The 107,303-nt window shown below is 34.6% G+C and overlaps 4 protein-coding genes and 1 long non-coding RNA gene across 11 annotated transcripts; 2 read left to right on the top strand and 3 right to left on the bottom strand.

Moving 5' to 3' along the window:
• The first annotated feature begins 7,089 nt into the window (after positions 1-7,089).
• Positions 7,090-8,847, top strand: LOC134270121 (uncharacterized). The gene is made up of 2 exons (XM_062752300.1): positions 7,090-7,696; positions 7,999-8,847. The coding sequence occupies exons 1-2, from the start codon at positions 7,090-7,092 to the stop codon at positions 8,742-8,744; spliced, it is 1,353 nt and encodes a 450-aa protein (XP_062608284.1). The 3' UTR covers positions 8,745-8,847.
• Positions 8,848-18,057: 9,210 nt separating this feature from the next.
• On the bottom strand, positions 18,058-22,866 carry LOC134270120 (uncharacterized). The gene is made up of 2 exons (XR_009992730.1): positions 22,615-22,866; positions 18,058-19,362 (listed from the first exon to the last, which is right to left on the bottom strand). It is a non-coding gene; the product is annotated as an uncharacterized LOC134270120 (long non-coding RNA).
• Positions 22,867-31,382: 8,516 nt separating this feature from the next.
• On the top strand, positions 31,383-48,928 carry LOC134270124 (ras-related protein Rap1-like). 4 transcript variants are annotated; one of them, XM_062752308.1, is made up of 8 exons: positions 31,383-31,475; positions 33,053-33,122; positions 35,952-36,020; positions 36,612-36,668; positions 36,951-37,091; positions 37,892-38,032; positions 39,935-40,031; positions 47,896-48,928. In XM_062752308.1, exons 2-7 carry the CDS (start codon positions 33,066-33,068, stop codon positions 40,028-40,030), a joined length of 561 nt encoding a protein of 186 aa, XP_062608292.1. In that variant the 5' UTR covers positions 31,383-31,475; positions 33,053-33,065; the 3' UTR covers position 40,031; positions 47,896-48,928. The 4 variants fall into 4 exon arrangements, with proteins under 4 accessions (XP_062608292.1, XP_062608291.1, XP_062608290.1 ...); XM_062752307.1 differs by lacking the exon at positions 31,383-31,475 and adding an exon at positions 31,542-31,601; XM_062752306.1 differs by lacking the exons at positions 31,383-31,475; positions 39,935-40,031 and adding exons at positions 31,886-32,019; positions 39,488-39,590.
• A 2,537-nt stretch (positions 48,929-51,465) lies between these two features.
• On the bottom strand, positions 51,466-76,568 carry LOC134270122 (helicase ARIP4-like). Of its 4 annotated transcripts, none has more exons than XM_062752304.1 (25): positions 76,432-76,567; positions 75,594-75,821; positions 74,879-74,950; positions 74,378-74,600; positions 73,492-73,652; positions 72,778-72,816; positions 72,352-72,390; positions 71,342-71,568; positions 70,669-71,011; positions 70,269-70,442; positions 70,026-70,140; positions 68,291-68,518; positions 67,722-67,899; positions 65,123-65,280; positions 64,779-64,824; positions 60,822-60,940; positions 60,164-60,267; positions 59,348-59,447; positions 59,009-59,214; positions 58,541-58,614; positions 57,959-58,054; positions 57,288-57,496; positions 56,914-57,080; positions 54,128-54,349; positions 51,466-53,866 (listed from the first exon to the last, which is right to left on the bottom strand). In XM_062752304.1, exons 2-25 carry the CDS (start codon positions 75,781-75,783, stop codon positions 52,587-52,589), a joined length of 4,770 nt encoding a protein of 1,589 aa, XP_062608288.1. In that variant the 5' UTR covers positions 75,784-75,821; positions 76,432-76,567; the 3' UTR covers positions 51,466-52,586. The 4 variants fall into 4 exon arrangements, with proteins under 4 accessions (XP_062608288.1, XP_062608286.1, XP_062608285.1 ...); XM_062752302.1 differs by lacking the exon at positions 72,778-72,816 and adding an exon at positions 72,526-72,564; XM_062752301.1 differs by lacking the exons at positions 64,779-64,824; positions 72,778-72,816 and adding an exon at positions 72,526-72,564 and having other exon boundaries at positions 65,077-65,280; positions 76,432-76,568.
• An 8,816-nt stretch (positions 76,569-85,384) lies between these two features.
• Positions 85,385-107,246, bottom strand: LOC134270119 (uncharacterized). Its single transcript, XM_062752298.1, has 7 exons — positions 107,214-107,246; positions 95,955-96,050; positions 95,697-95,811; positions 93,353-93,420; positions 91,970-92,054; positions 89,072-89,229; positions 85,385-85,550 (listed from the first exon to the last, which is right to left on the bottom strand). The coding sequence occupies exons 2-7, from the start codon at positions 96,015-96,017 to the stop codon at positions 85,464-85,466; spliced, it is 576 nt and encodes a 191-aa protein (XP_062608282.1). The 5' UTR covers positions 96,018-96,050; positions 107,214-107,246; the 3' UTR covers positions 85,385-85,463.
• Between the last annotated feature and the right edge of the window lie 57 nt (positions 107,247-107,303).

Genomic DNA, 107,303 nt, shown 5'->3' with positions numbered 1-107,303 from the left:
AAATCAGTTAAGGGGAACGGGTGGGGATTAAACCGAACCATTGTGTAAAAGTATACGGATCGCTGGTCAGGGGAATAACTAGGACGCCCGCGTGTTCTAACACTCGACTCTAATGATCGATCAGTTACGAAATTTACAGGGTGCAAATATTGATTCAAGCTTGTATTTTGCAATGTTTGATAATCAAATAATTTGACATTCTGTTATATGTATTTAACAAGTCCATATTGATTTGTTTTAAATAATTTATTATAATTATTAAGCTTTTGCATGTTTTGTGTATCTGTTCATATTGAACATCTTTTTTTCTGTAAAAAGAGCAAATATCATAGATATATTCTCAGAATTACTGTGTAGACAATACAAACTTTTTCAATCACAGATATTTTAGATGTATTAATTCTATTTTGTCTATTCATCTATTTTGTCACGTGATATTGTCGTTTTATGTAACTGTTGTGTACCACCTGTTATAACAGCTTCACGTTGTAAATTGTATTTTGAGAAGGTCGGGTTCAGATTTACATAATGCAATAATAAAACATGACGAATATCAAAATTTAAAAGCAGCCTTTTTAGTGCATATCTGACAATTGTATGGAATTTTTGGCTTAAATTACACTCGGTGAAGAAAAACTACAGTGCCTTTTTTTTAAGGTTTGTCTTCCATGGTACAGTGGTTTTCCATCAGTTGTTGGATTTTCTCTCAATATGTATTACCTCCCTTGGATGGGTTTTTATTGCTTTAACTCGAAATCGAATAACCATTATTCAGGGATTCAGGGACGTAGGTTTTCTAAGTTTGGTTACAATTATCCCGGTAGAAGACTTGTATATAAAGATTAAGCGTGCGAAGAGTTTACGCTCGCCATACACATGATACATGGATGGAAATGAAGACATTTGACGCAGGCTCGGGCGAGCTAAATAAGAAATTATACATTTATTGACTGAGTTCGAGGGCAATATGCGTTTTGTCGGAAAAGGAGATAGTTAACTTAAACCAAGCGTATTAAATTCATTCTTAACTTCAATTCACTTAAATGTCAGTAAAAAAATTGTCATTATCCCTTACCCTTTCTTTATAACATGCTTTTAAGGACATACGCAAAGTACCTTACCTACAGATGATTTTTCAAGATATTCTTGATTTAAGATTAAAGTGTCATCAGATGTTCATAGACAAATCAAAGTACTGAAAGCACTCATGGGAGTTGAACATGGTGTAAATAAAATATTTGATCGGGAGGTTTAGTGAGTGAACAATATTACATGTATTAATTATTATTATGTCTGTTTTTTTTTCAAATACAGACAACTGTTTCACATTTTTTGAGTTGGAACAATCTTGATCGAGAAAGAAATTCAGAGACATTGAATAGCAAAAAAAAATGCATGGGCCATAATGCTTGCCTGTCTACATTAGTCCTATTTTATACCCCCTGCTTGAAAAGCGGGAGGGAATTTATTAATCGTGATTTCCGTCCATCTGTTTGTTACACTTTAGGTATACCTATCTCTTATCTGCAACTTATCTAACACCACTGAACAAAATTTTCATAGAATCTTTATTACATATTGCCGTTGTGCTTCTATTACTTTTTCATCTTACACATATTTTGGGTTTCCCATTGCAAAACATGCACACTGCCATTATATTCATATTAGAGGCGGTTGATCATTTATATCACTGCTCACAGTCTTCAAATTTGCAATATATTTTCCTCTGCACCTTTACCCATGTATTATGAAAATTTCAGTTTCGCAGGAATAATATCAATGTTGATAAAATGTGGATTTTAACACAGCATCCTTTTAAGAGCTAACAGGTTTGTTGTAAAACTTCTTTGTGAATAAAAATGTATTTCAATTACACGAAAATTATACAAGGAGTACGTTAGAACTTAATCTTTTTTTATAGTGTGAGGAAAAGAGCAATACCAAGTTAAAAACAAATATTTATTGACAAAACATAAAAACAGTGGTATATATGAGAGTTTGTGTGCGTGCAAATTATCTGGTATGTAAATGAGGTTTTCCTTAATTATTAAAAAAAATATACTTCATTTTGTTGTTTTTAATCGCGATTTTACGAAAACACCGGTGTCCGTTTTCGGTTTGAATATGTATAACAGAGCACTAGTTTTACCGCTTTTGGCAAGTGATACTGCGGATTAAGTAATAAATACGCATGTTTCCTAAGTTTTTATGCATTAACGAATTCAATGAAACCAAGAAAATGTTCATGAAAAGTTTGAATAAGACTAAATTTAACGTTTGGCGCCAGTATGTAGAGCTGTCGTTCGTATCTCTTTCAGTGTATGACGCTACATTAAAAATGAGTTCCATTACGAAAAACTTTCATGGTTCTTTATAATTTAGTTTTACATATGTACTTTGAACGAAGTCTAATATTCAAAATAAGATTACTTTATCATTAGATTTACTTACAATATGAAAATTAGATGAATTCAGGAGAAAATGACACGAACTATTTGTCGCGGATGTTTATGCATATTTTCTATTGAATATCATCGGAGTAAATCAGCTGACACAGTAGCCTCGCTTTCGTCTCTATGTAATCAACACAAATTACTGCGCATGTTAAATACGTGATGACCATGGCAGATTGAACATAGTTCAACTCCCAAAAAATCAGCATGCATTACCAGGGGTTTTTCTAAAAAGATATCAGTTGATGAAAATTCTTGGATGATTCAAAGAAAATTATGTAAAAATTACTGCATATATTTGATGCATGTTTTTAGCCGGGCTTATTGCTCAAAGAGCAATTGCCGGCTTATGTGATCCTGTTCAAGGCAGGATGTTGACCCCATAGTCGCCATTTTAAAGTTACGTGCAAAAATATTGTTCTTACTCTCAACCGCTTTTGAGATAATACAAACGCTAAATAAAGCAACAAAAATAAAACGAAGTTTTATCTATATAAAATAAACATTAGTAGTAATGACTTTGAAAACTTCATAAGTCAAAGAACATAGTTCATTAGCGTAAGGATTTTTGATAATCAGTGTTACCATAGTTCTCTACACATACGAGGTAAAGCAGGAGAGGGAACCAGACTGGCCTGTATGTTTACATTCAGCTGCGGTACCAGATTAATTCTGATTCTGACAAAATCGGACCGTGGTATTAGGATTGAAAAACTCACTGTCAGTGTCTTACCATTTATATTGATAGTTTTAAAGTAATTTTTTCATCAGAATATAAACGTGATTCATGTAAGAAATTCATTCTACTCTGTAAATGAGCCCGGCTCTATGTACTTCTGAGTACTTTGATTTCTTATCCAAAATTGTTTTAGAAGAAGTGTACAAAACCATATACAGACATTAAAATACATGTAGAGCACACAATTCCATCAAGTATTGGAACTCTTCAACTTCATGGACAAATATAAAAGTGTTTAAACTACGTTGCGTATGTCCTTAATATACACATGTACAGCTATTTGTATTTTTAAGGTTAAAGTCAATATTTCAAAATTTGAAGTTTCCTTGAAAGATACAGAGGTAATCTGCCTAATTCCGGAAGGTATCGACATAAACTAACTGGGTTAAGGTTAAGACTAATATATGCAAGATTCCAACTTTCGTACAAAATCAAACATTTTGTACTACATTACTGAATCACCATTATTTTAGTATATATGCTACATCAGAGACAAGAAGGGGGACAACCAGCCCTTCAATGAGCATTTTCTATTGTTATTTTGTTTGGCCACTTCTCTTGATACTACGTACTTGTCAAGATAAAGTGTACTGTAACTTATAAACTCATATAGTCAGTATACAATAAAACGGTCACCTACCTGCGGGGTCCAGAGTATAACCCAGTAACACGAGGATCCTCAAGGATGTAGACATGAGGATTTATTGTGAGTTTATAATTTTCTGTGTTTCGTTATAAGCTCTTCACATCCTCCCCCGGGATTTGACCAGGATCTCTAGATGAATATGTATTGAGTCCAAGCAGGATAGCGGTTATTTCGTAATCAAGTTGTTCAGTCATTATAAGCTGATGTGGCTATTTGTGGTTATGTTAATTACACAGTGCACATTGGAAACGAGAATGTTTTTATTGTTCTTTATTTTGATAACTGAAAAGTAAAAGCAAAACAGAGAAAAGATTTTTAGGATTATTTTACAATATGTACATTTATAGGCTTATAACTGTTGTTATTACTATTTTTATTATTTTTCATTTTTCAGTGATTTGATTTGAACATATTTTTATATTGTTTAACACAAAAGGATCATAAAGAACATGAACAAGTTCTTATCCATTTTTCACGAGATATCATTTTGTGATTTTATTTAAACAAACAAACAAGAGGTCAATGGGTCACATAGCTCACCTGAACACATGACAGAGACACCAGTTCAGTATTGAAAAGATTATATATTTAAGTGGTCCTAACTAACATTGGGACAAACTTAATTAAACAAAATTGAATCTACATTCATATTTCTTTGACAAATCATGGCTTAAGAGGATTTTTTTTTAAATTTTTTCCCTGTTAGTTTGATATACGAAGATAAGGAGCAGTATTCGAACACAGACAAAAAAATCAGAGTCGCAGTCAGGTTCTATTGAGGAGTGAGCATCCATTATCGGTCACACCCACCATGTGCCCTTTTTAATGATCGGAAAATACTAGTACACAGAAAAATCCGTAGAAATTCAGTGTTTAAATAATGCAGTAACAATGAGTATAAAAAATCCTAGTCATAATTTTAATTAGTGATTGATTGTTTTTGCTGACTTTGCTGACTTGACAAAATCTGAGGAGCCACGATGCATAAACTGACAAAATTCGATGATATAAACCAGATACTAGTAGTATTTAGAATATCGAAATTAAACATTACCTTTCGAAAGTATGACATTTCAGTCGACATAATCCCAAAATGAATAAAATGAAAAAAGCTTGATAATTCTTAGCCACTTATTACCTGAAATATTTAAATTAAGGTCTAAATTTAAAAAAAGGTAACAATGTCCTACTTTTAAGTCGACTAACTTTGTGTACTCAAGATGCATCAATCTACAAAGTTTGGTGATTCTAAGCCAGTTAGGCTAGTACCAAAAATTTTATTTTAATGTAAGATTTCAAAAATAGGTTATATTATTCAACTTTTCAGTCAACATACTCCGAGGACCAAGCATGTCTGACAAAGTTTGATGATTCTTAGCCAATTAGTACCTGAAATATTTATAACCCCCGCTTGAAAAGCGGGAGGGTATATAGTAATCGTTAATTCCGTCCGTCCATCTGTTACGCTTTGGGGTACCCATCTCTTATCCGCAACTCCTCTCATACCACTGAATGAAATTTGATAAAACTTTCACAGAATCTTTATTACATATTGCCATTGTGCACCTCCTATTTTACTTTTTGATCCGACACATATTTTGGGTTTCACGGCCACAGCAAAACATGAACTTTGCCATTATAACTATGTGGAGGCTGGGGGTATCATTTAGTGAGCTCATCGCTCACAGTACCTCTAGTTAGATAAAGACATATAATTTCAAAGTAACCTGTTTACGACGGTCTAAACCCAGCTCACGTTCCCTATTAGTGGGTGAACAAGCCAACGCTTGGTGAATTCTGCTTCACAGTGATAGGAAGAGCAGACATCGAAGGATCCTCAAAAATAGGTCACGGTGATCAACGTTTCAGTTGTCGTAAACCAAAAAAGGACCCAAAATGCATCAACTGAAAAGAAATGGATTTTTATTAACTAATAAGTAACCGAAATATTTTAATATAAAAGCCATATAATTTCAAAAGTAGGTCATCATGACCTAGTTTTCAGTCGACCTACTCCGAGGACCCAAAGTACATCAACTTACAATCAATGATGATTTTAATCAAATTAGTTCCTCTAATGTTTATTTACATGCTAATTTTTACACAGGTGCAAAAACATTGTGATATGCTAAAAATAGATTATTTCAGACATCATTTTTTTTTACAAAAAAAAAAAAAAAAATCGCTAAAAAGAAAACAAAGATGTCAAATCACATTCAATATCAAAATGTATTTACCTTTTTCATGCATCTTTAAAATGAAGGCAAATTCATAATAATTCATACTGCATGAAAAATTATAATGGAACACAATGTAAGTATCACCCCATTTTTCTTGTCGTATTTTTAAAATTCTGTTTTGTATAATAGGTAATAGCTTTAGAAGCTTTTGTGTAAAAATGTTGGAATTCATTTCTTTCGAAAAAATGAACTATCTTTTCATTTTCTTAAATTAAAAACTTTACTTTTATGATAAAATAAACGAGAGAAATGTAGTTTTCTATAAATTTCGTACTCTTGTGTCATACTATTAACCTATCCGCAATAAGACAAACTTAAGTAGGTACTGACGAACATCTGAATATGAAACTCTTTGCTAAAATAGTATTCTGTTTTGATTAGTAACAATTTATACACTGATTTAATCTTTTCATCTTGATTCCAATCATTCTGCCCCCCCCCCCTCCCGTCAACAAACAACACCTTTAGGAATGGCATTACAATATTAAATCTACTAATCGATAAGCAAATAAAGGTACAAGTATACATTTTTTTAAATTTCGTCTTTAGCTTTATCAAGAAAATACAATTAATGTTATTCATAAGATAAACATATTTTCCTGATTAAGGACGCTTTCTTTGTCGATTTTATATTTACCTCTTATATCAGCATAGTATTGAGATATTTTATATCAGCATAGTATTGAGATGTTTTTCCATAACTAAAATGCTATTAGATATCAACCAACGGAAGAAAATTCTAATATCAACAGACTCTATTCTCCATCAGCATACGTTAGTATCGAGATCATGTGAGATTGCAAAGCAACTCCCAGAATTTAATGCGAAGTTTGACCCAGATTCGATCAATCGTGGAATTTTACGCTCTATATTTTATTTGGATTTTACCTTATTTTGTGATATTTATAGTATATTTTACGATTTAGTTGGACAGTGAATTAGTGCGGAACATTTGCGGTAAATTCAAACGGTTATTTGAACTGTGCAGTTACACATTGACGAAGTTCAATAATGGACGAGGAGCGTTCTTCAGGCTCCGACGCCATTTTGGGGGATTTTCTTACACAAGTGATGTCTACAGAACAGTCAGACACGCATCATGAGCAAGATGTACATAAAGGTGCAATGAAATCTCGTAAGCGAGATGCACTTAATAATGAACATTCGTCGCAAGATACCCATAAGTGGGGAGACGATGATTCTCTGGGGACTAGCGCAAGGGTGCTAGATTGCGTAATTACGCAAGAGACTCATGAGAAACAAGATCGTGTTAACAACACTGAATTTGTGACAGAGACTATGTTTAAGAAATTCATGGTCGACCAAAATCTGGCGATGCTTGCCATGAAAAAATCTTTGGATGCAATTAACAATATGATTTATGTGGAAGCAGAGTCGACAGATGAGAGTGATTCGGATTTGGTAAAAAATTCAGCCAAAAGAAAGTCTGAAAACGTTACAGAAAATGCGTCAAAAAAGGCTAAGATCAGCAGCGAGTCAGAGTCGACCGCGCGTGGAAAATTACCCGCTGTCAGTCAAAAGGAGGCGGGGCCTTCAGACTTGGGCGGATGTGACGTAGAAGGAAACAAAAATGGCGGCTCGGATAAACATGAGGAAGATCACTCTCTACCATCGGCTCATACATTCACCTCTGTGGTTGGCTCGCGTATACACAGTGTTAAATACGAGAAATAGTGCGTTTGTTTTAATTCATTATAATTCAATTTCTATGATTATGTCTGAGTTTTGAGATAGATGTTTACTAAATCAATACAGAACTATTTATTTCAATTGAAACAATCCTTCAAATATCACGTTTTATACGTTGTGTCAAAAATCTTGACGTGAGCCCATTGCAGAGGTGTCTGAGAGAGGAACGAACGACAACTCTGCATAGGAGATTGGAGGAAGATCTGAATCATCTGTTTGCGGTTTCCAACTATATTGTAGAGGAAAAAACGTCAGATGGTGTTGCTACTAAATTGGCAGACTTAGTTAATAAGTTTTTAGTTAACAAACTCGAGGATTCGAAGAAAAATGACTTATTTCAATTTGATAAGCATTTACGACCTGAGAACTGTAAGTTGGAATTTCCTCGAGTGAATGATTTTGTGTGGAATTACTGCATGAACGAAACTACGAGATCGACGGATGTTAAGGTACATAAAATTCAGAAAACCTTATTAAAAGGACTTGGTCCGGTGATCAAAGTGGTAGATAGTTTGCTGAAACCTAACAATGACTTTGACAAAAACAAAGCTGCAAAAGATCTACTCGATGGCGTGGCCATGTTGGCCTCTGCTAATACTGAGATTTCTTTGCACAGAAAAGCGTGTATTAAAAACAACATGAAACAAGAATATAAGAAACTGTGCACAAGTCAGACTGAAATCACAGCATACTTGTTTGGTGATGATGTGGTTGACAAAATGAAAAACATTACTGAACATAACAAAATGGCAAACAAGGTAGCGTATGAAGACAAAAGCTCCAAAACGAGAATGAAATTCAATCCTCGCCTAAAGTTCAAAGAAAGAGCTAAAACAAATTTTTTAGGGAGAGGACCCCAGCACTACCAGCTGGGGAATTACAGCAGGAACTACCACCACAACAATCACGACACAAAGAAAAGCTACACGAAGAAATCTGCGTCCCACCAGAAGTAGAGAAGGTAGGTGACATTCAACATGCTGGGCGAATTAGCCATTTTCTACCTGTGTGGAAATCTATTACACAAGATAGATACATCCTTGATGCTGTCAAAGGATATTCATTAGAGTTCACTTCTTTACCTGTTCAATGTTCAGTGAGAGAAACTAAACTTAATGCTGCAGAGGCAGTTGCTTTAGACAATCAGTTATCAAAGCTAATGGCTAAAGGGGTAGTGGAGATAGCTTCACACTCTGCAGGTGAATATATCTCGACTGTGTTTTTACGTCCAAAAAAGGATGGTAACTATCGAGTTATTTTGAACTTAAAACAACTAAATGAAAACATTGAGTATGCTCATTTTAAAATGGAAAGACTGTGTACAGCTTTAAGATTAATTCAACCTGGATGTTATATGGGTTCTGTGGACCTAAGTGATGCATATTATACTGTGAATGTAGCTTTCTCTGACAGAAAATATTTCAGATTCATATGGAAAGGAACCCTGTATCAGTACACTTGTTTACCAAATGGCCTTTCAAGTGCACCCAGGCTTTTTACAAAACTCCTAAAGCCTGTGTATGCTTCACTCAGATCTAAAGGACATGTGTCAGTTGCATACATCGACGATTCCTATTTACAAGGAGAAACATATGAACAGTGTTCAAGAAATATTCAAGATACAAAAGAACTCTTTGAACAATTAGGTTTTAAAATCAATAAGGAAAAATCTATGGTTGTACCTACACATGAACTTGTGTTCTTAGGATTTGTTTTGAATTCTAAATCAATGACAATCAGCCTCACTCCAGAGAAGATAAAGAAATTTAACAATCTTTATAAAAAATTTTGTTCAAAGAAATCATACTCAATTAGACAAGTTGCGGAACTAGTAGGAGTTCTTATTTCGTCTTCGGTAGCAATTCCTTTGGGAATGTTATACACTAAAATACTTGAGAGAGAAAAGGCCATAGCCCTTAAATGTAACAAGGGAAATTTTGATTCAAAAATGACATTATCAACAGAGGCACTTCAAGATTTAGAATGGTGGTCAATACAAATAAAAAGTGGTATCAAAGCTCCCATTCGACAAATGTGTATAATTTACTATTAGTGAAACACTTACTACTGATGCATCAGGAATAGGTTGGGGGGCAGAATACTGTGGCGTTTCTACAGGAGGACATTGGTCCATAGAAGAAAAACAGTACTTGCCTAACATTAACTTTTTGGAATTACATGCTGTTTTGCTAGGCCTACAAAGTTTTCTTGAAAAATTGTGTAATAAACATGTGAAAATTTATTGTGATAATTCTACCACTGTAGCATATATTAACAATATGGGTGGTACAAAGTCCACTGCATGTAACTATAAAGCCAGAGAAATATGGGTGTTAGTGCATAAAAATAATATGTGGTTAACAGCTGTTCATTTACCAGGTGTTGAAAATGTAGTGGCAGATAGGGAGAGTAGGATGGTTCGAGATGAAACAGAATGGATGTTGAACGAAAAACTTTTTAAGACTTTAACTTGTGTATATTTTAAACCACATATTGATCTGTTTGCATCTCGACTTAACAAACAGTTAGAACAATTTGTGAGTTGGAGAAATGAACTTGGCGCATCTTTTGTTGATGCTTTTACAATTTCTTGGACTAATTTGTCTTTGTATGCTTTTCCTCCATTTAGCATTATCGACCCGGACCGGGTACTAGTATGCCAAAAAATCCTGATGGACAAAGCCGAAGGCCTGCTGGTCACACCTCTGTGGGACACACAGAATTGGTATCCAATCATCTTGAGAATGTGTATGAAACCACCACTTGTTCTGAAACCATCCAAAACGATGCTGCAGCTGAAAAACAATCCTACAAAAGTCCATCCTCTGGCAAGAAAACTTCATCTGATGGTGTGCCATGTTTCAGGGAAAATTTCCAGAAACTCGATTTATCGGAAAGATCAGTTTCAGTACTTATGAAATCATGGAGAGGCTCCACGTGTAAACAATACAGTGTGTACATAAAGAAGTGGTTTCAGTATTCAAATGAAGTACAGTGTAATAGTTGTATACCAAACATTTCTAATGTGTTAGATTTTTTAGCATCGCTGATGACAGAGGGTTGTGGTTACAGTGCCATAAACACAGCTCGATCAGCTCTGTCAGGATTTATTATTGTAGATAACATGCCTGTAGGTCAGCATCCATTAGTTAAAAGATTTTTGAGAGGTGTATTTAACATTAAACCTTGTTTGCCAAAATATGGAATTACTTGGGATGTAAATATAGTGTTAGAATACCTTAAATTGTTAGAAAATGAGACTTTGTCTTTTCAATATGTGACATTTAAGTTAACTATGTTACTAGCTTTGGTGTCAGGACAACGTTGTCAGTCGTTAGCTTCTTTAGATATTGAAGATATGTACATAAATGATGAGTGTGTAGTATTTAGGTTTAATGTGTTACTCAAACAAACAAGACCATCTTTTCAAGTTGAGCCTTTAGTGTTAAGAAAATTTTTCAGAATGTCCTTCTCTGTGTGTATATTCTCTGTTGAAACTTTATTTAAAGAAAACAGCAGATATTAGAGGAGATACCACCAAATTATTATTAATGGTTAGAAAACCGCATAATGCTGTAACCAGTCAAACCATAGCACGATGGATCAAACGAGTGATGACAGAAGCTGGAATTGACACAAACATTTTCAGTGCACATAGCACACGTTCTGCTGCAACAAGTGCCGCTAAGTCTATGGGACTGTCGCTCACCAGCATCATGAATGCTGCAGGATGGTCTAATTCGGGAACATTTCAAAAGATTTATAACAGAACTGTTCAATGTGATAACTTTGGACTGTCAGTTTTATCAAAATATTCTACAGTAACTGATGATAAATCTTAACATGTTTTGATAATTGATTGCTGTAATAAATTTGGTAAATTTTACATATTGTCAATGGTTTCTGCAATATTAAGACATATTGCTTAATTGACTAATTGCTTAATAAAATGTCGTGACCACGCTTTAAATCTCTCACATGATCTCGATACTGACGTATGCTGATGGAGAATTTAAAAATTAAACGATACTTACCAAGTAGAAGTTTGATTGTAATTCTCCGAAGTATACGTCAGTATTAGAGATCAGGTGCCACACCGCACCCACCCAGTATTGAGAGTTTTGTTTTGTGGTCACAACATCTTTAAAGATTGAATTCTGGGAGTTGCTTTGCAATCTCACCTGATCTCTAATACTGACGTATACTTCGGAGAATTACAATCAAACTTCTACTTGGTAAGTATCGTTTAATTTTTAAATTTAATCAAATAAAGCTGCTTTTAATTATATATAAATTTTCCTTTTGTAAATTATGTTCGCTATTGACTTTAAAGAATGTTAGGGCTAGATGTTTATCACAGTTGCAAACACATTTATGTAAAATTCCAAAGGTATAAAAGAAACGTCGCTATTGTGGCGTCAAATAACGCTGTTCTCACGTAGAACGACATAGGTCCCCCTTTATTATAGCAATATATAATATGTATGTCTTAGTGACCTACTTTTCAGTCGACGTACTCCATGTTCTCTGATCGAGGATCCAAGATGTATCCACAGACAAATTTAATTTGCTGATTTTGAGGCAATCAGTTTTGAAATATTTAGTTAGAGCCATATGAATTGAAAAGTAGGTCACTGTGGCCTATGTTTCAGTGGGTATACTCGGGGGATCCAAATTGTAAATTAACTATCAAAATGGGATGATTTTCAGCCTATTTATAAATACCTAAAATATTTAATCATAGCCGCAGGTACTTGTGGACAGGACACCCCCCTCCAATATTCAACCCCGGCGCTTATTGAACATTTTTTCACAAATTATATTTATAACACTTATTCATCATGTGTACAATAGGAAAAAATCGTAAAACCCCCAAAATAATCACTCCACATAAAAATACCCTACTATACATTATAATAGAGATAAAATTTCAAAAGTAGATCACGGTGACCTACTTTTCAGTTAGTATTTTGGGGGACCCAAGATGCATCAACCAACAAAGTTTTATGATTATATGCCTTAAAATGTCCAAAATATACCTCGAAATCGAATGCCTTCAAAGTTCAAAAGTACGTGTAGATCACTGTGACCTACTTTTAAATAATTTTGTTTTATGGCCCTAGGATGCATGTACCACTTCAAAAGATTTAATAATACTTAACCTCTCAATACTGAGAGGTTATGACCTAAAATGTTTTGAAAATGATTGGCCAAAAAGTTCAATAAGAAGGTCATAGTGACGTACTTTTTAATAGACATACTCCGAGGACCCAAGATATGCATCAACTCACATTTGATGATCATAAGCATTAAACTGTTTGAAATATGCCTTGAAAATCATTCACCCCCCCCCCCCAATTTTTAAAAAGTAGGTCACCGTGACTTACTTTTGAGTTAACATTATATGAGGTCCTTATCTTCAGAAACTGACAGAATTTCAGAATCCTTGTACTGGCTCTGGAGTGAACTTGAGACCACGCCCTTTGCCTCAGGATGATGCCTAGATGCTTGAACAATTTTTAATTAAGCTTCAATGAAATATATGGAGATAACGAACAGTATTCAAGATCAAAATTCCATAAAACAATACAAAATAGGAGGAGAGCAAACACGCAGACCTCCAAAACATCAGAGATGGGATCATGTGCCATGGAGGAGTGAGCATCCCCTACCAACCGGTCAAACCCGCCGTGTGCTCCTTGTCATGAATGGGAAATAACTGACAAGGTCATTGTATCGAACATACAGAACTTACGAAATGATAATTTTAAACAAGACTCTTGTTTCATCAACTTGTTTGTCAATAATTTACCTCGTTTTAGAATTTGTGTTCATACGTAGAGCATGCTGTTGCGTATCGGCGGAATCAGCTGAGATACATAAACTCCGTATGCAGGTCTTTTTCAAGTAAAATATCAAAATATGAAACAGATGTGTCAGACTCTGTGGTATCTTTTATCTCAAGCTCACAAGGATACATCGTATCGACATATAAGAATGAAAATTACCATTGTCAATTGACAAAATGTCGTCGATATATCTAAATGTCGAGTTGAAGGCCACAGCAAGTGTTAATTTTCTTCTTTTCACGCATAAGAATTTGCACAAATTCTGCTTCATATGATTACAAAAATAGGTCTTCTAATAACTGGGCGCAATTGTTACCCATGGGAATTCCAATACGTTTTTGGAAGGCGTGGTCTCCAAAAACACAAAGATGGTTTCACTCAGAAACTCAAGCATCAACATATCCTAATCTTTGTAAGTTTGGTGATAATATTTGCCTAGTGGTTCTTGAGAAAAAAATTGTTTAGCAACAAGTAGTTTTGGTTTCATTGTCATAATTATCTCCCCTTGTTATAGGGTCACATTTTAAGTTAAAGTATAAACAAGGCCAAGGATACTCTGTGAAAATTTGACAAAAATTATGGTTCTTTGGTTATTGTTCATATATCTTATTCTAGAAAATTTACCGCATCGCACAAATGGCCAAATGCATACCCTTACCAAACTGATATGTTTGCTGCAGGCCTGCAGCAAGTCTGCTGCAAGCTTGCAGCAAACAAAATTGTTCGCAGGAAAAAAAAATCTTGTTCGCAGATGATTGCCGCAAGCTGCGATCTTGCGGCAAACATTGCAGCAATTGCTGCAAGCTTGCAGCAAATTCGCAACCCAACATGTTCGCAGGAACATTGCAAGAAACATACACGCCAATTTAATGTTCGCAGCAAGTTCGCATGAAACATTAGATAAATTGAATGTTCGCAGGAAGTTCGCAAGAACAGTAAACAAGTCAAATCAGCCAATGAAATGCAGAGTGTACTGGTTAACACGGAATTCACCATTTTGAAATGTTTGAATTGAAGTTGTACATGTTTCAGTATTTTGTTAAGAATAAATACTGTTTTGAAGGATTACAGTTGCAAAACTCTGGATGTAGGTGTACGTACACTGGTATCTATAACATCTAATTGTAAGATCTGATTTTGTTTTATGCTTAAAATCATGTTAAAGTAACTGTTGTAACTGTCAGGTCAAATCTAAATCTGTTTATTATGAATTTCAGTCCTCATCTTGATATCACATTCGTATGCTTCTTATGTGTATCAAAGGTCCCAAATCATTTACACTGTATCATAGTTATGGTAACTAGTATATGCTTTCAAATAATTTAATTTTACTTGTAACACGTCATTTGATTGGATAAAAGATTTTATCCATTTTGTATAACATAACTTGCCTACATCACAATGAGTTACGTCAGAAAACGTATTACTCCGCTGGACGTTACTTTTGAAATTTAATCAGTGTGAAGCCTTATTCTGGAAGAAAATTGTCTCATTGTCTGCACTGAAATTAAATTATAAGGAATGAAGCTTATTTCAACTTATATTATACGATATAACAAAACTTGGGGCAGTTTACGCTTTTTTATAAACCGCTTCGCGGTTTATAAAGCGTAAACTGCCCCAAGTTATGTTATAATACCGTATAATATAAGTTGAAATAAGCTTCATTCCTTAAATAAATTAGTAACTGTAATACATGTATTTAATTATAAAATTATGTGTAAAGTTCTTTGTTTTCTGTATCTATACATATAAGAAAAATACTATAATGCACTTTTATTAAGGAGAGTATGGAAGAATTGTCTAAACACATAAAGAAAGTTTATCAACACTTCAGGAACTTGCATCATTTTAGACACATGTGGTGGATTTAAGGAGGAATGCCACACCAACTGTTTATTTTATAGATCTCTGAGTCAACCTTTTTAAACAATGGTTTCAGCATCGAAAGGTCGACATTAGCTTTTAATTATTTTATATGAAATTTTTTGTATTTTTTCAAAGAAAATTCAAAAAAAATATTTACATCCAAATAAGATGCTTTCTTTTAAAAATTTTGCTGTAAATGAATGCATCACATGAATACCAAATAAAATATGATTGTAAAGAAAAGCCGTATAGATATTAAATTTTTTAAAATAAAAAAAAATATGAAAATAAAACACATAATTTGTGAATATTTTTTAAACTTGTGGTTAAAATCTTCTTAAAACCTGTCACAAGTGGTGAGAACATATTCGTTAATCATATTCATAAAAGAAATTGAAATGAAATAACCAAATTTTAGAGAAATAATTTTTTTTAATTTTGGCCAATCCCGATCAAAATAAACCGATCCCAACCATAATTGTACAATTATCGAAAATAAATAACATTTCCTGAAGAACACTAGTCTGATTAGGTGTAATATGGGTTAAAACATTATTGAACCTGACATTTAAATAGATTTCTTCTTTGTACATACATGAAGAGGCAATAAATTAGCATTTTATTCATTTTGTGTGAATTTTGATCGGGATCAGTTTAATTTTGATCGGGTTAGGCCCAAATATAAAAAAATTGATTTCGCTAAAATTTCTCAATTTCGTTTCAATTTCTTTTTAAAATATGATTGACAGACATGTTGTCCTTAGTTGTGACTATTTTTATCGTGTTTTTATCCATAGGTTTAAAAATATATTCACAAATAATGTTTTTTTATTTTCATAAATTATTTTTTATACAAAAAATTAAAAAGTCTAACCAGCCTTTCTTTACATATTTTATTAGATATTCATATATGATTCATTCATTTACAGCAAACTTTTAACTCGAAAACAAATTATTTGGATATAAATAATTTTTTTCATTTTCTCCGAAAAAATACAAAAAAAAAATTCATATTAAATAATTAAGAGCTAATATCGGCCTTTCCATGCTGAAACCATTGTTCAAAAAGGATGACTCAAAGATCTATAAAATAAAAATTGGTGTGGCATTCCACCTTAGAAACCATAAGGAAATTGTTTGCTGCAAGTTAGCAGCGATGTTTGCCGCAAGCTTGCAGCAAGCTTTCAATATTTGGAAAATCTAGTGTTTGCTGCAGACTTGCAGCAAACCTCATTTGCATGGTAAAATGTTTGCAGCAAGCTTGTTGCATACTTTGCGCAAACTTGCTGCAAACACTAAGGCTTTGTATAGACTATCTTGCTTTCCTTGGTTACATTGCAGCAATGTCTGCTGCAAGTTTGCAGCAATATTTGCTGCAGACTAAATGCAGCAACTATTTGCAGGAAGGCAATATTTTCGGTAAGGGTAGAATTAGCTCTTTGCCTCAGAAAGCTACATGTAACATTCTATTTGACCTGAATGTCAAAATTTGTTGGTTTTTTTTTTTAAAACGTAACATATATTTTTGTCCTGTTTCTTTTGTCATGTTGAAAATTTTGTATTTTTAAAAATACTGCCACTCGTATCCGGTATATAGATAGTTTTCTTCGATTGGCCATAATCTAGCAAGAGTTATTTTTCCCGTTGGCTGACATATTGGAGGTCCAAATGCCATATTCATTCATTGTTCAGTCAATTTTATTTTTTATGAAACATATGTCATGGAGATACAGTATTCAAGATCAAAAGTCCATAAAACAAAACAAAAACACGGACCTCCAAAACATCAGAGGTGGGATCAGGTGCCATGGAGGAGTGAGCATCCCCTGCCGACCGGTCACACCCGTCGTGTGCTTCTTGTCATAATTGCATGGGAAATAACGGGAAAATCCGTCGTCAATTCAGTGTATAAATGTATATAGGCCTATACCGGTATGCAATTTTGGGGGTAGGAACCATTTCTTTGAAGAACATGTATATATTTTTGGAAGCCTCCTTTGTTTAAAAAAAAAAATAATGAAGATTTTCCACCTTGAATATTTCTGCTATTTATCTTAACTTTGGTAAGACAAACCAAAGAGTAAAATCACCGACTCGACCTCCGCCATATGGCGGCCAACGTGAAGTAACTCTTGCTAAATTCAGACCTATCGAAAACTATTCATTCAAAATTAAGGTAATCCGATTTTCAGCCAGGAAGGATTACTCTTTAATTTATAATTAAATTCAAAAATTCTCAAAATGAAGCTTGAAAATTAAATCTTTTCATGTGACAATTTTCATTTTATACCTCTCAATGTGTTTTAAGGTCCTTTGAAGTTCTCAGAAAGGTCTTATAAAAAGTCGAAATTTTTACGCTATAAAAATTATTTTAAAATTACATATTTAAAAAAATTGAGGTTCATTTTCATCTAACCATAGATACCAATGTTTATTAACATGATATGAAATTAGAAGTGATTAATAGTGTTTTGCAGTGATAGGAAAATCTTTGTACACTTTGCATTGTAAAATGATTGAAGTAAAATTTAGAACAACTGAATTTAACAAAGAATTTTCCTAAAAATTTACTCACTTACAAACTCACTCACATCTAATCTTTGACAACTCCGCCCACTTTCGTACTGACCAGCCAATTAAATTAAGGATAGAACATTGCAAGAACAGGGGGAATCCGTATGACATTAATTTACAACACTGAAATTAGGTAGAGCTAAGCATAACAAATTCAAAGAACACGATCCTAAGATCTAACCATAAAGTTGATAACAAGTATGAGTAAATGACATTGATATCGTGAGACAGGAAAGAGATGTCAAGAATTAGATATTGCTAACATGTGCAAAAATGTCTTTCCTAAACATCAAATGAAAACAATTAACTTTCAACTACAGATGTCAAACAAGACCGAAAAGTAATAAACAATTATGTATAAATATATTCATAATTAAAAATTTGTCATTTATAAACCCTTATAACCCATAATCATAACATCCGCCCACAGAAAATAAAATTGTAAAACAATTTTACATGGGGTTAATAAATGCAAATTAATATTTAAAAAAAATGAGGATTACACAGAAAAAAAATAAACAAATGTCACACAATTTACAACATGAGTAAAAACTCAAAACAATGTTCTCGTACTTTCACTTATCATTAAGCTGTACATTAGAAACATATTAAATTATAATTGTAAAAATAGGCATAACCCGTAATGACACAAATAATTGAAAAATAAAACTTCCATCTATCATGTAAGTACCATGGTTTACAAAACAATTAGCGTGGAGACATTGATATACAGCAGCTAAAATAATTACTTAGATAAAGGATGACTTCGAAACAGCCACAATCAAACAGTAATTAATAGCAAAGCTAGTAAACATTGCTCTCTCACAGAGTCGGTCACTCAACTTAATTAAATTATCTCCTCAGCACCACGAGACGAGCTCCTGCAGTTAAATAACTAGAGCAAATTACCTTCTCGGACAAAAATGCTGTGAAACATAATTCACTCCAAATAGCAATGATCTCAAAATCCAATCATAAATCAAAATATCTATACAAGGCGCCAAAATGAAAAATAAAATACAAAACAAAATCAACTAACAAGAATTAAAAAAAAAAACTACACATAACTAGAAAACTGACCAGTCAGCAAGGGCCCCGCCATGGGGTAGAATTAAAAGGGTGCAGCTTACGGAATGATTAAAAAATGTACGAAGAATAAGCAACAGCAACTGTATTCTTAAAATTTCAAGATAATTCCTGAATATTCAAAAACCTGAAAATAATATCCTTGTATTTACATTAGGCAGTAAAGAACAACTTAACATTGAATGTATATTTAACCCTTTAACGGCCAGAGATTTTGCAATTTTTCTGCATAATTACCTAAAAAAGTTCAAATAGAATTTTAGACATTTTCAAGTCACTTTTACATAGAGTAACCTATATATTTTCTGAAAGGTAAGATCCTAAAGTATTTGATTATGCAGAGTAATTTGACGTCACGGTTGCCATGGCAACGATTGAGACCCATAATTGCCAAAATATGTGCTTTTCTCCTTTTATTCTTCCCTGAAATACAAACAATTTTACAAATAATGTTTCCAAACCAGAGGATTTGGTGTTACTATTAAAACAAAGCATGCATTCAATTAGTTTTTAGTTTTGCTGGTCAATTTTGTTTAATAGAAAGAGTTTATACAATTACACAATGTCAATACCTCATCCGTTCGACTTCGGCTTTACAACTGTCTGATTGTCGTAAACAATTTTTGAATCGCTCTCCCTCCTACAGTTTTTTACTGACTTCGATAAAATTTGATACATATGTAGAGCATACAGAGATACACATTTTTTTTATTCAAAGTCTCAATAGAAGAAACGGAATCTGAATCGCTACACAAATTTACATATCATAGGCGTCGGAACCGGAGGGTGGGGGGCTAGGGCCTCTTTTTTGCAAACATAGCCATAATATAAACAATGAACATAGGATCGTAGATTTAGACAGAAATTTTACTTAGAGAAGTTCGATATTAACCCTCCCCCTCCCTCCCTCCCGAAATAGGATCTTCGTGAAGGACGCAGGACATTTTTTTTTCGCTTTTCAAGTTTTTGGTAACTTAAATATTTTTTTCTCCTCTACTTTCCCCCTTCCACTTTCAATTTGCTACCGACGCCAATGCATATACCGTATATACTCGCCTATAAGTCGGTTTTTTGGGAGTTAATCTCTGGTCTAAAACTCTTTGTCCGACTTATAGGCGAGCTATTAAAAGTATGGTTTTCTATGAGGTCAGTCCATCTGATGTACAAGCTTATTAAATACAACCGACTTATAGGCGGACCGACTTATAGGCGAGTATATACGGTACTTCCATTGTATGTCCCACTTCGCTACCCGACCTTACATGTAATTCCCAATCATTTTACGATAAATGGACGAATTCATTATATAAATCATGAAAAAAATAACTGTTTCATAATTTTCTTAAAGACATATCATTGAACTTGGGGAAAAAAATTGTCCACAACTCTTGCATCGATTACTTTTTAAAAACAATTTTAATATTCCATTGTTCCGTAGTATAGACACAAATGTATGATTTATGAAGTCTCACATATCCAAAATTAAGTTAAAATTTCTGTAAAAATGTCGTAATGAAGTTAAGGTTACGGAAGTTAAATCTCCAACTTTTATATTATAAGTTAAAATTCTCTGCAATAGTTAAAATCAAAGCTTGTTTTAGGATATAAAACAGAAGTATGAAGAATTTTGCTCCCCAAAGAATGAAAAAAAAATTATATCTGTCATGCAAAATCCTTCCTGAATTACCACTTCGGAAGTAAAGGTTTTTCTCCAATTCAATCTGTTATATCTAAAAAAGTATTGTCTTAAAAATAAATAGCTGACTCGCAACTAGTATTAATGATATAAGGTTTTTTGGTAAATTTCAGTTCTTTTTGAAACCTGCAATTAATCTGTTCGTGCAATTTAGACCAAACTCAGTCCTGAAGTTAATTGATTTTTAGCGATATGCTATGATTACTTATGAAAGAAGATCCATGCATTTCTTTTTCGAGAATAGATTTGATTTTATTTTTTTATTCAAGATAAAAAAAAATTATTTAACATTCATCGCAATCTGTTAGGAATGCTTTTACTGCTGAGAATCCCGTCTTGAAATTTGTAAAAAAAAAAATGAAGCGACATTAAGATTTGCAGTGGAATACGTTTTCAACATTAGGCCTTCATGATGTTCATATCTAAACTTTAACTACATAAATATCGGTAAATATTTAAAAAAAAAAACAAAAAAAAAAAAACATGCGTGTATGTTATATCTTAGAGCTGAATTCGATCTTAAAATTTATAGTTAAGATATTATAACGGCAAATATGTAAGTGACCTGAAAAAAAAAGAAAATTAATTGTCCATGCTTGTTTTTGTAGAATGACTGTTCCGTGCTATTTCTCTCCCTGTGTATATAACAACCATGGTAACAGAAAGGGAAATAATTCAAACGAAATTAAGTTTCCCGATTTTTAAAAATTAAATATCACAGTGTATATTCATTATTTTATTTTCATGTTCCTATACATTCATTTTATATTAGATAAAGATAAGGGTAAGAAAAATAATCGCGTCAGTTTAATAAATGCAGTTTGTGCGTTATAGCAAAAATATCTCTTTCATCGAAATTTTAACTCCTAATATGTTTCATCGTTGTGACAGCTTTTCCTTTCAAGTACATTTAAAATACTAGCCTAAGGACTCGAAAAAAAATTTATAAGCTTGTATATTTTTTTTAACTTTTAATGACAAATCCGAAAAGTAAGAAAATGGTAACGACAATACCTGATTACTTGATTAATTATTCCTACTACATGTAGGAATGACACAAAATTCGACAGGAATTTCTGAAACAGTGGGTGCGCGAAATCGGGGCGTTGGGTCAAGAACTATCACTTATATTCTAAAGCTAATGAAAATTTCCTTTATTACATGGTAATGGCTCAAAACGTTTCGTATATTAACTCTTCTTTATAAATAATTCCTTTCAAAAATAAATCTGTTCCATATATTGAAAGAATCGATTTATTTCACACCGAACTTATGAACGATTTCATTGTATACACGTAAAACGTTAGATGACGTCATAGTGCTTTTTTTTTGTTTTACTCGAAAAAGTTCCAATATTCAACAGCAAATATTTCTGTAACGGATGGTCGTACCTTTCAATGTCCAATAGAGAAAATGTAGGGAAAATTTCCCGCTTTTAGGATATGGCATTCATCTTTTTTTATCGTGTGCTGTAAGTGAGATACAGCCTACAGAAGATAGCGCAAAATCACTCATTTATGCGGAATTTTACTAACTTCCCACAATTATATTCAATGTTCAATTCAAGTTAACGATAATTTCTTAACATCGCAGAGAAAAACTGATAATAGAAAAATTGTTGTGTTTCTTCTCTAGTTTCAGAAAATATCAACTGTTTTGTTGTATCCCAATTATTTACAAAACGCCAACAGTTAAATCACTGTGATGCTAAAAATGCGTCAAAAGGCGAACTTGGCCGTTAAGGGGTTAAACAATTATGAAGCTTGTGTTATATAGAATGCCAGCCTTCAATGAATGCAAATATCATGAAGGCTTGACCTTAACTTCAAACAAACAGCAGTTGCAGACAAAGGTTTTCATTAATCTTAAAGATAAAGAAAAGCCTACTAAATTTTCTGCAGCAGGCTAGATAATTAATCCCAAAGGATTAATTGTACCTCTCTCATCATTTTCTTCTAAAGTTATAATAAGAACTTTTTCAGTATCAATGATAGAATGGGGTTTTTATACAACTATCTTAAAAGTTAATTAACATAAACTGAAAAAAAGTAAATCAAAAAATCTTCTTTAATCTATTTCTTGCTTTTAGAATTCAATGAAATCATAACTATTAAACAAAAATAAATCATAAAAATTTATATTTAAATCCACATTTCAGAGTGTTCATAGCATTCCAAATTGACTTAACTTCAAAACAAACTTCATTTGCAGACAGAGGTGGTAATTCATCTCAATGTGACAGATAAAGATAATGCTCTGGATTTTCTTCAGGAGGAAAGCTAATTAATCCCAAGGGACTCATAGCCAGCATTCAGTTTACAATGGGAACATCTTCAGCAGTTATCTCTCTTTGCCAATGCATTCTTATATATATAAAATTAAGGAATCTACCCCACCACCCCAGCTCCAAACCAGGGGACATAGAGAACCAAACTTAGCATCAAAATATGTATTTCTGCCTACTGAACTACCATACCAAATTTGTACTTGATTGGGCAACCATAAAAAAAGTTGCCCATTCATTTTTATGCATAGTTAAGGAATCTACCCCACCACCCCAGCTCCAAACCAGAAGACATAGAGAACCAAACTTAGCATCAAAATATGTATTTCTGCCTACTGAACTACCATACCAAATTTGAACTTGATTGGGCAACCATAAAAAAAGTTATTAGAAAAAAACAGAAAATTTGTGGACGGAAGAGTGACAGACGGACAGTCAGACGGACAGAGAGACAGACAGACGGACAGACAGAGTGATTACTATAGGGCATCCGCAAATCCTTGAGGGCCCTAATAATGTACAACATAGGATTTATGGCTCAGGTAATAAAGGGAGGGGGTCTTTTTCGAATAGCTTCCCTGGCTTTGGCGTTCAAATAAGAAGGCGCAACCCAAAACGCATTATCTGCAGGTTCGCCTGCAATCTGGATCAGATGCTGCAATCCTTTGGGAGAGTATCGCTGACCTAAGATTTTCTTGACTCTGTGAAACCCATCACTGTCAGAAGATGCCGTGTATGTGACAATATTCCGAGGGTCCACATGATTGTCCTCCCGGAAACGAAGTGGTTTTTTGATTGTCCGTTGAGGGCGCTTTGGATATGTAACCTCTGGAACGTCCCGTTGTGTCGTAACCACGTCAGTTTGACAGCTTTGGTCTTTCTCTGTGACTTGTCTTGCAGACACAACACTGAAAAAGTCAGAGGGAGTAGGCTCCCGGACAAAAGCTTCCTTAACACGATTGATGTGAACAATGTTATCTAGCACTTTGTTGGTGACTGGGTCCTTGATTAACACAGTGCGTGCACTTGGTATATTGTGTACAACATAAGGTCCGGTAAATTGGTTCTGAAGCTTGTGTGCGTTTTCTTTTTGAACAAACACGTAGTCATTCTTCTGTAATGTTAAAGGCCGAAGATTGCATTTTTGGTATTGGCATTGCTCAACATTGTGTCTTTAGCTTTCTGTACATTTTCCATTATTTCTGTACGAATGATGTTTATTTTACTTAAATTGTCTCTAAGAAAAGTAGCAGTGTCCTTGGGAACTTCCGTTGGTTCTGTATGATAGTTGACTAGTGAAAATTTTGGTCGACACCCGAATACAATCTCATAGGGAGAATATCCTAGACTAGTGTTCACGGAACAATTAATGGAAAATACAACAGATGATAAGTAATTTTCCCAGTTGCTTTTGTCTGGAGATATGTAAGATGTTAGTCTCTCAGCAAGTGTCGCATGTATCCGTTCACAGGCTCCAAGGCAATGGTGCGCAAAGGCCGGAGTAAATTGTTGGGCGATATGCAGCATCTTGCAGAGCTCGGACGTAACCTTGGCTATAAATTCACTTCCCTGGTCACTGATAACTGTACTACATACTACATACTCGTAATAAGCCTGAAAAATGCATGGGCGACTGTCAAGGCATCTTTTGATTTGATAGGAAAAGCAACGAAATATTTGCTAAACATGTCAACAGCTGTAAAGATGTAGGAGCTTCCTTGGGTAGATAAGGGTAATGGTCCATACAAATAAATCTCCCGAACTTCAAAAGGCGCGGTTGGTGTGGGATAGGAAGTAACTCCAGATTTAGTAAGCATTCGAGAAATTTTTCTTTTCTGACAATGTTGGCAAGATTTAACATAATCACTGACAATTGGAGACATTTTCTGGAAAAAATAATGTTCCTTAATTTTATCCAGAGTGTCCTGAATGCCACTATGTGCAGCCAGCGGAGAGTCGTGGTGCATGTATAAAATGTCTTTTATCATTTCTTTAGGGACCACTAGTTGATATTTGTTTAGTGTTTTGGCTCTCTTTGATTTTGCATGACGAGAGTGAAACAGCATGCCATCAATTAATGCGTAATCTGAGTGTTTTAAGAGAATGTCTCTGGCCAGTTTTTGTGAATCTGGAAGGATGCCATTTTCAATGTAATTTATCAGATATTTTAGCTCTGGGTCACTGTGTTGTTTCTTTATGACATCTGATTTTAGAAAGGTGGTGTTTTGAAAATAATCAGGGTTTTCATTATCAACGGACACAGGTTGCTCCCGAACACTTTGTGGGTCGTCTGGTTCAGTAGCACGTTGATAAGAAATACTTTGCTCTGCACTGCTGGAACTGTCAATTTCGGTAGTCTTATCGAATGGTTCAGAACAGACGGTGACCTCAGTGAACTTTGCAATTTACTGTGGGTCTTGTCATAATAAGCAGACTTCGATCGCAGCCGTTTCTTACGTAATGGCAACCTAAAATCGTCCTCGGTATCAGCGTCATAATCACATCTAGAGGCCTTGATGAAATTAACTTCTGGATTACCGGGAAACAGTGTGTGTAAGTCCTGCCCGTTAGGTAATTTTACCGATGTTGGTGTCTCTGGGACATAGGGGAAACAGTCTTCGCAAAAAAGAAAACTCGCCACAGGACATTCGGACAGACAGTTAACACAATCTCACAGGACCAAACGAATTTTCACCGGTCCAAAACTTTTATCATATAATGATCATGACGATGTTACTTCATAGCATATACCCGGTAAATCAATAAACAGATAACACATTAAAAGATTAACTGAAATGTTTCTTTTTCTTTCCTGGTACTGTTCCATCGAAATATTTTAGAGACATTGTGGCGGAAGTAGGTTTTAAAACAATCACAGTCCACGAAACGTTTTTAATAATGTGTTTTGTTATTAATTAAAGCATCTATATGATGAAATAGAACTATATAATTTAAAACCCGACCAAAACAAACCTCGGAAAAACGGACCGATTTTACTAGTCAGTACATCGGACCAATAAGATTTTCACCTGTTTTGTCCGACGGACCGGTGCTTTTGGGATAGACTGGGGAAATGCGGATCATCTTCCTCTGGACTCTATTCTAGGATTGTAGAGAATGCTGGATTCCTGGACAACGCATCTGCCACACATATTTCTGAAGCTGGTTTATATTTGATGTCGATGTCAAATTGCTGCAGAATTGCTAGCCATCTCTCGTAAATTGCACCTTTTAACTGCTTTTGAAATAGGGGTTTCAGGGCTTGATGATCGCACTCAACGATACAGTGTCTTCCCCGTATGTAAGGCGCACAGTCTAATACCGCAGTTACCATTCCTAAAAGTTCAAGTTTTGTAGGGCCATAGAAGCGTTGCCATTGCGCGAGTCCTTTGGAACCAAATCAGGTCGTAACGAGGAAAACTGAGAACAGGCGAATTCTTTAGGGGCTTCTTGAGTTCAGTAAATGCTGTTGTTTGTTCAGAAGTCCAGTTAAACTTGGCATTTTTCTTCATTAACTTGAGTATAGGTTATGCAATGGCGCTATAATTTGGTATGAATTTTCTAAACCAATTAAATAGTCCCATGATTCGCCGTAATTCTTTAATGTTAGTTGGAGGGGGATAGTTCATAATCAATTCAACTTTGTTGGTAGGAGGTTGAATTCCATCTTTAGATATCGCATGTCCGAGAAAAACACACTTGCGTTGCGCAAAATGACATTTCGATGGATGAAGTTTAAGTCCTGCAGAATGAAGACGACCAAACACTTCCTGAAGATCTGCAAGGTGTTGCTCAAAAGTTTCGGAACAAATGAGAACATCGTCCAAATAAAACAATACTGACTTGAATGTAAGACCACGAAGGGCCTTGTCCATCAACAACTGGAAACTATTTCATTTGGTGAGGTTTTTAGTCCCATGGGAAGTCGTAGAAACTTAAATGTGCCATAACAAGTATTGAAAGCTGTATACTTTGTTGAATCTTCAGAGATAGGCATCTGGAAAAATCCTATGCTCATATCTATGGACGAGATAAAGTTCGCCACTTTGTCTGTAAATGATTCTGTAAGTTCCTGTAAGTCAGGGATATTGTATCGGAACTCTTGCGTCACAGAATTAAGGTAGCGAAAATCACAACAAAACCTGTAGTATGACAAACACTGATCTTTAGTTAAGTTGTTTAATTTCCCCTTTGGTTTGTTTTGTTTGGATACTAACACAATAGGACTTGTAATAGGGACATTTTCACATTCTTGAACAGGTGCAATAATATTCTGTCTCAAAAGATCGTCAAGCTGGTGACGCAACACTTGTTTCTTATCAGGTGGTAATCGGTATGGTCGATGATGTTTAGGCTGTTAATGACTTTTTGTCGCTGGCACTCAATACATCGTCAAAGTTGAAATTCAGCAGAAATTGTTCATTGGAATGAGGATTCACTGCTGGAGCTGACTTGGAGTCAGATAAAGTTACGTTTGCACACTCGACGGGGGTCTTGTCCAAGTCTATCGTTTGAATATGGAACGAATTTTCAAGTGGTTTGAAATGAGCCAGAATTGATCCTTTATGTACAAACACAGGTTCATCACCAGGGTTCAATATCTTAAGGGGGACTGAGCCGTTTGTTGAAATAGTAACAACTGATTTCACTAGAAGTAACCCTTTTCTCAAAAACAAATTATGTTCAGAACAAACACCTGGTAAACCTATCATTTTGGTTTTGGTAACTTTGCCACTTATGAACATTTCTGACTTGGGTGGCACTGAAAAACTAGATCTACATCTAACTTTTGTACATTTGCTCTGACCTCTAAAAGTTACAAATTTGTCAAAATCTAACACAATCTTTTTAGAAATCAAACAACAAGTACCAAGTATTAAAGGATGAGATGCACAATCTAAAATATATACAAATATTGAATGTACCTTAGACGAACAAGATGTCTGCACTGAGATACTGGCTGTCCCAAAGACGCAAACAGACTGATTATTGGCCAATTTGACAGTCTGCTCACTACACGATCGAAAATTCGATTTGCTTTTAACATGTTGAACTGGTAATTTATCAAAGAGAGACTTTGAAATGATATTGATACTACTTCCAGTATCTAACAGTGCAGTAACTTGCATACCTTGGATCTTGACTGGCATGTACATAAATTCCCCAGCACTATTTTCATCACATTCACTATTTACACTTTCACAAAACACATTTTCACAATCTGAAATGCTGGCACTATCACTGTCACCGCCACAGGCTGTGGGTGCCTTTTGCAGACTGGGCGCGATTAGTTTCCCGCAATGGTGACCTTTTTACAGGCCGCAGCACTGTGTTCGTTTTGCTTACACAGATCTGGCACAATACGGATGGTTCGCGGGGTCCCTTTCCGTTCCAGTTGCACTCAGCCTGTCGATGGTTTGGGCCAGTGCAATTGTAACACACGTATCGGGAATTCCTAGTTGGGTGGGCTGGTGCTGGTCTTGGGCGATGGGCGGTTTTCCTCTCTGGGTCCCTGGCCTCTAGGCGGTCCATTCGTTCCACAAGCTGCGACAAAAGCTTCTCCATGTTGGTAGAGGTCGCTGAAGGTTCCTTGGGTGTAACGGCAGCGACAGAAACTGGAGACGTAGATTGGCGATATCCATAAGCCTCTCCGAGTTTGGCTTGCTGGAATGCGGCTTGGAGGTTCTTCGGATTGGCCGCCCTGACAAAGAAGGCCAGTTGCTGGAGGAGTCCATTGATGAATTTTGCTGTAAGGTCCCTCTCTGGTTTCTCCAGTCTGGACCCCTTTTCAAGGACTAGGCTGTGGAAGCCTTCCATGTGGGCTCCGGGCTCGAGGGTCAAAGCTTCAAATATGGCGGATTCCGCGATGATCGCTGGATCGTATAAAGATTTGCTGAGATATTGCGCATTGAATGCATCTTTGACCACAGTCCAGGAAAGTTCATCACTTGCCTCCAGTGTAGAAAACCACACAAGTGCTGGCCCCTTTAGGTGCAAATGAAATGCGGCTATCATTCTACTATTGTCCTTCAAATTCTGCAAAGTGCAGAAAGATTCAAATTCCTCCAGAAACTTCTTGGCATTTTCGCTGGTGTAGCCATGAAATTTAGTAAGTTCAATTTTAGTAGAAATCGCTACGGGGGAGGTCACTGGTTGACTATCTGCTGGCATTTCGAGAACGGTCTGATTTGGGGAACAAAATCCAAAACATTCAGAACTGTTATAATCCATGACGTAATAATAAAAAGTCCAAAAAAAAATTATTTAGATTCTCCTGTAATAATTATATTGTTTTGAAATGATAATTCCTGGTTAAAGTTTAGAATTTATTCAAGTCCAAAAGTACAAAATCAAAATTCACATTTTTACACAAAAATTCCTAAAGTGAGAGTGAATTACAAATAAACTCAGGCACGTCTCATCTTTGACAACTCCTCCCACATTTTATAAATGAACCAATGAAACAAGTTAAAAGACAGTAGAAAAGTTTGAGGAAAGCTCAATGACATTAATTTATAACACAGGAAACAATTTGAGTAAGCATAACAAATTCAAAGAAACACCAGTCTAAGATCTGACCATAAACCTGATAACAATTATGAGCTAATAGCATCGATACCGTGGGATGGAGAGAGAGATGTCAAGTTTGAGAAATTACAAACACGTGCAGCAGTGCTCTTTCTGAAGATCAAATAAAACAATTAATTTTCAATTACAAATTCCCAGTACATCAATTATAATATTTAAACAATACCTAAATCATAAGTACATCTAAGAAACTAACAAATTGTCTTTATCAAAAATATGCATTTATACGCATATAATTTATACGCATGTATATAACACTCCACCATGTAATAAATTGTCAATTGATAAGTCAGGTTTAAAGTTTAGAATTTATTGTAAGTCCAAAATATGAATTTCACAAATGCAATTTAGAACAACTGAATTTAACAAAGAATTTTCCTAAAAATTTACTCACTTACAAACTCACTCACATCTAATCTTTGACAACTCCGCCCACTTTCGTACTGACCAGCCAATTAAATTAAGGATAGAACATTGCAAGAACAGGGGGAATCCGTATGACATTAATTTACAACACTGAAATTAGGTAGAGCTAAGCATAACAAATTCAAAGAACACGATCCTAAGATCTAACCATAAAGTTGATAACAAGTATGAGTAAATGACATTGATATCGTGAGACAGGAAAGAGATGTCAAGAATTAGATATTGCTAACATGTGCAAAAATGTCTTTCCTAAACATCAAATGAAAACAATTAACTTTCAACTACAGATGTCAAACAAGACCGAAAAGTAATAAACAACTATATATAAATATATTCATAATTAAAAATTTGTCATTTATAAACCCTTATAACCCATAATCATAACATTAGATGTTTTTTATTCGCATTTCCTGATAATTTATTTGAGATTTATGAATTTTCCCTATATAATATGATTAACATTACAGATGAAGTTTGAAGAATTATTGTGGGTAAAAACACGTTATTCTAAGAATTCAGAGACATTTTTATGAGCATTTTCAATAAGTCAATGCCTGATTTTCAGAACCTGACGATCGGAGTACCTTAGCATTGACACCTTGATAAACAAAATCAAAATGAACCCATGTAGCGAGCCCAATCTTATATCCTCACTATTTTCATGTAAACTTAATTATTTTTGTGTGAGTTTGATGGATCAGTAGGTTGAATAATATCATCACGGCTGCACCCAGGGGCCATTTGACCACCCATGGGGAGCCTCTATGATATCCGTTCACGTCATCATGCCATCTTTTGGTGTGGTCTATCACGGGATTTACTCACGCCCACACTTTCTCATCATTTCGGCGTAAAGCCGATCAAATAAGATCAAGGTGTATCGCTTTAAGTATTTAAATGTCTGTATGTAAGTGAATGTGTGAATGTGTAAAAAGTCAGATCGAGAGAAAATGGAGAAAAGGCAGAAAGGGAAAGGCAGTTTGCGCGTGCGCAAAGATAGAAATTATAAAATTCGACTCCCGGCAGATTTACTTTCCAAAAACTTTGGAATAAATATTTTACTCATACTTATTTGATAAATTGTTATATGTGGTAGAAAAAAATCAGTATTTCTAGCTCTTAAACATAAAAGAGAAAAAAAAATCTTTGTTTTTAAAATATATTGATGTTTCCGGAAAAAGAACGCTTTATGAAAAGGTTTTAAATTTTATATACCTTCGAAATGCATTGTGGGATCGTACAATTCCAAATTTAGAATCAGGGCGACATTTATAAATTGACGTCACAGAAATAAACAATTATTCATATTACAGAGGTAAGTAACGGTGTACGGCGATGCATATTTAATGCTATTTATTTTTAGTAACTTTTATCTATGGCTCTTTATTCAGAAGGGAGTTTAAGACGTCTTATTGACGCTGAACTTGGCAGTATTTGAGATGTAAGTGGGTGCGACTTCTCATGTAAACATCTTACCCCAACAGGCAGATTAAAAGCTTTAGACAGTCAGACTTTGTAAAAAGGGATTGGATTCTAAAGATTCTTTCCAATAGAGTAGATTTGGTGTAAGTGTACTCTGATTTTGGGGGTAAAGGCATTTAGATTGAATCAGTGAAGCGGAACCGATCGTCCATTTTGAAGCGCTTCCGCCTCTGACGGTAACATCCCCATCCTGTTTCTGAAGCGTAAGTCAGGAATCCAGCAGAGTTTGTAAAACGATGAGTAATTTCCGAGGAATGTTGTGTTTTAAAGATGCCTGTGAATGGGCTAATTGTTTTCATGTAGATCTATGTTTGTGTTTTATTTTCTTTTGAATCCCGATTGACCAGAGTTCATTTTTACATAAATATGGATAATAGGTATGTAGGTAGGCTCAGAATGTCTCTGTAATGTGGCTGTTGACGAGGAGTTTAGTCTTGTCTTCTGTATGATGAATGGATTAAATGTATATTTTTAGGATTTCAAACTTTTTTCACCTAAAGCCACTCCTGAATTTGACTTTTTATATAAACATCGACAAGTTAAAGCATTGTGTAGTTAAATACTAGTGCTGATGAAGACATTGATGTTTATGATAACAATTTAGGATCTTTCTAAGATTTAGCTAAGGCCTCAAGGGTGTGTAATTCCTTTCCATCATCATAAGAGTGTGCTTTAAATTTTCAGAAATTCTACAGTGATTTTAATTTTATGATTTTTCGCTTATAACACTGTAGATGTGTGTTTGGAAAATGAGGCAGAGTCTGTCAGTCGACTTCAGCCCTAACATTTTCCTTCAAACATGAAAAACTAGTTAATGGCTGCCTGTAATCATGAGTATTTGTTTAATTGTCTGACTTCACTCATATTATTTTAAACCCTAAGATGTATCTTTCAGAGGGCTACAGAGGCTATACTAAATTTATGAAAAGTGTAAAGGCTACACATATATCAAGGATGAATGTGAACAATATAATCATTGTCAATGAGACTGAATTGACTGAATTCTGCATCTCCTTGTAGAAATTTGGGCCCTGGATTTGATCTTCAGTTTTCTTCATTTTGATTTTAAAATTTTGCTATGACAGCAGCATCACTCCACGATTAAATCCCATTGTTTCCTTTCTTTTTCTGACTTAAGGATCTTCTTGTTTCCTTTCTTTTTCTGACTTAAGGATCTTTTTGTTTCCTTTCTTTTTCTGACTTAAGGATCTTCTTGTTTTCTTTGATTTTCCTTGCTTTTCTGTCCTGCTCCACATTAATGAAATCCTGGTATGGCTATCTGTTTAGACCGTACAGTTTTAATTAATTTTAATTATTTTGACAAGTACCAGATTAACTTATTAAGTTCATGGAGTTTTATAATGTGTTTGATAGCTTATGAGTTAAAGTTTTCCCCTTTTGTTTTTCCAGGTCCCAGGTAAAGATGAGGGAGTACAAACTTGTTGTACTAGGCAGTGGTGGTGTCGGTAAAAGTGCCCTGGTGAGTACATGTGTACTCAGACAAAGTGATGTTGTTTCACTGATATCAGTAAAAATGTTGATCACCTGATATTAGTGAAAATGTTGATCGGCTGATATCAGTAAAAATGTTGATCATGCTGATATTAGTGAAAATGTTGATCGGCTGATATCATAAAAATGTTGATCATGCTGATATCAGTGAAAAATGTTGATCAGCTGATATTAGTGAAAATATTGTTTCACTGATATCAGTAAAAATATTGATCAGCTGATACCAGTGAAAATGTTAATCAGTTGATATCAGTGAAAATGTTGGTCAGTTGATATTAAACAGGCACTCTCAGATAAGTTCAGATGTCAATCATTTTAAAATCTGTCTTGTATTATAAACAGAACAGAAATTTTTCTCATCTTAACTTGCTTATTTACAATTTTTTCCTTGAGTGTGTAGTAAAAGGTTACATTTGTATGATACAATCTGATTAAGTTTTTTAAAAGTTTTGTTTAATAGACCATGAACAAGATAGAGTCCAGGCATTTTTTCCCCATTAAAATTTACATTTTCAGCATGTTCAGGGAGGAATATTTACAATTATACATTATGTGTATCAACATAAGGTATTGTTTTGTTTATGAAAAATTGGATGAATTAGATTAATTTGATCTTCATGAATTAATATGAATTTATGAATTGACTGCTTTGTTAATTTGACATGGCAGGCTTACAATAAGTTCAAAGTAAAAATGTATACCGGTACTATTTGAGATTTGAAAAGAATATGGTACTATTTTACTGTATATATTGTGATTTTTAGCTCTACTGGTCAGAGACCAGAAGAGCTTATGCGATAGTAATGCGTCCGTCGTCCGTCCGTCTGTCTGTCCGTCTGTCCGTCTGTCTGTCTGTCTGTAAACAATCTTTCAATATGCTACTCCTCCTACAGTTTTGGTCTGATTTCAATATAACTTGGCACACAAGTAGACTACACTAAGATACATAATTCTGTGTATCGGTTTTTGATATCGATTAACGGTGTTGCCGTTGTTACTAAAAATAGAAATTTCTGTGAAATTCTTTCAAAATGCTACTTCTCCCACAGTTTTGGTCTGATTTCAATATAACTTGGCACACAAGTAGACTACACTAAGAAACATAATTCTGTGTATCGGTTTTTGATTTCGATGAACGGTGTTGCCGTGGTTCCTAAAAATAGAAATTTCTGTGAAATTCTTTCAAAATACTACTTCTTCTACATTTTTGGTCTGATTTCAATATAACTTAGCACACAAGTAGACTACACTAAGATACATAATTCTGTGTATCGGTTTTTGATTTCGATTAACGGTGTTGCCGTTGTTGCTAAAAATAGAAATTTCTGTGAAATTCTTTCAAAATGCTACTCCTCCTACAGTTTTGGTCTGATTTCAATATAACTTGGCACACAAGTAGACTACACTAAGATACATAATTCTGTTTATCGGTTTTTGATTTCGATTAAGGGTGTTGCCGTTGTTACTAAAAATAGAAATTTCTGTGAAATTCTTTCAAAATGCTACTTCTCCTACAGTTTTGGTCTGATTTCAATATAACTTGGCACACAAGTAGACTACACTAAGATACATAATTCTTTATTTCGGTTTTTGATATCGATTAACGGTGTTGCCGTGGTTACTAAAAATAGAAATTTCTGTGAAATTCTTTCAAAATGCTACTCCTCCTACAGTTTTGGTCTGATTTCAATATAACTTGGCATACAAGTAGACTACACTAAGATACATAATTCTTAATATCAGTTTTTGATTTCGATGAACGTTGTTGCCGTTGTTACTAAAAATAGAAATTTCTGTAAAATTCTTTCAAAATGCTACTTCTCCTACAGTTTTGGTCTGATTTCAATATAACTTGGCACACAAGTAGACTACACTAAGATACATAATTCTGTATATCGGTTTTTGATATCGATTAACGGTGTTGCCGTTGTTACTAAAAATAGAAATTTCTGTGAAATTCTTTCAAAATGCTACTTCTCCTACAGTTTTGGTCTGATTTCAATATAACTTGGCATACAAGTAGACTACACTAAGATACATAATTCTTTATATCAGTTTTTGATTTCGATGAACGTTGTTGCCGTTGTTACTAAAAATAGAAATTTCTGTGAAATTCTTTCAAAATGCTACTCCTCCTACAGTTTTGGTCTGATTTCAATATAACTTGGCAAACAAGTAGACTAAGATACATAATTCTGTATATCGGTTTTTGATTTCGATGAATGGTGTTGCGATGGTAACTAAAAATAGAAATTTCTGTTAAAAACTCTCAAAATGCTACTCCTCCTGCAGTTTAAGTCTGATTATAATATAATGTGGCATGCAAGTAGACTATACTAAGAACATAAAGAGACTTAATCAAGGATCATTATTCTTTTTATTGCTGTGGTAAAGTTTCAATTCCCAACTGCTTAAGAACTTTTCTCTTCCTTTGCTATAAGTACAAACCAGTAGAGCTTCAGTCTCGACAGAGACTTCTGGTTATTATTTTGAATTTACAACTAAATAACATATAACGTGGCTGAGCAATATGCCTAATAAGAAAAAAAAACTTTTCAGGTTTATAGAGCACTGTAGAGTAAGAATGAAAAAAAAAGACGAAAAAAGAATTGTACTGTAACATACCTATCATGTCACAAGTCACACAATGTCAAATTTGGACCATGTTGATATGTCTTAGGTTTTCTGTGTATTGATCATTTTTTAAAGATTTGTTAATTTTTTGTTTGGAAATGCTAAAAATGAGTATGTATAATGAATTTGAAGTATTATACACTGTAATTTGTTCTGGTTTCAGACTGTGCAGTTTGTACAAAACATATTTGTAGAAAAATATGATCCAACTATAGAAGACAGTTATAGAAAAGTAAGTGACAAGTTATTAAATTATTGAACTGTAGTGATTCAGTAAATGTCTGAGCTATAGATATGATAGACATCATTATAGGTATAACTATAAGGACACAAAAGAAATTTAAACAAAACAAAAGGAAGTATTTTAGTAAGCATGGTAAGTATACCTTAAGTGTATCATCTACAAGACATAACTGTAAGTACTTGTGTATCAATACATGTGTCAGTGACAAACATACATGTGACAAAATGAACCACATGACTGCATCATCTACATTAACTTAAATACGGTAAATATCCAATTGTCCAAAAGAAATGCTGCACAGAAATGTAAAGTCTCCAAATGAATTAATTACTGACAGCACCAAATAAATGTTAACATATGACTTACTTTTCTCTGTTTTTCAATCAGTGTATTCTCTTGTATAAAAAAGTCATTATATTCAGTTGACACATTTTTATAACCAGTTAATTTTAACAATACTTTGTGCTGACATGACTTAATGCTGAGCTACTTAATAACCTACACAGTCTCATACTGATATATAATAAAAACTTATTTTCATATATAAATAAATAAATTTGTGTTTTTTTTTATTTTTAGCAAGTGGAGGTGGATGGACAACAGTGTATGTTAGAGATTCTGGACACGGCAGGGACAGTGAGTGTTGGGGGAGGGGAAGAACTTACAGGGGGGAGGGTGTTATTTGAGGGGGAATTACAGGGGGGAGAGTTACGGAAATAAAACCTGATAATACATAACCCATTATGCTTGTAAAAAAGTTTAAGATAGGAGGAGAAAAGAAAATTTCTTGTTGAAAAAGATAGTCATTGTATTGAAAACTACTCTAGATTTAGTGAAATAGAGCCCAATTTTTAGTGAGTTAAATCATGTACTCATTCTTCTTACAAACATTGTTGACTTGATTGTTCTTTATTTCAGGAACAATTCACGGCTATGAGGGATTTGTACATGAAGAACGGACAGGGGTTTCTACTTGTTTATTCCATCACGGCCCAGTCCACATTTAACGATCTTCAGGATTTAAGAGAACAGATATTACGAGTCAAAGACACAGACGATGTAAGATTTCATATAAATTTAATATCAAGTTATTGTAGATCACTAAATTTTCATGACACCTCATTTTCGTGAGATAATTATTGACTTTTTATTAGCATGATTAGCGAGACAAAATTTTCATGAATTGTTGTTTTCCTCTATTTAATCATAAAAGATACATTTATACACGAGAATAAAATTTTCTCGATCTCATTGTCTCGTAATTACGCGAAAATAAAGTCCTCGCAAATAAAAAGTGATTTACAGTAATTAATATGTTCACAAAGTCACTGTCCAGTTTGTTGGGTATGCCAGTAGCCCAACTGGCAACTGTGATTGAATTTTAATTCATTCTGATTATGCTGATATACATAAAATAAATACTGGTCTCAAGGGCATATGCTGTTTGAAAAGGCACTAGCCAAAATCCTAATTTTACGGACCTAATATCACTGGGCCATCAATTATTTGAAGTCCTGAATAGTTATTATGCCCCCCATCAAAGAAGGGAGAGCATATTGCTTTGCTGCTGTCTGTTGGTCAGTCTTTCAGTCCACTTAGTTTCCGTTCATTTTCTTCACAAGTGTTGCACATACTGAATTGAAATTTGGTATACAGATATATCAGATGAATATCTAGGTCAAGGTCTGTTTTGGGTATGATCTTACCATTTTTGACAGAGTTATGCCTCTTGGACTTAGAAATGAATACTGGCATCAAATTGTAATCTGATTCTTATTTTCTTCTTTGACCAGGTACCTATCATTCTGGTAGGAAATAAACATGCAGAAGATGAATGTTTTATTTGTTTCTTTGACCAGGTACCTATGATTCTGGTAGGAAATAAATGTGACTTAGAAGATGAGCGGGTTGTAGGAAAGGACCAAGGTCTGGGTTTGTCCCGGCACTTCAACTGTGAATTCATGGAGACCTCAGCGAAAAAGAAAGTTAATGTCAATGAAGTAAGTCAAATAGGTATCTGAGAATGAGGTAGATACTCTGGGAATGTGGTAAGAGACAAAATCTGAAAATACTAGGACCTTTGTAATCGATGGAACACTAAAAGAGATAAGGCATGAAATTTTGTATACTGTATAAATGAGTCCAAAGATGTTTGACAACAAAAATCTTATAAAGTTATAGCTGCAGATCTGTAGCTCTCCGAAACATATATATTGATAGACCGGAGAGCTACAGAGCCATCCATTGAAAAAACTGTATATTTATTGCGCACAAAAAAATGCGCTCGGTTCTCAATTAATTACTCCATGTTTTTAAAACTGTAATCTCAAAATATTACTAACCGTGTGTTTTTAACATATTTTTTGACTCTTTCCACAACAAAACATTCCTCATAATTGTTGTTAATAGTCCTCCTGGCCCTGATATTGCAATCATCGAACATTTCGCTTATTTATACTGCCATTTTGGTTTCAAAGATAATTCGGTCCAATATGCTTCGTTCAGATGTCAACTACGAAAGAACTTGATAGAGGAGGGAGGAATTTTTTTAAAATCTTCCAGTTTTTGCAACTGAGGTAAGAATTTGGAAGAATTAATCAAGAATCTAGCGCACTTTTTTGTGCACAATAAATATACAGTTTTTTCAATGGGTGGCACTGTAGCTCTCCGGTCTATCAATATATATTTTTTCGGAGAGCTACAGATCTGCAGCTAATAAAGTTAATGAACATGAATGCTTCAAAGAATCTTATAAAGTTAACATACGTTAAAAATTCAAAGAATCTTGTAAAGTTAATATACAAGAATAATTTAAAGAAGCTTATCAAGTTAACATTCAAGAATACTTCAAAGAATGGAGTACATGTTAGACTTTGATGCAAAATACAAATATGAGAAATTGTACAAGAAATTGGGAGAATCCCAAGTGAGTTATTGCCTCTGAGGCTCTGTTGTTCTCTGTATACTGACATCAATACTGATATAAAGTCCTGGGTATCCAGGGGTGTACATAAGACCCAGGGGCGGGGGGAATTTCCCCGTCTATAATGACATTATCGGGCATTGCCAATCTCAACCCAAAGTTCAGCTTTTATTAGTATATATATTTATACAGGAAACAACTTATCAAATGTTCATCAATTTTTAAAAGTTTTAAATGCATGGATATGTTATAGCTAATAGTTGGTTGGACAAATGGAAATCTACATACAGGTGTAGTACACAAACAAAACATTATCATTGGCCTAAGGTCACTGGAACATTTATAACAACTGAGATAGAGGAAACAATACTAAAACAAAATATTCATTTCTTTTTCTTGGGAAAATTATTTAAGTGAGATTTTGTAACCTTACCAATGATACTGTAGAAAATGTAATCATTATCTATAAATTTTGAAGGAAAAAGATGTTGTACAGTATAGTATATTGTAATAATATTGGATTTTATTTCAGATTTTCTGTGACTTAGTTCGATTAATAAACAAAAAGAATCCAGAGAGACGACCTAAAAACACAAAGTCCAAGTCAAAATGTGCAATACTTTAGACCACACTGTGTAAGTCTGTGTTTATAGATCTACAGTAGTCAGAGATGAGGCGGCCATAGGAAACCAATTCCTGTCTGTACAAAAAATTAATTCAATCAGACCTACAGCCGAGTAAACACTGAAGACTGTGATTGGATCAAGTGGATTCAAAATGGAGTCAAATTAAGATTTGATTCAAAATGGAGTCAAATTAAGATTGGATTCAAAATGGAGTAAAATTAAGATTGGATTCAAAATGGAGTCAAATTAAGATTGGATTCTTATTTTATGTACAGACAGTTAACCCTGTGGCTGCATCTGACCTGACTACTGAACTTTGTAATCTTTACTGATGTATTTATCTTTGTTTTCAGGTTTTCTGTGGGTTGGTTAGGTTAATAAATAAACGTACCCCAGCCCCCGGAAAATCTCCAGGATCAGGCAGTAAAAAGTCGTGTAGGCTGCTGTAGGGTGGGTAGGCATGTGTTTCTAGCTTGTTCAGAGCAGACCTCTGCTTGGCTTGGAATATTAGTGATTGGCTGCCTGTCTATAGAGTTATTGGCTGCCTGTTGTCTATAGAGAGGTCCTGCTTTGTATCAGTTTGTGGATGTTTCAGCAGATTTATACCTGGCTTTGATTTCAGTTTGATCCAGGCACAACAGGTCTTGTTTTAACTTCTTAAGAAGTTGATCTGTAATGTAGATTCAATATGTTTGGCAGCATCTGTGATGTTGGACCAATATGTTTGGCAGCATGCATTATTAGTAATAAGGGATAAATTTGTGGAGTTGTCATCCTTGAGTAAATTCAGTGTATATGTATATAGCATTGGGCATGAGTAAATAGGGTTATTGATTGAAAACAGACCTGATAGATATTTTATGAGCGTGTGACATATATATAGATCTCATTTTGTAAGTTCACCTCTCCCCAAGGTAAAAGTGAGCTTACTGATTTACAATTGGCTGGCCTTGTCTGTCAGTCATTTTTGGTTCGTAGTCTGTAAATGTACCATGTTTTTATATTCTTCTCCAGAACAAGTACTGGGCCAGTTTCAACCAAAATTTTTAAATTAGTTAAAAAAAGATTCAATTGGTCAAAATAAAGATATGATATAAGATATTTATTTTAAGACGGAAACGTTAACATTGCTGAAGAGACATTCATCCTTTATAGAGAGCCTTTCATCTGTCCAAGAGGAGATATATGTAATTAAAAAATATGAAGAATAGGGTCGGGTCACTGTTAAATGCAACTATTAAACAGAATTATTTTACAAAATTCCTGTATTGATTTATTTTAAAGACTGAAATGGGAACCAGATAAACCTGTTTTAGGACAGAGAACCAGAATTTTTTTAAACGAAAGTCTCAATCTCAAAAGCAGTTGAGGACAGATGATACAAACAAATGTTAATTATCATTATATCTCATATCACTGTCAGTCTGTTTTTGTATAACATGTCTGTAATAGTTGTCATGTTTTGTTTCCATGTTAGCATCATGTTGTATATATCATCTCGCATGTCTATGTTGTCCATTATATCATATGTACATTCTGTACATTATATCATGTGTACATGTTGTCCATTATATCATGTGTACATGTTGTCCATTATATCATGTGTACATGTTGTCCATTATATTATGTGTACATGATATCAAGTTTACTTTCTGTACATTCTATCATGTGTACATGCTGTACATTATATCATGTGTACATGCTGTACATTATATCATGTGTACATGCTGTACATTATATCGTGTACATGCTGTACATTTTATCATGTGTACATTCTGTACATCTTGTTTTAACATGTATGTCTTGTACGTCATTGTTGTGTTCTCCATCACCCCTGTTTTGTGTCATTGAGATATTTTTTCTATAAAAGTTCTGTTATCAGCTATTCAGTATACGTATACTAAATACAGTATGTATCATGTATGTCAGATTACCCTTCATATGTATCAATACATTTCTCTCAGTGTGTATCATTCCCATTATTAAGTGTGTATTTTTACAACAGTAAATGTGAGGTGAAATATGTCATTCTAAAAATGATTACAAGTCAGAATTCAGAAAATAAAATTTTATCCAGGAGTAAAAACTAATTTTTTTTAGAAAATGACAAAAGCATTTGTGAAAATTTAGAGTGTTTCTAGAATAAAAAGTTGACTCTCTTTAAAAAAATGTTAGATCCGGCAACCAAAAAAAGGACCAACAACATTGCAAGCTTCATTTCTCATATCAGTTGATTACAATAATGGTTATATATTGACAGTACAAAATTCACAAGCAATAATAAGAGTAGACAGGTAGAAGAGTTATTTGTCATTTTATTTGTTTGTCAAATAAGCACAGAGGAAAAAAAAAGACATTTCTTCTTTTTACCAAATTGGAGGGTCTGGGCACACTGAAATATCTCGCTTGTTTTATTGATCTCACATCATTATTTTGATGGTTTTAACATTTTATCATGTCTTTTCTTTACAAAATGACACATGTTCCTCCAGATGGTGTACTATTGTTTTCAGAGGGTTATAAGTGAAAGTGGCAAATACAGGGTGTTTCATAATATATGTTACATTTTGAATCTCCAATTTGACAGACAAAAGAAAAAGATACAGATAAGTCTTTTTATCAAATTAATGCACATATCCATAAGATTCATGATGTACATTTACCAACTAAAATATTAAACACTGAACATAATCTTAAACATTAATGAAAATTAGCGAAATTTCCAAGTTGCGCTATTTTTGCTATGTTGAATTTCACAACGTCAAAAGTTCACATTACATGTTATAAATGATCTCCATTTATTCAACAACAAATGACGTTGTTTCTTGAAATTTGTATAAAACCTTGTCACATTTTTGCTTAGACACTCCTCATTTGAAGGTTCATGTATTTTCTAAGCTCATTCAATATCTGTGGTCTAGGATTGAAGACCCTTTCCTTAAGAACCCCTCAGAAAAGAGCCCAAAAATTGAGATTGTCAAATGAAGAGGTCAAACTCTTTCCTTGCATCAATTATTGATAATTTGTATACTGATTACTTCAAATCATATTTGAAAGTTCATTATATGCTGAAAATGCTGATATTCTGAAAATATCTATCAGACACTTCTCTCAGAAGATTGCTACACTAAGAGTCTCGACTTCACCAATAACATCTCCGCTTCTTAATGACTTCTGGCTTTCTGAAATACTGTGTCATTTATCGCATACTGTCCGTCCCTGTCCTTTAACCTTGTTACTACCCTTCTGATAAGCATCCTAGAAAGCTTCTATTTTATTTTGGAAAATTTATTTCATGAACTAGTAAATGAATAGAATGAATATTAGCGACATAATCTGAAAATAAAAACAGCTTTACAATTCTTACAATTCAGCACTGAGTGGATTAGTCAAGTCCATCTCGAGAAATATCCAAATTATGACATCAACGTTTATAGCACATTTAATCATTTCAAGACCATGATTTCCTTGACTTTTTCACATGGAACAAAAATGCAGGATTCAATGTTTAAAATGATATAAAGTTTGTAATAGAAGTATGATAGGTAAGAAAAATAATTAGATCTTAAAATGTAACATATATTATGAAACACCCTGTATATAGTAAATTTCCCTTTCCATGTTGATGTTCTAATGCATGTGAGTGGTAGTTATTTGTGACCCAAATGAAAATATGAAACTCTTTTACTGGTAAATTCAAAATTCCCCTTTGTATAACCAGGATAGAAGAATTGAGTTGAAAATTAAAAAAATCCAGATTAATAAGTCATTTTGACAAAATTTTTGAAAATATTTAATACGTGTTATTAACATGACAATTGTCTTTCATTTTTAGGAGGCAGATTTCAGTCTTAGCTCTGACTGATTACAAAAAGTTACAAAATCAATGAACCACTCTATAGTACACAGGCATCGCTTTTCATAATTAAAGTTAAACTACAATCATTAGTTCATCATAATTAAAGTTAAACTACAATCATTAGTTCTTCTTTTGGACCATTCTTGCTGAGTAGAATCTGAACACCCTTTATGACCTACTGATGAGTTAAAACCAAATTTTAAAGCTCCAGTCCCTTTTAATATGGTATGTGTCTAGGTGTCTATTGTTCATTTAACAATGAAATGATAGCTTAGTCCCAAAAAATTAATTAACAGTTTCTCAGGCCAAAAAATTCAAAATTCAATGCGACAGGCAAGGCTTTTCTTTTCTTTTCTTTTCTTTTTTTTTTTTTTTTTTTTTTTTTTTGAAGCAGGTTTTACACTTTTTTAAAGTCATTTGTTTAAAAAAATGATAATATCTACCATTTCTTAAGTTTTGTTCTCTGAAATTAGTTATAATATGTATTCAACTTTAAATAATGTTATTCCAAACATTCGTTGAAAAGTTAACTCAGAAAATACTGTAAATTTAGAAGAAATATTTTGTTTTTTTAAGAAAAACGTCTTTCTTCACATTTATGAAAAGAGGAATAACTCGATTTTCTTTTTCAACTTGGAAAAATAGAAAATTGAGTTATTTCCCTTTTCAATAAAATTGATCAATGGGGCCATTTTTGACTTGATGTGGCAGTGCTTGAGAAATTATTGATTTTTTTTTTTTTTTTGGCCTTAAATTCACTTTTTCCAATGTTTGATGATGATTTAAAACTGAAGAAAATTCAAACTTTTTTCACTGGGCGTGCTTGATTGGTAGCTTGAATTTTTATACGCCCGTCTTAAGACGGGACGTATTATGTTATAGGCTTCATGTCCGTCTGTCTGTCCGTCTGTCCGTCCGTCCGTCTGTTAGCTTTTCTCATGTCCGGCTCATAACTTGAATACTATAAGGCCTAGAGTTATCAAACTTTGTCAGCTGATACATCTCGGGTAGAAGGTGTGTCGTGCACAAAAAGTAGGTCGCTCTGACCTATAATTAAAAAGTTATAGCCAAATATGGAAAAATCCTGTCCGGTCCATAACTTGAAAACTATTAGACTTAGAATCATCAAACTTGGCCACTTCATGCATCTTAGGTAGAGGGTGTGTCGCGACCTATTTCAAGGTCACTGTGACCTTTAATTTAAGTGAAATTTAAAAAAAAAAATGTCTTTTTTTCTCTTCATTTGCACACTCCAAAAAATGTAAAAGTATTGCACTATCCTTATTAGAAAAATGTTAAATCAAGAAAAATACTTGTTTTTTTTAGCATATACTTGACAGCAATCTATAACAAATGTAATGTATGTTAAAGAAATTCCACCACTCCCATGAGTTTAATTATCAAGCACTGGTCAAGAAGAATTTTGATAACAGAAAATTGCATGTCAAATTAGAGAGAGAAATTAATGAGTTTAGTGTGAGGAAGAGCATCGGTGCTATCTATATCCCTTGAGTATTGGGCCAAATGGGTAATCCTGTTGGATTAAAAATAGCTCTTGTTGGCTAGCATAAGTTTTAAAATGAATTTGATGAGAAGTAAATAAAACTAATTTGATTTTGCATAATAAACTGTTTTGATATTACATAAAATTATGAACTTTAAAAAAACTAATTTTATGGGGGTGGGGTGGAATCAGCATGTCCATATGAATTGCATATTAAAACCTGTCTGCCATTAAATCTAACAAAAAAATCATTGAGGTTTTATATGTTTTAAAAATCCTTTATGGTAGATAGTGCAGATCCAATAATCTCTTGGGAGTAATGAGTAGACAAGCATCCAGTTAAAGATTAATTAATGTGTTCAATGTAGCAAGGCTATAGCTGTCTCAATTATTTCTTCAGAGCATTCTCTTAACTGACAGTGTATCCTTTGGGAATTAGACAGAAGAACTGTTGGTCATTTTATATTTGATGGCCAGCCTTTCATTTTCAAAATTAATTAGGTATAGATTAAGTTGTTAAGCCTAATTTGATATTGTTTAATATGATAGGCATTTGGCAAGGTCTAACACAACCAGTATAGAAATCTATGAATGATGCAATACATGTATATGTTATAATGAATGCCTACACCACAGGAGATGGATAAACAAATTTTTTAAGGAGTTGAAAAATCATGGAAATCTAAAATCAAGGTTGACATGATTTTCTTGCACTTTTGATTGTTTAAGATAATTGTAATTTTTTGACGGGCGTATCATGCTGTGGCGTGGCACTTTATTGGGAATTGGCGGAATTACAATCAAGTTCGTCGGAATTCAATTCCGGCGCAGTTCTATCAATTCTGTGTTGAGAGGTGGTGTGAAAAGAATTAAAGATGGCGACTACTGTGTACATTTGCTGAGAGTGCCGATTAAAACGTATGAAGTTTTCCCTGTATTTGGACCCTAATACAGTCCTATAGACCTATTTGCAAATCAAATTTAATATTGTTCTCATAATATTATTCAAATCATGTTAATTTTTAAGTTCACCTACGAGCTGCACACAGCAAACATCATGATATTCTGTCTTCACAGCATTCACTCCCACTTTCATCCTCCATTGCATATTACAATAAATCATTTAATAGGAAGAAATTCTTTACTTGTTGAGCTTCAGCCATATTTTGAACTAATTCCGATTCCAGTTTTACTTGATAGGTAGAAATTTTGGAACTCTCGGAATTGAAATCTGACTTTACAATCAAGCACACCCACTGACAGGTTTTTATTTTGAGTGTCTCAGTGTTTCGGTAATTTGAAGTATTGTTAGTCTATTAGTCTTCACAGAGTGGGCAGGTTATTTGTGGTGTAAAACAAGGATTAATAATCAGGGAGAGTCTTCTTGTCTTTACACTGTGATAATTTGATTCAAAATTATTGTGTGATTTAACAGTCTATGGTCATGATGTTAAGGTTTTCATAATAGGGTAATGTCTTCAATGGATCCATGTTTATCAGCAGAAGGTATCTGTTATGTCTAGGTTTCATGTTTCTGTTTTTAAGCAGACAATCAGATATGTTATTACATTATTTTCTGTTTCATGTTTCCTTCATACCAACGAGAGGAAATGGATATTATTTGTCTCAATATCATGTTTCTCCACTAAATCAGAACGTATAATTGGTTACTTGTTCCTATACTGAATCAGATTGTGGACGCACTATTTTATATACTGGAGAGTTAAAAATTATGCTCCGTCGGCCCCTATTGTTGTCCCCCGCTTGAAAAGTGGGGGATATTAATTCGGGTTTGTCCGTCCGTCTTTCTGTCTGTCTGTAACGCTTTCGTTTCCACACGATATCTCGAGAACCCTTTGAGCTTTTGCAATGAAATTTAGCATAGCAACTCCCTATGGACTAATGAAGACCCCTATTGATTTTGAGGTCAAAAGGTCAAAGGTCAAGGTCATAAATAAGCAATTTCTGTCTGTTAAAACACTTTCGTTTCCACACGATATCTCTAGAACCATTTGAGCTATTGCAATGAAATTTTATATAACAACTCCCTGTGGCCTAATAAAGACCCCTATTGATTTTGAGGTCAAAAGGTCAAAGTTCAAGGTCGTAAATTTATACATTCTGTCTGTGTGTAATACTATTATTTCCGGGCGATATTTCAAGAAGATTTTGAGCTTATGCAATGTAATTTATATCAAAACTCCCTAGGACGTCTCTCGCCCCTCTCAAAGTGCCCCGCCCCCTTTGTTTTATTAGTATTTATAGTATTAATTACATGTCGCTATTTTTAGCGCAGGGGCATGAGGAGAGTTATTGCGTATAAAACAGGTTCTCGGCGGACTTTATGTTCTTATTACATCTATTAGAACTGTTTAATAAAGGCTAAATAAATCAAACACCATGGATTGTGTAAAATTTTGAGAATACCGAACATGAAAACATGAATATATACATGTATGTGACTCCACTTCCGCATATACTTCACTCCAGGTAAAGTGATTCCATGGTCCAGTGGTTATGTCTCTCGCTTCAAATGTGAGAGGTCCCGGGATCGAATCTCGGTCGAACCCTTCTTTTTTTTCTTTTTTTTCTTTTTTTCAAATACTTTTTTTTTTACTAAATGATAGTATTCAGCATGTGAAATGAAAAATTTATGAGGTTATAAAATCATCATTACAGTGTTATAAAAATTCCATATAAAAAAATCTTCTATGCACATAATGAAGAATAAGCATCTTTATATGCATATTGACGTACATATATTTTATTTGCTTCAGTATACATGTATAAATTTAATAATTCTACAAATTCAGTCAGGGGGAGCCGACTTTTTCCCTAAGCGGGGGACACGAATTCTCTGAATTAGCTTGTTTATGTTTCATTTAATATTTTCATATTTTCTTGACCCAAATTGTAAATAATATGCTTTTATATTTTTTTTTTTTTTTTAGAAATTTGAAGAGATGAAGAGAAGCAGAAGAAAACATTTGGATCCACCCCCCCATAAAGTGTAACCATCTGTATACTGACAATATTGAGGAGAGAGAATCTGGTGATGATTAACAAACCACTCCACAGACTTCTACCACAGTTTATCATTTTCTGACGGGGGATTTATATTTATAATTCTGTATATATTTATATAGCTTCTACACAGCTTAGAGATTTACTGTTTATAGTAACAATAACGAGGAGGCGGAGTCTAGTGATGATTGACAGCTTTGAAATTTTAGTTTAAAGTAAAGGACTGGGGTTATTTGTGCTAGCTTGTACAATTTTTTGTTGTATGAATATGTCAATTCTGAATTGCTGGACACATTTTTTCTGGTGATACCCTTCAACTTTTGCAGTATTTTTGAAAGTCAATTTATTTGTTTCACAGTTACAAGAAAAACTTACTGAAAATAATTTGAAGAAGAGGTTGGTACGTTTTCTTTCCTGTTAATAAATATTTAAAGGCAGACACTGTATGGAAGACAGCTTTGTTGCATTGCAGACTGGGTAAAATGAGTTGATATTATGTTTAAAGCTTGGTTAGTAGAAATAGATTCCCATTGTCTATGTTCCTTGAATTTTGCACTTAAATCCAAACAATAATCCGTTGTCCTGACTGACAATTTGTATGATACAACAGTGTGTTATAACTGGGCATAGTAATCAAGTTAAGTTATGTAATCACTAGGACTGCATTTTTACTCATGTTCAAAACTCTGTCATATAAATACAGTGTATGAGAAAAAATTATATGAATGAAGTTCCCAGCTCCCATTTTTCTGTCTAAGGCCAGTCCTAAACCTAAAATAAATTGTGAGATAATATTTCTCTCTATGAATTATCTTGTAGTGACAAATTTTCTCTTTTTGTAAAATGACTGTGGACCTTAATTATTGAATGTTTTATATGAATGTCACTGACTTATTTTATGCTATATGTTATCTTACTGTCTATTAATAAATTTGATAATAAAAAGGTGCTTAAAGTCAACTCCTGTTTTGTTAATGAAATATAACAGGAAGGGAATGAGTGTGAATAAATCTGACTTGAATTTTTTTATTATAATCCAAGTAAAGTGTTTATTGGCCTGTGTCCCACCCTTCTGTTTACAAAGCATTTCCAGTCAAAGTGTACAGCTGATAAAACCGTGTGTGGCTAGGTGTAACCATTAGTGTATGCTTGTTATAACAGGACTTGCACTAACTGTAGTATAGCAATGGACCATCTCTTAGGAGTGTAATTTGTGTCTTGTCATTTCCTGCACAATGCAAGGCCATCCATGTATGGACCATCATTAGTGTGATTGTGTCCTTGCTAATCAACAAATATTGGAGCTTTGGGGCACCAAGATGATCAACTGCCAAGATTCCATAATTCCCAGTATGTGAAATATTCAGCTTAAATGATGAATGACTGATTAGAAGTAGGTCTTCGTGACACACTTTGTGGCCTTAATATGCATCAAAGTTTAGGGTCATCACATTTTCCCAAGCAGTATATTGGGTCAATATATCTAAGGTTTTAATATACATACCGGGTATGTAAACCTAGGATATTTGAGGATCCAGCGAAGAATGGAGACATACAAAAAGAGAAATGCCCCACTCTGAAATAGATAACATTTCCAAATTCTAAATGATCCTAATATTACAAAGTTTGACAATACTAGGTCTCAGAGTATCAAAAATTTAAAATGGCTTAAAATTATATATATATATATGTATATATATAGCATTGTATTGTCAAACTCCTGAAGATTGGAAATGAAACCGGTTGAGTTTATTTCGGTGTTGTGATTTTTTTTTTTAACAATACGTGTGTGGATTTATACTACATATATATATATATATATATATATATATATATATATATATATATATATATATATATATATATATATATATATATATATATTGTATCATTACTGTTTAACTCATTATACAGTTACCATTAGATGCAACTACTAAAAATTGGTCATTTTATTTTTTGATTGTCTGGGGTCATTTGATTGTCTGGGGTCAATTGTCTAGGGTTAATTGATTGTCTAGGGTCATTTAATTGTCTGGGGTCATTTGATTGTGCATGGCCATTTGACTGTCTGGGGTCAATTGATGGTCTCGGGTCATTTGATAGTCTGAGGTCATTTTGTCTGAGGTCAACTGATGGTCTAGGGTCATTTGTCTAAAGTCATTTGATTGTTGTGGGTCATTTGATTGTATGAGGTCATTTGATTTTCTAAGGTCATTTGTTTGTCAGGTTGTCTGGAGTCATTGGATTGTTGTGGGTCATTTGATTGTATGAGGTCATTTGATTTTCTAAAGTCATTTAGTGTCATTTGATTGTCAGGTTGTCTTGGGTCATTTGATAATTGTTGGTCATCTAATAATCTGGCAACATTTGATTGTCTGACATCATTTGATTTTCTAAGGTCATTTGAATTTCTAAGGTCATTTGATTGTCTAAGGTCATTTGATTGTCTAAGGTCAATGGATTGTCACGGGTCATTCGATTGTCTGGTGTCATTTGACTGTCTGGGGTCATCTGATTGTCTAGGGGTCATTTGATGGTCTGGGGTCATCTGATGGTCTAGGATCAGTTGTCTAGGATCATTTAATTTCTGGGGGTCATTTGACTGTCTGGGGTCATTTGATTGTCTAAGATCATTTAATTGTCTGAGGTCATTTTATTGTCTTGGGTTTATTTGATTGTGTGGATTCATTTGACTGTCTGGGGTCATTTGATTTTCTGAGGTCATTGATTGTCTGGGGTCATTAGATTGTCTGAGGTCATTTAATTGTCTGGGGTCATTTGACTGCCTGGGGTCATTTGATTTTCTAAGATCATTTAAATGTCTGAGGTCATTTGATTGTCTAGGGTCATTAGATTTTCTAGGGTCATTTAATTTTCTGGGGTCATTTGAATGTCTAGGGTCATTAGATTTTCTGAGGTCATTTGATTGTCTAGGGTCATTTGATTTTCTAGAGTGATTTTTATTCTAGGGATCATTTGGTTGTGTGGGGTGTCTAAGGTCATTTGACATACTAAGGTCAATGGATTATCACAGGTCATTTGATTGTCTAGTGTCATTTGACTGTCCGGGGTCATCTGTCTAGGGGTCATTTGATGGTCTGGGGTCATTTGATGGTCTGGGATCAGTTTGATTGTCTAGGGGTAATCTGATGGTCTGGGGTCAGTTTGTCTAGGGGTAATTTGATGGTCTGGGATCAGTTTGATTGTCTAGGGGTAATCTGATGGTCTGGGATCAGTTTGATTGTCTAGGGGATCAGTTGTCTAGGGTCATTTAACTGTCTGGGGTCATTTGATTGTGTAGGGTTGTTTGATTGTGTGGGGTCATTAGATTGTCTGAGGACATTTGATTGTCAATGATTGGATATGCCTGTAGTGGTGAAAAGGGAATGATTTTGAACTTTGTGAGTCTTTTTGCATTGGCCCAAAGGAATCCTGATTTTTGTTCGATCACCAGACTATTTTTACAAGTCCTGAATGAAAAATTCAAAACAAATACACACATCTGAAAATATTTTAATGGATAAAAAAAATGATGAGAATAAGATGACTTTATGTACTCTATAACAAACATGGCCGGTCCTCTCAGAGGAATTTCATTTAGATGTAGTTAAAAGTACTCAGCACAATCAATATTAAAAATTAACTTAACGACTCAATGTAATTAAAACTGAGACTGCTGAAATAGTCAATAAATACTTCTATATAATACTGTACAGAAATTGAACATTTTGCTCTAGATACAAAATGTGGGTTTGTAGTATACATGACATTTTGAACTCTAAATGATTCTGTAAGAACTCAATAGCATTGAGACATGTTCATCATTGACAAGTACAGCTTTATACAGAACATGGTGGACGTAGATTCTTAAATCAGAATATAAATGTAGAAACACATAGCAGCTGGAGGAGTGATGGACATTAAATGTTCTGGGCGTAAAATGATACGTTACATGGCCTGTATTAATACTGTCTAAAGAATGGGGGGATCATTGCTACACCGCTATCTCAGTATGTTTCTTGATGTACTTGGATTGCAAATTAATTAAATAAGAGTATGTCATCAAATTTATGTACAAGTTGACTGTAAATCACTTGATTCTATAGCATGCATAATGTACATATGTCTTTTACTCTAGTTCAAAGCGCCGGTGTGTAACTAATGCTATAATGAGATATTTTTCAGTAGATAAATCATGCGTCACAACATCTAAGTTCACAATTACATTCACTGTTGTCTATTGCATTTGTCAGCCTCCAGGGGAGCCTGCTGTCATTATTGCCATGGCAACAGTCACCATGACTACAAAGTACATTACAAGTCTGTACATGGGGTAGAGCCACTTCTACACTAGGTGTCAGCACTGTTTGTAAGCTATAACATTTTATTCATTTGATGCCCATGTAATGTATCCTGCCATAATTAATGAATCCAAGAAATCAGTTTAGATTGACTTTGCTGAAATCCTGTACAATGGCATGCTACATTTGGTCCTCAACAGAATGCCTTCTTATCCATCCATTGTTCATGTCCTTTGATGGCTCTAAATAAATCACATCAATGAATTTTTATTTCACATGTTGAGGTTCTATTGATAGTTTACTAGTTTTCTTAATGTTCACATATCCACCTTGTCTTGGTGCTTCATCTCCATATTTTGACCAGACTGAAAGTCTGGCGTGTTCTGACCTAGATTTCCGTGGTAATCTTTGGAGCCTGGATACTCGGGGGGCATCATTGTATTGGACCCAGGCATGTGCATGCCGTGATGCATGTTATATTGCTGTTGTCCTGGCATTGGGATACCAGGCATGTACGAAGGGTCCATTCCTGGCATTAAATAAGGTTGTGGCATAGGGAAGGGGTACGGGGCAAAGGGAAACCCCATCATAGGCATGGAAGGCATCCCAGTCATAGAGGGCATGGACATCTGACTGCTGGTGGGGGGCAGGGACGAGGGGACAGAGGATGTGGGGGGCTCCTCATTAGGCATAGGACTTGAGTACGGCATGGAGCCCATCCCAGACATCGGAGGGTACCCCCCACCCTGGTTATACATCAGCTGGTTCTGGAACAGATACGGCATGTGAGGGGGTCCCATCCCTCCTCCCATCGGAAGCCGGTACTGAGGCAGCGCAGAATTCCCAGTCATCTGAGAGGACATTGATGCATTGCCACCGAAACTGGGCGACATATTAGGATTAACTCCCATGGTAGATGATGAACTGGAATTACCACCAATTTGGGATGACATATTAGAGTTAGTGTCCATTTGAGATGACATATTAGATTTACTACCCATTTGAGATGGCACATTCGAGTTACCACCCATTTGAGATGGCATATTCAAGTTACCACCCATTTGAGAAGGCATATTCGAATTACCACCCATTTGAGATGGCATATTCGAGTTACCACCCATTTGAGATGGCATATTCGAGTTACCACCCATTTGAGATGGCATACAAAGATTATTCCCCATTTGTGGTAACATATTAGAAGTATCACCCATCTGAGAGGACATCGTGGGATTCCCCCTTGGCTGGGATGAGATCCTGTTAGGAGCTATTTTTGGATAACGTGGCTCCTCCTTACTGACGTGAGAACTATCAGAACTGTCTGTACTCCTGTCTGTTCCTGCAGTGTTGTTAAAGTCGGACTGGTTAGAGTTTTGACAGTTCATCTCTCCTAACAAGTCTGATCGGCCAAACTGTGAAGCGAGGGATGCACTGGAGTCTGTGCGTGAGATTGGGGGCTTGTCCTGGGAGGGGGTGGAGTACAGAGAGGCCAGGAGGTCGGTGGTGTCCGACTCTTTAGAGGAGGCAGGATTGGTCTGAGATTCACTCGGGGAGTCCGCAGATTCCTCAGAAGAGGCCAGAAGGTCAGCTGTTGTTAACACTGAAAAAGACAAATAATGGTTTTAACATTGACAGGTCATCAATACAGAGTACAGGTTTGTGTTAATAGGTATCATTGAAAGTTTCTCCATTATCCTATATTTCCTAGGCCATGACCAACTCATCCCTTACTAGAGCCTAAATTCTATGTGCTTCAAAACATAAAATCTGGATAGTTCAACAAAATTTTGATAAATGATAGTTCTACATAAATTAAAAGAATTTCAAATCTATATTATGTGGACTATCTATGAGGTCATACCTGAGCTTCCACTGGTTGCCGTGGTAGCAGACGTTGTCGTGGTAACAGCAGTGGTTGTCCCTGGCAATGGAAATTTTGCCCGGACAGCGAAAATCTTTCCAGAGTTTGTTCGTATGTAGACACCTTTGGGAGTCTTAATGATGAAAATCTGTTGTCCGGCTGGAATTCTGTTGGTCCCCGCTGTAGACTGTGTACTGGTGGCCGTCCCAGGTAACATAATATCTGTAAACAAAGAGGAACATCACATAACATCTGTAAAAGAAGAGGAATGTTACATATCTGTAAATGATGTGGACCATTACATATCTGTAAAGGAAGAGGAACGTTACATAACATCTGTAAAGGAAGAGTAACATTACATAACATCTGTAAAGGAAGAGGAACGTTACATAACATCTGTAAAGGAAGAGGAACGTTACATAACATCTGTAAAGGAAGAGCAATATTACATAACATCTGTAAAGGAAGAGGAACGTTACATAACATCTGTAAAGGGATAGGAACGTTACATAACATCTGTAAAGGAAGAGGAACGTTACATAACATCTGTAAAGGAAGAGGAACGTTACATAACATCTGTAAAGGAAGAGGAACGTTACATAACATCTGTAAAGGAAGAGTAACATTACATAACATCTGTAAAGGAAGAGCAATATTACATAACATCTGTAAAGGAAGAGGAACGTTACATAACATCTGTAAAGGGATAGGAACGTTACATAACATCTGTAAAGGAAGAGGAACGTTACATAACATCTGTAAAGGAAGAGGAACGTTACATAACATCTGTAAAGGAAGAGGAACATTACATAACATCTGTAAAGGAAGAGGAACGTTACAAAATATCTGTAAAGGAAGAGGAACGTTACATAACATCTGTAAAGGAAGAGGAACGTTACTTGACATCTGTAAAGGAAGAGGAACGTTACATAACATCTGTAAAGGGATAGGAACGTTACTTAACATCTGTAAAGGAAGAGGAACGTTACATAACATCTGTAAAGGAAGAGGAACGTTACAAAATATCTGTAAAGGAAGAGGAACGTTACATACTGTAGATCACTATATTTTTGCGACACCTTATTTTCGCGAGATAGTCATTGACTCTTGATTAGCGAAACAAAATTTTCACGAATTGTGGTTATTGTTCTATATAATCTTAAGGAATGCTATTATACGTGAGAATAAAATTTTCGCGAGCACACTGTCTCGCATAATTACGCGAAAATAAAGTTCTTGCGAATAAAAAGTGATTTACAGTAATATCTGTAAAGGAAGAGGAACATGACATATTAATATTTTTAAAATAAGAAGAATATAATACAGTATAAAAGAGGCTTTAAACAAATTGCCAGAGGGGTGGGAGATGATTTTGTTTCATTATAAAGTTAACATAGTTTTATTCATCAATAAGTTTTCAATATATTTCAAGTCGCAGGAAAGAAAATCACTTCACTCTTAATGTCAATTCATTATAAGTGTGTGCCATAAGCAAGTTTTACTTTAAATGTAGTGGAATATAATATCTGTAATGGAATATTGTAAACCAACTATTATTCACCATCTTTTATTTGCGATTCATCAGTTTGAAACCAATCCACAAATATTAATTTTCATGAATAAGGAAACATTTTCTACAACAAGAGGCCCATGGGCCACATCGCTCACCTGAGCACTGTGGCTAGGAAAACGTAGAAATTGGTTTATTATTGAAAAGTTTAAATCCAAAAATAGTCCCATGACCAATCATGGATTTGCTATTCTTGAGAAGAAATTTTAAAAAATTTTCCTATATATTTCTATGCAAAAAATTTGGTTGGCCATTTTGCCCCGCCCTACCACCAGGGTCATGATTTGAACAAACTTGAATCTACACTACCAGAAGATGCTTCCATATAAATATGATCAATTATAGCTTTGCTTTTCTTGAGAAGAAGATTTTTAAAGAATTTTCCTATATAGTTCTATGTAAAACTTTGGTTGGCCATTTTGCCCCCCCCCCCCCCTACCCCTAGGGGTCATGATTTCAACAAACTTGAATCTACACTACCTGAGCATGCTTCCATATAAATATGATCAATTATGACTTTACTATTCTTGAGAAGAAGATTTTTAAAGAATTTTCCATTTATTTTGATGTAAAACTTTGGTCGTCCACAGTGGCCCCGTCCTACCCTCAGGGTCATGATTTGAACAAACTTGAATCTACACTACCTGAGGATGCTTCCATATAAGTTTCAGCTTTCCTGGCACAGTGGTTCTTGAGAAGAAGATTTTCAAAACATGCCACCAAATTTTTATTAATTCCCAATTATATCCCCTTGAATGAGGGTGTGGCCCTTCATTTGAACAAACTTGAATCCCCTTCACCCAAGGATGCTTTGTGGCAAATTTGGTTGAAATTGGCCCAGCGGTTCTTGAGAAGAAGTCGAAAATGTGAAAAGTTTACAGACAGACGGACAGCTAAACAGACGGACTACAGACAAAATGTGATCAGAAAAGCTCCTTGAGCCTTCGGCTCAGGTGAGCTAAAAACCAAGCAAAATACATGGTCCAAGGCGATTAATATTTGAGACTAAAAGTAGGTCCCAAAACTCTTCTCGCATGCGAATAAAGTTGGTTTACAGTACAGTGTTGTCCCTTAGCAGTCTGATCCAAATCAAACCTTCTACTACCACCTTTATTTTGATTGTTGTGTACACAAGGAGCTGGTGGGAGGTTTAATTCTTATCAGATTGGTCCCCAAGACCCAGGAATGTCCCCCACCTATAATGACCTAATTTTACCTGTAGTGGTCAGGACTTTGTGGACAGACACACCAGGTTTGTTTTTGCTGATGATTGGCAGGTTTCGGTTGTCACCTCGTCCGACCCCCTTTGGTTGCATGGGGACTGGGGTCGTTACCATGGGTTTGACACTGGCTACTGGTCGAGAGGTATAAGTAGTGGATGGCCTAAAATAAGAAATATCAATTGAAGATAAAATCACTGCCGGGCTTGTGTACTTCTAAATTAAAAGAAGATAATATGTACATATGTATAGTTACAGTCAAAAATGGATATTCTTGAAATGAAAGGCATGAAAGATAAAATTGATTCAATGTGGGTTTACAAAGACAGGCGTGACAGATTAAATTGATTCAGTGTGGGTTTATACTGACCAAATAGGCTGTGAGGGTGGAGACACAATCTTGATCTGTCGGGAGGGGCCTTCCTGTCCCTTGGGATAGAAGGCAGCGTAGGACGGTCGGGAGTAAGAGACATTAAGACGTTTCTCCATCACGTAACTCTGCTGGGCCAGTCGCTTCTCTTTTTTCGTCAGTCTTAGTTCCTTCTTATCAATTAATAGCGACTCATGTTCAAATGGTTTCTAAAATACAAAAAAAAATATTTAAACTGTATCAAACAATGAACAAAATATGTATGAAGTGACAGTTTATATTAATTTTGTATTTCGCTGAAATATTCTACAATGAGTTTCTAAGGAAGTGTAATTCTTTTAGCAGAATTGCAATGATATCTCCTATTACTATGTATTACAAGTGACCTTTACTAAGGTTAGCTAATGACCTTGATTATCATACCCTGGTCAGCTAGTGACCTTGATTATCTTACCCTGGTCATCTAATGACCTTGATTATCTTACTCTGGTCAGCTAGTGACCTTGATTAACTTACCCTGGTCAGCTAGTGACCTTGATTATCTTACCCTGGTCAGCTAGTGACCTTGATTAACTTACCCTGGTCAGCTAGTGACCTTGATTATCTTACTCTGGTCAGCTAGTGACCTTGATTAACTTACCCTGGTCAGCTAATGACCTTGATTATCTTACCCTTGTAAGCCAGTGACCTTCGGTCAGCAGAATCTTGTTCATAATTGGATCCTCGTAATCTTCTTGGCTGAAGTCTATATACTCGTCTTCCTTGTCCTACAAATATTAAAACACAATGTAGAATCTTCCCTGGTTCTGGGGCCACAGAAACTTAGATGCGCCTGCTCTTAATCTCATTTTCACTTTTCTGAAATATTCCTTTAGTAAAAGTGAGACCAAGATCAAAATTGTGCTGGTCTACATTTTTTGGCCTCAGAGCCTAGTTTGTGATTAGGACATAAAAAAATCTAATTCTTATCCACATTTTCTGGAATTAAAAATAAAGTTGAAGGGAAACTGAATACTGATCCCAAGACAAAGAAAAGCAAACTTGAAAAAGTGAGGTGGATGTCAAAAATCAGGGTGAATGGGGATGAGAATCAACGATTTTTTTCATGATGGCCTTAGATATGCTTTCCATCTCTTGGCCTATGATGAGTAAATAAAAACCACTGGAGCTCAATAAAAATCTCATCTGACAACTCAATACTTTGTTACTGGCAGTAGTACTAATCACTTAAATCATCTTACTGAGCCACTGACCTCAAAATGAAGTAAGTTGTCCACCTGTCTCCTGGTCAGGTGATTCTGTATCTGCATTTCATCAATCACACGATCTGTCAAACAATCAAAGTACTGAAAATACTCAGTCTGATAGACTGATAAACAAAAACAGGTCTACAATCATACGATCTGTCAAACAAAATCAGGTCTACCATTACAGCAATTAACAATTTGTTATCAAAATCATAATAATTGAAAACATCTCTACAGTATGTACAAGTGTTGAAATAAAATCACTTATAATTCTACTTAGTTATTTCAGTGACATCTAGACATTCCTTGTTTAGTGCAGCACAGGTGTGGTAAATTAATACTTGGATTAATCATCATTGTGTTATTTACAAGAAATTCCTTGTTTGGACTACGTGTATGGTTAACTAATATTTAATTAATTCAGTGTTACCCTCGATTTACTAGACATATGTAGATCTTTTTTGTGTGACTTACTAGACATTCCCTGTTTGGTGACCTGACGATCGTAGATCTTTTTTTCCATGCTATTATCTGTCACTAGTCGGTACACATAGCTCGGCTTGACTTGTCCAAAGCGGAAAACTCGACAGATGGCCTGACAGTCATGACATGGATTCCAGGAAGCGTCAAGGACTACAACACGATTGGCTCCTACCAGATTGACCCCTAGTGACCCAGCTCTATAAATAGAACAGATGTGAAAGAATCACAATGACCGACAAACAGTGGACTCGATTTAATCACTGGTTATAAATGATTTCATCAATAAAGTTTACTTATTGATTTGTTTTGACTGATTATGAAGTGTATTACCTGGTAGACAGGAGGAATAGCCAGGATTTATTGTTATCCGCCGAGTTGAACTGATTTATCAGCTTCTCTCTCTCCTGGGCTGATGTACTGCCATCCAATCCTGAAAAAAAGGACAACAATCAACTCCAGCATCAGTTCTAATGGGAGTGATGAATATACTGCCATTTATAATTTGCTGGATCTAAGCCTTGTATTGCATTCTCTGATTGGCCTCATGCAAGTCTGCAAGAACCAATCAAAATCATTGTTTTATTCAATTTAAACTAAATTGTAAACAGAAAAACAAGCCAGTTTTAATCCCAAGGATAATGACTTTATCATTCAATAGTCCAGTTAAAGGTCTGTCTCAGCTTTTTAGTCGAATTTATTACCAACTTCCAATATTATCTCGAATTCTCTGTTGAATTCGTTTACTCTGATTGGCCAATAGCAGAGGTCAGTAGAGTTCAATATATGTAATCTCACTAGATGGCGTGACAGTAAACCCTTTCAAACTTGGTCTATTCAGTCAAGAATTTATGTGGAGCGAAGTGGATCAGAAACTCTTGACTTGGGAAGATGATATTTCCAAAGAATCTACTTTTTCAATTTAAAAATCCCATTTGAATGGGTACAGAATCCTTTACCAAAAATTGCCAATTAAGCCCTGCTTTAGCAAGTTTTATGCCACAGGTGAAAATAGGATTCATGTCTGGTCAATAACTTTAAAACTCAGAAACTCGGGCATTATTTTTGCTTGAGGAATTGATAATTTAGCTCATTCTCTATCTTTAAGACAAATATTTACATATATTGTATAAATGCACAACAACTCACGGAAATAGCTCTGGTTTTTGCACCAGTTCTCATCCATATCTGGCCGTGGGACTTTTCTCTTGGACAGAAATTCCTCCAAAAGGTCAAGGGTGAAGAGACTTTGGCTGCAACGTATCAATAATTCATTAACATTTTATTACTGACTTCTATCCATGCAATACATATATACCTAGAACAAATACCTAATGAAGAAAAAAAAATAAACTAAAGACAGTAGTAAATAATGAAAAAATGATTCATGTAAATACTAATATAATGAAAAACTAATAAAGTAGTTTAAAGTAAAAGCACTGAGACTTCCAGTATCTGACCTGTATGTCACCTGAACACCAGGATTTTATCTCCTACGGCAAATGCCTCTGTACCTTACCTAAACACCAAGATTTTATCTCCAATGGCTAATGCCTCTGTATCTCACCTGAACACCAGGATTTTATATCCTATGGCTAATGCCTCTGTATCTCACCTGAACACCAGGATTTTATCTCCTATGGCTAATGCCTCTGTATCTTCCCTAAACACCAGGATTTTATCTCCTATGGCTAATGCCTCTGTATCTCACCTGAACACCAGGATTTTATCTCCTATGGCTAATGCCTCTGTATCTCACCTGAACACCAGGATTTTATCTCCTATGGCTAATGCCTCTGTATCTCACCTGAACACCAGGATTTTATCTCCTATGGCTAACGCCTCCTCTATTATCTTGAACAGGATGACCATTTTTCCTCCAGTCTCCAACAGTCCACTTGTATAGTCTTTAAATAGGTCACTCACCTACAAGTGAAGATATATAAAAATGAACAATCCCCATAAAAAATCATAGGGCAACCTGCCTGTAAGACAAGGGCCAGCTTTGTTTCTGAAAGTTATCATAATAATTATACTTACAAGAGGCCCATGGGCCACATCGCTCACCTGAGCACCAAGGGTAGGACTAGTGTAAAATGGCTTTTTATTGTAAAGTTTAAATCCAAAAGTAGTCCCATGACCAATCATGGATTTGCTACTTTTTAGAAAATGATTGAGAAGAAGATTTTTAAAGAATTTTCCTATATATTTCTATGTAAAACTTTGGTCAGCCATTTTGGCCCCGCCCTACCCCCGGGGGTCATGATTTGAACAAAATTGAATCTACACTACCTGAACATGCTTCCATATAAATATGATGAATAATGGCTTTGTCATTCTTGAGAAGAAGATTTTTAAAGAATTTTCCTATACATCTCTATGTAAAACCTTGGTCGGCCATTTTGGCCCCGCCCTACCCCCGGGGGTCATGATTTGAACAAAATTGAATCTACACTACCTGAGCATGCTTCCATATATATATGAAGAATTATGGCTTTGTCATTCTTGAGAAGAAGATTTTTAAAGAATTTTCCTATATATTTCTATGTAAAACTTCGGTCGGCCATTTTGGCCCCGCTCAACCCCCGGGGGTCATGATTTGAACAAACTTGAATCTACACTACCTGAACATGCTTCCATATAAATATGATGAATAATGGCTTTGTCATTCTTGAGAAGAAGATTTTTAAAGAATTTTCCTATATATTTCTATGTAAAACATTGGTCGGCCATTTTGGCCCCGCCCTACCCGCGGGGGTCATGATTTGAACAAACTTGAATCTACACTACCTGAGCATGTTTCCAGATAAATATGATGAATGATGGCTTTGTCATTCTTGAGAAGAAGATTTTTAAAGAATTTTCCTATATATTTCTATGTAAATTTACTTTGGTCGGCCATTTTGGCCCCGCCCTACCCCCAGGGGTCATGATTTGAACAAACTTGAATCTACACTACCTGAGCATGCTTCCATATAAATATGATGAATTATGGCTTTGTCATTCTTGAGAAGAAGATTTTTAAAGAATTTTCCTATATATTTCTATGTAAAACTTTGGTCGGCCATTTTGGCCCCGCCCTTACCGGGGGGGTCATGATTTGAACAAACTTGAATCTACACTACATGAGCATGCTCCCATATAAATATGATGAATGATGGCTTTGTCATTCTTGAGAAGAAGATTTTTAAAGAATTTTCCTATATATTTCTATGTAAAACTTTGGTCGGCCATTTTGGCCCCGCCCTACCCCAGGGGTCATGATTTGAACAAACTTGAATCTACACTACCTGAGCATGCTTCCATATAAATATGATGAATTATGGCTTTGTCATTCTTGAGAAGAAGATTTTTAAAGAATTTTCCTATATATTTCTATGTAAAACTTTGGTCGGCCATTTTGGCCCCGCCCTTACCGGGGGGGTCATGATTTGAACAAACTTGAATCTACACTACATGAGCATGCTCCCATATAAATATGATGAATGATGGCTTTGTCATTCTTGAGAAGAAGATTTTTAAAGAATTTTCCTATATATTTCTATGTAAAACTTTGGTCGGCCATTTTGGCCCCGCCCTACCCCCGGGGGTCATGATTTGAACAAACTTGAATCTACACTACCTGAGGATGTTTCCCCATAAGTTTCATCTTTCCTGGCACAGTGGTTCTTGAGAAGAAGATTTTTAAAATATACCACTAAATTTTCATTAATTCCCAATTATCTCCCCTTGAATAAGGGCGTGGCCCTTCATTTGAATAAACTTGAATCCCCTTCACCCAAGGATACTTTGTGGCAAGATTGGTTGAAATTAGCCCAGCGGTTCTTGAGAAGAAGTCGAAAATGTGAAAAGTTTACAGACAGATGGACAGACGGACAGCTAGACAGACAGACAGACGGACGCCGGACAAAATGTGATCAGAAAAGCTCACTTGAGCCTTCGGCTCAGGTGAGCTAAAAAGGAAGAAAGGGGTCAAATTCATAAATTAGGCCAACATAATTAAGTAGCTTTAAACTATCTAAAGTCTCTGAAAATGGTGCTGCTGTCAATTTTTTCTAAATGCATTTTGTTCTTTAATTTAATGTTTTCCAAGTATTTTGTTGATATTTCTAACATTAAAAGGGATGAGGCCCAGAATAAGATACAAGTGACTGACTCAGCAAGCCTAAGACACATCAGGACTGATACTTCTGTGACAGTATGTACAGGATATAATTATTCATATAAATGTTTATTTTTACCCATGGCAAACTGATCTTTATTCACCAAATATCAGTGCTCAAAGTTGTGAGTTATTAACTCAAACATGTGAGTTTAATTTTATTTTATGATTTAAATTAAAAGGTGGTTGCTATTCCTTGACCAAAAATATCAGACAAGACTTTTAAATACGTATTTTTTACATTGTGCTCAAACTTGTAACATCTGATTTCTTACCCCCATTCACAGGGAGGGTAATACTGGTTATAGAATATAAATATTACCCAATCATAGCTGATTTCCTGGCCCCTTTCATGGGGAGGATAATTCTTCCTGTCCCCTTTCATGGGAAAGGTACTCCAATACTGGTTATAAAACAGAAGTATTACCCAGTCATAGCTGATCTCCTGTCCTACTCTAATACTGGTTATAAAACAGAAGTATTACCCAGTCATAGCTGATCTCCTGCCCCCGTTCATAAGGAGGGTAATAGTGTTTATATATAGAATATAAATATTACCCAGTCATAGCTGATCTCCTGTCCCCTTTCATAAGGAGGGTAATAGTGTTTATATATATGGAATATAAATATTACCCAGTCATAGCTGATCTCCTGCCCCCGTTCATAAGGAGGGTAATAGTGTTTATATATGGAATATAAATATTACCCAGTCATAGCTGATCTCCTGCCCCCGTTCATAAGGAGGGTAATACTGGTTATATATATAGAATATAAATATTACCCATTCATAGCTGATCTCCTGCCCCCTTTCATAAGGAGGGTAATACCCGTTATATATATAGAATATAAATATTACCCAATCATAGCTGATCTCCTGCCCCCTTTCATAAGGAGGGTAATACCCGTTATATATATAGAATATAAATATTACCCAATCATAGCTGATCTCCTGCCCCCGTTCATAAGGAGGGTAATAGTGTTTATATATAGAATATAAATATTACCCAGTCATAGCTGATCTCCTGCCCCCTTTCATAAGGAGGGTAATACTGGTTATATATAGAATATAAATATTACCCAATCATAGCTGATCTCCTGCCCCCTTTCATAAGGAGGGTAATACCCGTTATATATTTAGAATATAAATATTACCCAGTCATAGCTGATCTCCTGCCCCCGTTCATAAGGAGGGTAATACCCGTTATATATATAGAATATAAATATTACCCAATCATAGCTGATCTCCTGCCCCCTTTCATAAGGAGGGTAATACCCGTTATATATATAGAATATAAATATTACCCAATCATAGCTGATCTCCTGCCCCCTTTCATAAGGAGGGTAATACTGGTTATATATATGGAATATAAATATTACCCAGTCATAGCTGATCTCCTGCCCCCGTTCATAAGGAGGGTAATACCCGTTATATATATGGAATATAAATATTACCCAGTCATAGCTGATCTCCTGCCCCCGTTCATAAGGAGGGTAATACCCGTTATATATATAGAATATAAATATTACCCAGTCATAGCTGATCTCCTGCCCCCTTTAATAAGGAGGGTAATACCCGTTATATATATAGAATATAAATATTACCCAGTCATAGCTGATCTCCTGCCCCCGTTCATAAGGAGGGTAATACCTGTTATATATATAGAATATAAATATTACCCAGTCATAGCTGATCTCCTGGCCCCGTTCATAAGGAGGGTAATACCCGTTATATATATAGAATATAAATATTACCCAGTCATAGCTGATCTCCTGCCCCCATTCATAAGGAGGGTAATACTGGTTATATATATAAAATATAAATATTACCCAGTCATAGCTCATCTCCTGTCCCCGTTCATAAGGAGGGTAATACTGGTTATATATAGAATATAAATATTACCCAATCATAGCTGATCTCCTGTCCCCGTTCATAAGGAGGGTAATACTGGTCCACAGGCTGGGGGCTCTTGGGGGGTTTCTTCTTGACACATTTCTTCTTCTTCCCCCCTGTTCCAGTTTCTGTCTCAATGTCAAGGTCGTTGTCATCAGTGATGCTATTCTTCTTCTGGATTAAGTTGTATAAAATGTCTGGGTGATTCCATATCTATGAATAGACAAAATATAAAATAAGGATGATTTAAAATCTATAAATAGACAAAATATAAAATACAGGTGATTCTATATAAAATAGATAAATATAAAATAAGGGTGATTTCAAATCTATAAATAGACAAAATATAAAAACACTGATTATGCAGACAGGCATTGTTCATTTTTATCTATGTTATCAATTTTAATCAATTCGATTTATTTGTCAATGTAAGAATTTTCAGTTCATCAATCATCATTTTCATCATCTCGTTCACCCTGACCTTACAACAGATAGCGAAGGCCTTGAGAGGGTTGGTGCTTACCTTACAACAGACAGCGAAGGCCTTGAGTGGGTTGGTGCTTACCTTACAACAGACAGCAAAGGCCTTGAGTGGGTTCTTACCTTACAACAGACAGCGAAAGCCTTGAGCAGGTTGGTGCGGGTGCTTACCTTACAACAGAAAGCGAAGGCTTTGAGTGGGTTCTTACCTTACAACAGACATGGAAGGCCTTGAGTGAGTGCTTACCTTACAACAGACAGTTAAGGCCTTGAGCGGGTTGGTGCTTACCTAACAACAGACAGCGAAGGCCTTGAGTGGGTTGGTGCTTACCTTACAAGAGACAGCAAAGGCCTTGAGTGGGTTCTTACCTTACAACAGACAGTGAAGGCCTTGAGTGGGTTGGTGCTTACCTTACAACAGACAGCGAAGGCCTTGAGTGGGTTCTTACCTTACAACAGACAGCGAAGGCCTTGAGTGGGTTCTTACCTTACAACAGACAGCGAAGGCCTTGAGTGGGTTCTTACCTTACAACAGACAGCGAAGGCCTTGAGTGGGTTGGTGCTTACCTTACAACAGACAGCGAAGGCCTTGAACAGTCAGGGGCATAACTCAAACAAGTTATTTTCAAAAATAACTCAAATGAGTTATTTTACATTATTTCACACACACATTTTTTTTTTGAAAAATAACTTAAATAAGTTATTTTTATATCCTACTCAGGGATTTATCAAGGCTGTTTTTACTACCGGTAAACGGTACCTTTCCCCTCTAGAAAAAGGTGAAAAATTCCCCTTTTTCAGATAGAATAATCTCCAATGAAACAGAAAATATTTAAAACATCGTACTGAGATTTTCCGTTTTTGTCCGATTGAAGTTTAACAGCATATCCTAATTCACCATCCTAGTCATTCAAACGCTTTTAAAGGAGAGAGTAGATTATTCAAGCTTCTATATGATATTGATCGGTAAACATGTGCCATGTGGTGGCCATGATGTCAAAAAATACGTATGCTATTGCAGAGTTTAAAAAAGTGTAGATGAATAAGATGGAGCTTAAATCACGATGATTCGGAAGAATGGAGTAACAACAAATACAATGTTAGTAGTGAAACATGAAAAACAGAATTGATTTGTGAAATATATTGAGAGAAAAAATTAAATAAAGTACTCACCTGGTTAAAATATTTTTTTGTTATTTAATATTTTGTCTCAAAAGTGAAGTTTTTGTGACCTTTGTAAAGTTCTACAAATGACCCTCAGAAGCTCTAAGAATGCAGGATTTTGCTCCATTTATTTAAAAATTTTCCGGGGGGGCATGCCCCCGGACCCCCCTAGAATAGTCGCGCCTCCGGCGCTCAGATCGAGCCTGCGGCTCTCATTTTTCCCCTTTTCATATAAAACGGTAGTTAAACAAAATAGCTAGATAAATCCCTGCTACTTGGACATTGATTTCTTGGAAATTTCGTGTTTCCTGCCAATTTGCATTGCATTTTGGGATTCCATTATGTAACACTAGATGGAGTTCACCGACTCTAATGTAGAATTGGTGAGGAGGTGGAGATAAACAGCATTTTACTCCTTATTTTGTCGTTTTATCCACATGGTGTATATGTCCAATTTTAATCATTAAATAAAAAAAATTCCCCACTTTTCCCAAGACTTTGGACACTTTTTCTGCATTGAGCAAGGTTTATACTTAGTCAAACATTTATTTTCGTCTTGGTGCAAGCAAAATCCTTTGGTGCACAGGGTGTGAAGTTAGGGAAGAATGACACAAAATAACTTAAATAAGTTATTTATTTATTGAAGCTATTTTGGAAAAATAACGTGTTTGAGCTATTAAGGTTAGGAAAAAGTAGGTCATAGCAAAGAGAAGTAACTCATTGAGACAAAAAAATAACTCATTTGAGTTATTTTTGAAAATAACTTGTTTAAGTTATGCCCCTGACTGTTGAATGGGTTCTTACCTTACAACAGACAGCGAAGGCCTTGAGTGGGTTCTTACCTTACAACAGACAGCGAAGGCCTTGAGCGGGTTGGTGCTTACCTTACAACAGACAGCGAAGGCCTTGAGCGGGTTGGTGCTTACCTTGCAACAGAAAGCAAAGGCCTTGAGCGGGTTGGTGCTTACCTTGCAACAGAAAGCAAAGGCCTTGAGTGGGTTGGTGCTTACCTTACAACAGACAGCAAAGGCCTTGAGCGGGTTGGTGTTGGCCCAGGACCCGAGATTCTGAACCTGAAGTGAGTCCATGAACTCCCTGTATAGAGTTCGCTGGATTGGGGACATGCGAACTAAGAGGATCAATTCCTGTTTTGGTGGCAGGGCTTCTTGTAACACAGTGTGGCCTCGCCTGTAAATAAACAGAGAAATGAAATAAGGTCACAATCAGGGATAATGCAGCTGTGAGTCCAAAGTAATTTAAACTAAACAGATTTGATACCATTCTATTGATAACATAACAATTCATTCAACGGAAGTACATGATATTGTGTATTTACTGTAAATATTACATAATACAAGAAGGTATGTCTTGCTATAAAAATCTTTTTAGTGAGCTTTAGAGAGTACAAATGTGATATCTGATTAGCTCTTATCTACTTTTGTATGAACCCCTCCAGTAAGCTGCGTAGCACATGAGCTTGATAACTCATCAGTAATATAGATTACATGTACCTTTGTATGAACCCCTCCAGTAAGCTGTGTAGTACATGAGCTTGATATCTCATCAGTTTAATATCTACCTTTGTATGAATCCCTCCAGTAAGCTGTGTAGCACATGAGCTCGATATCTCATCAGTTTGACATCTGCTGGCGTACTGTCCTGACACTGCCCGTTTGTGATTGGTCGCTCAAACATGTTGCTGAATTCTGTTTTGGTGCCGAGGTAATTGGGACGGACAAAATCTACCATACACCAGTACTCCATCAGATTGTTCTGTAGGGGGTACCCAGTTAATACGACGCGTCGTCTACAACATAATATAATTCTGTTTAAAGTACATGTATGTTAAATTACACATAGTTGCCAACTCACCCGATTTCGTCGGGTCACACCCGATTTTTCAACCCATAACCCGATTATTTTTTATGACCCGGCGGGTCATGCTTTTCACCCGATTTTTGCCGAACAACCCGAAAATCTCCCGATTTCCGGATGTGGCTCGTAAATTAGGTTGCACTTTTAACTTCCAGTTACAACCCAAGCTTAGATCTACGTAAACAATGCCGATGGATTAATTATCAGTGCAGGTGTAAACAATTAACTGGGTGTTGTTTTGACAAATCAGTGTTTGAAGTCAATTAAAATGGCTTCAGATAGAAGTAGAGTAGATCGTTTTCAGGGCCAGCAGGAACAAATTGAACCAAACACATGTCTCTGATTGAACCAAGAAAAAGAGAGGCAATATTTATGTACAACCTTGGAGAAAGAAATTCATTCTAGATAAAACAAAGTGATCGAAGATAGTGTAGGCCTAATTTCACAATTAATACATATTGCAATAGTTAATTAATTAAGAGAGAGGAAAAATAACTTCAAAACTGAAATTGCTAACTTGTTATACTTTCAAATTTAGCAAAAACTGCAAAGGCTTTTTTTTTTTTTAAATTACACTTACTTCAGGTCAATACTGAAATATGAAACCTTCAATTCTCTTTTTTAACATGTAAATTTATTAATCAAATATATATGATTTTTTTGTCATTGCAAATTAAAGCTTTATTTTTTAATAAAAGAATTCTCAATACACAAATACTTTTTATGTATACATATGTGTAAACTTTAATCATGGTAAATATGTCGTGAATGTCGTTATGCGTTATGACCAGATTTTTTACATTCCAAATCTGGTCATGACCAGATTTTTACATGCTGGAGGTTGGCAAGTATGAAATTACAGCTATATTGAATTAGATTGTTCTACAGGGATATCCAGTTAAGACAACACATGTTCTAGAGCAATTCATTTTAAGGCTACATAAAATTGAAATTATGGTTCTCTGGCTTGAGCTCATCTGTTTTGAGGTAGCCGCATTTCTAATTTCATTGAGTTTTAAAATTTAATAAAATGAAAAGTTGGTATTGCGGAGACTAATCTGGGGAAAAAAGTTCAGTCCTCACTTTTTCGTAGTTAAGTACTCGAATATCGCTTCCGGTAGCCATTTGCAAAGAGATTCGGCTACGTCATTTAAAATACAAAGACATTCCCTACGATGTTCACACATTGATAAGCAATGGATAATGCAAACCCATGATCAGACATGGAAGGTATATCTATGAATTTTTATCTTTATTTTAAAGAAAATTCGAAATTTACTACTACTTTATCTTTTACATCTACATGTACTTTATTGCCAATAAAATGATAAATAAAATGCCTCCCTCCCACATCTGTTTTGGAGAAAATTGGCCCGAGAACCAGAGAATTAAAATTATATAGCCTAACCCTAACTATGTACCAGTTTTATGAGGGTTACCTTGTTTTGATGTTTTTGAGGGACTGTGAGATTCCAGCTTGGCTATTTTTAATTCTGTGACCTTCATCACACACAACAAGGTCAGGGCCTGGGTTGATCAGGGCTTCATGGACACCTTTGAATAAAGAAAAAAAATGTTCTTGTCTGTGAAGAATTTCCTTGTATCTGAATTTTTAAATTAAAGTGGCCTTTTCCACTACGAGCTCCTTAATTAAATTTATAGTTAACTTAAGGTGGACTTACCCACTAAGAGTTCCTTATTTTTATCCTCTTCATCCACATCGATTACGACCGGAGATGCCGAGGTCTTCTTTGGTTTTTTGACCCTGACGTCTGCCATGTGACCTTTACGACTAGAAAGTAATCTGTACATCTCGTACCCCATCAATAAAACTCCGCCTTTTGTGTACCACTCCCCTTATAATTAGAAAAATAAAACAAATATGTCAATCAAAATTTGGGTTCTTCTAATATTTATTGCATGTGAAATCAAAACGTATTTTCATTCATGTACAGAGGTTTGTTGTTTGTAAGCGACTAAAAGTTACCATGCTCTTTACTTTCATGTCATTATTAAGTAATCATGATACTGGTTTAATGGGCAGACATTATCGTTTGACCTACCTATGACCTTTTGACCTACCTATGACCTTTGCCCTGGCCCCTGTGGATTTGAAGTTATCGTTGAGGAGGTACACGTTGAACGGTCTGGGGATCACGTGATCAGTTCCTAGATCTCCCACCATATCTTGGGAGGGACACCACATGTTGAACTCGGCCATCCAGTTCTGTAGCGTGTTAATGGGGACAATCAGGAGAACCGTGCGGGCTTTAGCACATCTCAGGAACACGTCCACAAAGGATATCATCTGGATCGTCTTACCCAGACCCATACTGTGAGCCAGAATGCAACCGAAACCAGGACTGTTCCTAAACCGACTCAGAGACTCAATAAGATTGTCGTACAGAAACCGAACACCGCCAATCTACAATCAAAGGGGTAAAAACAGTGTTAAAAAAATCTCAATAAAAAAGATAGTTATACAGGAACCGAACACCACCAATCTACAATCATAGGGGTAGAAACAGTGTTTAAAAATCTCAACAAAAACACTATTTCATTTCCAACGATTTTTTCCAGAAATTATAAAACTATTGAATATGTATACCTCTGAAAGATAAAATGTCTGGATCATCAAACTATATGCGTACAATAAATAAATTGCCCTGTACAATGTAAACAGTATCAGAATTATCAAGAAATTATCTAACCTGGTGTTGTTTGATGTATCTAGCTATCTGTGACATTATCTAACCTGGTGTTTTTTGATGTATCTAGCTATCTGGGGAGCCAGGAATATGTCTGGTTCGTCGGACGGATGCCCGATGTTGACCAACACTCGGCCGAAGTCGTCGTGGACATTGAGGGCGTCGTTGATGTGACTGCCGGCGTTGTTCGGATCCTCGGGGTCGACCTCGTTGTCCTCGTCCTTCGTCATCAGAATATCCTCCTCATCACTACTCAGTTCTATCACGTCACTGTCTGTATTAAATAAATTAATGTAAAGCATCAGTCACATCACCTCACTGTCTGTATTAAATAAATAAATGTAAAGCATCAGTTCTATCACGTCACTGTCTGTATAACACACAAAAGATATAAGTTAGTAAAGCATTTATTCAATTCTCATTTCAAGGATATCACTGTCTGTTTGGTTTTTTGCGTGAGAACTGTCCTGGTTGCTGGGAGAACAACTGGTAAACACCCAGACTTATTTTACCTGGTTTGTAAACACCCAGATTTATTTTACCTGGTTTGTAAACACCCAGACTTATTTTACCTGGTTTGTAAACACCCAGACTTATTTTACCTGGTTTGTAAACACCCAGACTTATTTTACCTGGTTTGTAAACACCCAGACTTATTTTACCTGGTTTGTAAACACCCAGACTTATTTTACCTGGTTTGTAAACACCCAGACTTATTTTACCTGGTTTGTAAACACCCAGACTTATTTTACCTGGTTTGTAAACACCCAGACTTATTTTACCTGGTTTTGCATTTAGAGGGCTATGTTATCGGGTTATTGAGAGTGAATAAAAATTTCATCTTATTAGAAGTAAGCTGAATGTAAAAACAATTTATTTTGCTTGCTATCACATGTACTTTGAAAAAATATATGTACCATCATGGAGATGCTATGGAATTGTAGCCCTCTCCAGAAAACTTCAGATTAACAAAATCCTACTAAATTTTACTTAAATGCTATACATAAGATTTATATGATGTGGACGAAAAACAGAAAAAATAGCAGTAAATTGATACCTTTGGATTTCCTTCTTGATCGCCCCTCATCACTGCTGTCTAGATAAATAACATCACTGCTCTTATCTTCATCATCCACTGAAATATAATACAGATAAATAACATCACTGCTCTTATCTTCATCATCCACTGAAATATAATACAGATAAATAACATCATCCACTGAAATACAACACAGATAAATAACATCACTGCTCTTATCTTCATCATCCACTAAAATATAATACAGATAAATAACATCATCCACTGAAATACAACACAGATAAATAACATCACTGCTCTTATCTTCATCATCCACTAAAATATAATACAGATAAATAACATCATCCACTGAAATACAACACAGATAAATAACATCACTGCTCTTATCTTCATCATCCACTGAAATACAACACAGATAAATAACATCATCCACTGAAATACAACACAGATAAATAACATCACTGCTCTTATCTTCATCATCCACTAAAATATAATACAGATAAATAACATCACTGCTCTTATCTTCACCATCCACTGAAATATAATACAGATAAATAACATCATCCACTGAAATATAATACAGATAAATAACATCACTGCTCTTATCTTCACCATCCACTGAAATATAATACAGATAAATAACATCACTGCTCTTATCTTCACCATCCACTGAAATATAATACAGATAAATAACATCACTGCTCTTATCTTCATCATCCACTGAAATACTGTAAACCAACTATTATTCGCGACGACTTTATTTCGCGATTTACTAGGCATAAATTGGTTCGCGACGATTTATTTTCGCGATCATACCTTTTTGGTTTTATTTTAATAGACACATACACTTAAATGACCGGTTCGTGGCGAGAAATATTCGCGATGACGAGGCTCTCGCGAACTTCGCGAAAATTTCTCGCACGCGAATAAAAGTTGGTTTACAGTATAATACAGATAAATAACACCATCCACTGAAATACAACACAGATAAATAACATCTACTAGAGAAAACCATGTTTACTGAATACACTATATAGAATATGCCGAATCTGGCAGATCACAGGATACAAATTTCCCTGAGTACTGGAAGCAGCTCTACGTGTTTTACTGCCCGCAGACATTCCATCTCTTTCTTTCCTAAACCTTCTAAACACTTACTCTGAAGCAGGGACTTGAGTTGTGAGTCGTTTTCTTCCATCTCTTTCTTTCGTTGCTCCTCCAGGGCTTTCTGTACCTCTAGAATCCTCTGACGACGCATGGCTTCTTCCTGCTGGGCGTCCAAGGTCTCCTTGTCAAGGTCATTCTCTTTAAGGATGTCCCTGTAACCATGGTTACATTAGTAAGACATTTATTAATGCTGAGGAAATCTGTTTCTCCCAATAATACTGTCATTTATCATGTTAACAGATATCAAAGTTTACACAAGTTGCTTGAACATGTTGAAACCCAGGATGAAACCACAAAATAACTTAAGCATAATGCTGAACTTAAACATAATTATGATAGAGCCGTAATTTGAATTTCTTAATAAAACAATTCATTTTAGAACTTTAGGCAGGATAAATTATATGTTCTATGATCGATTAGATAATTTATACAATTGCTAATAATAAAAGCCCAGTCCTGTGTTATTGGTAGGAATAATAACATTGAATTAAGTTTAGTGACAGATATAATATGTCCACTCCAATACTGTAAACCAACTTTTATTTGTGTGCGAGAAAATTTTCGCGATGTTTGCGAGAGCCCTGTCATCGCGAATATTTCTTGCCGCGAAGCGGTCCTTACAGTCTATAAAATTTGCCTATTAACAACAGATCCAAAAAAGGCTTGATCGCGAAAATTAATCGTCGCGAACTAGTTTATCCCCGGTAAATCGCGAAATAAAGTCGTCGCGAATAAAAGTTGGTTTACAGTATATCACACAGCTTCATTGCAGTTAGGGAGGGGGGAGGGGGTTACAAAAAAGAGAATTATAATGTGACCAGACTATCTAAACAAGAACCAAACTCTAATTTAATTTTATGCTACCATGGCTACACACCTAATATTTCTCCGTAATGTGCTGGGCTTCATTTTCTTGGATTTTTTCCTCTTGCCCTTTTCCCCAGTGGCTCGCTTTCGTTTGCGTTTTTTGGTTGCCGGTTCTGCTTTCGTTACATCTGTCTGTTTCTGGTCGGAGAGTTCAGTCCTTGTCTCCTCTTCCTTTGTTTCCTCTATTTCCTCCTTGACCTCTGACCTTTCATCTGCCTCTGCAGGACATGGACCTGAGAGAAAACACAACAAAGGATTCCTATGTTATCTGGTTATAATGACCTGTATAAACCACTCAAAATAATGTAAACGAGTATAATTTGAAAAATAAGTGCAATCTTCTTCATCCTATATTGAGCCTAATTAAAAATTTGCATATTTTCACTCATGTATTAGAATTGAACGTAAGTTAGTGGACAAAAGGCTGTGATTTACATTAAATTTCGGATGTTAACAGTAAAATGTCAACAGCTTAGTTGTCCTGCTTGTCATTGTGTGAGAGGAGACTTACTTTTGTCCTCTTCCTCTTCTATCTCCTCTTCCTCCTCATCGCTCTGTTCACTGCTGGCCGAGTCTTCCTCATCTAAACAACGGAATCATTTTAAAGTTTACTGTGTAAATAATTAATAAAGCCCAGCTAATTAAATCAAATTAATATTATTATTAATATCTTCATCATTTTAAAATTAACTAATACAGATTTCAATTAAGAATTCATTGTAACACTGATTACTCCCCAGTGTTATTCCTATATTCAGTGATATTCATAATTCTGTGTAGCTTTAACTTTGGCATCACTATGATCACTTTTAACAACATTGATCTTGTTGAAATTGTGAAGCAGTTTTTAAATATGCATACCACACCTGCCATGATCACTGTAGATTCCTAATTATAGGCGAGGAATTAATTTCCGCGTAATTTCACGAGAAGCATCACTCAAAAAATTATTACTCACTTTTATTTTTATGGTGCACTGCTGAAATCTATGTAAATTTTAAATCCGTTGATCAACCGTCCATTCACAATTTATTATTCTTGCGATTTGACGTTTAATAAGAGCCAGTTCGGGATGAAAAGTACTTGCGAAAAATTAGTAATCTACAGCATACATAATTTTTGTAGACAACATTTTACCTGTGATTTTGTTTTGTTGTTGATTTCCTATTACTGTTAAATAGCATCCAACTCTTATTACTACAATGTATCATCATTTCAACACTAACCTTCATCTTCGTTGTCATCGATGTCTTCATCTTCTTCATCTTCATTCTCATCTTCTTCTTCATCATCATCCCACATCATCTGATCCATGGCTAACTTTTCCCCCCGGACTCTCTCTGTCATTCTGTCTGTATCTGTCTCACTTTGTGTGTTCTCTCCCGTTACGTAAGACTCCAATGAATTTTCTTCCATTTATTAATGAAAAATTAAGGGGGTCTCATTCTGGAAAACTTTAATTGAGAAGATATTATGTAATACATGCAGGAACTCAGATCATTCTAGTAAATAACCTCTCAGTGAACTATAACTGCTCAGTAATCACACTCCCTCCTGCTTAACTTATTTTGTAATATTTTGGTGACAGTAATTTTCTATATGGTTATGTAAGGTCACATGACAATCACACAGCTGTGTGGGTTGACCCATGACCCCCAGACAATAAATATTACCATGCACTTTACATTTCATGAATATTTAACAACAAATAAACAAACTGAAAGTTATATCTTATTTAAAAAACAGAGTAATAAGAGTTGCTCAAAATCGTATTTAAGTCAAATTACGGATTCACCGACTGAGAAATATGCATTGTGCAATGCTTTTTAAATTTCGCCAAAAACATTTAAAACAACCATGCTACTTAAACATGTTAACTAATATATATTCAATATGAAAATAGAAAAGTTAACTGATTGAATTTCTTTCAAGTATCTGACTTTAAAAAAAAAACCATTCCGGAATTTCTGTAATTATAATATTACTTTAGACTGGATTTATAAACAAAGAGAGAATATTTTGGAATGAACCCCGGCGAGAAGGTGACGTTTGTACGTGTTATACCCTTTACAGATACCTCCAAACAGTAAACAGTTTTATCCTGTAAAGCTCCAATTTAGTCCCCGGTCCCTGATTTATTCTTCATCAGAACCACAGGGATTTTCCCGAATTCAAGCGAACGCGAAAGGTTATCTTTTACACTTCCGGTACAAAATTAGGGTATTTCTAGAACCCAGTGGGCCGTGATCAATCTAGTGTATTATAAAACGAGTGAAAAGTGAGAGCCGGGTTAGATATACAGTACGTATTTGGTTTCTTTTCTTCTGTTAAATATGACTATATCAAAGCTAGCAGGCCAATATTATAAAGCAATCAATAAATAAAGGACAAAATTATATAAAATATGAAAATGAATAAAAAATAAAACAGAAATAGTTTAAATATTAAATATTGTACGAAGCATTTTGAAGACTACAAGATACGCATTAAGTAATACAAACAATAGTTCTTGAAGTAAGCCAAATTGAGAAAAGAAAAAAAGACAAGAAAGAAATCAACGGAAAAGAACACAGTCATATCTTTGTTATAATAAATAAATAAATAAATAAAAATAAATAAATAAATTAATTAATTAATAAATTAATAAAATAAAATAAATGAATAAATAAATTTGAAAAAAAGAATCGAGCAAAGGGCCAAATGCCCCAAAATAATGTGCCAAGAAAATCCCCTAATTTAAAATTCCCTCTCCCCGTGTAACTGTTCCACGGGCCTCAGTACTAAAGGAGAAACTTCAAAGTACTGTACAGCAGCATATCCGAGACTCGGTGGAAATAGGATGTGAATATTTAGAATCTACAAGAAAATTTAAGGAAATTTAAAATAAATAAAACTAGCTAAAATCAAGAACCTTTCAAGACAGTACACAATCGGTACCATTGAAGTCTATGTTTCGACATTATAGACAGCTGCTTTGAAAATGGTGTTAATTTTTTTTTCAGATGCAACGATATGTAGTATATACAGGAAGTAATAAAATGTAGTAGCTATTTATGGGACTCCAGCATTGTTGATAATTGTACAAATAAAATAATTGAGCAAAATATGGTTGATATTTATAGACAAAATATTTTTTTCATTTGTAACTTCTTCTTCTAAAGGACAATTACACCAGTACGTTGTAAATGATTTTGTATTACAAAGATACTTAACAAAACCTATTGATAGATGTAAGAGAATGCGCACTAAGATTAGATTATCAAACCACCAATTAAAAAATGAAACTGGTCTACTTACAGATATGATAATACACTTAGATCTCATAGAATTTATTTGTACACTCTGCTCCTCTAATGATATTGAATATTAATTTCATATCATATCAAAATGCATGTCCATTTTATGAAAATCTGAGAAGTATGTACATTAAGAAGTATATATTATTATATCAAACCAAGTGTTTAAAGTTGTAAGTTTAACTGAGCAGTCAAAATGTAAAAGAGTTACCTAATTTGGGAAAATTTTTAAATACAACAGATTGATTTACGAGGGGTTATCAAAAAGTTCATGGATTGAGACTATAAAATTAGTACTATGTAATCTAGCTGTGCTTTCAAAATTTATAAAGAACATAAAACAACAAAAAATAAAGAAATGTTGAAAATTTTAGCCTGATATGTTCATTATTTGCCAAATAATTATAAAATGAAAACGACATTATATGATCACCCGGCGCTGTCGTCGTTTATTTTCATGACGTCCGAGAACGTCATTGTTTTTTAAACGTCCGCTCGAAAATAATATTCCAAATGGATTAATACATTGGGAGAGATCTTCGCTTGATTATGCCGGCATATTTTGCTTTTTGGGAGTTCAATATCTACAACACACGATCAACGTCATTTTTTGACTTTATTGTTTTTTCACACCTTGACTGCAAATCGCAAAAAAGTCGTGTTCGAGGTTGCGCCGCCTGGACATACCATTGCTTACAAAAATATTATCAACTAGAGCCGAGCTCGTTGCAAAGCAACGAGTAGGTCTTCCGTCCGGTTTTGACCAGAAGTGCCGGAAGTGATGTGAACAAAAGAAAGCAATGAGCTAAGTAGTCTCTAGTGACTTTATAATTTAAATTTTGCATTAAAGCCTTCAAAATAAGCTATTTTTGGCTACTTCCGGTTTGACCGGAAGTGACGTCGACGGACGGAAAGTTAAGATTTAAGCTTCCAGTGACATATGTTGCCAATAAACCTGTCAAGAACAGCAAAAATATGCAATTTTTGACTACTTCCGGTTTGACCGGAAGTGACGTCGCCGGACGTATTTTGATGACACCATTAGATAACGCTTGACATTTTGAACAACTTTGCTTCTTTGACGTTACAAATTCTCAATACTTTTTGAGATATAAAGGAAAAACTTTTGGCCCCTTTTGGTCCTTTATTATAGGGGCCAGCCCCTTATTGTTGATATCTTTCGAAAGATCGTGACATTCTCTACAACTTTTGTTATATATGTCTTTACAAATTGTTAACATGTAAAAAGATATTGCAGAAAAGGTATGAAAATTTCTGAGTCCCTGGTAGAACTTTTTTCGAGCCATAGCGAGCGCCGACATGCGGCACTTCCGGAGAAAGAGAATGGTGTGTGACAAAAGAGCACACCTTGCTCTATCATCGCTGAAAATCTTATGTTTCTGTCTTAAGGCATTTTCGAGAAAAATGATGGACAATGAGACCCCCTGAAAATCCCTAAATCGCGGAAATCTCAAAACCGGAAGTGACGTCATCAAAACAAAAAAATTACTTTCAGCTTTGTTTGATGTTCTATCAGTCCTGAAAGTTTCATGAAAATCTATCCAGCCGTTTTCGAGAAATCGCGTGCACAAAATCGGTAAGAAAAAAAACCAATAATAATAATAATAAAAATAGTGGAAAAGAAACCTAAGAATAACAAGAAGGTCTTCCGCTGAAGACGGAAGACCTTAATTATTAAAAAATAAAATTCATGACTTATGGTTTATTCTTTAGATAGAAAAGATGATGCTAACTAGATATCTTGAAATTCATTGATGATTGATGTGCCTAAAGCGGTTTAAATTTTATGACGCTAGTCCACGAACGTTTTGATAACCCCTCGTATAGATAAAAAAAATCTCGCGCATTATCTATATACAGTACAATTTTAAAAATATGCTTGTTCTCGTTCTAATTTTTTCTTGTGAGATATGACGACAGTGCCACATAGATGTATAAATGGCAAAAAAAGTTCATCAACAAGTCGCCAGTGTGTTTAGAACTATGTTGGGAAAAACTTTGCATGAAATAAACGTAAAATGTGAAATATTTTGTTATAAAAATTACATGTACCCACCCTTAAAAATGAAGTCATATGGTTCTCTACATGTATGTTGTTTTTGTCTTTATTCATTTAGAGATATACGAGTCATGCGTCTTGGATGTTTAAATGTCGATTTACCTAGGGAATACTCGCGAGTTTTGATCAGTACATCTTTACTTACTGTGAGGTGTCATTGGTCATTTGAATTTTTTTTGGTTTAAATACACAAAGTATTCAAAGGCCGACATTGATAAAGATGTATGATAATCTAATTGACTGCAGTATCTATTCCATTTTTGGAGATGAAGTCCCCTAATCATCAATCAGAATTTCTCTCAACCTGGTCTTTATATCAGTAAATTTGAAAACGAAAGACACCACGGGGTCTAATTCATTTGTTTCATATTCGGATGTTTTGGTTTCTAAACAACAGAACCATATGATATACTTGACGACTTATAGGTGATTCTATTTATAAGAACATGCTCTACGTTTGATCAATTTTATTTTAAAACGAGACAAGCTGTAAATCAATAAGTTGACGAAACAAAGACATCAAGAGCTAGTCCTGTTTAAAGTTTCATTCCACAAGTTCTACTATCGACCTAGAACTTACGAAAAATGGCCTTTAATTCTTGTTTCATCAACTTGTCTCTTTTTGAGAATAGTTCATACTTAGAACATGCTCTTGCGTAATGATACAACTGAGAGATATGCAGCTGAACATATGGAGATAACAGTATTCAAAATCAAAGGCCCATTAAACAATACAAAATAGCAGCAGAGCAAACATGTAAACCTTAAAAATATCAGAGGTGGGATAAGGTGCCATGGAGGAGTGAGTATCCCCTGCCGACTGGTCACACCCGCCGTGTGCTCTTTGTCATAATCGGGAAATAACGGAAAAAATCAATCGCCATGGCATTCAGTGTATAAATAATAATCTAACAATTAGTATGAAAAACGTCAGTCAGCATTTAACTCAATGATAATTGTATTTACTGACAAGGTCATTTTATCGACCATAGATCTTACGAAGCGATGACTTTTAACGAGACTGCTGAAAGTCTTGTTTCATCAAGTTATTTGGCAATAATTTACCTCGTTTCAGAAATTGTTCGTACGTAAAGCATGTTCTTGCGTATAGAATTAACTAAGAAATAAGTCTATAAACGTAAAACATGCTCTTGCATATCGAATCAACTGTATGCAGATGATGAAGATTTATTGTTTCACAAGTAAGGAAAGCCTAAGGAAAGTTGGCGATTGAAAAGTTAAAGTCATCTCGTTTGTCATGGAGCTTGGTTGTTAGATCATCACTAACGTCTTTTAAAGTAAAATATTATAATATAAAACAGATGTGTCAGACTCTGTGGTATCTTTTACTCAGTATTTCAAGGTCACCGGGAAATATCGCATCTGCAAAAAAATGGAAATAACCATTCAGAATGTTTTCTTATCAAATGAAGGTTATGAAGATATAACGAACAGTATTCAATATCAAAGTCCATAAAACAATACAAAATAGGAACATCTAGCAAACACGGACCTCCGAAACATCAGAGGTGGGATCAGGTACCATGGAGGAGTGAGTATCCCCTGCTGACCGGTCACACACGCCGTGTGCTCGTTGTCATGATCTGGAAATAACGGAAAAATCCGTCGTCAATTCAGTGTAAAAATAATGCAATAACAATTAGTATGGAAAACGTCAGCCAGCATTTGATTTAATGATAAATTATATTTGCTGACAAGGTCATGGTTTTATTATCAAAATAATTTCGTAAATGACGAATGTGAGGTAAGTCAATTTACTAGTTCTATTTTGTTGAGAAAAAAAAACTGTCAATGATGTCAAAAAACCTGGAAATTAACCGCGAGGAGTGAAGTATATAAAGTTGTAAAGAGCCAGAGCCACTTTGGGCCTTATTCAAAGAGGCCGGGTGATAGTTAATTAAGAACCCTCTCTACACTGCACACTAAAGAGTTCTGATTCTAAGGTATTTTTCTGCAGTTAGAGTGATCTTCCCCTAGATCTAAATTCTAAAAATATATTACTCAATTTTTAATTAATTCAACTATTCTTAACATTATAAAAGGCCAAGATAAATTAACTGAACATGTTATTTACATGTATTTTCTCTACTGAAATAATTAACAGTGATTTCTTTTCAGTGATACTGTAATGTCTTTGAACTTTTTTCCCGGGGGTAAATGCCACGCACCATACAGTGAAAATTAGATAAATAAGCTAAATATTAACTCCTTTATACGGTATATTTTTCTCAATGTCTTAAAAAATATTTGCACTTGTGTAGAGAGGGTCCTTAATTGATATAAGTACAGGGCCATTTTATGCATAAGATGGCTCTTGCTCTTTTTATGCTGTTAATTTTGCTAAAATTTTGTGAAAATGATTCATATAGAAAATGGAAATTGTAATTTTTCAATATACACATGTATTTCGATGTTAGTGATCGATATTTGTATTTGTTACGCAACTTAAAGATTCATTTGCTATCTTTCTCATCATCCGTTTGTACTACATCATATCAAATGGTGAAGTGTTAATAATTTGTATATTTTTCTGACACATCTGGAAAAGACTTTTTAACTGAAGCAGTTTAAAAGAAGTAATGGTAGGCTTTTAAAAAACGATTTACATCGCAATCTACGGGTAAACTAGATTCTAATTCTGGAAATAATAAGCATGAATATCAGATATGCAATAGGCCAGCATGAGGACAGAGAGTGACACAACAACACCAGCCCACTGTATGAAGAACTAGAGGCTGCTTAATTCTTCACTTGAGTCCTTTAGCGCAGAATACCTTAAGCAATACCTTTTTAGCATTTCATTAATTATAAGTCTTCATTAATTCCTAGCTCCTCTCATTCTCCCTTTAAACCTAGCGGGCAGAAACAATGGTTTTTAATGGATGACGGGAGGAGACAGAGTACCAAAGTTGGTAAGTAGAGAGATCTTTCTTGGTCTCTGCATGATTCTGATTATATTAATGATCAATCAAAAAATAATACTAGAAAATTTCGTTTTTTGGAAATAGTTGAAACAAAATCGAATTAAACGTTTTCAAATTTTTCCCTCATATTTTACAGTTTTATTTTAAATAAAACCTGCTGAATCGCTGTAATTATCATTCGCATCCCCACCTCAACATTTCTCAGCACACCATCAACTATAGCTGAAAATATTTTATCCCGACTTATTTTATTAACCTTTTGTACTAGCAGTAATAACTTTTGAATAAACACCTATAAGAGATTTGTATTTTCCATGAACACTTCCTATTTTAGCCGTAATTGCAATAAATGATTAGTCAGTCTTAGATCTTTGATACTAGTATTTGCAACAGCTTGAAGTACAACACGTTTATATTCAATTGTTAAAACAAGATTTTGCCTTCAAAAACCTACGCTTCATTGAGAAAAAAATGATAAGTGATGTAGCTTTCTCATTTTTGACCATATAAATTTGTTTAATTTTTTGGTAGAAGTAAATTTTCACTCCATTAAAAAGAAAATTATCAATCTTTATTATCTGGAATCACATAGAATTTATTTTTAGTTTACTTAGTAGAAAAGTTGTATAATCGTGCAATAATGATTCCCGATTTTTTTTTACGTACAAGCTTTCTTACCAATAGGCCTAAGCCACTCTTCACTTCGATCTGGAATCAAATGTTTCAACACTTCTGTTGACAGCAAGTTTTTTTCTGAGCATGTGATACGTTGAATCAAGAATCGGGAGTAAGAATTGGTCACAAATATCTTTCTCTGTTTGATTGTGTTTATTTCAAACTTACAGTCATCGAATTCATTCCTCGTACGACGCTAAATATTGTCAAGCGTTTCAGACGAGATGATTTACCAGGTAGCAACCTGCAAACATCAATGATCACTCGGACTACTGTTTTCGAGGTAGTTTGATCGCCATATTGTCCTCTAAGCATTAATCATTGTTTGATATAATTATTTTTCATGTTCTTGGTAGAGGTCGTCAAAAGTGTCTCGTAATATTAGTGGTAATTGAACAAAGGACCGTGATATAAAATTTCTGTTCCTTATTATAATATACCCAAAGATTTATGAAAAGCATTGTTTGATTAATTTAAAGATGTAAATTACAATTTATTTCCTTTTCTTCTCTGCAAACGAATTCGAATTAAGAAGTTTGTATGTTTTGTGAAATAAGAGCTTTCGCCATTTTGAGCTAATTTAAACAATTTCAAATTCATGCGACTAAATTTTCCGAATAAAAGTGATAATACTAGTGTTCTTTTATTATTTTTATGGTTGCATTAGGCTCATTAAGTTATTCACACATTTTTCTACTATTTGAACGACATTAAGAAATTATTAGAAAAATGAATATACGCCATTTTGATTGCCATTATCTAATTTTCTGCCATTTTCACAAAAACCAACACAATTAACAACTTGTAGTAAAAAACTATGGTGAACCAAACAGTAATTCTTTACGGTCAGAAGTTATTTTTAACCTTCTTTTTTAAAAATTCAGAACCAGACTTACATTTAGTTATCAGATGACATCAAATGTATATTTTTTCCCATTTCATCTTGCAAATAATAAAAAAAATAACGATACAAGTATTGAATTTTGAAAGTGTACAAATACTTTAAGATTATAATGAATTCAACTTCCTAGAATTTTATTTCATCTCGCCAATTGCTTCAAAAACTGAAAGCGCGTTTTCACAGGTAAGTGTTAAGACTGGAAAAATAAACATTGTAATGGACAAGCAAATCATTTTTAAACTTTTAGAAATGTGTTCCTAATTAAATCTTTTTTCAAGAATAAAGTATAACATTCCCAATTTTTTACTGAGCGGTCATAAAAAAATAATGTTGAGCAGGGGGTGAAATATTGGACCCACTGATGACATGTTGGACTGCTTTAGTCACAAAATGGGCGGGATCAGCTAAACCTCGTTTGCGTTCGTTGCCGTTCGACAGTGATGGAATTTACTTCTGATCTGGCAAGGTTTTACATTCCAAACAGACACAGTTAAAAGATAATGTAAGTAATAAAGTAATAACAATAGTAAGGTAGATTTGAATTGCACAGGTAACATTATGCAATTATTAACTGTGATCTCCTGCAACATGCGTTTTGTTGGGTTTTCGAATAAAGATGCTTGCATCCAGCCTAATAGCCCGAGGCAACCACTTTGATTCTTGGGTTCGACAAAACGCAGGTTGCCCTGTTTTCCAGTCAATAAATATAAACTATTAACTATTACCTGTGCGGTTCAAACCTAACTAACTATTGTGCGGGTTTCTTGGTTGAAATCAAGCTGTCAGTTTAACAAACATTTTCTCTTTGGTGGCATATTTCTGCAAATAATTTTTCTATAGATTGCCCGAGTCACCCGTGTAAACCTTTTATTTGTACCGCAACAGTGGTAGACCTACCAATACACGATGTTATCCAAAAGTGCTAAAAAACCTACACTATTTAAAAATCTATAACCCGATTCCTGATGTTTTTAGTATATTAGTTAACTAGGAATCCAACTAACTATTTTCACCGTTACTTTTATGACGACTGATTCAGCATAGAAATAACATGAGATGTGATTGATACCAAGTAGGGTCTTTCATACATATCTATACATGTATATAAAGTATAATACACTCAAAATCACCATCTTTTATTATTAGCAATTTTTGAAAATAATAATAACTTAAAAAAACCAGCAAGTACTACTACTACTTTAATTTTCTTTTGGTTCAATGAATTTTACATTGTCAATAGCCACAGCACCTGGGCCCGTCTTTCCAAATGTAGCAGCGAGAGAATACTGTAGGAAACAAAAATAACAATGGAGTAATCAAATGACAACATTCACAGTATTGGAGTTTTATGAAGAGACTTACTTTTACAATCGACGACTGACTTTTACAATTTAAACAGAGACAAACTCCAATCACTAAAATGTAAAAGTCAGCTGTCAAATGTAAAAGTAAGTCTCTTCATAAAACCCCATTAATGAAACATATGGGGATAAAGAAGAAATTCAATATTAAAAGTCTATTAAGCAAACCAGGAACAGAGCAAACACAGAATCTGAAACATCAGAGGTCTATAGGAGAAGTATATTCAACGAAATGAAGAATTAGGAGAACAAACACAGACCCCTAAAACATTAGAGGTGGGATCAGGTGCCATGGACGATGAGCATCCCCTGCTGACCTGTAACATCCAACGTGTGCTCGTAGTATCGGGGGGGGGGGGGGGATAACGGGGAAATCTTGCCGAATTTTCTTGTCAATACTAACACGTTACTAGGTTGAAAGATAAACAATACTTTATTATTCTATCCTTTGACATGGTTTCTTTATGCAATTTTGTCATTTTGCGGTGCTGTATTTCAACAAAACTAAGACAAGTATGGAAAATGTGCAAAGTACTAAGAAAAATACTTATATGTAAGAAGTCAATTTGAGCATTTCAACTAAATAGTATAAAAGAAATAAATAATAAATATTAATAATACCGGTATTAATTAATAATATATTAATTAATAAATTTGTAAATACCTATGGTAGAATCATACAAATGAAGGATATGGAGATAACGAACAGTATTCAATCTCAAAGTCCATTAAATAATATACAAAACAAGATCAGAGCAAGCACGGACCTCCGAAACATCAGAGGTGGGATCAGGTGCCATGGAGGAGTGACAATTTAAAGAGCAAGAGCCACTTTGGGCCCTATTTGGCCCTGAGAATTTCTGAAAAATCAAAACTGCTCAGTATAGGTTGCAAATGCAGAATTTATCAGTTGGAGTGCTGTTGACCACGTTTCTTTTAATCGTGACGTAATTTCACATCTAGTCAATGCATTATAACGTCATAGAATGTGTAATTTTCCCCATATCCTGTAAATTCCTTTGAAAATGACCTAAAGTTGAAGCATTTTTTCAATATTTCATATAGAGCACAAGCTCTGATTCAAAATAGGCAAATACGTAATGAAAGCGCTGTTTCTGAAGATCAGAAAACATGTTTTATTTTTTAAATCGTGGGCTGTGCTCATATTTTAATTCTTTTGCTTAAGGTAGTCAAATACGCATGTTTTCTGCAAATTTCAAGAACATTAGTAATTTCTCAAAGCCTGTTTTCCAATTCTCAAAAAGAAATTTTATTACAGAAAATAAAAGCACCAAGTCTCTACTCTATTTTAATATATAAAATGGGAACGAGGGTTAATTAGTTAATGAATTGATATAAGTACAGGACCATTTTATGCATAGATGGCTCTTGCTCTTTATAAAAATTTGATTTTCCTTTTGCAAAAATGAAGTTTTAAAACTTAAAATAATGAATTTAAATAATATGCACCTTTAACATAAAATGGGATATGTCTTGTACGGAAGGTCGTTAATTTTAAGTTTTATTGCACGAAAAATGTGACCTTAATTTGTCCAAAAAACCATGTGAGTTTAAAAAATGCGTTGCGCTGCATACTGTAGATTCCTTATTTTTTGCGAGTACTTATTATCGCAAATGGGCTCTTAAACGGAAAGTCGCGAGAATAATAATTCTCAAATTTACAGTAAATCAAGAGATTTTACATAGATTTGAGCATCATAAAAATTATGGCGAAAAATCTTAGCTGCAGAACTGTAGCTCTCCGAAAAAAATATTTTTAAAAAGTGCGCTGATTTTCGATTTATTTCTCCCTGCTTTAAAAAATTTCATTTTAAAATATTACTAACTGTGTGTTCTTAACATATTCTTTCACTGTTTCTACAACAAAACATTCCTTATAAAAAAAAGTAATTGTTTTAATAGCCCTCCTGGCCCTGAAATTGAGATCATCGAAAATTTCTATTTAAACTGCCATTTTGGTTCGCAAGATAATTCGGTTCAACGCGCGTCGTACAGATGTAAACTACGAAAGTAATAGATAGAGGAGTAAGGAATTTATTGAAATCTACCTTATTTTTGCAATTTAGGTAAGAATTTGGAAGAATTAATCAAGAAACAGTGCACTATTTTGTGCGCAATCATATAAATATACAGATTTTTTTCAATGGGTGCCACTGTTGCTCTGTGGTCTATCAATACATATTTCTTCGGAGAGCTACAATTCTGCAGCTAATTTCGCGTGTGTTGCTTCTTGCAAATTTACGCGATAATTGATTCCACGCGTATATTTAGGAGTTTACAGTATAGGACTCGAGGCGGATGCAACAGGTCAACAGGGGTGCGCTTACGCATGATTTAAACTTGTTTCATTTCATGTGCAATATACAATGGGGTTGGGCACAAGTTCTTAAACCTAAATCACCCTCTCCCTACATGAAATATCACAAAAGCCTGAATTAGACGTGTTAAAAGTTTTTACAAAATAAATTAACTCACAAAATAAAAATATATACTACTACGTTATCGTTTATACAAATTATGAAAATAAAAACAATCAATTTAATCCACCAGAATGCTGAATATAAGAATGTAAAATAGCAAGTGAGTGATGCATCCCCCCAGAGTAAAGTATGAATGTCAACAATGCGAACTTTATTAAATCTCAAGAAGTTATCGAAGAACTCTTTCGTGGCCTCGTTATAGAAAAGACATGAGAAAAAAATATTTGACGTGTATCTTCTACCTTACTACAAGAGCATAGTAGATTATACATGTATATTGTTTCACCTATAAAGATCAACATTTAGCACGCAATTGTGCCCAAGTCTAGTATGCAGTATATTGTTGCGTCTTTTTCCGAAATTGAACTTAGGCGTAGCTATTGTTATTTTTGTTGGCTTTTACTTTTAAAAGCAGACAAAGAGCTGGTGTCTAACAATAAAGAATTTCGCCATTTACTGCAGTTGGTACAAATGATGATTTATAGATTTGCGACCTACATACAGGTAATATACTATAATTTTAAGAGGTTTTGCATGTTGTTAATCGGAAGCGTCTCATCTCATGTCAAGTTTAATCTTAGATAAGTAATCTGTGCATGGACCTGAATTATTGTGAATTTTATACATGATTTTTAATCTTTGGGTCATTCGTCTATCGCTGAGCGGTTCCCAGCCTGTTTCTAAATTCAAAGAATCTCTAGAAGCAATTAAAGTTAAACCAGTAATAATCCGAGCTGAGTGTAGTTGCAATAGCTCTATTTTTTTCAGAAATGCTAAGTCCTCCAGGACACCTGATCCTTACTCTGGTCTTTTCAGGTATCCATGTGTTTGCACTGTTCATAGTTCTTTTATAGAATGAAATTAATTAGTTATCATTATATTTTACAATAGTTATAAAATCTGGTACAGAGGGTAAGAATTTTAATCCATTAAAATGATACATACCTCCATGTTTTGTATAGCTGGTAAGTCGAAGCTATAAGACTTCCACTTTCCATTGGTAGTTATTAATCCACTTTTAGGGATGTGGCCTATAACAAGGTTGAGGCCTCCACTCCCACTTGTAACACAATCAAAGTCAATGCGAAGGGATTTCACCTGAACTTGAAAAAGAGAAAGATGCATGTTTTAGGACATGTCGATCGATGTTACATTTTATTGAAAGTTATATTCTGAAAATATTTCATTTTGATCGAAAGTACCATTTTTGTAGCTATAGGCGCAGAACAGTGGCGTTATGGTTTTATATATTAGTCTTAATTTGACCATTACACTACAGATCAAGTAATGCAAAAAGGTACAATTTAAGGCGCATGATTTTATGAGCACATTTTGGAAAAATTTCTCAATTTTTTCAGCATTCGTCAACATTAAAAATATGAAATTGGTAACAAGAATATCAGGAGTCTCTTTTAAAGTCATCATTTCGTAAGTGCTATGGTCGATAGAATGCCCTTGTCAACAAATACAAGGTATCAATGAGTCAAATGCTGACTGAGGTTTTTCAAACTATTTGTTAGTCCATTATTAATACACCGAATTGTCGACAGATTTTTTCTGTTATTTACCGATCATGACCATGAGCACACGGCGGGTGAGACCGGTCGGCTGGGGATGCTCACTCCTCCATGTCACCTGCTCCCACCTATTTTATATTGTTTTATGGTTTTATGGTCTATTGATCTTGCATGCAATTCGTTATTGCAATATGTTTCATCAATATCTACCCCCATTTCCCAGTGAAAGACCGATAAACTCGCTTGTTTTGAATTTTATGCAATCCAACATAAAAATCAAAACAAGCAAGATAATCGGTCTGTAGAGAAGAATATCATTTTTAACGGTTCGAAATTAATCAAAATATACATGTTGGTTTAAGCATGTGTCTGCACTTAAAGAGTGAAAGGTAGACGATTGACCATTGCTTAAAAGTGGAGAAATTCTTCAAAAACAATTCTTTGTACATTCCCATGCGCCGCGTACGCGTTTGACGATGTCAATTATTATGTAGCGAACTCAATTAAAAAAATAAAATAAAAAAAACAAACACCAATCATATGTCCAAAAATAAGGCAACTTTGTGAAGACATTCATGTCTAACTGATTTATTTATGACTTCATAATTTCATAACTATTTTAATTGAGAAACAAATGCAATTAGAAAAATTACATTGAAAGTCAATACGAGTATATGAGGCATTATTAAATTGGTATTCATTTTTTGAAATTATCCATTTAAAGGAACATGGAAGAAATTATTATATGCATAAAACTTGTTTAGTACATGTTGAATGTTTTTCATGTTGTCTACCACTTTTTATCAGACCCACACGTTGCACTTCATCAGAATCACCGTTTTGATGTTTAAACAAATACTCTGGAAAATGTCATTGAATTGGCAAATCAGGAAAGGGCAAAAATCCACACCTAGAGCATCCCAATCTTTATTTTTAATTTACTGTAAGTTTGCTGTAAAAAATTCTGTTCACCATAAATATTTAATGAAAAATGTTCAACTTATACAGTGCTCGGATTCTAGTCAGAAGGTATCATGCACTTACTAGAATGTACCCACACTTCGCGTACTGTAGATCACTAAATTTTCGCAACACCTTATTTTCGCGAGGTAGTCATTAACTCTTGATTAGCGAGACAATATTTTAACGAATTATGGCTATTGCTCTGTATAATCTTTAGGAATACTATTATACGCGAAATTTTCGCGAGCACACTGTCTCGCGTAAATATGCGAAATAAAGTTCTCGCGAATAAAAAGTGATTTACAGTATATAGGTAAGTTTCTATGAAGAAAATAGTTGAATTTTTTTTAAAGATGCATGCATTCAATACAAATGTTTTCCCAAAATAACTTCACTACCCCCAATTTGATAAAAATATGTTGAAGGGAGCCGGTTTGGGTTTTAGTGTGTGAAAACAACAATTATAGAAAAACTAGCAATAGTAATACTATATGTTGCTTTCATTGACTTCAGTGTACATGCCAGGTTAGGGGAAAATCTATCATCCATTCATTATAGGGGGCCGTCTCAAAATACAGGTAAATAACTGTCTTATTATTCGATTTCAAGATGTGATCAATCGATTGGCTTGTGTGATACTTTGCATAAACACAGAAAGCGTTTATGCATAAAATTATCACGCCGAAATCGTTTATGCATAAAATTATCACGCAAGTCAATCGATTGACCATCGTCATGAAATCAAAACATCTGACAGTTATTCCTTATATTTGCATGCTCTTGATTCCGCCAATCCACGTGCTACAAGCCCCGTTTTTTTCTATTTGTCCCACCATACACGTTGTGATTTTTTTTAATCGTGCCTATTGATAAACCAAAACGTGCATGTAGAAATAAATTTCATTTACTATTCGTAATTTTTTCTCGGACAAAGACATTGAAAATGTAAATATTACAGGATAATTTATAAGACAATGTAAATTTTTCGCACTTAAACGCAATTTATACAAATTCTACAATAGAAATTTTGTTCAAATTATGATTTTTGATTGGTTATACTATACTGTGCAACATATGTAGGAAACACAAAATTCTACTGTCTTAGTTCCAGAGGGGCTCCTCAAAATTTCAAAATTAATGAAATTTCCGTTCTTCTAGAGTACTAGTAATGCACTGTATTACATATACAAGAAATATATACAAAATATTTTGATTGAGATATTCCTAAATTTAAATGTTTGAAATTGCAAGAGCTTATATGTAATACTCTTTCTTTTATAATATTATTATGACCCCTTATGTAAGAACTTTAATAAGTAAGTTAGTAAGTCTTTCATAACAAGTTCATATTTTAATTTATTACCTGTTAAATTTGCTGCCATTATTGCTGAGCCAGTGGCCAAGGCGTAGTACTGTCCTTTTGAAGGAGCCGGAATGCCGGAGTAGGACTGTATTTAGCCGCAAGTAATGAGGAAAGTGAAATTAATAACTATATACATTGAATGTATAACTATATAATATCACCATTAATGTAATTAATTGATATCAAAATCACTATTTAATGTCACCATAAATGTCAATAATTAATATCAATATTAATATCATTACTTGACATCACCATCAATGTCATTAAAAATATCAATATTAGTACTTAACATGACTACTTATGTAATTAACAAATATCAATATTAGTACTTACGATAACTACTTATATCATTGACAAATATCAATATTAGTACTTACCATAACTACCTATGTCATTAACAAATATCAGTATTAGTATCACTACTTTATATCACCATTAATGTCAATAATAAATATCAATATAAGTACATAATATTATACAATTATTGCTGTTTTGGAGGTCAATACGATGATTTAGACACGTGAGGAGTACAATATTCGATGAGCCCGAGGGCTTTTATGAAATTATTATGATATTTATTAATTACATCAGTGGTGATATCAAGTAGTGATACTAATATTGATATTCTTTAATGGCATAAATAATTTTATTATATGATGGAATAATTTCCCCATCTCCGATCGGCTGAGATCCAACAGTGTTAGAAAAATACGACGTTATATTGACCTACACGTCACCTTCCAGGTCGATACAAGGAATTATTGCAGGTCAATATTATGAATCATGTGACCTTCCAGGTCAATACAAGGAATTATTGCAGGTCAATGTACGGAATTATTCCTGTTCCATATTTCCTGTAACAATGCTTTTTTTTTTAATTTTCTCGTTAAATCTTTCAATTAATCAAAACAGTCTTGTAGGAGTTTGCTATCATTGAATCATATAATAAAACAGTTATTGCTGTTTTTCTGAGGTCAAAACGAAGATTTAGCCACCCTTGAAGTACAATATTCACTGAGCACAAATTGTACTCCTCATGTGTCTCAATCATCGTATTGACCTCACAAACAGCAATAATTGTAAAATATTATTATCACTACTTAATATCACCATTAATGTCTTTAACTTATATCAATTTTAGTATCACTAAGTAGTATATCCATTTATGTCATTAATTAATAACAATATTAGTATAAAAATAAAATACGCAGTTATATAATCATATACTGTTCGTTATCTCCATATGTTTCATGGAATGAGTAAAAGCTATTGTGTAAATTAGATGTCCACAACTGTGAGTGACACATTTTGCAAAATAAGACCTTCAAAATATTTCTTAATAAACTAAAAATATGGCTTTGTGAATAGATGTATACTTACATTGGTTCTTTTAAAGTTTTCAGCGGATATACACATGTCTTTCTCAAATCCACATCTTGATAGTACAACTAAAATAGAGTTTAAACTATAACTGTTTTTTAAATTACTTTTTAAAGTAAAATTTTTGATAAAGGCTTGTTTAAATATACATGCTAAAATCAATCTTTGCGAAATTCGAAGTGAACTTGAGGGGTGATCAAAAAGTTCGCTAACCATCTCTAGATCTAGATATACAAAGCCAAAATTCAGATTTAAAAAAAATTTGATACACACATAGCCATACACAAGTTCTATAAATAGCATATGCTAAATAAAGTTTTGCTCCTTGTGTGTGACGTCACAATGTAAAAATGACGTAACTATATATGTCACTTGTGCCGAAAATTTTTGTCTTATCCGTACTCATTCAACAAAAGACTGTAAAATCTATGGTATATCTTAGAAATCCATTTGAAGTAGCATATAATAAATTTTACACAGTTTATTAATACAAATGACTGCCTATAAATACATTCAATGATTGGATTTATTGTTTTAATAAAGTGAGGCAAATGGTTAAAAATGATACTTATTAGGTAGTCCAGTGGAAGCAAGTTTGAAAAGAGATGTTCTTTTAATTAAGCAAATTGCTATCAAAAACCTCCAATTTACATTTTGAAAAATAGTTAAAATTTTCAACAATGATATAATTATTAGATACCTAAGATATCGTTTACTTTAGGTTTTAAACATATTAGATATGATAAAAAGGAAGGATATGGAGATCACAAACAGTATTTAATCTAAAAGTCCATAAAACAATACAAAATAAGAGCAGAGCAAACACGGACCTTCGAAGCATCAGAGGTGAGATCTGGTGCCATGGAGGAGTGAGCATCCCCTGCCGACCGGTCACACCCGCCGTGTGCTCCTTGTCATGATCAGGAAATAACGGAAAAATCCGTCGTCGATTCAGTGTATAAATAATGGACAAACAATTAGTAAGAAAAACGTTAGTCAGCATTTGACTCAATGATAAATTGTATTTGCTGACAATGTCATTGTATAGATACCAAAAGAACTTAAGGCTGCTGACAAGGTTATTGTATAGATACCAAAAGAACTTAAGAAATGATGACTTTAAATGAAACGGCTGATATTCCAATTTATCAACTTGCTTGTCAATAATTTACCTCGTTTTAGAAATTATTCATACGTAGAGCAAGCTCTTGCGTATCGAATCGATTTATATATATATATATATATATATATATATATATATATATATATATATATATATATATATATATATATATATATATATATATATACTATATATCCCCTACCGGAAAGTGTAATCTAGTTCCCACTCAAAATTGAATTATCACAATTTCATTAAATATCATTAAAGCTATACAAAACTCAAAACTCAAATTTTGATCTGTAACTTATCAATTTCAGATCAAAAACTAAAAATCAGCTCAATGTCTACAAGCGTTTATAAAAATCAGCTCAATGTCTACGAGCGTTTATAAAAATCAGCTCAATGTCTACAAGCGTTTATAAAAATAAATGCTAAAAACTCTTCTAAATTCAAAAGGCCATAATTTTGCAAAAACTGTAATTAGTTTAAATTAATACGTAATAGAACAATATGTTTTGGAAGAATGCTTTCCAATACGTGTAATGATAAATCTAAAAATGCATATTTTCTTTATTTAATCAATTATTCAATCTTTAAAATATGAAGGAAAGGGAAATAACTCCTTCTAATGTCTCTTCATTCAGGCCTTTGCTTTATTGTACATCTAATGTAAAATAGTTTCCCTAATATTCACAATTCAAAAGTATCTTGTAAGTAGGAAGTATTAAGGAACATTCAGCATCAGAATTATGCATTTTTACCAGTTTTTACATATATTTCATAATACTGTTTACAAAAAATGTGCGATTTTTTTATTGACATACACTTCTGTTTATTTATGTTTCGCATATTAAATAATATTGTGACTTATACATTTTTTGCAATAATTTGAAAATTTAAAGTAAACAGTATTGAATGAAAATAAAATGCAGTTTTTGTACTTTGAAACATTAAAATTGTGTGGGTGGAAACACCTTGAAATCTTTACAAATAAAGACAGCGAGACGGACGGACAGACAAATGAATGGAAAGACTAAGAGTAAATCTATGGTCCCCTCCTGTTTCACTGGTAGCGGACTAATAATTATGTTTTAACAAAATAAAACACATTTTGAGCCAAGCAATCAAAAGCATCTGCTTACAGGGGTGGGATCAGGTACCATTTAGCAGAAGGCATCCCCACTGAAACATGACATATGTTTTTGTCGTGTTCATACTTACGGTCATCACAGAGAGTCCCGGTATACTCCGCTGGACAGATACACGTATCATGTGGCCTACAAAATCCATTGTTTTTACATGGATTCGGAGTACACTTAGGAACACCCTCTACCTCCTATATAAAGAAGAAAAAATATCTTTCAGGAGAAGATAAGATACAATTCTATATCAAGTCGGATATTGATACTCATTATATTATTAGCTATCTCTTCCCCAGGCTATTTTTTCTATAAACTATCGATGACAAGAGTTGCCTACCTTTGGCTTAGATCTGGATCCACTCCTTCTGTGAATGTTTAAAAAGTCAGGACGCACTGCCATCTTATCCTGGTAAGAGTCGGTATCTAGCCCTCCCTGTTTAACAATAAATTGACATTTATTTATAAAAAGCCCACTATTTGAATTTAAATGTACAGAATTAAAATTCTCAGTTTGAGACTGAATGTCGTCAGTAAAAGGGACAACTGTCACAAAATTGTGTGTAAAGAATGAAGATATATCACTGCATTCCCCTTTTTCGATGTTCGGTTGATGAGGGCTCTGCTATAACGACTTCCCTTCCTTACTACTAGCAGTGATCTTCATATTGTTTATTCTACCACTATTATTGCTGAAATAAAGAACTGCCGCGGACTATATTCTAGCATACGTATATAACGAACCTCATCAAAAAATTATCAGATCAGGAACACGTATCAAACCTGTACAGTTGAAATAAATATTTGACTCTAAAATGAAGTACTTATTTAGACTCATCGATGTATCGTCTTTCATAGTCGAAACACAGTGTAAATTGCATAAACTAGATGATGAATGCATGTTATAGCTAAGCGAGGCTGTTCCACGGACCTCCCTACACCATATTTTAACTTTGTGATTTTAGTGATAAAGCAATAAAATAGAAAACGGATTTGTTATTTTACATTCATAAAAATACTTAATTATTGGTACAATTAAATATACTATATAAAAAGCTATTTTAATGCAACAACAGTTTATTCGTCCGCCTTCCGTACCAGGTAAACAAAAAAAAAAAATTTTTTGGTTTTAAATGAAACGCCATAATCGAGACATGCTAAGCCAATTCCTTTCTCTATAGAAAAAAATTCAAGAGCTCTAATGGACTAACAATTGGTATGAAAAACGTCAGTCAGCATTTGACTCAATGATAAACTGTATTTGCTGACAAGGCATTGTATCGACCATAGAACTTACGAAATGATGACTTTAAACGAGACTGCTGATATTCTTGTTTCGTCAACTTAGAAATTGTTCATACGTAGAGAATGCTCTTGCGTATTGTATTGTATAAAATAAAATTGCGTAAAATAATTCAATTTTAATTTTGTTCCTTTTAATCTACACTACCAACCAGACCCAACCTGACACAAAGCAGTCCTAGAAAGCAGTCCTGGGACCGCTGTGGGACTACTCGGGTTCCGCTATGGGACTGCTCTACCGCTGTGGGACTACTCGGGTTCCGCTATGGGACTGCTCTACCGCTGTGGGACTACTCGGGTTCCGCTATGGGACTGCTCTACCGCTGTGGGACTACTCGGGTTCCGCTATGGGACTGCTCTACCGCTGTGGGACTACTCGGGTTCCGCTATGGGACTGCTCTACAGCTGCTACTCGGGTTCCGCTATGGGACTGCTCTACCGCTGTGGGACTACTCGGGTTCCGCTATGGGACTGCTCTACCGCTGTGGGACTACTCGGGTTCCGCTGTGGGACTGCTCTAGAAAGCAGACTCAGCAGTCCCAACTGTCCCTGGGACTGTTTCTGGGACTCCTTTGTTCACTTATGTGTGAAAAAGGTTCTGAGTGACATGACAGTCCCCCTTGCCTATTCTGAATTTGCAGGCTCTCTGTTGTTTCGGTTACTTGCAGCTTACAGGCGTTTGAATTATTTAAAATGCAAGGATTTAAGTCGAGATTGTTACAGTTAAATAATATTTTCAAGGACAGTTGTTATGGGTCAGAATAACCCTAAATGCCAGCAAAGATCAATCACACAGTTTAAACTTAACAATAATTTATTTACAGTAATATACAAATCATTAAGTACAAACTTAGCAAAAATCTAAAAATTCATACATCAGAGTGTCCGTTGCTGCACACAATGTCCCAGTGAAATTATATCCCAGTAATACCTCAATGATGCTTATACGACAATAGTATCTATGCATCGAATTGACAGGATATTTATACAGTAATATAAATCTAGAATATTCTAGAAGTTGTAAGTACATGATATTCCTGGAAAGTTCTGGACATGAATAAAGTTCAAGAATGTTCTAGAAAAAATGACTAAACATGTTGACCACTCTGGAATGTTCAAGAAACTTAATGTTACTAATAATATACATGATGAAACAATACAAATACAACACACCTCACAACACCTCCCCCCTTAAAAAGTTTGAATGTCAATGAAAAACTTAAATTGTAAAACATATGTACATGATGAAACAATACAAATACAACACACCTCACAACACCTCCCCCCTTAAAAAGTTTGAATGTCAATGAAAAACTTAAATTGTAAAACATATGTACATTCTGTTATGGGTCAGAATAACCCTAAATGCCAGCAAAGATCAATCACACAGTTTAAACTTAACAATAATTTATTTACAGTAATATACAAATCATTAAGTACAAACTTAGCAAAAATCTAAAAATACATACATCAGAGTGTCCGTTGCTGCACACAATGTCCCAGTGAAATTATATCCCAGTAATACCTCAATGATGCTTATACGACAATAGTATCTATGCATCGAATTGACAGGATATTTATACAGTAATATAAATCTAGAATATTCTAGAAGTTGTAAATACATGATATTCCTGGAAAGTTCTGGACATAAACAAAGTTCAAGAATGTTCTAGAAAAAATGACTAAACATATTGACCACTCTGGAATGTTCAAGAAACTTAATGTTACTAATAATATACATGATGAAACAATACACATCTCACAACACCTCCCCCCTTAAAAAGTTTGAATGTCAATGAAAACATATTATTAAAATAAATTTATGTACATTAATACAAAATCTAATTTGTTCATGATACTCTGGACAAGGCATCTGCAATAACATTGTCTTTGCCTTTGATATGCTTAATTGTTATGTTGTATTCTTGTAACAACAAACTCCATCTAGTCAGTCTTTGATTCTTGTTTGACAATTTATGCAAAAATGTCAGGGGGTTGTGATCCGTATATACAAGAATTGGATGCAAAGTAACATTCAGATAAACATCAAAATGCTGTAAGGCTAACAACAAAGCAAGGCATTCCTTTTCAATGGTGGAATACTTTTGTTGACATTTTGTAAGTTTCTTTGAAAAATAAGAAACAACTCTATCTACATTATCACTATGTTCTTGAAACAAAGCTGCCCCGATTCCAACATCACTAGCATCAACAGTAAGCTTAAATTGCTTAGAAAAATCTGGAGTTGACAGAACTGGGTTGCTCATAAGGATAGATTTGATTTTGTGAAACGATTTTTCACAGTCCTTTGTCCATTCAAAGTTTACCCTCTTTTGTAAAAGATTTGTAAGTGGGCTAACTACTGAGGAAAAATTTGGACAAAATTTTCTGTAAAACCCAGCCATGCCCAAAAACCTCATTAACTCTTTCTTGTTTGTAGGAATCGGGAACTTTGCAATAGCTTCCACTTTAGCCATTATGGGTGTAACATAACCTTGACCTACTTTATGACCTAAATACTCTACATAAGCATGACAAAATTCGCTCTTCTCAAGGTTCACAGTTAAGTTTGCTTTAGCTAAAATGTCAAACAAAGCACGCATGATTCGGAGATGTTCGTCCCATGTGTCGCTGTATATGATAACATCATCAATGTAGGCCTCGCATCCCTCAAGGTCTTGAAGAAGGGAGTGAATCATCCTTTGGAATGTAGCCGGTGCGTTTTTCATGCCAAAAGGCATTACTTTATACTGGTAAAGTCCATCTGGTGTAGCAAAAGCAGATATTTCTTTTGCTCTTTCTGTTAACGACACTTGCCAGTAGCCTTTCAACAGGTCAAATTTACTGACAAATTTCGCGTTTCCAATATTGTCAATACAGTCATCGATTCTGGGTATTGGATAGGAATCAGATTTGGTAACAGAATTCACCTTTCTAAAGTCTGTACATAATCGGTAGGTACCGTCCTGTTTTGGTACAAGAATACACGGTGAGCTCCAATTACTTTTACTAGGTTCAACAATGTCATTGTCCAACATATACTGCACTTCCCTTCTTAGGTACTGCAATTTTATTGGATTGAGACGGTACGGATGTTGTTTGATAGGCAGGGCGTCGCCAACTATAACATCATGACAAGCTGCATTAGTTTTCTTTGGAACATCCGAGAAGATTTGATGATACTCATTCATCAAGTTTTTAACTTGTTCTTTTTGGTGAATGTTCAAATGTCCAAGTTTGGCATCCAAATTAGCCAAAACTTCTGAGTTTTGCAAACGAACACTCTGATTACAATCTTTCTCATTCATTTCTACACTCGTATCACTTTCAATACAATTTTGAACAGTCTTAGCATTGGCTAAAGTGGAAACTGGTTTTACAGAATTTCGGTCACACCTTTCAAAATACTCTTTTAACATGTTAATGTGACAAACCCGTTTCTCTTTACGTCGACCTGGTGTCTTAACTACATAGTTAACATCACTGATCTTGCTTTCAATTTCATAAGGGCCATAAAATCTGGCCTGTAAAGGATGACCAGGAATAGGTAAAAATACAAGAACCTTATCACCTGGCTTAAACACCCTATTTCTGGCATCTTTGTCATACCACATTTTCATTTTCATCTGAGAACTCTTCAAATTTTCTTGTGCTAATTTACAAGCATTGTAAAGTTTTTCTTTGAAATCAGACACATAATCTAAAAGATTAAGATCACTAGTCCCAGTCAGCCACTTTTCCTTCAACAATTTCAAAGGACCCCTAACCGTATGACCAAACACCAATTCAAAAGGACTAAACCCAAGAGACTCCTGGACTGCCTCTCGTGCAGCAAATAGTACAAGATGAACCCCTTCATCCCAGTCTTTTTCATACTGGTAACAATAGGTCTTTAGCATTGTTTTTAGGGTTTGATGAAAACGTTCTAGCGCTCCCTGGGACTCAGGATGATAAGCAGTTGATCTATACTGCCTTATACCCAACTCATGCATGACTTGCTGGAACAACCCCGACATAAAATTTGAGCCTTGATCCGACTGAATTGCCTTTGGTGCTCCAACAAAACTGAAGATCTTGGTTAGGGCCTTAACTATGCTCTTTGCCTTTATATTCCTAAGAGGTATGGCTTCGGGGAATCGAGTGGATGTACACATAATGGTAAGTAAATACTGGTTCCCAGATGTGGTCCTAGGCAAAGGTCCTACACAATCCACCAACACTCGACTAAACGGTTCTTCAAAAGCTGGAATTGGTTGGAGAGGGGCGGATGGTATCTTCTGATTCGGTTTACCTACCATCTGACAGACATGACACGACTTACAAAACTCAGAAACATCCTTCCTTAGTTTAGGCCAATAAAAATGACTCAAAATCCTATTATAAGTCTTATTGATACCTAAATGACCAGCCATAGGTGTATCGTGAGCTAAACTCATGACATCTCGACGATAAGCAGCTGGGACCACTATCTGGTGAACAACACGCAACACTTCATCTGGGGAAGCGTCAGGTGGTCGCCATTTTCGCATAAGGATGCCATCTTTCATATAGAAGCATTCTCCAACTTTAGTAGCCTCTTCTGGTGGAAGTGCCCTCTTACTAAGTTGAATGATATCTGGGTCTTTATATTGTTCAGAGAGTAAACGTTCTCGGCTGAGGATGTCCTTGCCTTGGCTTTCTGGTAGATTTGACTTATCTTCATTACCACTAAATTTTGATAAAGGTTCCTTCGTCACCGACTTCTTGATATTGTGTGGTTCCATGTTTGTTTGAGTGTCATTAAGGTCAGATAAGAGAGTGTCATTCAAATCAATATCAACAGAGGAATTCGTCTCGTCAAAGGCTTGAGTATGGTCTGCCTCCATTTCTCGTCTTCTGGCCATCGCTCTAGTAACAGCACAGGCTGGATAAATGTCATCATTTTCATCATCGCACATGACATCTGGAGTGATTTTCTCACAAACTATAGGATCTGGTACAACTTTTCCACCAGCTAGATCGTTGCCTAACAACAAAGAAATGCCTGGAACGGGAAGAGTAGGTCAAACACCTACGATAACTGGTCCAGTGACTAAATCTGACTTCAAACTAATTCTATGCAAGGGAACATCAATGACGCCTAGCTCCACACCCTGTAATAAAACTGACCCACCAGTAGAAGTCTGCTCAGACAAAGGAAGCACGCCCTCTAACAATAATGTCTGTGCAGCACCAGTATCTCTCAAAATCTGGACAGGTTTTATTTCGCTAGAGTCACCGAGTGAAACAAATCCCTGAGACATAAAGGGCTTATAATCCTCCATAGAATCAATAGCACTGGACTGTGAACCCTGGACATCAGGAGTGTCAGAACAAATCGAAACTAAGGCTTCTCTATCACCTCTAACTGCCGCACAAGCATGTGGTTGAGTTTTATCAAAATCATTTTTTCTCTTAAGTTTAAAGCATTCACTGATCAGATGACCCTTTTTCTTACAATAACTACAAGTAGGAAGCGACCCTATTCCAGAAGATCCTTCAAAACGTCCTGGACCGGACTTAGAACCACCTTGGGATGGAGACTGGGAACTTGTGAAAGACTGAGACCCTGAACCACTCTTTTTATATGTGTCTGAATTGGTAGAATTACTGCTAGTCTGAGTTCTTGATACAAAATTCTTTTTATGAGACAGAGCATAAGTATCAGATATGACTGCTGCCTCTTCAAGAGTTTTCACATTCTTATCTTCTAAATGTGTTTTCAAATCTTGAGAAACACATTCCTTAAACTCTTCTACCAGGATGACTTGGCGCAAATTAGCAAAAGTTTTATCAAGATTTTTAGATCTAAACCAATGATCGAATAAATCTTCTTTCTCTCGTGAAAATTCAACAAATGTTTGATTATCAAACTTCCTATACTTTCTGAATTTTTGTCTATATGCTTCAGGTACTAATTCATATGCTTTTAATATTGCTGCTTTGACCTTCTCATAGTCTGAACTTTCAGCTACCCCTAGTGCAGAGTATACCTCAGCTGCTTTGCCAACTAGTACACTTTGTAACATTGTTGACCAAACGTGTTGTGGCCATTTAAGATTCTCTGCGACTTTTGGAATTGGGGAAAATATTTGTCTACAGATTTTTCTTGAAATTTTGGAACTAATCTGATATTTTTTGCTGCGTCAAATTCAGTTTTGACAACTGACGGTTCTGGTTGGTTTTGTAATTTTAATTTCTCTAATTCAAAGTTCATTTCACGCTCTCTTTCTCGCTCTTCTCTTTCTGCTGCTAATTTGTCTAATTCAAATTTTCGTTCACGCTCTGCTTCTTCTCTTTCTAATTTGTCTAATTCAAATTTTCGTTCTCTTTCTCTTTCTCGATCTTCTCTTTCTAATTTTTTCTCTTTCTAATCGCATTTTCTCTAACTCTAATTGAAACTGATATTCTGCCATTTTGTAAGAGCCTAACTCTGATTTAACTGTATATTCTGGAAGATCGTATTTTTCAAAGATGTTTTCTTCTACTAATTTGTTTGCAACCTTAATTCTAATGTCTTGCTTTCTCTGAGAGGATTTAACATCTAACCCAAAATGCAAACCTAATGCGATCAAGTTATCCTTTTTTAACGTATCAAAAACCTGAACACTTGGTGAACTAAGAAAGTCTGTGACCGAAAATACCATGTTGATTTTTGCTGGCTTATATTCAAATTTAACGGTTCAATAAACAAAATTCTTACAATAAACTGCAAAAGTGCAAAAAAAAAATTCTTTATCCCGGACCAGCCCCCAATTCTGTTATGGGTCAGAATAACCCTAAATGCCAGCAAAGATCAATCACACAGTTTAAACTTAACAATAATTTATTTACAGTAATATACAAATCATTAAGTACAAACTTAGCAAAAATCTAAAAATACATACATCAGAGTGTCCGTTGCTGCACACAATGTCCCAGTGAAATTATATCCCAGTAATACCTCAATGATGCTTATACGACAATAGTATCTATGCATCGAATTGACAGGGTATTTATACAGTAATATAAATCTAGAATATTCTAGAAATTGTAAATACATGATATTCCTGGAAAGTTCTAGACATAAACAAAGTTCAAGAATGTTCTAGAAAAAATGACTAAACATATTGACCACTCTGGAATGTTCAAGAAACTTAATGTTACTAATAATATACATGATGAAACAATACACATCTCACAACACAGTATATACACACAAATTTAGTTTAGAATATTAAAAAAAATGAAGTTCTTACAAAGAAAGATAGGAGGTTTTTTTCCTAAAAAAAACTACATTGTTTAGGTTTTATGAGAAAAAAATATCTACAAAAGAATATGACATTGTGTGTCTATTTTATTATTTATTGTGAAATTATGTACTAAAGTTTGCATTGGCACTAATTAAAAATAATTAGACATCCCATTTTTCAAATTTTTTTCGCATTACAAAGATTGAAATTAGGGTCATTGTTGACTAGCATGTTCAATGATGTGTAACACTGATGCGTGTACCAAAATAAAATGCATTGATTTTCTGCCCAAAGGCGCTTGAAACTGCGGGTGTTGAAATCACTTTATACATATTAATCGTCCAGGTGAACTTAAACAAAAAAAATAATAAGAAGAATTCCCGGTTTTTTACTGTTTATTTTTTTAAAATAATGTACTTTTTAAATAACTTTATTATAAATTTAAAAAACTAATTAATTCATAGATCCCCAGATAATTGTTCACATTGTTTATGTTACGGAAGAATGGTAGCATAATTTTTGATGGTCATTGAGTAATTTTGTAAGGTTTTATTTTAGGGTTTGCATGAAACACTCCTTACTTCGCATGGTACTTGTAAACGTGTAGAAAATTGACGATAGAAAAGTTGAAGCCATCACGTTAAACATAAAAATAAAATTATTATTGTAATTTTGCAATCATTGTCCTCAATGAGGGGGTTAACATTGAAGCACAATCATACGAATTAAGTTCCAGGGTGTTTTTATCTCAAGCTCAGTGAGATATATCGAAGCAACGTTTAAACAGAACATAATTCTTCATAATTCATAAAAAGTTGTAGATTTATATTAATGTTTACGTAAAACAAAAGTTTGGCAGAAATTTTCATTGGATTGCTCCCAAATTACCATAGAAATAGAATACCATATCAACCATATACTACAGCATCTTCCTAATATCTAGTTCTACACTAAACCCAAACTTGACAAAGAGTCATTTGTTTAAATAAAATTAATTTCAAGAAGACAATTCATGAATTCTATACTACGAATTGGGATTCTTGACACAACACTGTGACAATACACATCAGGAATACGACTTCTCTCAGCATTGTGTTGAGTTTTAACAATGAGGTACTAAATCAGCTGTCTTTATAACAAAAGACCCAATCTATATACTATTGGTGATGAATGTGATAAACGTTATCAATTTTCTACATCTTTAAAAGAGAGTAAAAATACAACTTTAAGGCCTTCTTCTCTAGCAAGATTTCCTATCAGATAGGGTGCATCAAGTTCTTTTATCAAAGTAAATTGAATCAAACACCTCTAGCAAGGGAGGACCGAGGATAACCAACCAAACCTTTTCATCAAATGCATAATGATTTTTATTCGCCTACGAAATACATGATTTACTATGAACAAATCTGTTTAGATTATTCTTAAATTTGATTTTCCTTAAACTAAAACTGTTAAAGATAGGCTTTTTTTCTGTATTTTCCAATTGCTTGGATTCAAAATAGAAATCAGGTGTTTAAAATCACTTAATAATAGGATTGTCAACAGTCGATGGAGAAAAAAATACACCTCCAAATCACCTAATCTCATGTCAGGCGTTCTGAGTTGGTAAGTCTTAGCCCTCCTCCCACTTTTTAACTTCACTGAGCTCATAGCTCTTGTGATTTTTTATTTATTATATTTTGGCTGAAGTCCATCTCTTTATCTAGCTGAACGTCCGTCCGTTTGTTAAATTTTTACATATTCGACATCTCTGCAACCAATTGACCAATTTTAACCAAACTTTCCAGAAGCATTATTGAGTGTAGCGAATGCAAGCTTGTTCAAATGAATGGGAGACAATTCAGAAAAAGTGAAAAATCGGTTGCATGTTTACAAAAAACTTCTTAAGAACAAAGAAAAAAAATGATGAAATTTATGATGGGAAAACACATCAGCATAAAATATTAGCTCTGAAAAGAATCCCCTACCGACGAGTAACACCCGCCTTGTAACAAAAAATCCGTCGTCAATTCAATTCGCATTAATTGTTTATATCTCTCATTTAATTTGCTGTGCAAGATCATGCTCTATGTATGCACAATTTCTAAAACGAGGTATATTATTGACAAACAAGTTGATTATACAAGACTATCTGCTGTCTCGTTTAAAGTTATCATTTCATAAGTACTATGGTCGATACAATAACATTGTCACCAAATACAATTTTTCATTGAGTCAAATGTTGACTGATGTTTTTCATACTATTTGTTGGTCCATCATTTACATGTACTAAATTGACGATATATTTTCCGTTATTTCCCAATTATGAAAAAGAGCATACGGCGGGTGTAATCGATCGGCAGGGGATGCTCTTCAGAGCTAATGTTTTTTGTTAATGTGCCTGACTTTGAATAAATATCTTCTCTCATCTTATCTTATGCTCTCTCCTCCATGACGCCCCAACGCAACTCTGATGTTTCGTAATACCGTGTTTGCTATGCACTATTTTTATTGCTTAATGAACTTTCTAGAACTTTCGAGATTGAATTCTGCTCGTTATATCCTTATATCCTTATACATTTTACGAAGAGATATAGAAAGGAGAATTTCTTAGGATCTTCTTAGAAATACAAAGCCATGATTGATTGATTGATTGATTGATTGTATATTGTTTAACGTTCCTCTGAGTACAAAGCCATGAAGTAGATACAAGTTTGTTCAAATCATGACTCCTTGGGTAGAGTGGAATTAAAATGGATGAGCAAAGATTTTACATCGGAACATTGGGAACTTTTTAAAAATCTTCTTCATAAACAGAGCAAGGTCATGATTAATCATACTTATATGGAAGCATAATCAGGAAGTGTAGATTCAATTTTCCTTAAATCATGACGCAAGCAGCTAGTGGAATGCAGGGTTGGACCGCAATTGACATAAAAACGTAATGGGTGAAAGGCAGTTATTCAAAGAAATACAAAAACATAGTTAGTGTAGATTCAAATACCCAAGTTTGTTTAAACCATAATCCCCTTCCTTTTAATAAAAATGGAACTCGTAAATTTACTTACCTGGTCATTGGTTGTTTGCAAATTATTATATCCTGGTGAGCTTAGATAAAAAAAAAAAACCACAGAAATCGTTTTCCCAATTTTCTTGAA

This window comes from Saccostrea cucullata, unplaced genomic scaffold (genome assembly GCF_032062105.1).
Source record: "Saccostrea cucullata isolate Sc308-1 unplaced genomic scaffold, CSIRO_AGI_Scuc_v1 ctg4328, whole genome shotgun sequence".
Classification (NCBI taxonomy): domain Eukaryota; kingdom Metazoa; phylum Mollusca; class Bivalvia; order Ostreida; family Ostreidae; genus Saccostrea; species Saccostrea cuccullata.
The sequence above is the reverse complement of the archived record's forward strand: the minus strand, read 5'-3'. Positions and strand labels throughout refer to the sequence as shown.

Coding starts and splice junctions, on each gene's coding strand:
- LOC134270121 (XM_062752300.1), top strand. CDS start 7,090: ATGGACGAGGAGCGTTCTTCAGGCTCCGACGCCATTTTGGGGGATTTT. Junction 7,697..7,998: donor CTCGGATAAACATGAGGAAG/ATCACTCTCTAC, acceptor AAGATCTGAATC/ATCTGTTTGCGGTTTCCAAC.
- LOC134270124 (XM_062752305.1), top strand. Junction 37,092..37,891: donor GAGTCAAAGACACAGACGAT/GTAAGATTTCAT, acceptor TTCTTTGACCAG/GTACCTATGATTCTGGTAGG. Junction 38,033..39,934: donor AGAAAGTTAATGTCAATGAA/GTAAGTCAAATA, acceptor CTTTGTTTTCAG/GTTTTCTGTGGGTTGGTTAG.
- LOC134270122 (XM_062752301.1), bottom strand. CDS start 75,783: ATGGAAGAAAATTCATTGGAGTCTTACGTAACGGGAGAGAACACACAA. Junction 74,601..74,878: donor AGAAGAGGAAGAGGACAAAA/GTAAGTCTCCTC, acceptor GTTTTCTCTCAG/GTCCATGTCCTGCAGAGGCA. Junction 65,281..67,721: donor CCTTTGCTGTCTGTTGTAAG/GTAAGCACCAAC, acceptor GTCTATTCATAG/ATATGGAATCACCCAGACAT.
- LOC134270119 (XM_062752298.1), bottom strand. CDS start 96,017: ATGGCAGTGCGTCCTGACTTTTTAAACATTCACAGAAGGAGTGGATCC. Junction 95,812..95,954: donor GATCCAGATCTAAGCCAAAG/GTAGGCAACTCT, acceptor TTCTTTATATAG/GAGGTAGAGGGTGTTCCTAA. Junction 93,421..95,696: donor CGGGACTCTCTGTGATGACC/GTAAGTATGAAC, acceptor ACTCTATTTTAG/TTGTACTATCAAGATGTGGA.